The sequence below is a fragment of the Phalacrocorax aristotelis genome, chromosome 3 (genome assembly GCF_949628215.1).
Source record: "Phalacrocorax aristotelis chromosome 3, bGulAri2.1, whole genome shotgun sequence".
Taxonomy (NCBI): domain Eukaryota; kingdom Metazoa; phylum Chordata; class Aves; order Suliformes; family Phalacrocoracidae; genus Phalacrocorax; species Phalacrocorax aristotelis.
This window is the reverse complement of record NC_134278.1, coordinates 50,413,776-50,557,487: the sequence shown is the minus strand read 5'-3', so window position 1 is coordinate 50,557,487 and position 143,712 is coordinate 50,413,776. Positions and strand designations below refer to the sequence as shown.

General features: G+C 42.9%; 2 protein-coding genes and 1 long non-coding RNA gene across 3 annotated transcripts; 2 read left to right on the top strand and 1 right to left on the bottom strand.

Moving 5' to 3' along the window:
• Positions 1–29,463: 29,463 nt before the first annotated feature.
• On the top strand, positions 29,464–39,906 carry OSTM1 (osteoclastogenesis associated transmembrane protein 1). The gene is made up of 6 exons (XM_075087404.1): positions 29,464–29,843; positions 32,910–33,024; positions 34,567–34,664; positions 35,668–35,832; positions 36,651–36,816; positions 37,124–39,906. The coding sequence occupies exons 1-6, from the start codon at positions 29,496–29,498 to the stop codon at positions 37,177–37,179; spliced, it is 948 nt and encodes a 315-aa protein (XP_074943505.1). The 5' UTR covers positions 29,464–29,495; the 3' UTR covers positions 37,180–39,906.
• Positions 39,907–65,588: 25,682 nt separating this feature from the next.
• LOC142054611 (uncharacterized) lies at positions 65,589–74,346 on the bottom strand. The gene is made up of 3 exons (XR_012659611.1): positions 72,745–74,346; positions 66,134–66,219; positions 65,589–65,726 (listed from the first exon to the last, which is right to left on the bottom strand). It is a non-coding gene; the product is annotated as an uncharacterized LOC142054611 (long non-coding RNA).
• Positions 74,347–79,242: 4,896 nt separating this feature from the next.
• Positions 79,243–140,541, top strand: SEC63 (SEC63 protein translocation regulator). Its single transcript, XM_075087403.1, has 21 exons — positions 79,243–79,492; positions 97,709–97,808; positions 98,583–98,697; positions 102,317–102,429; positions 105,055–105,116; positions 108,703–108,761; positions 109,510–109,560; positions 112,126–112,234; positions 114,802–114,896; positions 117,601–117,733; positions 118,897–118,989; positions 125,464–125,618; positions 127,411–127,558; positions 129,327–129,409; positions 131,087–131,146; positions 131,379–131,537; positions 132,267–132,425; positions 133,356–133,457; positions 138,529–138,627; positions 139,476–139,580; positions 140,120–140,541. The coding sequence occupies exons 1-21, from the start codon at positions 79,369–79,371 to the stop codon at positions 140,261–140,263; spliced, it is 2,268 nt and encodes a 755-aa protein (XP_074943504.1). The 5' UTR covers positions 79,243–79,368; the 3' UTR covers positions 140,264–140,541.
• The last annotated feature ends 3,171 nt before the right edge of the window (positions 140,542–143,712 follow it).

Here is a 143,712-nt window from a genome sequence, read left to right as displayed (position 1 = left end):
AAAGTGGTGTTGCTATGGAGAATTTCAAGTGAAATGTTAGACAGTCCTGGCATTTTAACTGTATATTTTTTAACCTACTGGGATAATTGGCAGGGTGGAGGTCTTTACCCATTTAGTTTTCACATTTTTCCCTACATGTTGAATAAGCTACATCAAGGGCAGTGATTACAGCAAGTCCAGCCTGTTTGGTGTTGCAACCAAGTGACCTAGTGTCCAAGTAGGGTTTTGTTTGAACACGGGAAGCCATCACCTTCCAGGGAAGGAAGGCAAAGACAAGGACTACTGCAAGCCTAGGATGTGTACATTAAAGCAATGTTGTCCCAGCTCTGGCAGCCTGGAACGTACTGGCTAGAGCCATTGATTTGAAGGTTTTAAGAAATGTGGAATCAAGAGCTATTTGGATATCCAGAGGGCTGTATCTTATGCACCACATGGTACAAAATGTGTTAGAAAGACTAAAAAAATAGAGCAATTGAATTAATAATTCTTTAAGTGTTGGATCTTCTTCAGGATAAATTACACACAGTTCCAGGCCATTAAAGACCAACAAGCAACTAAAAAAATCTTGTACTTATCCTTGCTCCTCATGTTCTGGTAAAAATCTTCTTCACATTAGCATGAATTTCCTTACCAAAAATGATTCAAGTGTGAAATACCAAGAAAAAATGGCTACATTTTAGAAATGTTTTAAGATGCACAGGGCACACATCTGCCTTATTGCTTATGTCTTCCTGTATACTGCAGTAGATAGTACTTTATTTTATATATAGCTTATAACTGAAACTGTCCCATAAAATATTCCAATATTTACTCAGTATTTTTAATATGCAAAATATTGAAATATTTTTTTCAATTTTGAAAAAAGGTGAAATACTTTGATATTGAAAGCAAGGATCAGCACAGAAACAGTATCAAAGAAATGCCAAGCTGCTTCCTATATGCTCTATGCGACCCTTGGCTTTCCTGCATCCTTCTTCTTGTGTCAAAAGGGAGATGGAGCAAGGTATACTCCATGAGTAAGGCTTTCTCCATGCTTTGAAGATCTCCCAGAGAACTGCTATTTGACCTGGAGAGGTGTTATGTTCCCACAGCTCTGTTTTGGACCTTTTTCTCTTTTAGACTAAGAGACAAACTAACTCACCCATTGTGTAGCCACTGAGGTCCCCAGATAAAGTGCTATAAGAGGGCCACACACTATTATTCTATTATTATGGAGCAGCAGTGGCTGTTCAAGAGTTACTGTGGATTTTTATATGTTTTTGTACTGCCTTTTGTCTTCTAGTAGCAGTCCTGTGGCTTTGAGAGCTTTGGCCTCCTACTAGAAGAGGGTTCCTAAATTTAAGGTGGCATCTTTGGGAGGCTTTGGGTGGGGGAATGCAGGATCCCCATTGCTTAGACATATTTCTGTATCACTGTAGCCTCCATATTAAAATGCATGTCAAGGTGGAGAGCTGGTGTCAGTGTTAACTTCAGCACTCCTGCAATGAATTTCCTGGCAATATTGAACAACATTTGTACAAAACCCTTGGCAAGCAGTGCATTACTAATGGAGATGTTCTCGAGAGTATGGACGGGATGAAATCTCAGGGGTGGGAGAAGATTCTTATAGCTATAGCTATAAGAAGCATGTGAAGGATGAGAAGGGGTCTTACAGATATTTTTCTTTCAGCTGATGCTCCTGGAGTTGCAGCCCAATCTGTATACTTGGTATGGAACTTTACTGGATTTTTCATTTGATTTGTTTTTCCCCTTGGTGGCTGTGGCTGGGAGCGAAACAAACACAAATCACTGCAAACACAATTTTACAGTGATTTCACAGTTAATACAGATTTGAGAAGGCTGGTAAAAAGTGCACACTAGTGTTACTTTTTAACTATGTTCAATATAGCAGCACTGATAAGGGACTGAGAAGGGGAAAAGTGGATTTGGTTTTTTTTTAATACACTTAATTTAACTTTCCTAAAACAGCACAGAAAGGTATCAGTACAGGAGACAAGGCAAAAGAAGTCCAGTCACAACTATAGGAAGTACTCTGGATGACCAGGAGCCTGGTTTTGGCTGCTTGTGCATTTTTCTACTCACCATATTCCCTAAAAACATCATGGGAGGGATTTCAGGGGGAATCCAGGTATCTAGAAGGCAGGGAATTCCACCTAGCTTTAGGCATCTGCTCCTGTTTTAGTGTCCCAAGAGTCTTTTCTATTCAAGGGGGGCAGAGGAACACTTGTAAACCTTGTTCTTTTGACCTGTTTCAGACTCCCATGTCAGGACAAGATGAACTATGCCCTCAACATGCCTACTCGCCTCCTCGGAGTATAAAGGCAATCTAGAAAACAGCTTCATTTTAGTTAGGCTCAACCTTGAAATTGAGCGTTGTAGTTAAACAGGAAGCATTTTCTAGTGAAGGGACACTAGTATATAACACCTTGTAGGAGCAATGGACGATAGCTGGAGAGCTATGAGGTGGAAAGGTAGCTGGCTAGAGAAGAGGAGAGAGTTGGCTATGCTAAAAGGGCAGCTGTCAGATCAAGGAAAAGCACTCCTGGAGTTTCTCAAGAAGCTGCACAATTTATATTTTTAATAAATATCTGTGTGCAAAACATAGCAGCATCAGCTATGCAGATGTCCTGGTTTCAGCTGGGATAGAGTTTCTCCCGAATAGCTGCTATAGTGTTGTGTTTTGGATTTAGGATGAGAATAATGTTGATAACACACTCATGTTTTCATTATTGTCCAGCAGTGCTTACGTGAAGTCAAGGACTTTTCAGCTTCTCATACTGCCCTGCCAGCGAGCACGCTGGAGGTACACAAGAAGCTGGGAGAGGCCACAGCCAGGACAGCGGACCCAAACTGGTCACAGGGATACTCCATACCATATGACGTCAAGCTGAACAAAAAAACTGGGGGGGAGTTGGCTGGGGGGACATGGCCACTGCTCGGGAGCTGGCTGGGCATCAGTCAGCAGGTGTTGGGCAATTGCACTGTGCCTCACTTATTTTGTATGTTCTTTTATCATAATAATTATTATTATTTTCCCTTTCTTTTCTGTCCTATTATATTGTCTTTATCACAACCGATGAGTTTGACCTTTTTTCTGACTCTCTCCCCCATCCCACTGGTGGAGAGTGAGTGACCTGCTGTGTGGTGTTTTGCTGCCTGATGGGTTAAAACACAACAGCCTTTTTTGGTATCCAACATGCAGCATTTAGGAGTGGAGAATGTGCTGATTTTGGCTGCAATAGAGTTTATTTTCTTCATAGTAGCTAGTATGAGGTTGTCCTGAATTTGTGCTGAAAACAGTGTTGATAATACAGGGACGTTTTTGTTACTGCTGAGCAGTGCTTGCATAGAGTCCAGGCCTTTTCTGCTTCTCACCCCACCCCACCAGCGAGCAGGCTGGGGGTGCGCAAGGAGCTGGGAGGGGACACGGCTGGGACAGCTGACCCCAACTGACCAATGGGATATCCCACACCATGTGATGTCATGCTCAGTATATAAAGCTGGGGGAAGAAGAAGGAAGGGGGGAACCTTTGGAAGGATGGTGTTTCTCTTCCCAAGTAACTGTTACGTGTGATGGATCCCTGCTTTCCTGGAGATGGTTGAACACCTGGCTGCCCATGGGAAGGAGTGAATGAATGCCTTGTTTTGCTTTGCTTGCATGTGCAGCTTTTACTTTTCCTATTAAACTCTCTTTATCTCAACCCATGAGTTTCCTCACTTTTACTCTTCCAACTCTCTCCCCCATCTCACCAGGGAGGTGTGAGTGAGTGGCTGTGTGGGTGCTTAGTTGCTGGCTGGAGTTAAACCACAATGGTCCTTTTTGGCATGCAGAGCGGGGCTCAAAGGGTTTGAGATAATGACAGGTTTGATTGGAATGTGCTAAATCGAATTTATATCTGTTATTGCTTTTTAGCTATTAATCGGCAGGCTTCTGTGCTCTGTGCGACAATGTTGAAGGACAGGAATATGCAACAGGAAGAGCTAATGGCCTTTACAAATAGAAAGGAGATGATTTATAATTATGTAAAATGCCCCTATAGGTGAATCGGAAGGATTTCTGCTTGAAGATAGCAGTTCATTATGTAGAAATGCAAAAGGCAAAAAATAAACCCTCATTCTGTTACTGACCACATTCTGACCATGAGACACTAAAGTTATAGGGTTGCCAAGTAGGCAAATGCAATTCTAAGTTATATCAAGTGAGCTGTTTCCAGTAGAGAAAGAAAAACAGGAATGCTGTGCTCTGCCATGCACTGAGACTTCCTGTGGAATTCTGTGAACAAACACTGCAGAAACAGAGGATATCACAAATGACTAAAATAAGGTCTAAAGACCCGAGAAAAGAGCATGAGACTTTGCAGAAGGGATTAAAGCAACATCTGAAGGCTTTGCTGAAAGGTTTGGAGATGGCCTGAGACTGGAGGTAAAATTTTTTGGGGCAGCAGAAGCTGGAACAAGTTCAAAATAGATGAATAAGGAACCAGTAACCAGATGGCTGAGGACCAGCAGCTTTTCCGGGGACAGGGGAGGCCAAGGAATCTTTGGCAAGCTTAGAGGTTACTAACTGAGCAGGATGGCAGTGAGGGTTTAAAAAGCTAAAAATACCAACAGCACAAGGAAATCAGAAAGTTGCAAAAGTCAGAAACCTGATGTGGAATTAAGTCTGTCAGAGCGTTTCTATTGCCTAGTCTTACCTACCACTGCCACAACTGCAGAAACCAGAAGGGAAGAAGCCAGACAAACTGTCCCGATTGATAAGAAACTGCATACAAAATGCAGTGAATGATCTGAGGAGGTAAGCCCGTAACCTTTATGTCAGGATTTAATGTATAGCCCAAATCAATGGCAGAGAAGATGGACAGAAACAGTGTTTCCCAGGAACCAAACAGGTCCTAAGCTTTATCTCCAGAAATAAAAAAAAGTCAGTTGTCCACTCCATTTCCGAACTAAGGCAAATGGTTCGAAGCCAGAAACCAGCCCAGTAGGCTGAGGCTCAGCAAGGTTCTCAGAGAAGAGGAGGAGTAAATCTACCTAAGCTGGGGGAGAACCTGAGGAGCCAGGCCTGCCAAAATGCTTTGGCCATGGACCAGTTTAGAGGGACTCAGCTGGACTTGGCCTGGCCGGCAAAGGTCAGCAAAAGGAGGACGGAGCTGTTCTGAGAGGTGCTGGAATTTTCTGCAGGGATTGGGTTCAGCTGTATGCTGAAAGGGGACGTAGCTGCAGGAAAGAGACAAGAGCCCAGCGCCGTGGACATGGTGAGCATGGGCGAGAGTCTGATACGCAGGATGGAAATCCATCCTCCTGATGGCACTTCTGAGTGATTAGAAGAAATGACACAATCTGTTTGTGTGATGAGGAAAACAGGTGCTAAAGGAAGCAGCCCTATTTACCGGTCATTTAATGGGTGCAGGTAGGGAAATACCACAATTAGGGTAGTCTGGAGTGTGGCCAAAAGGGAGTAACTGGTGGTACCCAGTGAAAGCCCTTGCCCAGCTTTGAAGGCGAAAAGGTGTAGCTTATGACTTGAAAGAAGGTGTGGAAGTGCAAGGGTCAGGGCTGCTGACCTAGCCACCTGAGGTGGGTGGATTGGATGTGGCCAGATGTGTGACGGGTCACCAGTTCTGGGGCACAGTGGGCACCAGCTGAGCATACAGGTCATTGCATGGGCATGGGCTGAAGTGAGCAGAGACCACGGTGGGGACTGTGCAGCCTGCTCCCCAGGTTGTTGTGAAAGGCCAGTGTCAGAATGGTGGGGTCTTGCTTTAGTGAGAGTGGACTGATGCCCTTGCAGATGTTGCATGGTTGAAGTAGATGTGCTGAAAGCATCAGATCTGTAGGGCATAAGTGACCTTGCTTACACGAGAAGAATGTGTTAGAACACAGTCTGTACTCTGCTAGTAAAAGAAAGATGGGGATGATCCAAGATGTGCCTTGAGACCTGGGAAATCTTGGCAGCGAATGCTCCTGTGCATCAGGGGCAGCACCTGCATAGCAAGGTTGCTTTGGAGCAGTGGTGCAGCTTTGAAGATAATCCCATGTTGACCCTCACTTGCTGCAGGTTGGCTCAGTGACAGAGCAGCCATGATGCGTATGAGCTCATTTTCTGTCAGAGAACCCTACTTGGGAAGCTCAGATGCCCACCGAATGCACTCCAAGCATCCCACCAACTTGTGTGGTAGGGTGTTTGATCCAGCGAAGCTGACTAAATGTTGTATGAAGGAAACCCCTCAGGCTGCGTGCAGTGTAGATTTGGAGGCCAATAATTATTTTAGCCCTCTTTTGAGCCAAAGTGCTCACAAACATGGTCACTGCCAGAGGATATGGTAACTGTGCAGTTGTGAGTTACAGGCAACAAACAGAAAGGGGGAGTGCTGGGCGAGGATGTCTTTTAATGGCTTTAGCTAATGAAACAAACTATAAAGCTGTGCCTCTGGTAAGGGTTCAAGGGTAGCTCCTCTGAATCCTGAAGTCACTGATTTTACTTCATAATGAAGACTCAAGGCTCATCTTTAAAGGCACCGACCCATTAAAGTGCCCCACACTGTCTGGGGAGAAGGCATTGTACAGACCACTGAAAACCTAAAGGTGCCTTCAGCAGTAACTTGGATGTCATCCACAGGTCTGCTTAAGGGAGGCAATAGTACATGTCTCAGTACAGAGTAGAACATGCTGAAACAAATAATGTTGCAGTAGGTGCAACTGCTGTTGTGAGTGGATAACACCTTGGATATTGCAGTGTTTCAGCTTGGTTTCCATACTCAGTTTTAAGAAGAATTGGCAAGTGGCAGTGGAAGCAAAGAGCAGGGGTGAAAGGCAGGAGACAGCATTTCTACTGCGTCAGTAGGCAGCACTTGAAAGTGCCGGCTCCTGGCTGACACTGAGTGATCTTGGAAGCGGTCACTGCAAAATAGGTCCCTCTCAGCCTGTCTGCTGTGCTGAGATGGCTCTGGGCACACTCGGAGACTGCTGGTAAGAAAGACTGCATTTACAACCAGCCTGGGATCAGATCAAGGCTGCCACTGAACTTGAGCTTCCTGAAATGAGAGTTGCTCTGAAAAGAGGTACCTTCTCATGGACACACAACCCGATGAGAGAGAGTTTTCTCTAACAAAAAGAAAAATATGGCTGTGCACAGGGCTGGGCAATTTCCCAGGCAGTCACAGATGTGCAGAGTTTTGTGGGGCTCTGAATTTACTACGAAGGGCTTATTTGTGGATTTGCCAGTATTGCAGAGACATGACATAAACTGGGTGAGAGAGAGAGACCAACTGTAGCGGCATGTGAGACTTAACCACTTTCAGAATTAGAGCTGCTTTTGTCTCGGCAGATCCAATGTTAAAACCCTTTCATGTAGGCCCAGATGCTAGTCCCTGTAGACTGGAGGCTGCTCTGGAACAAGAACACAAGGGATTTGTGAAAACGAAGATTTAATATTTAACTTATAAAGTTGAAAATCTAATATCAACAGTGGCCTAAGTAATCCAGTGACCTTGTAAACAGGAGTTCGGAGAGGCAGTTTGCCTGGAAATGGGAGAAGTGGTGGGGCTTTGTACTCACACCCATGTCCCAGAATAAGAAAGGCGCTACAAACACCTTGTCCCAGCTGCCTGGTGAGAATCAGTTGCAAATGTTGCCCTGAGCCAGATTGCTCAGGAGAAGTACTCTGGAAGAGAAGATTGTCTCCACTTACATAGCGTGTTCAGGTGCAAAGGTGTCTGGTGGGTGCCCTGAATGCTACCAGGCACAGGATCATAGAGAAATGCAGATACTTCCCAAAGACTCTGCCTTGGACATGGTATGTCTGGTAACTAGAAAATCTATGGACAAATGTACTCATCTGTGAGTAATGCAGAACTGCCATTGCGACAAAGAGATTCAAGAGAAAGTGGTGTAAAAGATGGGAAAACTTATCCAGTGGTGGTTCTGGTACAAGCTGATGATCTGAAATACCTCATAGCTCAGTTCTGAGCTATGCAAAAGTTTTGAAACTGCTAGATATTTGGAGAATGCAAAAAATTTTAGGCAAACCATTAGAGGATTTGTGCTGAGTAAAGCTCTAGAAAAAAGCATAAGAAATTTGGCAAGAAATGAGCTCTTTGCAATAATAAAGCTGTTGGGGTAGACTAGGCATACAAGGGTAAAGAAGAAGCTGGTTAAGGATTTATTAGAGAAGGGATGTAGAAAGGAAGCCCAAGACTTTGTTTTGGTCTCCTGAACTCCTCCTACAATCAGGAACACCCCCGGTGAGGGAGAAAGTCTGCCACGCGGTTGTACACAGCACCAATACACAGCACAGATTTTACAGCTAAGGACTGCAGGTCACATCATCAGTTGGGAGAAACCAGCACAGCTTCACTGATTTTTATGGAACCACACCCATTCCCCCCAGCTGCACATTCGGCTCTTCTGTGCTCTACTGCTCCGCTAAGTCAGCTGTTTTTCCCGGCAACTTGGTTTTCTAGGAGTTGCTTTTTGCCTTGGGGGTTGGGAGAAGGGCAAGGTGTGTCTTCCAAGAGCGGACCTTGGAAATAGTTGGGAAGATAGCTCCTTACACAGCCACCCTTTGCCACCTTCCCCTGTACCTGAGGTTAACCCAGCATGCTCAGTCAGGGCAGTTCTCTTATGCTCCGCTGTGGAGGGGGAGCTGCCTTCATGACTCCTGCCAGCTCTGCCATGCCTGTAAGGCTTTAAACTTAGTTTCAGGATGAAGGAAATTTTGCTTACTTTTTTTGGGGGGTGGGGGGAAGAAAGAAAAGCTGAGATGGATCCTCAAAGGTGACCTGTGTTCTGATTGACATGAGCCCCTGCCTACCTCTCCAGTACATACAGCCAAAGCGCATAGTTGTTTCAGAGTGAATAATGTGTAACACCACCTGCTGCAGTGGGAATGGGTGGGGGGGAAGACTGGGGAGGGGACTGGATAAACTGAGGACATGACCTAGGAGACAGTGAAGGGCAGAGACCAGTTTTCCCCCCACATCCTGTACAGCACCTCACCCAATGACTCTGACTGTGAGGCTTTTCTATGGCGTCCAGAACTGAGGAGGGGGCTTTGGCAGGATGAAAGATGAGCTCGGGGTATCTGGGAGGGGCAGAGGCACACACAGGGGAGGGAACAGATGTTGACAGGGAGAGACTGCGGCAGGGTGGGAGGTATGAAGGAAGTGGGGGTATGTTAGGTTTGCAGCACCAAGAGACTGTGCTGAGGATGGCAGGGGCCCAGCAGGTGTGAAGAGGAGGAAGCTCTGCTTGGAAGGAACATCTGCAAGTCAGTCTCTCCACTTTGTGTCTGTTCAGTCATGCCTTCTGGCACATCAGGATGAGGGGAGAGGTGCCCCTGGGGTACCTCCTCCTTCCCTAGCCCTGCAGGAGTCACTGCCTCAGCTCCTAGTCCTTGCACTGGCTGTGCCGGGAGGTCCCAGTGGAGCTGGGAGGCCCTCTGTGCTTAGCACCTTCAAATGCGGTGGGAGAGCGGAGAGTGCTGCACGCCTGGGGGGGGCTCTCCTGCTCCAGGGAGACCCAACAGAGATACAGGCTGGCAACAAGAACATGCCACTTCTTAATCAACAGACCTTGCTCTAATAGCGTATGGAACAAATGCTACTTCCTACCATGCCATGCTGCTTACAAAATCACCACATCACAAATAAAACTGAAAGTCCAAACTCCCAAGGTCGTGAACTCTAGGCTGTCACGGACTGTGCCAGCGGACACCAAAGCTCAGAGCACAGCATCCCTCCCAGCGCCAGCAATCACACCCCAGTGTACCACCCCGCCGAGAGCCCGCAGCCTGCGAAGGTGGCTCAATGCTCCCTCCGCCAGGGTGGTTATCCAGGGAAGCTGAGGAGGTTCTGTTCTTTAAGCCGGTGGGCTTGGGATCAGGTTTATATTCCTTTTGAAACCCTTGCCACATGTGCAAACAAGTTGCACTGGGTGGTGTAATTTGAGAGCGAAATTAAATGAAGAGATGACACGACAACGGCATACACAGGACAAGGGAAGCGTTTCCAAATTGCAAGCTGCAACAGAGCGAGGAGTTTTTACATAATAGCAAAATTAGGGTTTGGATGACTGGTATTCTTCAACAAACTTTTCAGAAATATTTCCTGGAGCAACCCCAAAGAGAGAATCCTCATTTACCCTATTCCTTTCAGAAGTAATTGAATTCACTTGTTTAGGGTTTCTGCCTCCTCCACCTTTTCATTCAGCCGCGATGTGAATTCTGCTAATCTCTCTACAAAACAGTCAATCTCCTCTAGTCTCACTAACCATCATTCAGCCACCCAGTAATGAAAAATTGCTTTGATCCTCTCCATTTACTTCATCTCCAAAAAATATCTCCATTTAAGAAAATGAAAAAAAAAAAATCTTTAATAAACTCTGCCACCAAAAGGAATGTGTATGATTAGTTCAGTAGAATGCTTTTTCCCCCTGCAGTGGGTTGTTTGAGAAACCCTGGGAATTAAGAAGACTGCAAAAGTGGCTCATAGCTTTGGGAATCAGTATACAGCATTCGTGTGAGTGTCCAAATGGTTATGCAAGCCGTGGAAAATTACGTAGAGGAGAAGAGGGAAAATGCAGGGAGCGGATTAGTAGGCACTGTTTCTGGATACTGCATTTACGAGTAAATCTCGGTTACCGATTTTTCAGACTGTAGCCGTCCTGCTGCATGCAGCTACCCGGTGCTGTATTTACACTGTATTAACTTGGATAAGCAGGATGGTGCTTTTGACATCTACTCGGGGAGGAGATCTGAAAACCTTCTCCCCAGGAGATTACATTACTTGCCAATCATATGTCTAGTAGCCAGAACACTCTCCCCTCATTTTTGGGGGGCAGCTTACTGCAGCCTGTCCACCTTCACTGAGTGAATACTATTTCACTGGTCCGTTTTCAAATATGAATTTTCACAACAATTGGTAAAAATTAAAACCTCTTCTGAGAAAACACATCCACCCTCCTTCTTCTCTGTTCTCCTTGGGAAAAGTTCAGAATTGTGGAAAGTGTAAGAAATACTGTACTTCTGTCTGAGAGGGGATACATAAAAATGAATCCTTCCTGTTCCTCATTTTCTCAGGTTCTGTGGAAGCCACAAACACAGTCATTTGTCACTGGTAAAAGTGGATGCCCTTTCTCATTCCTCTACATCCCTTGGAAGAGCATACAGCCAGCCTGATGCAGCACAAATCTCTGCTATTTCTGTGATGAATTTACAGGCTAATTTCCTCCTGCCTGCTATTCTGAGTTGTCAGATCATGCGATCTGATGCTGTGAAATGCTCTGTAACACCTGGAAAAAAGTTACCGTGTTTCGAAGTCATGTAGCACTCTTGAGGCGAGAATTGCAAGGCACGCTGCAAACACTTGGAGCCAGATCAAGGGAACGCTGCGAGTGAGTCATTTTACTTGAATGAAACACACTTCCATTCCCCACACAAATATGTGTCTATATGTGTGCTTTTATTTTCCTAGACACATTAGTTTTAGTTATTTACCCATTTGTGCTCCAGATAATTACATGCTGCGGATTCAATTGGATGCAGATTTATTCTTCACTTCCTGTCCTAAATTCTCTGCAATTAAACAGCTGCTGTGTGCTTGGTGTAATAAATTTACACAAAATCTGGGATGGTTTGGCATAGCAGAAAGGTTGTTTGGCACGGGCTTAGGACAGCTACATCGCGTACAACTGGCAACCCCTGCATGGGTTATGCTTTCTCTCCCAAACGAGAATCGCCTCACCGATATGCAACAGGATGGGCCGTTTGCATTACAGAAATGTTCACAAATTTATAACTTGTTTTACTTGGCTGTTTTGAATATTCTCTCCCAACCTGAGAAAGAGAAGTTCCTTAGCTATCCCAGGCTAAATCTTTTGGGAAGACCTAGTTGGAAAGGAACAAGAAGGAATTCTTCAGGAAGCCTCTGTCTGTGGAAATACCTCCACATCATTTTACTGGGTGGAGCTTTTCCCCCCGCTGCTGAGAAAGGTGGGAAATAGAGGAGGGGGTCTTTTTACATATTTCTGTGTGTACCGTAATATTTTGCAGCATTTTGTACTGCTGTTAATCAAATGCAGGTCAGACGGTGATCTTAGCCTTTGCAAGGGCACACAGTGTGCGGCATCTCTTGGTCCTCGCTGGCTTGCACCCATCCACCTCCCTTGGGAGCAGATTTCACCCCCTGCACCAGACAGCTCCCTGTTGATATCTGCCCCTCGTCCGCACAGTGTCCCCATCTCCCATGACATTTGTGGCCTCAAATGACTGCGGTTAGTGTGCCAGCGTGAGTGGCACACGGTCCTTTTGGGGAAGCAGATGTAAAGCCTGCTCTGGTGGGGCCTGCAGACTGGAATTAGAGATGTGCTTCTGTTTATGAGTTAGTACACGTGTCTTTTTGTTTCCAGATACCTTCTGCATAATGAAGTCAATGAGAGTTAAACTCCTCAGCTGTGATTCACATATTCATTAATCTCTTGCAGTATCAAGTACAAATTTTACAGCGCATACAGTACGCATATTACCAGTGTAAACAACTTGCTGCATCCAAAAAAAGTGTTGCAGGAATTAGGTCCCATTGTATTGAACAGAAGGGAAGAAGAGTTAGAAAAATTTGCTGTGCGCTGCTGCCTAGGCTCAGACGGCTGCGATCTCGTTATTGCCTGGCAGTAATTCTGGATCTTTGAGACAGAGCTAGCCCCATCATTTCCACAAGTGTTACCAGGCTTTGCTGAGGCCCTGCAGGAATTAACAGGGATTTAGCAAACCCTGGGAGTTGCTAAAAAACGCCCAGAAAAACAGCACATATGAAAGCAAGACAGATTATATATTTAACTTATAATTTCAGAGATGAAGTGATGCCCAGGCAAAAGCAGAGAGCAGATCACGCTGGGTTTCTTCAGCAGGAGCTCCCGAGGAAGCTTCCTTCCCAGAAATTACCCTGCAGGCTGGCTTTTGGGGTTGCATGCTGAGGCGTACCCCTCTCCCACAGAGCTCTGAAGGCATTTCTGTGCCATACCTGATCGCACCCTGTCTCAAAAGAGTCGCGCTATTTTGGTTCCCTTCGTAAACCTGCACGTGGTACCCGTGCAGCTGCAGGACCGCAGGTGCCTCTGGGATTAAAAGGAATGTGATGTGTCCAGGATAATCTTCATAGGAAAGGCTGAAGGAACTCACTTCTTTTCAAGAACATCCATCTCTTTCATTCCACTCTTTCCACAGCCTGTGTCTGTGCCTACCCCTTCCCTGGGAACATCCCAGTTGCTTCACTTCAATAAACGGCAAGCCTGGCACCCCCTTGGCCCTTGGGCATTTGGGGAAGGATAATTTTCCATTTCTCAAACCCCTTTGATTCAGCTGCTCTTCAGGTTATCGAGGATTTCCCCCCTTTTTTTCCTCACACTGAGCTGAAGAGGAATAGGATCGGTCCCATGATATGATACTATGATATTTCTTGTGCTTTCTGCTCCTCAGAGATTTAACTAATGCATTTCAAAATCCACATCTTCTTCCTCCTGTGAAATGAAGTCAGAATTACCAAGGCTTCTGGTCCAGCTACAAGGGAGTACTGGGCCAGGTAAAAATACTGCGTGGATGGGAGCCGTTAGCAGGTTATTGGCCCAAGGCTGCCTATAACGATGCACAGAGAGGAGCATCTCTGCAAAGGAGGCTGATTTGTTTAGTGACATAAAGTAGCTTGACTGTTAGCTTCTTTTTTTTTTTCTTTTTTGTCTTTCTAAATGACAAGACAAAGCCACCTCTGCTTTCCTCCAGCTCCCCTCACCCTCCCAGCCATCCCCTTCCCCCTAGATGCTTGGTGTTTCTTCTTTGGGGGGGGGGGGGGAAGAAAAAAAAAGAAAGGGAGAGAGACATTTTCTTTCACACAAGCCCTCAGAATTACAGTTCATGAACTATTCAGTAAACTGACCGGCATGAACCTCCCTTCAACGGCCTAATCTAAGGGGTGGATCTATGTGTTTTGTTGCTTGTCAAAAACAATCACTGCTCGGCCCATTACATTTACAGCACGTCGTCCTTTAATTGGTGTAACACACTGAGGGCTGAAAGGAAGAAAGTCCTACAAAAGCCCCCGAGTGAATGAACCCTGACTCACACAAAAATACTCTTCAGAAGTTCAGAGCTGGGCACTAACAAGGGAGGTAGAGAGGTAGTTTGAAAAGGGGTTAAGTTCAGAAATGTGCCACCTTGAAGACCCTCCCATCAAAGCCATGATAGCATTGACAAGATGCAGGGGGAAAAAAGTTAATATTCTGGCCTTTCGGGTTTGAAGGGAAGGTGGGGAAGGGCTGGAGATTCCTCCCGGCTTCCCTTCACGGGCTAACCCCTTTCACTTCGGGGCCGTTCTCATTGTGTCCTTCGACTGCTTAAGAAAAATACGAAAAAAAAAAAGAAGAAGAAGAAGAAAAACTAAAAAGCCCCACGAAAAGCGAAACGCAGCCCAGGACGGGCCGGCGGAGCCCTCGCCCAGCCCGGGACAAAGCCTTGCCTCCCCGTGCTGCTCTCCCGGCCCTTAACGATTAGACTAATTGACAAAATCGATGTTTAAAAGCCCGAAGCCACGCTTCTGGGGGAGGGCGCGGCGAGGGTGCCGAGCCCCGGCCCCGGGGAGACCGTGGGCAGCGGGGCTCAGGGCTCGGCCGGGGCTGGGGCCGGGCTGGGGCTGCCGCGCCCCGGACCCTTCCCTCCGGCCCAGTACCTCCGCTGACACCTCCTCCTCTCTTCTTCCTCTCTTCTTCCTCTCTTCTTCCTCTCTTCTTCCTCTCTTCTTCCTCTCTTCTTCCTCTCTTCTTCCTCTCTACTTCCTCCTCCCTTCCTCCTCCCTCTTTTCTTTTTTCTTTTCTTTTCTTTTCTTTTCTTTTCTTTTCTTTTCTTTTCTTTTCTTTTCTTTTCTTTTCTTTTCTTTTCTTTTCTTTTCTTTTCTTTTCTTTTCTTTTCTTTTCTTTTCTTTTCTTTTCTTTTCTTCTCTTTTCTTTTCTTTTCTTTTCTTTTCTTTTCTTTTCTTTTCTTCTCTTTTCTTTTCTTCTCTTTTCTTCTCTTTTCTTCTCTTTTCTTCTCTTTTCTTCTCTTTTCTTCTCTTCTCTTCTCTTCTCTTCTCTTCTCTTCTCTTCTCTTCTCTTCTCTTCTCTTCTCTTCTCTTCTCTTTTCTTCTCTTCTCTTCTTTTCTCTTCTCTTTTCTTCTCTTCTCTTCTCTTTTCTTCTCTTCTCTTCTCTTTTCTTCTCTTTTCTTCTCTTTTCTTCTCTTCTTTTCTTTTATCTTCTTTTCTCTTCTTTTCTTCTTTTCTTTTATTTTCTTTTTTTCTTCTGTCCTCCACCTATTACACGGACTGTTGCTGCTGCGGGATTTCTCTCTCTCTCTCTCTCTCTAAAGATACAATAACTATTTTGATGTAAATGGCGAGCCTTGGGTGGGTCTCTGGGGTAGAGAGTTAATGATTCTTCTTACACCGGGCTGTTCTTTCACTTTCCATGAGCGCAACCATGTTAATAAATTAATGCACCTTTCATTACTCCTACACGCATCAAACCTCAGCTTTGTATTTTGCGGCCTGACCCTCGTTCCTATACTTTTGTGAGCAAGTTGCCCCCATGCTCAGGCTGGGGCACTTTTAAATGCAGCCCCATAGTCCTACCCAGGTTTGTAATCCGTCAAAAAGCCGTTGATTGCTGCAAGCGTTACTTTTCATTAAGAAAACTTAGAAGCAATTTGGAAGAACCCTTCTCAATGAATACATTTACCCCCAAATGCTTTTTATTCTTCGCCTATACTTGATGAGTTTCTCTGGCACAAATCAGTTCTTACAGGCACAGAATGGGCAATCCCCTGATCCCCATCAATTGTCATCCAGAGTTTGGGCCACTTTGACCGCCAATAGTGGGGAAGTCAGAGCTAATCCTCAGAAGGAATCACGGGAAAAGAAAAGCAACAATAACCAAGTCAAGCGTAAAAAATGAAAGAGAAATCTCTATTATCACTCACTACATTTCCCAGCGATGTACTGAAAAAATCACCTCGTTTGTCATTCGAGTCAGACACCCGGAGAAGAATATGGGGTCGTGGTGGGTTGGTAGACTCACACGACGTAAGGAACAATATTTTAGAGCAAAAGGCCTCTTCATTTGCCAAATCCTCCTCACATCCGCCATAACCATTAAATACAGACTGACTTTATTCTCTATGGGAAGAACAAGGGAAAAGGAGCCTTCAGCCACATAGCCAGACAAAAGTCCAAAGAGCCGGGGACCGCGGCGGCGAGGCGGGAGGAGAGTTGTCACCCTCCTCCGCACAGGCCCTGGGCCCTGGGTCAGGGGGTGTGCGGGGGGACCAGGGGTGTCGAGGGTGGGGGTGTTGTGAAGTGGGGTGTCTGTCTGTCTGAGGGTGTGTGAGCAGGTGAGCTTGCAGGGAAGGCGGGGGTTACGTGCATATGAGCGTGGTGGGGCGTGCAAGGGGGTGTGGGGGGGTGCACGTGTGTGAGAAGGGGTGTGCAAGGGCCCTCGTGGACGTGAGGCGCTCGCGCGCCCGAGGTGCCAACGCACATGTGGGTCCTTGCTCGTGAGTGTGCGAGGAGGAACGTGGGGTAGTGGGGCGATCACATGTGAATATGTGAGTGTGGCTTGAGTGCGTGCGCAGGAGATGCCTGCACCACGGGGGGCGGGTCAGAAAGGACATGTGTGGAGCGAGAAAGGTGTGAACACGGGAGAAAAATGAGAGGTGGCTGTGGGTGTATGTGGCCAGGGCACCTGGTCCTGCGGGTACGTGTGTGTGCGGGGCAGCGTGTGGCGGGGCTGACCGGGGAGCTGCTGCAGGCGAGAGACACAGTGAGACTTCTGAGAGGCGGCAAACATTGCCACTCTCCACGCTGACATCTACGATTAGCCAAGAGAAGGCCGTGAATCCTTTACTCCGCAGCCAAGCGAGGGGCAAAGTTAGCCCTAAGAGCCAGCTGCCAAGCCTCCCGCGGCTGATGCCTTTCGGGCAAGTAAACAACTTTATAGCTACCGGCCCGCTGCTGCGCGCCCCGGCTTATGCGGGGAGCATCCCGAAAGCCCCACGGGTGTCCGTCCTCCCGGAAGCTGAGGGGCTTTGCTCGGCTCTGGGTCCGTCTGTGCGGGCAGAGAGGGGGCGAGGCGAGACGGGGGACAAGAGGGAAAGGCAGCGGCCACGGTGAAAGGAGGGGGCCACTCGTGCTTTATGGGGAAGGAGGTGTTCGGGTGCCCGCAGGCAGGGGGAGGGAGGGGGGGATCCCAGGCCCGTCCCGCCTCGCCGAGGTGTCCCGGGCTCCCGCCGCCGTCCCGGGGGGCTGCGGGGGGGTGTCGGGGGTCGGCGGGGCGCTCCCCGCTGCCCGCAGAGGTGCGGGCCCCGCTCGCAGGCTTGCAGGCTGCGGCGAAACGCTTTCCCTAGTTTTGAGCAACTCTCAGCTGCCCGCAGGCTCCGGGGTGCCGGGGTTTTAAAATTATTTTTCATTAGAGTAAGGCTTATTTTTCACTGTATCTTCCTAAAACCCGACGAATAAACCTTTAAGCAAAACTACGATTCCCGCGCCCCCACCCCCGCCTTGTCGCGTCCCCCCAGCCGGCAGATTTGGGGCCAAGGTCGGCACTCGCCGCGGCCGCGTTTACCCCCGCCGCCCGGCTCGGGGGCCGCCGGTGCCCCCGGAGGCTCGGTGCGGCGGCGACCGCGGACACCGGGGTCCGGCCCGGCCCAGCTCGGCAATCCCTGCCGGGGGAGCAGCACCCCGGGCGCGGTGTCCTGCCCGGGATTTACATAAAAGTGCGGTCTCTTTGCATCATCCCTCATCTCGAAAGGGTGCTTGAAGAACTCGAGACACTCTGCAGTCCTAATTAGTGATTTTTGTCCTCTTGTTACGGGGCTCAGCATCTCATGCAAATGAACTCTTCATCGCCGGCACCATTACCCCTGCGCCAGAATTAACTGACTCTTATCTTTAATGATATGCCGCTGAACTTCTCGGAGCCCGGCTAGCTTTTTATCTTGATTACTCTAATCAATAAGAAATGATAGAGTAGAATTATAAACTCTATTGGCTTTTGAATGTTGCCGACAAGCCCTCTAGATGCGCTCCCCTTTCATTGTTATTTATTAAAATGATCTTCAGCTAACAGCGGATGCAAATAGGGAAATGAGCCGGCGAGGGGGGGGGGCGGCACAGAGGGATCCCCCCTCCTTAGGGAGCTCTGCCTGGGGGGGGGGGGGGGCTCAGATGGGGGCAGTGGGGCTTTGTAAACAGCGCTTTTTTTTTTTTACGAGAAGGGCCAGTAAAAAAGAGAAAAAAAACACACCCCAAAAAAAACCCAAAAAAGCCTCAAAACCCCAAAAACCCCAACCAAAACAACAAACCACAAATCCCCAAGCACTCCCTCTTCACAGCAAATTAGGACATAACCTTATCCCTCCTCCTCCAGGACCGGGGGGGGAAGCACCCAAAGGGCCCGATCCTGGTCGGGCCCGAAGGAGCCTGGGGTGCAGGATCTGGCCCGACGTATCCCCCCTCCTCCCCCCCCCCCCCCCCCCCCCGCAATACGAGCACATCCCCCTCCCCGCTCCGCCGCTGGCAATAGGGGATCGATATTAAACCAGCGGCAGCAGCAGCTCAAGTCGCCGCGGCGGAGCCTTTCCCCCAGCGCCGTCCGTGCCGGGCTGGCCGGGTCCCCGCTCCGCCGCTCCGGCCCCCTCGGTCCCCGCGAAAAACTCTCCTCTTATCTGTTAGCAGTAATTAGAGATCCTGGCGGTGACAGAGAGATGCACGGCACCGGCACCGTGTCTCGGGGGGAAGGAGTACGTGGGTGTGCACTCACACACACGCACACGCACAAACAACTAGCGCCAGTTTTGCCGCTGCCTTTTTTTTCCCCTCCTTTTTTTTTCCCCTTTTTAACCTAGAAGACTGGAACCGAAGGGGATGGGCGGTCGCCCGTGGGTCCCGTTCCTCTCCCGCGGCGGGGACAGCCCCGGGAAGGAATTGGGGGTCATCCCGGGCTGGTGGGGCGTCTCGGCTCCCCGCAGCCGCTCCGCTCATCCGCCGCGCTCCTTCCCTTCCCTTCCCTTCCCTTCCCTTCCCTTCCCTTCCCTTCCCTTCCCTTCCCTTCCCTTCCCTTCCCTTCCCTTCCCTTCCCTTCCCTTCCCTTCCCTTCCCGAGTCAATTTGCTGTCAGTGCCGGAGATTTTAGCTAAATTGTGAGGTGGGTGCGAGGAGCCGTTTTTAGATGCAAATTTTCAAGGCTGTCGAGCAGAAAAGGATACATTTAGTTATCATCTGCATGAAAATGAAAGCGCTCTCAAACGAATTTCTAGGGAAGAAACACGTTGGCTAAAATAAGAGTGGTCTGGGGGCCATCGCTCCATCCCTCTAGGAGAGGCGAATTTCACAGCGTTTCCAAACGCGGGGCTGAAGTTATTTCAAATCCCCGGCTCCCGGCGATCGCCCACGGAAGAAACTCTCCATATTTCTTTCCCTCCGTGGTCCTTAAGCCTATTCGTAGCGTACCAACTCCTGCGGCAAATATATATACACATATATTTTCCTTAAGAGTTTAATTACTTTTCATACCTTCAGTGTAAACCTGTGCTTATCTCTGAGGGAGCTAATTAATCAGAGACGAGAGACAGTCGCAAGCTGCGAGATGAGTTGGACGGGAAAAATAAAATTAGGAATCCGTGAGGGACAAAATTATTTTTCTATCCTTATATCGGGCACACTGGTTTTGTTTTTTGTTTTGGTGTTGTTTTTTTTTTAATATTCAGGCGACATAAAACGTGTAACTGTCGCATACTGGAGCGGCACACAGGGTAAGACTAACAAAGTAGTCGCAGGCATGAAAATTGAAGTTGTGTGCCACAAAGGCAGACCCTTTCATGGGGGAAGGGCTGAATGTGGCAAAATCATGTAAAATCTCCGTTCTCAGTAACATCTTGTTATTAGGAATGATGACTAAACCTCCAGGATTATTCTGGACTGTAAGTTATCAAGAGCCCACTAATTTCACATTAAAACCCATTGACTGCAACAGCGTGATTGAAGGGTTTTTAACAATTAACATAATCAGAAAATGAGCGGAGATAATTTTTATTCAACTCATTACTTTTTAATCATGTATTTCTTTTAATTAATATCTGCTCCGTGAAAATAACAAAAAGCCGAGCCCCAGCGCGGCCCTGGGCAGGGGAGGCGACCCCGGGCGGCGGCGGGGCGGGTCGGGCCGGGCCGGGGGCGGCAGGGCTGGGGGGCCGGGGGCCGGGGGGCTCGGGGGGGCCGAGGCGGGAGGCCAGCGTCGCTCCCAAAGCCGCGGCCGCTCCTGAAAACAACCCCTCCCCGTGAAAAAAAACCCAAATCAAACCAAAACAACACCCCCCCCGGCTAACCCCGCCCCCCCGGGGCTGGCCCGATGGGACACGGCTTGTCCCCGGCTCTCAGACCCCCCGGCCCCCCGCCAGCCCCGTTCCCCAAGGGGCGCAGGACAGGCTGCGTGCAGCCAGGGCCCCCTGCACGGCACCTCCCCAGCCCCTGCCTCCAGTGCGGTGCCCAGGAGAAAGGGGTGGGGGTGTTTTGGGGGTGGGGGCTAGGCAGCCGCCCCCAGCCCCGGAAAGGCTGCCTGTGCAGCAGCCGGTGCCAACAGGTTGCTGCCGCCTTTAATTTCTGGCTCCCCCCGGTGCCAACCTCACCCGTGGCTTCGGCTCCGTCTGCCGGCCGCCCCGAGCTCCCCACCAGTGTGAGTGGGGGTGGGTGGGGTGTACCCGTGTGTGTGTACTGGCTTTCATCGGCTCTTGTCCCTTCCTCTTCTGAGTTGTTTAAGCCTCCCTCTGTGGCAAGTTCAAAGCTTCTGGTGGCGGGGGGAACACCTGGCTTGGAACCCTCCCCCCAAATGCCCCAAATTTGGTCCCCAGATTTCTGTGCTCCCAGGGAAAAAAACTCACGGCAGGTCTCCCCAGCACTGTCCTCGTCCAGAGATGCAAGGGAGGGGAAGGGTGCACCTGGTCTGTCTATGCATCTGTCTGTCTGTCTGGGTACTCATCTGTCCCCCCCAATCTTGATGCCCCCAGGTGAGCGGGAGGGCTGCAGGTGCGAGCCCCTGTGCTCCCACGGGTGGGGACCTCCACACGACCCTGGCGCCCGGCACCTCGCAAATGGGCACCGGGGAGGGAGGTTGGAGGTTGCTTACGATTCGTGTCCGGCTGTCAGATGGAGCACATGGAAAGTGGGGACTGGCTCCAGTCGGTGCTGGGGACGTACCAGTCCCGTGTGTGTCCCCCCCACTTTCACTGAGTGTGAAGTTGTTGGAAACCCTGTGGGAAATTCCCAGGATCACTCATTCCTTAATTTTTTTTATAATTTGTAGACAAAGGTACACAGGCTCTGAAGATCTGGAAGACGGTGGGACATCAGTTCGCGTCAGACAGTCCGAGACATTCACAAACCAGATATGTTGCTGCTGAGAGAGGCTTGCCCAAAGTGCTAAAGAATTTACAGGTTCGTGTGGAGTAACTTCTCTCTTTCAAATACTTCAATTAATACAGTCTGAGAAAAACAGGAAAATTAATTTTTTTTCTTTTCTAGACTCCCACAGCCTGATGTCTCCTCTGCCGCTGAAACTTCCCTTCTTGATAAGGTGATTTGCCTCGGGTTGTCCCTCACCCCTGGAAGGAGCCCGTGCGACTGACTGTCCCCTTGAGCATGGAATGGGGCTAAATCCTGCCAGCCAGTGCTTTCAGGGGCATGCTGTGGCCAGGAGGGCCAGGTTGCCTGCGCTGGCTCTGCAGGTAGGCTTGTACAGTTCCTCCCAGCAGAGAAAGATCAAGTACACAGTATTAGATCAGTTTTAAGACCAGGAATGGGTTGTGGGGTTCTTTTTCTGTTGTTGGTTGGGTCTTTTTTGAGGGTGGGTGGAACTAATGTGTTTGGTTTTTTTTAATGAAAACACTCTAAATGGAAAAAAGAATTTTAAAAAGAAGCTATTAAAAATAAGACATCCATAAATATCACCCCAGCAGTATAAGATGCATTCACTACATGTGATAATTACATCTGAGAGAGTTTGGTTTTTTGTTTTTTTATTAATTCCATGTGAATCCTTGGAAAAGGGGAAGTGACTTTCAGGTCACAGCAGTGGGCCAGGACCGAAACACAGCAATGAACGCTGCGAGGTGTGATGGCAACTCTTTACAAAGTTTCATCAAGTCTCCAACTGCCTGTAGCCTTGCCCTGGTTTTGGCTGGGATAGAGTAAATTTTCTTCCAAGAAAGAAGGTACTAGCTGCTATAGTGCTGTGTTTTGGATTTAGGATGAGAATAATGTTGATAACTTACTGATGGTTTCGGTGTTGCCGAGCAGTGCTTTCATGAAGTCAAAGGCTTTTCAGCTTCTCACACTGCTCCACCAGCAAGCAGGCTGGGGTGCACAAGAAGTTGGGAGGGGACATGGCTGGGACAGCTGACCCCAACTAACGAAAGGGATATCCCACACCATGTGATGTCATGCTCAGTATATAAAGCTGGGGGAAGAAGAAGGGGGGAACCTTTGGACGGATGGTGTTTCTCTTCCCAAGTAACTGTTACGTGTGATGGAGCCCTGTTTTCCTGGAGATGGTTGAACACCTGGCTGCCCATGGGAAGGAGTGAATGAATGCCTTGTTTTGCTTTGCTTGCATGTGCAGCTTTTACTTTTCCTATTAAACTCTCTTTATCTCAGCCCACGAGTTTCCTCACTTTTACTCTTCCGACTCTCCCCCATCTCACCGGGGAGGTGTGAGTGAGTGGCTGTGTGGGGGCTTAGTTGCTGGCTGGGCTTAAACCACAACAAGCCTTTTGGGAGTGCCTGCTTGCTCCTGCTAGCATAAGGAAAGCCATCTGGTATTCAATATTATGTTTATAGCCTCTTGACCAGAGCGTGCTCCCTTTCTTGCATGCACACAACCTCGGTGAACTCCACTGAGCAGACTTGCAAATTTGCAGATGAAAAAGTTTGGCCCTTTGTGAAAACCACAATGGACCAACGCTGAAGACATACCCTGGACAGGAAAAATGCTTGGCTTTTCCCAAGTCCCTCGCAGCTACCAACAGCTCAGAGCCCCCAGCCCATTTTGGGGTGTGGTGGCTGTGTCTGGTCAAGGCTGGGTGGGAAGCAGCTGTGGTGGACTTCACCCACCGCGCCCTGGGCTGCCCCCTCCAACAGTGTGTCTGCCGACTCCTCACCAGCAGGCACCTTGCTGTTGTAATAACCTGAAATTGTGCCACAGACTTTTTTTTTCTTCCCCCCCCCCCCCCCCGCCCCCGAATCAACATATGTGGGGAGTACTTCAGGTAAGATTGCAACTCTGTAGGATAATCGGTCCTTAAATTTTGACACCTTTACTGAAATAACTGGTCATATTTATGTTATCTTCTGTTATGGCTCATCTTGCTGCGATCCTCTATCCAGAGAAGAAAGGAAAAAAATTTACTAGGGAATTATATTAGTAAATAGATAATTTTCTACTACTAAGGGTAAAAAGGAAGTACCTAGGTACAATGCAAAGAAATATAAAGCGAAGACCTCAACAGGACAGACATCTGAAGTGGAGACACCTGTCAAAATGTTCTCCTTTAGCTCAGGTGATTAGTTCAGATGTTCACATCAGCTCCTGCACTGTCGCTTCGATCCCAGCCACACGTGTGCAGGGGGGAGGGAGTCCTGCTTCTGTGGGACTGCTGGGGGGTGTCCTCCAGTGACCCATCTCGGGGGGGCTGCAATACAAGGAGTGAAACCTGATGGGTGCACAAGTGGATCCAACATCCGCTGAAGCAAAGCCATTCTCTTCCCTTCTGAGCCATGTTATAGGCCTGTGCTTTGGGAACTTGATGAAATTCCATGGACATATATAAGCAGCAATCTGTGCAAAAAAGAACAGTTCTGGGTTGCTTCCTTCTGAAGAGGAGACTGGGATGATACCTCATCGACACCGGGGTAACTAAAAGCAGAATTGGTCTCCCTGGGTATTTCTGAGCACGGACAGTCATCCACACTTCAGTGAGTTATAAAAAGAATATACCTTTCATGCTATTTGTGTTGAACAAGAAGGTATTTGTGGTAATTTCACTATTATGCTGCTTCTAATGTTTCTGCTGTGTTTTAAACATCATTATCTTCAAAAGTCTTTTTCCCTCCCTGCATACATACTTTCATTCTTTTTTTATACATCAGCTATTTCATTGGTATCATCCTGTTTTTGCTGTCATGAAAGATATCCAGTCTAACAACTCTTTTTTATTTCATAACAAATGGCACAATTAAGACTTAATTAGATGCGTATGAGTAAGGAAATGGCATGCCACCCAGGACCTTACATGAGATATCATTCAATTGCTCAAGTGCAGCATCCTGAAAAAAAACAAACAAAAAAAATATCCCAGAAACTTATTTCAAGCTGGATGTCTGCAGACTGGCATGATTGCCTACTGATAATTAATTGTTTTCTAGTCATGATTCATAAATGATGATGTACTTTTTTTTTCCTTTCCACAGCAAAAATGCTGACAGGTGCATGGAAATGACATTTCTCTGTGTATTGGTTTCACAGAGAGTATTATATGCAAACATTTAAGGTCTAAGCAAAGATCATATGGCACTGTCTATGATTTCTCAAGCTATTACACCATTTTACAGAAAATGAAAACCTTCATATGAAGATGGAGGATTTGTTTTCCCTCTTCAGAAGTGTGATGGCGCTAAATAGGGAAGAGGGTTAGCTGATGGATGGCTTGTCTCGGTGTTCTCTGTGTTGGAAATGGAAAAAAAATTAATGCTAGCTTTCTGGCTCATCATCTCAGGTCACTTCAGTTCCTTCTGATACTTTAGCCCCAGGGACAGGACAGTGTCCAGGACTCCTCCACCCAGCTTGTTCTGGCTGAGGTGGCCTGAGTACCCATCAGAGGCTACAACAGCCATAGGCATCAGGAGTGGGTGGCTATGGAGAAATGCAGATGAGTCCTGGGCATGTCTCCATGGACATTGGTCATCAGAAAAGTAACTTCTGATCCCCTGAGGATGTGGGGTGCAGGTTCAGCCTCCCCCCAAGAGAACCAGATAGCTGTAAGGAGGAGTTGGATGTGCTAGGTGGCATGTGACTGATTAAACCTTACTCTGACATGGGGGAGGTTCATGACTCTCTGAAATGAGAACATGGTGGTTTGGCTTAGGGTGAGCAAATGGTCTGCCCACAATTGGCCATATAATTGACCAAGACAAATACACTGCAGATCCTGGTCGAGTTGGCTGGTCAGGCTTAGTAAATCTAGTCAACAGCTCTTTGGAAAACTTTCATTTGGTAATTTCAGGGAATAAACCTGGAATTTGCAGAACGTTCCTAAAGAAGCATTCTGTATGAGGCACTGACTCGACACCCATTTTCTGTAAGTCTAAAACTCCTGAAGCTTTAGTTGGTGATAGCAGTTTTTTGTACTCATCCAGAGAATGATGTTCCTGAGTGTGTCTTCACATTTCAAGTGCCTGACCTTCCTTGATTCCCAAGTAGCCAGTGCAGCATTATTGCTCCCAAGTGCTCGCGGCTGAAGGACAGGATTTGGCATGCGATTTGCAAAGCCACTGATAAATTTGGGGGTTCTTCTGAATTAAAGACTGAAATGATTGTAAATGAACTGCTTTTTTCCCTGACTTGTTATTTTGCTCATTCTCTGTGGTCTAGTATGGATGTAGCTCTGTCTTCTTGCACTGAGTGAAAAAGCTTTAATATTCTTTGCTATGTGCATAGAAAAATAATGCTCCAATGGGACAATGCTAACAGGCACGGTGGCTCAGGCTGGTCAGAAACAGTACAGCTAAAGAAGTGTTTGTCAATCATTTTTAAACAAAGCTCTCATAATCTTTTTGATATAAAATTGGCTCAGACCATTGTACAGTGTTGCCAGGATGACTTTCACTTGCAACTAACTGAAAATGCTTCAACATGCTGATAGTCTATTTGACATATTTATTTCCTCACAAGTTTATTTTCTCAGGTGTGCTGGGGATGTGTGCGTGTCCTTAATTAATTACCTACGTGCAACTCTCTTCTGGACTGCTTTCTGATGCTCTGTGGGGTCTGCAAAACAGCCATTGTATTGGGTGACCCACTGTTAGGCTTCAGCAACAGCCACGACTAGTGCACAAAGAAGCCAACATTGTCCCTGTGTGAATTAATAGGTACACGCAGGACTGTAACGGACGTGGGGAAGAAAAGCTTTCCATAGGCAGGGGATGATTGTGCAAGGAAGACATAATACGCTGATCCTTTGCTCATGTTGAGCTTTGCCATCTTTGCAACGTTAAGATTAAAACAAACAAACAAACAAACAGATAAATAAATAGTTAAGATTAAAAAAAGAAGATTTCCATTTCCACAACCCTGGAGACACATCTCCGTGGACAGCCCTCACACCTTCCTGCTCTTGCTGGCCTGTTTTGGATGATAAGCAGCCTGTCTCCCGGGCAGCAGTTTTGGCTCAGGAGGCACAGCCCCTTCTCCCCTTTCCTCCTGCCTCCCGAGCTGCTGCCTGCCCCAGTCTCCCTTCCTGAGGCCGTCCCACTCCCCAGGCACCCAGCTTCCCAGTCATCCCTGACTCCTTTCCCTCTGTATACCTTATATTCAGCTATCACTTTAAGACATCGCTTAACATTCTGGCACTGCCTTGACATTTATGGTCTGTCCCTCCTTTTCCAGCCCTTTGATTAAAAGGTTTTATCCAAGCCATCATCCTTCTAAGATAACAAGAAAACTTGAAAAAAGGGTTCAGTTCTCAACTCACAGTGGCATAACTCAGGAGAAAGAGCACTGAAGGCAGCAGGGAAACAGAGGGGAGAACCAAGTTCACAGCTTCAAACTGCTCATTTTCCCTGGTTCATACTGCCATCTCCACAGATCCAGCAAGATGGCATAGGAAATCAATATTTATTTGCTGTGTTCTGCTTCTGCACTGTTAAGGTAAGACTATTCCTTCTGCTGAATGATACATACTTTTCCCCGTAGTCAGGACAGGCATTGAAATACTTGGATGTGTTTTCAAGAATAACTGGGACTATATAACCCCACAAGACTTCTTATATTCTTAGAGTTATTTCTGAAATTTCCTGGCCAAGGACAAATCCTGCTTGCTTTAGTTGTGAATATAACCCCTTTGATGAGGTTGAGCAGAAAGGTAACAGCACCACTTGTGTAAGAAAATAACCAAGTTTGCTTCACAGCCGAATTGTTAGTCGGGGTGAATGCCGATTTCTGCCTGGTAACAAATTCACCTACTATCAGAGAAGAGACCCTTGCATTCTCAGGCCCTATTTCTGAACCACAGCTGAAAAAGTTAGTGACTTTCTAATTTTGCTTTGTAATGTCATGTTTATCAGTATAAAAATAAGAAGTACATAATGACCAGATGTCTTCCTTACAGGTCTGCAGTAAAGTATTAATTCTAGAAATGTTTATATTCTGGTCATGTCTCAGAGATTTCTTCTGAAGCTCTAAAGAGGTTTTCTTCCTTTTTCCCCCCTCCGTTTTTCCTTTTCCTTTTTTTTTGTCTTTCTTTTGTTTTTTCTCTGTCCTCTTTTTTCTTTTCCCTTTTTTCTTTTCTTTTTCTTTTTTTCTTTTTTCCCCTTTCCCCTGAGACCAGTTTTCCACTTGCAGGAAGAACATTCTCTCGAAGGAGAATATTTAACTCCCTCAGGACGTGGGAAAGCGCATCCCTCTTGATCCGCGAAGATGAAGACGCAGCTCTGCGTCCCCCTCGCCGGTCCTCCCCGGTGCCCGTGCCTCCCACGGGAGGGATACCCCCGGTGAGGAGGGCGAGCGGCGGCTCTGGGCCGCCGTCCCACCGCTCCCCGGGGATGAAGATGCTGGCAGGGCGGTGGGGGATACGCCGAGGGCCCTTGGCAGCCCCCCGTGCGCCCCTCGGTGGGGCGATGTGCGGGAGCGCTGCTGCCCTCTCCTGGGGGGATGCGGGCAGGCCGGACTCTGCCCTCCTGCCCTGCCTGCCTGCCTGCCTGCCCTCCCGCCCTGCCTGCCCTATCTGGCCTCCTGCCCTGCCTTCCCACCAGCCCTGCCTGCCTGCCTGCCGGCCCTGCCCACTACCCTGGGCTGCCCGGGGAGGGGCACAGTGCGGGGCCACCCCATCCCCTGCACTGGGTAAACGAGGCTCTACAACCACCGGCTGGGATGAGGGTCACTTGAGGGTGGCAAGCAGCCCCCGTCCCCATCTCAGGGCTGTGGGTGCCAGCATGGTGCGGGCAGCACCTCCACTGCAAAGTTTCTCAGTGTTTAGGCTGCACCCATGCTAAGTGAGCTAAAGAAGGGGGGCCATCTTCTCCCCCCAGAGCCACCTGGGCATGGGTGTCTTGCTAAGCATCTCCAGGCTTCCCAGCATGGTGGCCTTGCCAGCTGCGGTCCCCGAACCAGCAGGTGCCGTGGGGGGGGAATTGCCTGGCCTCAGCCAGCACCTCGGCGGGGCCTGCAACATTTACTGCAGGACTGGCACAAGTTAGCACCAGGTGACACTGGCCAAGCTGGGCACCGGTGGGAGCATGGGGAGCCGGTTCAAGCAGAGCCAAACTCCTGGCAGCTGCCACAACCATCACACCACCGTCGTCCAGTGCTGCCTCCCGCCACCGGTGCCGCGTGTATGCTAATTGCATCAGCTGCAAGAAAGGGATGGGGCCATTCCTGCCCCACTCCGTTATTCCCAAAGGCACCATGGTATGGAGTTGCAGGGGTCCGCCCTGCCCCTCCTGTCGCAGAGCACCAGGAAACCCAGGCTCGGTCAAAAGCCTGTTGAGATCCCTGGAAAGGGCTGTTGTCAGATGGGACAGGCGCGGGGTCAATGTCCTGCCAGACAGAGAAGTGAGTAGAGACCCTGGGGCTACAGCCCCCGTTGAGGGCTTTACCTGCTGCTGTACTTGCTCCCCCCGCTCTGGGATGAGTTTTCCTTTGGTGACTCCAGCTTTATGGAGAAGCAGCCATAGGAAAGGGTTGGGGCCTGGTATCAACAAAGGTGCACGGCCTGAGATAAAACGCAGGAAGCACTTCGACTGCAGAAAGATGTGGTTTATTCCTCTCTCAGCAACTCTTACTCTGCTCTGGGGACTTGTTTTCCTGACTGTTGCTGTATTTTCAGCGTACTTTAAGGTTACCTCCCAGACAACAGGTAACTTCTAAATCCCCTTTTCGGGTGAAAAGATCGTTACCTGGCTGAAAGGTACGGCACGGAGACCGTGCTCCCCGTGCGGCGGGACGCGCTCCCACTCGGGGACACCTCCCCATTCGGGAACGCCTCCCCACTCGGGTACATCTCCCACGGACCTGGGACACCCCCCGCCGCCCCCCGGCCCTCCGCTGCCCCGCCCCTTTCCCCGCCCCCTAACCCGCCGCGACCAATGAGCGAGGGCGCCCTGCGGGGGAGGCGGGGCTGTTTGCCGGCTCGGAGGTTCCGCTTCCTCGGTGCGGCCGCCATGGCGCCGCCGTGCTGCTTCTCTCTCCTGCTGCTCGCCGTGGCCCTGGCCCTGGCGGTCCGGGTCCCCGGCCCCGCTGCCGCGGAGGCGCGCCGGGCCCTGGCGGTGGAGGCGCTGGTGGAGGCGGAGGAGCTGGCGGAGGAGCTGTGGGGGGGAGCGGGGCTGCCCGGTGACCTACCCGAGCTGGAGCCGGAGTGCCGCCGCCTCCTCGCCGCCTTCGCGGAGGGCAGCGCGGCGCTGACGGGCTGCCTGGGCCGCCGCGCCCGCCCGGTGCGGCTCTGCCAGGCCTGCCACCGCCACTACCGCCGCCTGCTCGCGCACTACGGAGACATCGCCCGCGCCGTCGGGGTGCGTCCGCCGGGCCGGGGCCGGGCGAGGGGAGGCTGCGGGGCTGCCCGGGGCCGCGGGGGGGTGGGGGTGCGTTGGTTTCTTCACGCCTACCAGTCGGTCAGGTCTGCGTCAGGGCGCAGCGGGCTGCGGCAGGCGGCTGCTTCGCCCTTCCCCGCGGCGGGAGGGCGGCTCGGCCCGTTCCCCCCCACCCCCCCGAGGGCGGGAGGGGGGCGACGGGCCGCGGGCCGGGCCCGGCCGTGGCGGGGGGGTGGGCGGCTCTCCGGCCTCCCGGGATCTGCTCCCACACCTCCGGTCCCCTACGGTGGTTTAATGGAGGCCGGGAGTGTTTGGGAAGCAGCGGCGGCTGCTGGCCGGTGTCGCAGCGCGGTGGGTGCAGCCGGCTCCCGGCATGGTTTGGGGCGAGTAGCTCCACCTGGAGAGAAAAAAAAAACAACAAAGAAAGGCTTTGCTTCTCCGTGCAAGTGGAACAACTTGAGTTGTTCTGGCTGATGTAGCGATACCCGAAGCAGGGCTGTGGCTCGCAGGTCGTCGTTGTGCAGCGCTAACCAGGAACGCCGGCAGAGCTCAGTTGCCCGGCACTTCTTGGAAAAGTGGTGGTGTCTGAAGCAGTGGCGAGCGACGTGCGGCATCTGCGGGGAGCCGTGTCACGGTGTTCCTGGCTCCAAAGCTGGTGGGAGTGTGTGGCAGCAATCTAGAATTCCTGAGGGCAGGCTGGGATCTGCAGACCCCACCAGTGGGAAACCTTGATTTGACTAAAGCTGGGTCTTATGTTTACATTCTCCAGACTCTTGATAATTTTTTTTTTCCTTTTTCATTTCTTAGTGTTGGAGGTGGTTCATGACTAGTTTTGTGGGTTCTCGTCCCTTTTATCCATTTGTAAAAGTTGGTCCCTGGGATAACGTGAGGATGACAATAGCGGATCAGACCAAAGGACCTTTGCCTGTTCTCTGATGATGGCTAGAAGTGGGTGCCCTGGTAAGAGTACAGGCAGAGAGCAAGTTTATAGCAGTGTGTCCCCTGGATTGTGCTTCCAGTCTTGGGATTTCTGAATCTGCATTTAGAATCGCCACTGACAAGAAAAATCTGTCACTCTTTAAATCCAGGTAACCGTAGTTACCTGTCATGTGAAGAAGTATCACTTTCTGGTTTTGATGCATTGTATGCCTGCTTCCTCTCACCGACCCACCACTTGTATTGGAAAAGCGCGTGGGCGTTCATTTGATATCGTCCTCTCCAGGGCAAATATCTAGCCAGTGGTCACTTGTTTTGGTTTGCAAACCTGTAGTCTGTTTACTTGTTTCTCATTTGGAAGCTGTTTCATACCAGTGACTAGGTAATGTGAAAGTGAGAAATTGAGTATGTAGTTCCCTTGGGTACTTCCAGCATGATGTTTTGGCTAGGATTAGGTTGCCAAACAAGTCCCAGTACTTACAGTGTATATGAACTCATTGCAGCTGCTGTCTTGAGTACTGGCAGCCTGAGAGGACTGGTCCACTATGTGGTCTGGAAGGCACATCTGTATTAGAGAGCGTTTGCTGTTTCCTCTGTGCGTGGATTAACTAACCAGAAAAATAAAGGAGGTGAGCTCTTGCAACCTCAACCCATGATCACACGTAATCAGATATCTGATGTTTTTATCTTTGCCATCCTACCGCAGTTATAGTGCAATGTGAAAGAAGCAGACATGTTAAGTTTTGGACATCTCTGAAATGTAAAATCTTCCTTGCTAGGCTAATTAAAGAATAAATTAGGCAAGCATGTTTAAGGAATGATATGGCTTTACTTGTTTCAGTTTTGGATTTAAAGTGCTTTTTTCCCACTTGTGAGTCCAGCTGGTGAGGAAGTGTCACATTAAAGGCCTTCATGAAGCAACCAGAGAGTTTCCCACATAAACAACTTTCTTGCATATCTGTTTGCAATTTAGTAGAAATGAAAGCGGGTGAACGTGGGAGTTACCAGATGTGGCAATATTCGATTTCAGCAGTTGAGTCTCTAAGGGAAACTTCTTATTTAAAAAATAAACCTGTTTTAACAAAGGCGGAAACTGGATCTCTCATAAAGCTCTTTAAGGAACATGTTTCTTGTTAAAGAGATTATTTTCTCCTATGTCCCACATCACTTATCAAGGAGGCTTTTGGCAGCTCCAGCAATTTTGAGAAGTGCTTAAGTCAATTTAGCAGCCAGTATCCAGGAGCTAGAGCACAGGAGTCAGCTGACTGGAGACTGTGGTTTTGTACCAGTGATTTGAGGAAGAAAATAAAGCTTTGAAGGAGAAAAACGTGGTTCTGAATTCCAGTAGGGATACTTCCTGTTTATTCTGTAACTGCTTTTATAGTTGCTCTGCATTTTTTTTTAATTAACTTGGTCCAGGGAATAAGTTGCTGGAAGAGTTGTGCCAGTGCCTGCTTTGAGGATGGGGTGCGTTGGGTGGCTCGCCAAGACCTGGTGAGCTTGGTACCTATGTCTGGGGAGGATGAGAGCCCAGCCTGGGCATAGGCTTGGGGGAGTGGCTGCAGGCGCTGCTTCGTGGAGGTCTGCGTTCCTGCTGTGGCCGCACTAAGCTGGGGGAAGTTTGCTGATATGGTACGTTGGTACAGTGGTTTTGGACGTTTTCTGTTGTTTGAGTTTGTTTTGAAGCCAGTCCGTTGGTTCAGCTCCTTCAACTATTCCTGCAGTCTAACGTCCTTTTCTCTGGCTGCTCATACCTTGAGCTGGCTTGTGGGGCAGCGGCCCAGAAATGGATGAATATGAGCTACCTGGCAGAGGAGCCCCTGTCTCTCTGCTTTTTTTTTCCTCCCCTCTTTTTTGCACTGGTATGTTTTTGACTGACTCGCATATAGTCCTAGTAGGTCTTCAAAGACCATGTGCAGAAAGCTGTGTTGCTCATAGTATAATTTGGAGGGTCAAAACATTTTTATTGTGCTGTCAACCCTGCTCTGCCTATTCTAGAAATATCAATATGATGAGATGGTTGTTTAGCTGTGCTTGCCTAAAATACATTTAAAAATTTCCCTTTATATTTTTAACACTTGATTGCTTTTTTTATTTCCTTTTTTCTTCTAGAATTCTTCTGAGAGCCACAATTGTGCCAAAAGCATCTTGACCTCAGACAGGCTGCAGATAGTTGTGACCCTTTCGGAGTTCTTTAACGAAACCTGGGAGGCAGCCAACTGTGCAAGTATGTGACTCGTTCTGTAGCTTTCATGCTACTTCTATGACTTAGCTTAACTTTGCCCCTAAAGTTTGCGCAGATCAGAATTATAAGTATTTGGTTAATGCAGATAATATATAACATATGCATCCTAAGCTGGAGCCACTCCAATGAGGGGTACAGGCGCTCTTTATTTTGTAAGATATACTGCCAAAATATGAGGGCACTAGTCTGTTGGAAGAAAATAGTTGTTATATAAATATTTCTTTTAGGCTATTATTTCAACAGGTAGTCATGTTAGTTTTCTTTGTGATCTACAGACCCTGCTGGAGATTTTCCTTAGCTTCATTGCGGTTTCTTCTGTTTTTCCTAGTCTTCCTATTTAAAAAAAAAAAACAAAAACAACAAAACTGGCATAAGAAACTTTTCCTTGTTTGTTAATAAAGTCGGTAACCTGGAATGCTTACAGGTTGAACAGTGTCTGCCTCCACAGCCGTGCTTTTTATTTCACTTTATGGGTGGAGGGTGTGAAAGTCTATCCCTGCATCTCACTGTCCCCGTGCTGATGGTGCGGTGCTGTGCTAAACTATGGCTTTTTGCCATTCCCCTGGTGTGGGAGGTGGGACCCTATGCTAACTGCTGCACTAGAAAACAGTGGGAATAGCATCATGGAGTTGAGTGTTAGAGATGCTGGGTTTGCTGCGGAGGCCCTTGAGAGCCCAGAAGAGTTTATTTTCATTTGTGAGTCTGGGCTGTGTGTGGAGACTGGAAAGGCAGTACAGGAGCAGCTGTGCTGTCTGCGGTGTCCTGCTGTGCTCAGCCTGTGACCTGCCTACCCTACCCAGTGTCCAGCTGAACGCTTGCCCTCAGTACTGATGGCACTTCCTTCTTTCAGTAGAGTTTTCTACGATGTTGGCTCACTCTCACGGTGCTGCTGTTGAATGTCTGAATTCCCAAACCACTGTTTTTTTTCCAAGGGTCTGTCAGGTTAGAACACCTGAAATGGGGTGGGGTGGATGGAAGCAGTAACATGCTAAGGGTTGAGCCTATGACTGGGAGGAAAGCCCCAGAGCTCCCCTCAAAGCTGGTGAAACAGTCAACTTTTCTTAAATGATAATAACCTGCACTCTGATTTCTACTATTGTGTTCATGGTGTGACTGTTCCCCGGATGCTCTCTGTTTCATCTCCACTGCCGGTGCTTCTGCTTTCATATAATGGCTGTTACTGTTGCTGGGCAAAGCCAGATTTGCAGGCTAGAAAATAAAAGTAATGTCTTGTTTTATCTTGAAGTCCAAAGATAATTCAGACCCCCTCTTCAGAAAGCTCTTGATGATAGTCTTCATCTTTCATTTAATCAAGGCCAATTAATTCTGAAATATGTTCTCGATGAAGAGTTAGGTCAGCAGGTCTGAGACATCAATGGCAGGCAGATAAGGAAACCGCAGTGTTGACTAGATCTGTCTTTTATAGTCGAGAGGTCTTTTTGCAGGAGTGGAGTGTCTGGGGCTTGTCAGCTGTGGAAATGTTAGAAATTAGAATATCCTGATATTTTTCTTTTTCTCTGACAGATTGTTTAAAGAACAACAGTGAGGGGTTATCAAATTCTACCGTAGAATTCCTGGATTTATTCAATAAAACTCTGACATGTTTTGAACATAACCTTCAGGTATTTATGCTGTGTATTTAAGAGAAGCACTAAATGCCGTAATTGCTAGCAAAATCTTATTTATGCTGAATAAACTGCGGATACAGATTAGGCAAATAAACCACTGGTGAGTTTGTGAATTTCAGGCAGATAAAGCAATGATCTGTAAAATGCAGATGTTTACTGATTGAGAGCCTAAAATTAATTCTAATTGATATTCACCTTGACTTCATTTTGAATGTAATTGCAATGCTACTTCACATCAGAATTTCTGAATTCACAATAGTTGATAATTATATAGTAAGAAACAGCACGTCTGCATGCTGTAGGTCTCTTTTTCTGTCTCTTTTTGGAATTGTTGTCTTCTGACTTAACTCAATCTTTAAATAACCTTTTGATAATATAGACTAGTTCAGAAAGACCAACTACCTTAAATCATTGTAACAATTCTTTTGACGAGTAAAATTATGGGTGAAGTTTGTCCATATTGCAAAGGTGATATAACTTAGTGAAATAGATGTGGCAATCGTCCTCAAAGAAAATGCTCTACATAGCCTAAGAAACTGCGCATATTCCATTTTAGTCAGAAACCGGCCAAGTTCCAGGTTCGTTCAATAGTGAAAATGGGAAATGATGGGCATGGGACAATCTCTGAGGACACTGTCTGCTTTTTTTATGATTAGTGATTTCTAGGAAATGTGCCTTTTTAGGCCTTGGCCAGAAGCAGTGTGGACTGGCCTACTGATCACTTCAAGAGTCTGAACTAGAACTTAACCCAGTGATTGGTGGGTAGCTGGTACAACCATTACGGGGTTGGAATATCTTCACCCTAGTGGATTAGTTGATCTCTCTTCCTGCTACATTCTCATGTGAGTTGTCTGTCTGAGCTTCTGCTTGATCTGGGATGCTAAAAATCTGGATTTTGGTTCAAACTTGACTCTAGTTTTTAAGTTTTGTTTTGGGTTGGTCTTTTTTTTTATGTAATGCCTTCAAACATCATTCAAACAGAGTTTTATAACCCTAGGGGCAAAGCATCTATCTGTCACCAAATAACTACACAGAAGTATGTAAAAACTGCAACAAAACCTACAAAATGTTGAATGACCTGTATAACAACTTGCAAAGGATGAACAGGGAAGGTGGTGAATCAGGGCACTCTGCACACTTGTGTATCGACGTGGAAGATGCAGTAAGTCGTTATTAATACTCAACAGGGAGACCTCGTCATGGAGGTCTTTATTAATCTGAGCCATTTGCCCTTGTCTTGCTAGGGATTGCCTTTTCCCTTTTGGTGTGGGACAGTACTGGCAGCAGTGCCTTTGTCAGGCTGATGTCCTGTGAGGAAGATGTTCGCCTGGTGGTGCTGTCTTGCTAGGTCCTGTCCTCGGGTCAGTGCAGCAGGAGCGTGACTGAAGCTCCTGATCACCCAAGTGCATTCCAGTTTAAGTAGCTGCACTTTAATTTCTTGTTACTGTGAAGGGGATGGATTGAAAAAAAAAAAAAAAATTGTCTTAATCTTCTGGCTTTTAATGCGAAGCTTTACTGCTATTGTTCTAGCCAGTGCAATAATTGATTCCTTATTACAGCAGCTGTTTCTAGGGGCCCTCAGCACTGGCGACATATGTTTGGAAAAAGCTCTGTTATATTGTGGGGTTTTAAGCAGTTGGGCAGAAGGAGGGCTGTCAAAAGTGTGGGATTAGCCCTGTCCTGGCAGGCTGTCAGTGAGGTCTCTGGGAAACAGGCGTGTGGCAATGCTACACTGTCTCTGAGTAGAGTCTGGTTTTGAAGACTGCAAAAGTTCTGATGTGAAATTTTGGCTTCATTTACCTCCGTTTCTATGCTTCCTAGGATTGTTTGTTTCTTGGTGGGGTGGGGGGAACCTGTTAAAGTGTTGTTTTCTGACTTCATATTTGAACACTTGAATGTCTTGAGACCTGAGTGTTTGCCATGCTGCACAGCAAAACTGCACGTGCTCGCTTTCACGGTTTGCTTATGTTCTTCTTTTAGATGAACATCACTCGGAAGCTTTGGAGCAGGGCTTTCAACTGTTCGGTTCCCTGCAGTGATACAGTCCCAGTGATTGCAGTTTCATCCTTTATTCTCTTCCTACCTATTGTTTTTTATCTCAGTAGCTTCCTTCACTCGAAGCAGAAGAAACGGATACTCATTTTGCGTAAGTGATGGTGCTGGCGTTTCACTGTTAGAGTTGGGTGGTGCCAGGGACTCGCTTGGCTCTTGTGGGAGAGGGGGCCCAGCCAGATCTGCCTGCAGCTGTGCTGACGGCGCTAATAGTGACTATTAGTCTGCTGCTGTCCCCTGAAGAAGGGTAGTACAGAGCTTCAGCCATATCTTTTCATTAAAGTTTCTGGACGTGAACAGAAAGCTGTTTGCAAGTCTGTGTCGGATAAATAGAGGGAGTGGAGAGACTAGTTTTGTGGAATTCTTTGTGTTTAATTTTCATATAATTTTTCCCTTTCTAGCCAAGCGCATCCAGTCAAATGCCAGTCTTGTGAACATCCAAGAAAAATACAGCTGAGCTGGAAAACAAAACCTGAGAACTGCTGCTGGTATACAGTGGGTACAATTGTGTTGGAATGAGGCCGGCACAAAAGAGGAGTTAATTATGGTTTAGTGTAATGATACAGAGCAACACAAGTTAAACAAAATGCTGTCTGACTTCTAAGCGAGGATATTAACAAACATGACAAGGCAGGGCTGTGTGATGCTGTATGGACTCTGGTTTTGGAAAATCTGTGCTGGTTTTTTTTTTTCAGTCTTGGGCTGAAGCTGGTGTTTTTCTGTTTCTAAGCTTTTGTATTTCTCATCAATAGAATAGTTTCACTTTCCTTGCATGTTTTTTATCTTTAATTTATCGTGTTTGTTTCACAGAAACCTCAGATTCTGAATCTTTTTGAGGTGATTTTCATAGGCAGGCAAAACTTGAAATAATATTTGATATTTCTACTTGAAACATTATGTTTAATTACACACAGCATTCAGTTTTGCCAGACTTGGGATGGACAGGAAGCCTTTAAAAAGTTCCCATCTGTCTGATACCTCTCTCTAAAGTCATGCTGCTGGTCTCTGTTGGAGAAAAGAGAAGAAAAAAAGAAAAGGCATGAAATACGCAGAGGAAGTGGTCCGAATGTCCAAATAATGTCCAAAGCCAGCAACAAAAGCAACAGAACTGCCAGTGCTAGACATGAATAATAATCATTGACTACAGTATTCAGCTATCTCTGAAGCAGGCAGCATATTTAGTCATTTGCACACTTTAACCACTAAAATAATTGCTTTTCAAATGTTAAATTTTCAGAGGCTTATTTTAGATGTCTGCTTGGGTAGCTGAATGCTTCACTGTTTGTCTGTTTATTGTGTTATTTCCTTTCCTTTTTAATTATCAGGGTTTTTGTTGGTTTTTTGGGTTTGTTTTTTTTTCTTTTGTAAAGAAGTGAGGTAAAGTCAAGTCACTGGAGATGCTGAATTTCCTTGTCTAGAGCTTGCTATGGCTTACCACAGAAGTGTTTACAGGAACTTCGTAGGGAAAAAGTTACCTTTTCTAGATAATATGTATTCTAGTGGTAAATAAACCAGGGGTTCTCTAACTTAAAAACGGTCCTGAAGGACAGTGAAGATACTGTGTCGGGAGCCGATGACTTTCAAAAAATAGTTTCAGAAATTAGACTTGTAAACAAATTCAAGCTCACAGGATTCCAAAGCTGATGGATAAATTAATACAATAACCGTGGGGATGGAGAGTGCTACTGACAGCCTGTGGGCAGAACCCAACGGCTGCAGCAATACCGACGGTTCAGTTTGGTTATGATAGCCCTGATTTGGGAGAGTGGTGGGGTTGAAATTATTTATAGCCATACTTGAGGTTAATGAATGCCAGAGTCTTTGTTCCCATTTTAAAATGCGTTTTCTAACCCTGAGATAAAAGTGAATGGCCGTTACAGCTAAAAAATTAAATTTCTCTTGGGATCTGCATGTCTGATGTCCATCAATCCCCCTATGAAATAGTCTTACGTCTTTGACTTGCTTTGGAGCGTAGAATGTTAAATTTTTCCTTTGCACTAAGGCTCAAATAAATATATAACAGTGCAACAAAATAGTTCTAAAGCACTTCAAGTCATTGGTTTTCTTGCTTTTCTTGTTATTTTTTGTGGTTTTTTGAGTTAGGACTTACTATCAATTTTAAAGTCAGGTTGACAGTATTTTTAATATTAAGTAAAATCCTGCATTAGCGATTGGTCCCACCCACATGATTGCCTTTTTGTATTTTATCAGTAAGAAGTATTTGTCTCCCTTTCTTAAACATGTGAGGTCAACAGTCAGTTTGTTCTAGATAGTTTACAACAATAACACAAAACTGTTGTTTCTCTTGCTTGTTATATGAAGCTACCTTCTTGCAGCTGGGAGAGGCATGCTGCCTTTAAAAAAAATAAGATTATTTTTTTATATCTCTTATTCTTAAACTTCAACTTTCTGGGACTTATTCAGCTGCCTGCTCTAATAGCATTACATTGATTTGGGACATCATATGATTGAGAGCTGTTCAAAGCAATCTTTCATTCGTGCAGATAAAGCCAGTTTGTATGTGCAGCATTTCAGAATGACAGCTTTTATACTGTAAGCAGTGGCTTTTTGAGCACATTCATGTTAAGTAGGTCTGAAAGTCATTACTTCTGGATATGGTGGTTAAGCACTTTAATAAAAAAAAAAAAAAATCAGCTTTTCTTATTTTCCTGGCTGCTAAGCCAAACGGAAATACTCATGTGACTTTTGTTTTTTTTTTTTATTTTAAAGCAGCAGTAAAGTTTACACTTGAGATTTTTAATATTACATCTACTGTTTTTTCCTTTTTCTGCCTCCCCCCCCCCCCCCCCCAAAAAAAAAAAAATAAAAATTTGTACTACTAACTTTCTTTACACAGTGTTATATTTTTGGTAGGATATTTCATATATAAATTGATTGAATTCTCTTTATACTCTGTTTCCTAGAGAAATGTGGAAGCACACAGACTGTGTTGAAGGAGAACTAGTGTTCTTTTTGCTGCTCGTCTTTCATCTTTGTTTATTTTTGCCTTCTTGGTATTATAGGTACTAACTAGGATGAACTTTGAAATACTGGTTGTTTGTATCTTTTTGTGCAAATAAAGATTTCTTACTGTGGGGTAGCACTTTGATTTGTATTTATACTTACTCGGAAACCTCTAAACATGGAAAGTCAGCTCTAATAAAGATTGTCAAGAAACAGTGAACAGTGTGGTTACTTAATTGCTTCATTTGTTTTAGTTTTATACTCCTGCTGTTGTGGGTTTGTGTTCAGAAGCACCTGCTTATTATTCCTCATTATGCCTTTTGCAGCAAAACAGCATCAGAAAGACATTTTCAAAGCAGCGCTGTGCTGAAATACAGAACAAATGAACTGCAACTGCTGAGAAAGGGTGGAGTTTCAGCTCCGTCAAAGCCTACTGAAGTATAAGGAAAGGCTCCTCTTAGTTGCAGCGGAGTTTCTTGGGTGGGTGTGCATGTGTAAGGCTAGTGGGGATGACTTGCCGTCTTTGGGGGAGGCTTTTAGTTGCCTGCACTGGCCACTCTTTCGGCTTCAGTGGGTACGGTGTTGGATTGCTGTTGAGCTGGAAGATTTCTCTAAAAACGGCAGTGCAGTGCCTCACCATGGAGAGAGCTGGGTTTCTCACCCAATAGTAGTAGCCTTGCGCACTAGTGGTAGGATGTGGATGTCTCAAAGGCAACTTTAAAGCTCAGTGTGTTACTTGCAAGGGACGTCCAGAAAGGCTGGGAAAGTTGTAATGGCAGCGTGTGAGGTGCAGCCCTGGCTGAGAAACCAGGAATGGTTCTGGGTGCCTGTGGGCTTGTGAGAGGGAGCTGAGAGGGAGTTCAGCACAGGAGAAAGGCGAGCAGGGGATTTACCCAATGAGTGAAACAGAGGGTTAGAGAGTAACTGTGGGTGGAAACTAGGGTCTGCCAGCATGCTCAGGACAAAGTGTTCGGGAGTGAGGCCGCTGAAGTTTACAGGTGGTTGACAGAGTCTGAGGAAAGGCAGTACAAATGGGGCCTTGATTGCAGTTGAGCTGGAAATGAGTGGCTCTGGCTCCTTGGTGAAGGTGAGGTGGGGGGCTGGTAGCAGGGAGATGGAGCAGCTGAGCCCAGGTCCCCCACTGGTCTGTGATGGGATGCACAGGTGGGCTGCCTGTGCAGGTCAGGAATGGGAGCAAGGAGAGGGATGGCAACAGGGAACTGGCTTCTGAGTTACTTAAAAGTAACTGTTTTCTTCTGGGAGTCTACCTGAATTGTGGGATGCTGCAGATGGTGTTGAAGTAATGATGGTTCAAAGACTCTTTACAAAACTCCTGGTTTATTCCAGGCTGAGTGAGAGTTCCTGTTCAGCACTAGGCAGGGGGCTTTTTTCTTTCAAACAAACCAAAAATACTTGGTTTTTTGTGTGATGGCTGCTTTTTCCTACCTTTATTAAATGCCTGCTACAATCACAAAATGTCTTCACTTTCCTAATGTTTTGCTTCTGGTGCTTACTGTCTAGTTAATCAAGTACCATCAAATCTACTTGCATTTCTGCTAATTTATACGTTAGTTTTCATGCCCTGAATATAGAGTTTCTCTGGAATGATAAGCTGTGTGATCAGCAAAGTCACTGCACTCCTAATCAGAACGTATGGGTAACTTACCAATTTTCGCTCATATTTTAGTGTAAATTTTGCTTCTGGGACTGGTGTAAGCGTTTTTAGCCTGATCTTCATTAAGTTTGTGCAGGAAGCTCCTTCTGTGTTTTTGCCAGTGCAAGAAATTACACATTATTGGCTCCGCTCTTCCAAATTCTGCAACTTCTCTGAAGCGTTGCTTCTCCCAGCATTGCAATTAGTGTCTGTTGCTACTTGCCAGAGTCAGCCAGGATGATTTATGTGCAGCTAGTAGCCTTGTGTTGTGCCGAGAGTTGAAATGCGGTTTCTATCTTGGAGACCCTGGTCTAATCCAAGGCAAAAATAACATGTAAAGGAAGAAACCAGGAGGTGGTGTGATTGATGACCAGAATTGGTTATGTAATAACCTTTTCCAAGCGCAGGTGTTTAATACAGAGGTACCAGCATCTCTGCTGGCCATTGGGAGGGTTTCTGGCACGATCCATACCTGGGACTGGGTGTGGGCTTAAGGAGCTGTCTGACCCGCGTCTTTTGCTACGGCACACAGCTTCAAGTCCTTGCAACTGCTCTGCTTGAAAGATGATACTGGTACAAACTGGTTTCCCCCAGCAACTGCTTCAGGGCTTGAGGAGTGCCTGAGGCACTTCTGATTTGTGCTGGCTGGCGTGAGGGTGTGGGAGCACCCACAAGCATGCGCGCTTCTCTGGAGGCACAGTGGGCTAAGATGGACCTTGCACAGATTACAGGTGAGGGAAGAGGGATGTTTTTGTTACTTTCAGCTTTATGCAGAGATGAATGCTGCAATTTTCCCCCAGATAAAACAACTTCCCCGCTGAATCCTTGCTTTGATGTGTTTGTGTGTGGTGTACAGTATGGGAGCCTGCTTACTGCAAATGTCATGGGTGTTTTACCGGGGATCTCCACTCTACATGGACATAGATAAATTGCTGAGGGGAGGTTATTCGGCATTGTGGAGCACTTTGCTTTCACCTAAACCGTAACTCTGTTTCTTCTCCTCCTGTTAGCCCTACTTTGAGACACCTGGAGGTTACCCAGGCCAAGTCCCTGCTCAGGCAGACCCACCTCCAAAGCTGGATCAAGTTGCTCCTACTCATTTCTCTGAGCTGTGACAAGGCTAGTGCCAGGGCACCGGCACTGTGGGGAAGGAATATGGGAATACTCTGTACTACAGGTTTGAAAGGAGCCTGCTACTTGAAATGTGAGCTGGGTTTGGGCTTTTTATCTTCTGTGCATGTTCCTTGCAAATGGGACTGGGCAGAATAGGACCAATGGGGTGGCAGGATGGCAGGGGTGCTGCTGCAATGTTTCAGAGTCAGAGGTGCAAAATTGTGTCGAGTAAACTCCTAATATATATTTTTTTAAAATAACTTAATGAGTTGTGGTCGAAATAAGTTAAATAGTTGAATGAACTCTGAAATTTTCCCCTACTCTCATCTGAGGTAAAAATATCGGAAAGCTTTTTCAAATATTTAATAAAAGAGTGACGCTCGCTAGTAGCTTGGTTGAAGTTTTAACTTTTAATACTGAAAATTCCCCTCTGGTGCCAGCACAGTAAGTATCATGGATTGCTGCAATTAAACCAGTGCCTTAAGTTGTTCATAATACACTTTCTGGGCAACATTCCCACCTGCTTAATCTGTGCTATACACGCGTTTATTAGAACTGACTGTTGAAAAACGCCAAGCTAAATCGGACACTTTAAAAAAAAAAAATCAATATGATGCCCTAAACTGGTTTAATATGTCTTTCCTCTTCAATAATCCTACACGTTACTGATTTATTTGCTGTAATGAACATGCCATTCAACTGAAACAAGATTAGCTGCTTAAACCGCAGCATTAAGCACGGAGCAACTTTAATGCTGCTTTATGTTTCATTGTAATGCTCAGCATTTACAGTGGTGTCTCTTTCTCTCCTCTGCAATAAAGAGTTTGTGTGAGGACCACAAAGGGCTCTGGAGTGGTGTTTTGTTAAGGCATTCGAAGCAGTAAATTTGAGTTGGGGTTGCAATGTGGCCCCTCCTTCATCCAAACCTAAGTGGAACCAAACTGGTGAGCAGGATTAATGCGTGAATTTATATTCCCTGCAGGATTTTTCCGGGGTTAACCATGAAGTAAATGGCTTATGTCAAACTGATCTAGGTTAAGACAGTGAGAACAGCCACTGGCAATCAGAGTATTCCTTTGGACTTCATTCAGAATTTTTTTTTCCAAGCTTTTGAAAGAGTAGCAATTTACTGTGCTGCAGGGAGAAGGGACTGCAAGGAGCAGGCATCTTGGTTCCGCAGGGAAGAGTCCTAAGATAGATGTGGTAAAGACTGAAGATTTTCAAAGGAGTCTGTAGAAGGAGGCAGGGACATATGAGTGATACAGGTATTTTACACCTGTCTGGTATTGTATAACGTATAATAGAAAGTCTGTTCTATTGTACAATACTGGCCAGGCCTGAAAAGTTTAAGGTCTCCAGTTTCCAGGTAAAACTGTGTGGTGTTCTCTTCCTACTACAGGGGCAAGCCTCAGCTGGGAGTCTCCAAAGTCAGTTAGTTTGAGTTACTGCTTTGTTCTTTCCCTCTGCCATGAAAAGACTGCTTTAGAGAACTACCTTCCCTTCCTGTTGATTAAGAAGCAAGTTGTATTTGTTATGGCACCTGTATATTCTCCATAGTTCTAAAAATAGCAATGAATTTTCTGTTTGCAGTACAGTGTTAAATTTCTTTTGCTTTGAAGACTATGATCAGTTGTATATATATTTCAGGAGCTTTTGTGGGTCTTGGAGTGAAACCCAGAATATTAAAACCAGAGAAATGAGCTTCAAAGTATTGCACAAGCATGCTAAGTTGAGAGCATTTACTCAAACATGTAGAAATGGGAAAAATGTCAAAAGCGGTGTGTTTGCACTGCGTTGGAGTAGGTTTTCAAATGGAGGTTGTGGTTCTGACTCTGGAAAGTGCATGTTTCTTCTGCTGAACGGTGCTTTTCTCCAGGTGATCAGAACAGAGAATCAAAAGTGATCTGGCAAAGGGAGAGACAAGGGATTGAAGGCAGCTATTTCTGGAGAAGGAAATGTACTCTGCAAGTCTGTTAGGAAGAGCAGCCTTACTTTACGTTCCTCCACTGAAAAAAAAAAAATAGCCTGAAGATGCTTTCAGAACATCTACCTGAAGGGTGAGTGCTGGGGTACAAAGAGAAGGCCAGTGAGTGTTGGCAAAGTTATTAATTTGCAATTGTTTGGACACTTTTTCGTGGAAAAAACAGAATCTCAAGGTGAATGGGATGGAGTGCCCCAAGGGGAGCATGAATGCTTCAAAGGGAAAAGAGTGTCCTCAACAGCTGGTTTAAAATTGGTCAGGGGATGAATAATAACAGTCACGTAATTTCTAGGAAACATGAATGTGGCGCATATTTTCTCAGTTACCAAGAGCCCGCCCAGCACCATTTGCTGGTGTTGTCTGGACTGCACAGGTCTAAGTGATGATTGCATCTAGCCCTGGGGTTTGATTGCTTTGCCTTACAGCAGCTGTGTCCCTAGTGCAGAACATGCTTGGTTTTTTGCCTCTTACACAGATAAGCAGCATATAAGGAGCTGCCTTTATTGCAGCCGCTCATGTGAATTACTTTAGGTCCATTCATAAGCTCCCACACTCATGTTTTATTTAAAGACCAAGTGATTTGTGTGATCTCCTAAATCACAGCAATGGAGGCACTTGGACCGACCTGTTTGTCCAAGCAAGCATCAGGAGAAGGTACAGTGAGAAGGAAGGAATGAGGGAGCAACAGCAAAACTGAGCAAGAGAAAGCAGGATTGAATAGTCCTGGGAAAGCCTCTGCCCTGCCTTGGCTTGTATAACGAGGGCTTATACAACGTGTAACCCAATCTGACCCTGACCCTGCCAGTGCTCAGGGACTATATTTTTACTAAGATTAAGCTTTCTTTTCTTTCTTTTTCCTGGAACATTTTCCTTGGCTTTTAGCTTGCCTATTGACTGGCTGGCTGGCATGGCCAAGGTAACCTTGCCTGTTTATTTCTATGATATTTACCTGGCTGCACTCTGAAAAGGCAGCCCGGTGTGTGCCCATCTTCCCCTGTGAAGATCCACAGCAGCATCTCACCAGGGAAGGCTACTGGCAGGAGGTTCACCACCCACCAGAAATGGTGTCTCTTCTCTGCTGGTAACAGTGCTGTTGGGGAGGGAAAGAAAAATGTGGTAAATATAACACCACCTTTCAGTTTAGCAAAGCAACTGTGAGCTCCCTAAATAAAATGGTTGTCTTGCTGCTTGAAGGCTACAGGACCTGCCAGAGTTTAGTTTCTCCAGGAAGCTCAGGACTTTTTATTCTTGGTAATGTGAGGGACTAGAGCCTCTGGCCTCAGCCTGCTGCCAGCAGCGCTGCTCTGTCTTTGTGCACTGGCCAGTTGCTGGAGTCTGACTCACTGCCGGGCCCTGCCAAAGCCCAGCAGCCTGGTTTTACACTTGCAGCTTTAAAGCATCTTTACCTGTGTCAGCTGTCCCACATCTGTGGTATCCACGGGGGAACAGGTAGGACTTCTGAGGGGAAAAAATGATAATTATTTTCCCCATTAGTGACTGAGGGCATCCAAATGCAGCCTTCAGAAGTGTGGTCAAACCCACTGACCCACAGTACAGTGTAGCATCCCAATAGCCAAGCTGCTATGAAAGCAGGACTTGGGCTCCTATAAGACTTATTATTTCTGAATAATATTCCTTCTTTTTCAGCTGTAAGGTATTTTTGAAAATACTTGGTCAAGTTCATAATTCGAATGGTGTTTAGTTCATGTTTGTCAACCTCATTTCAATTGATAATCTCCTGTTTTTTCCCTAGTGGGGTTTGAAGTTGCTTTACCCAACTTGCACTTGGACAACACCTCAGAGATACGGTGTAAATTTGGGGTTGTCCTGTGCAGGGACAGGAGTTGGACTCGATGGTCCTTGTGGGTCCCTTCCAACTCAGGACATTCTATGATTCTATGTTTCTACCCACAGGTTGCTGTACAGGGTATGTGAACTTGCTTTTCCCAGTTACCTCTCATGGAGCCCTTCCATGCAACGTGTGGCACCCCTGAGGTTGAAAACCACAGCTCCAACTCAACCACAGACTGTTAGGGTCAGTACAAGGGTGAGCATCCAAACTGGTGACAGGGTGACATCCCTGACTGGTGCTCTACACCAGGCCATCCTCAGCTTCTCTGACTATTTCTTCTGGCTTTAAAATCTACAGTCAACACCTTTCAGGTTTTCTGTTCTCCCAGGCCTTGATGTCACATGTCCCACCATTAAAGTCCATAATGTTTGCTGTTTTTTCTGGCTCCATACCGCTCCAACACCATGGAGTAACATTTGCCATCTCAGAATGGTTTCTGCACCCCATGGTTGCTGCTCTGTCTCCAATATCTGCAATCCTGATTCAAGCAGGGTGGGTGCAGCTTCCTGCAGTTTCACCAGATGGGAGCTGCGTTCTCATAATAATGCAAATGACTACGGCAGCTTTCCCCAAGGAAGCATGATTCATCTGGCTGTGAGGGACAGCAGAGATTCATGGTGATGGGTCAAAAAGCAAAGAGAAGTCCATAGCCTGAGAGGGCAAAAGAGACTATTGGAGATGGAAGCAAGTTTATGTAGACTATCTCCCAAAGTGCAGAGCAAAGACAATCTTGCAGTAGAATCACTTTTAACACTTGCTGGTTTGCAGCACAAGCAGATTGTGGGTTTTTTTTACTGGGAAGTGCTGTTTATCCCTCACTGCTACCCAAATACTTCAAAAAGAGCTTTACACCGGCACACTGAGATTTTCTTCCCAGTAACACATTCAACAGTAACTCCAAGCTCACAGTGACTGAACTCCACAAATCCTTGAGCATCACAGAGCGCTGCAGGGTACCGGAGCCCATAGCAAGCAGAGGCTGTTCCCACGCAGTCTTGTGGCACAGGGCTGAAAGAAAAGCTGCCCATGAAGCTAGTAAGCAAACTTTAACCTGGTGCTTCCTGAGCAGAGAGCAAGGAGGCTCTTCTCTCCTGCCTGGCATCTGTTTAGAGGTTGAAGCAGTAATGACAGGTTTTGTTTTCTCTGCAGAAGCACCTGGCCATAGGCTCCTTTCCCTATATGGCTGCTGTCAGGGACCCACAGCCTCGCTGCTGTTGGGGCTGCCAGCAATGTTCCTGCTGCCTGTCTGTAAAGGGGGGTCGTGGGGATAGGGCATTTGTTGTGGACTGAGCAGCACATAGTATAACGAGGTTCTGGTATGTACGTAGACGTTCAGGGTGCTAACGGTAACAGTAATAGGCTCTACATCTCCAAGCAGAGGCTTAAAGAGTCCTGAGAAGCAGTGCCATCAGTGTGCACAATATCTGCACCCCCAGCGCCCCATGTGTGCCAGCCTTGCCAGGGAGCGTGCAGCCAACTCACACAACAGCTGGATAGTGAGGAACAGCTCCAAATGGAGCCTGTGAAGGGGCTTCCCATGCCCAGTTCCTTTACAACAGCTTCTCCCTTGCTTTCCTTGGTAGATTTTGCACAAAAGCTGACCCCCAGTGACTGGTAACAGGGGCAGCTTTCTGCTGCTTATGCAGACATCCACCTCAGCTCAAGTAAAAGCACCCCGCAATAAGATGTAAGAAGTAAAACCACAAGTTCATTGCTTTCCACCAGTGATGCAAAGGGACAACAGCTCTGGGAGGGGAACGAGGCTTCTCCCTTGGATGTGGGGTTTGTGCCCAGGTGGGGTGACTGCCCTGCAGTGCACACCTTGCTGTACAGCAGCCAATGCTCTCGCATATACATAGGTAACCCCAAGAAAAAAGGAAAGCATACACAGATGTGTTCCACCTCTGCCTGATCTCTCACCTTCTCAAGGTTTTTCTGCTGCCATGTCTAGAAGTCTGTAAGCAAACCGGCTGTGTCACAGGGAAGTTGGACACACGGCCATCATGCATGAGGATGCCAGGATGTGACCCATATGCTCAGTGTTTGAACTAAGTGTTCTGAATCAGCTGTAAGATCTTGAAGACATTTAAGCTGGGCAAAACGGTGTTTACTTCTCTGCTGTGGGTTGTATTTATGAACATTTCAATTCAAGAGCCGCACATTTTTTTTTCTCCAAAATCTATGTTGACGCAGCTGCATGTGCTGGGTAAAGGAACAGCACCATCCTTTATGTGACTGGGGCAGAAATTAAGCTGTAGGTTATCTTAATGGTCTGACACTACGAAACTCTCATATTTTTACATTGGAAACTCATTCCAAGGGGACAACAAGTACAGGTATAGAAGTGACAGATACAAAATGTCTAAAATAGATTTTAAAGAAAAGTATTTATTTTTCTGCAAAGTGCATCTTCTTGATTTCAGAGTGCATTACTTCTTAGCTCCTGTGCCATGAGCCAGATGATCTGTGAAATGGGGGTGCACAGACTGTCTAATGTACTCGCTTCCAGTATCTGAGGGGGCAGATGATAGAAAAGGGAAAAAAAAGTAGTGGTTGTTAGACCTTAGACTAAGAGACGCCATCTTACTCATTGGTAGAAAAAAATGTATATGCTGCTAAAAGGGGATAAAAAGAACATAAATTCCAGTCAGATGTGCCTCTCATGAAAAATGACTAATAAAATGACATTGGTAGCATAAAAATAGATCTTGCTTTAATGGGAAAATATTTTAGAGGTCATTTAAGAAGAAATCAAAAAAACAGGAAAGATGAAGAGAGTATGACTGCCTGCCTGGGTTTTGTTATTTCTTAGAAGTAAATTGCATTTTGGGGCAGCTTTCAAGAACAGCAGTAAAGCCCAGCACATGTACAATAGCTGTGCTCATACAAACAAGCCCTGGCCGGGACTTGCAAAGGGGCCACAGAGGTCGGAAAACAAGTGCTGAGCAGTGAGTAAATGAATTCAGTCTCCCCCAACCCTCGGGCAAACCCTCCTGTGCCCACCAGTTTCAGAGGGACCCACCCAAGATTTGTTCCCATGGAAGCTGGAGCCTTTCTGCCCTCGCTCCCGCCAGGAGGGATGCTTCGGGAGGAGGCTAGCCGCCATCTCCCTGCACACACCAGAAAACCCACACCTGCCCAAGCCTGGGGTGGTGAGCCCGGGAGCAGCCCGGCAGGGTCCCAGCTGGCAGAGCAGCGCAGGTCCGTTCATATGCGAATGAAACAGGGCCGCTTTGACACATTTCTTGTGTCGTTGAAATGCACGTCCTGGGCATCTGTAGCTTTACAGATGGTGGCAACTGCATAAGAGCAATGCTGACTGAAGAACATGAAGAGCTATTGTCCAGGAGCTGGCAGGATGGGTAGGACTCATCATTTTTGGTTCATATTTTCCTTCATTTCACAAACATTTGCCATTTCTCTTCTGCAGTTGCCCCAGTGGCAGTTGCCCCAGATATCTATTTCTCAAACTGTGTGCCTGAACACCTGCAGGATGAGGTTTTTAAAATTTAGTTTATATACTGAAAACATGAAAAGGATTAATGCAAAGGGGAAATGTTTGATCTCTTTCACCAAATAACCACATCAAAAGCTCTTTTCAACGCCTTTTGTTGAAACATATAAAAGTCACGAACTCCTCAGCTAGACAAATACATCAGAGCGTATGGGCCAAACTGTTGCCCAGTGTAAGCTAAGGTCCCTCTACTGATCTCTAGGGATGTGAACTGACTTGCACCATGCCTGGTTTCAGCCTCTGGGGATTAACAAGGTGTTTGTATGACTGGTAGTGCTGTATGATCTGCAAAGAAAGGGGATAAATGTGTTTGAAAATCTGTGTACGTATTTCAGAAGAAAAGCTTGCTCCTGAAATACAGTAGATATGTCCAAGAGAAAGAGACTGACAGACTGTTTATCTCTGAGATGATTAATAGGGGAAAAGAACCCCACATTTTTTTCTAAAAGAATGGGAAATTTTATTCAAAACCTCACTTTGCTCTGAATACTCCAATTTTGACTTCCTGTTTTTTTGCCAGGGAAGGTTGCTCCCCGGTAAAGGAGAAGCTCTCTTCAGGTCTCATTATAATAACAGCAAAGCTTGATTACAGGAAATTCTCCCTCTCCTTACCTGAGCCAATGGTTAAAAGAGAAAGGAAGAAGTTTCTTACTGTAATTTTTCACCCTGTATTTTAATTAGGAGATTTTCCAGCTAATTTGGATGGGTACTGAAAAAGGCAAAGTTAAAACTACCAGGGTGCTTTGCAACTGCAGTGAGGTTTATTATCAGGCCAGGGACCTCTGGAGGTCATCTGGTCCAACCACCCTGCTCAAGCAGGGCCACCTAGAGACAATTGCTCCAAGGTGAGTCTACGCTGAACTTCCTAGTAATCTACTTTTGACGAACTGAATTATTCAATTGAATAACAGAATATTCCATTGGCAATATTGCCAAAGAGGGGCACCTCTGAAAGTGAACCTGCTGGTTCCAGGAAGGCGCTGAGGAGGGGCTGCTGGGCTGCTGAACTTCTGACCCTATGCCCAGCTTCCAGCTGGGGCAGGATGGCATCAAACTTCATGCTACAAAATCTCTCCTCAGGCCCCCTGCATCCTCTGGGGGCTGTGGCTTCTTCTCCTGATGCCGTGGATGCCCCATGGTGTGTTTCTGGTGATACCTGGCCCCAAACGCAGGTGTCTCCAGGAGGGATGTTGTAAGGATTTGGTGTCTAAGCTCCTCCTGTGGTCCCTGGAGGTCAGAGTGGTCTGTGGTGCAGCAGCTGGGAGCCCCACATCTGCACCAGGGTGAGCCAAAAGACTCCTTAAATCTTTGCTGACACCCACCCAGGGTGAACATGGGGGCACCTGCATGGTGGCACTCCTCCATTTTGGCGCTAGCCCTAGCCCCAGGGTCTTGACTCAGCTTGCTTTTTTAAATGCTATTCATTCCATCAGTGCCTGATTTATCATCCAATAGTAAAAAAGAGATGCAGCAAGTCATTCTCTGCTCGTCTGTACCTCTTCTCTGCCACTGCCCAGCACTTGGCTCTCCGTTATCTCGGACTGTGAGTGCTAAATATGCATTTCTCTCCCCACTCCTGCCATCCTCTCTGCCCAGTTCTTTGTAGGTAATTTAATCAGGAGAGAAGGTGCTGTTGCTATTGCTGCTGCTGTGCAACACTCGGTGCCTGTTATAAATGTGGAATGGTTAAAAGTGTGTTCTCGACATGGTGTTTCAACAAAAAAAGCCCTCAGCAGATAACAGGGCAAGCACATTTCTGAGCTTGGCTTCCTGGGGAAAGCTGGTTTGTGTGCTCACGGGGTGTGAATGCAGATTACACCCACCCAGCTACTGAATCTTCTGGCAAATCTTAATCAAGCTGGACTCTGGGGAGAAAATGCAAAGAGAAATGGGTTCCTACAAGTTTCACGATAAGGGCAGCTGAAAAGAGGAAAGAAACTGCCTAGAAATTACCCCTCAGAGAAAGGCTGCAGCCTGACCTCACTGTCTGTTAGACATGACAAAATCCCACGTGACAGAGCCTGTACAAGTCCCAGCTGCAGAGAAACCTTCGGTCAGACTTTGCATCTTCCTGGGTACCACAATCAATTGACCACAGGGCACAAATGTGGCTTCATTAGTTGCAGTCCTCGGGGGTTACCTAAGCCTGCCTGCTGGTTCTGGTTTACCCCCTGGTCTTTCTGTGACACGCTGGCAGCGCTGGGGCCCTCCTGCTCCTGATGCTGCTGCCAGACTGGTTTGGGGTGAAATAACGAGCCCAAGGCAGTGATGGAACCACCTGTATTCAGTAGGATCTTGGAAAGGTGTGGTCCATCAGAAACATATGTCCCCACAGTGCTGACTACTGCTGCATTTCTCAAATACAAGGGGCTTTTCTTTCCCCTTGGTTCCAAGGAGTTTTATGCTGAGTTGACTGAATAAGAATTAAATGATTCCAGCAGAATAATTTCTAGAAAAGTCAAATATTTCTTAGGATTTCTATCATGTCTGAAATCTCTTTATCCAGCATATGAATTATTTTTTTTTCCTTTTAAACCAACAAAGTTTTAGTTCAGCACTAAAGCTGAACCCAATGCTTTCCCTCCCAGCTATTGCTATTTAGGTGCTCCCCTTTCTACTTAAAAACTTAAAAAAATTTTTTTTTTTTAAGGCAAGAGCCTGAGAGAGTTCAGCTGGAGCATAAGTGCTCTGCTTTTCCCTTTCATTAGCACAAGTGATGGCTACCCACAGATTTAAAATTTGTTTCAGCTCTTAATGGGAACTCTTTGCAACCTGAAGCAGGGATTGATTGTCGGTGAAGAGGCTCTGTGATAACAAAGGCAGAAGTCAGGCAGGGAAGGTCTGACATGTGAGCTGTCAGAGGTGGTGTCACCGCCAGCTGACCCATCATAAGACCTCCGGGGAAAGCCAACGGGCGCCCTGCTCGGGAGGTTCTAGTGCCCTGCTCCCTGCTAGTTTGTGCTTGGAAACAGATTGACTAACATAATAGAGTGATCTTGTAATCTGTCATAATACCATAAGCTACAGATCCACAGACTTTGACCCCTCGCAGGTATAATGAGCTCCTTTATTCAGCTGCACATGCTCTCTCGATGGGGGAGTGAGAGGGGTGCTTTTTGTAATTATATATCCAAAGCATATGTTTTGCCCAGAAACAAAGCATTATATTCATTAGTAAAATCCTATAAGCTAGGCTCTTTTTATTAACCAGTTAACTAATTGACAGTTAAGAACATGTATTAATATCATGGTGTAACCATGCAGTCACTTAATCTGACAGCTTTATTAAAATCATAGCATTGCTCCTCTAAGTTGCTACAGTGAAAGGCTGTAGCATTTGCATTAGAAACCCTGCTGTCTGGAAATATATAGCTCAGCCTTGAAAAAAAATCAATATCACATCATACAAAGCCTCAGCGTAGTGGCAGTCTCTGTTAATCCTTTGACAGAGTTGGAGAAGAGTGCTAAAGTTCCTTGCATAGGTCTTTAAAAACCTGCTCAGTTTTAAGCAGGTTTTAGAAGCACACGAAAACATATGTTGGTACATTTTCCTTTTCCCTTACTACTTCAGAAAATGATCTCATTGTAGCAAAATGCGGAGCATTACGCATCTGAAAGAATAACATGAAACACTTGGTGGAGTACGGGCAGGGGGTGTATGCTATGCTGGGGAGAAGGGGGAGCCCAAGTACAGCTGCGGATGTGGCACTGAACACAGCCCTTCCATTTGCTATGGTCGTTTAAAAAGGTAAATGACCTGTATATGAAAAAGCTTAGAAAATAAATACTGGTAATGGAATCAATGTCATCACAGTATGATGGCAATGTACAAATCAATCTTACATCCTCACCTCACCTAAGTAATAACTCTTTATAGTAGCCCATGTTTGAAAAGGTTGTGGTCACAGATTTATGTCATGAAGTACTGTGCTTTCATGAGGAATGATAATAAAAGCTCTACAGAATTACATTATTCCCTTCATTATGCTTGAACAGCCTCTGCATTTGGTTTACAGATCTTTATCACCTGCTGCCTGACATGTAAGATGGAGAACACAATACAGCTTTGGGTTTGTCAGCCTGACAGTTAAAGAGGGAAAAAAAAGGCAAACTGGAAATCAGTGAAGGAAAAGTAAACATGAAAACACATAATGGTGTTCTTACAGATCTTTACTTCATACAGATTGGCAGACATCAAGGTAAAAAAAAAAAAAAAGCTTTAAAGTACACCTCCCCTGAGCCGCAAAGCTTCCTGTTGTCTGGGCATGGCATCCCCATTGCAGCTGTGAGAGTTGTGTTTGGCTGGGCCGAAGCTATTGTGTATTTGCTGGCCAGACGTGAATCACTAGGTGGTCAGGACCTCCTGGAGTGGTGGCCTGGCCCTACCCACAGCAAAGATGTGCATGTCCCCATCCCCCCTAGGTTAGGCTAAACCCCTCTGATTCAAACATTTGCCCGCAATCCCTGCCTTCTGTGCCTGAATCTCCCATGATCATTATTTTAGCTCACTGAGCAGATGATCAGAATCTGGCACCAAAGGCCTTCTTACTCCTGACGCCCTGGCATACCTAGAGGTGTGCAGCTGTAAGTTGCTGTTGTTCTGTTCTGACATGAGCTGTCCCAGCTCCTCACCAGTAAATCTCACTGCTGCAGCTGCCCCATACTATGAGTGTCACAGGCTGGGCTGCTGCTGTGATGCACCAGGACAGTGTCAGAGCACTCCTGGCCCCACCACTTACAAAACAGGCTTCACCCCCATCTTCATTTATTGCAGACTTCCCATCTCTTACCATGGGCAGCATTGAAGTATGTGTCGCGGAGCTGTGTGGCCAGACTGGTCCCACAGGCAATTCCCTTTGCATGGAAGATCTTGTCTGGGATGGTTGAGACACAGAGGAAATCACCATGGCTGAGGAAGATGGCTTTGGGCTGGACATTTTGTTCCAGAAGCAGAAAAGTCAAAGCGTCTGCAAGACACTGTTGATTACACTGCAGACAAGAAGGCTGTTCATGAAAAAAAAGTAGAGTTTTGAAGCAAAGGAACCTCTCTACCAGAAGAAGTGGGCTGAAGTCTGTGGGTATGCGTGAACGTAAGCACATGTTGCTGCTTTCACTGGGCAGAGGCAAGAGGAGAGGCTAATAGGAGAGAGAACACACAAGCCTAGCCACCTGTAGCCCACTGCCCCCTCCCTCTGCTGTTTCTAGTGCTGCTGTGCTAGGGATGTTCAGGGGTATGGCCTGACCTTTTAGTATCCATCCATGGATCTACTGTCCACCTAACCTCTTTATCGACTTGCTTGTACTGTCTGACTCCCTCAGCCTTGTGTGGCTGCCAGCAACAAAAGTTCACTACCGTCTGTGTAAAGAATGTCTGTTTTAAACCAATCTCCTACTAGTTTCCTCCAGTTTCCCCCATGCTGACATTGCAACACCTGCGAGCAGCTCTTCCGCTTGGTTGTTTTTGCCAAAGCATTGCAAACCTCCAAAATGTCCTTTCTTGGCCACCTCCTTTGCGGAGTCCCAGCCTGCCTCCTTGCTCCCTGTAAGATGATCTTAAGATGAGCTCCTTCATCATTTCTGTTGCCCTTCCCTGTGCCTTCCCTAGCTCTGCTTTCTATATCAAGGGTATATATCAACAAGCATCTGCTTTAGCCACAAACATGAGATGTAGATCAATTTAGCCATATTTTTAAAGTTCCTTTTATTTTTGCCATGACTCCTCTTTGAAATCAATTGCTTTTTAATCTTAATGAAAAACAATTTTTATCCTTTGCCTTCTGACACTTTAATCTAAACCCAAACAGTCTTGCCCCTTAAAAAAAAGCAGAGGACAAAGTAAACCAGAGAACTGTAGTTAATTATAAATTGTTAATGAAAGCTGATAGAAACTCTCTAGAAGCTAGCACAAGCCCCTGTGCATAACATTGCATTCATGGCTTTGCAGCTATTTCTTGGGCAAATCTTGCACCGGTAGCAGCCAGGCAATTGTGTCAATGTGAATTTCACCTGATCAGTGGCAGCATGATTGAGATTACTGAGGAATAAGTAAAATGTATGGGAAAGTCCCTCTTAAGCATTCAAACAATATTTGTTGACAAAGCCCAGCCATGGTGAACAGACGGCAGCACTATACTGTGCTAAGCTGCTGTATCTTGGAGCAGGCTTGTGGGGTGGACCATAATATCACACTTCCTGAGCATTTTCTGGGCAGCAGAGGAGTAAACAATACCCCTAATGCGAAATCAGAGGTAAAATGAATTAGGTGGTGATAAACCTTTAAAAATAAAAGGTATTTTGTAAGTTTCTGTGCAAAACCCATCTGAGCTTTAAGCTTCATAATCAGCTTGGAAAATAGTTTAACCCGCAGGAATCTTTGTGACTTACTTCTGTCTTCCCCACTTTCCAAGGTCAACTATCAAAACATATTGTTTGAAGAGCTCTGAATGCCGAGTAGTAAGCATAATTTACAAATTATTTTCCATTTCTAAAGGCAGTGCTATTGCATCATTTTTAGGCCATGTTTAAAAATATGGCATAAAATAGTTAATTTAAACAAAAATGGGAAACTAGGAGGAGGAAAAAGTGGGGGAGGACTTTTCAGATAATCCACTTACTGCATCTTTGTTGTGCCTATCCTCATAATACCCCTGAGTCCCAGTTGCTGGATTTAACCACAACACTTCTTAATTTCCAGAGAAGCAGCAGCTGTGCTCCAGCTTTCATTGTTAGTATTCCCAACATTAGTGCCCTGTTCTGATGCCCGTGAAGCCCTGTGGCAAAGCCTGCACCTCCTCAAGGGCAAAGCCCTCATGGCTGTTCCCTGAGTGAGGCTGGGGGAAAGGTAGAGAAAAGGAAAGAGAGGAAGGAAGGAAAGAGAGGAAGGAAGGAAAGAGAGGAAGGAAAGAGAGGAAGGAAGGAAAGAGAGGAAGGAAATAGAGGAAGGAAGGAAGGAAGGAAGGAAGGAAGGAAGGAAGGAAGGAAGGAAGGAAGGAAGGAAGGAAGGAAGGAAGGAAGGAAGGAAGGAAGAAAGGAAGGAAGAAAGGAAGGAAGAAAGGAAGAAAGGAAGAAAGGAAGAAAGGAAGAAAGGAAGAAAGGAAGGAAGAAAGGAAGGAAGAAAGGAAGGAAGAAAGGAAGAAAGGAAGAAAGGAAGAAAGAAAGGAAGAAAGGAAGAAAGGAAGAAAGAAAGGAAGGAAGGAAGAAAGAAAGAAAGGAAGAAAGGAAGAAAGGAAGAAAGGAAGAAAGGAAGAAAGAAAGAAAGAAAGAAAGAAAGAAAGAAAGAAAGAAAGAAAGAAAGAAAGAAAGAAAGAAAGAAAGAAAGAAAGAAAGAAAGAAAGAAAGAGGAGAAAGCTCAGCATTTTGGACCTAGGTCAGTGGAAACCCTCAACTCCCACAGCACTGCTTAGCTTCAGTATTGCAGCCCCACAATTACTGTCTCATACCCAACAGGAAAGAAGAAAGTAGACTAAAATGCCAACCAAAATGATTCCAGATGCAATAATTGGATTTTCTGCCAAGGGTAGATTCCAGGGAATCACAGCCCAAACATCACAGATGAGCTTATGAGGTGCATAAACTAATGCCTTCCCACTCTCCTGGCTCTCCTGGCACCACAATTTCTTCAGGAGCATTGTGGGGGTTTGGGCTGCCGTTAACCTCTACACAACTGAGATACAAGCTGCCAGCAACTGGCTCTAGTACCGTTTTCTGGAATTTGTCACCCTCTCAGCAGGAAAACCCCTCAATTTCCTGTCATCTGTAACTACCCACTGCATGAAGTTCAGCAGCACTCACTGCTCAGGAAAGCTCTGTTTCCCCATCCTACAGATGTCCCCACCACTGCCCATCAGCACTTCTCCCCTTCCACCCCCATCCCATTGCTATTCGTCTGACCCAATCCTTGTGCCCAGTCAGGAGTGGATCTATGGACATTTTTTGTGGAATTCACACCAAAACATTACAAAGCATGCCAAGGAGAATATGATATGTATCTTTTCTCACCCCTGTTTGGAAGGAAATCTGACTTTGGGGGACACAAGAATGTGTTAATTCCAACCAGAGGGAGTTACACTCTTGCGGGCACCCCAAGCATAGGTTAAAACACGACACCTTTCTTCCTTGTACGATAATGTTAGATGTGTTGTACAGCTCAACTCCTCTATGGTCCTGGGCAACTGCTAGTTTTATTCCCATCAAAACCAACATGCAAATCCAAAGAAGACAGATCGACTGTGGTCCCAGGGTGGATCACTGGGCCATCAATTTGAATCTGGCTTCTCTGCCAGAAATAAATAAAATAGCAGCAATAAAAAGTGCCAGTGAGAAAGGCAGTGGTGTTTGCAGGGAAGCGGGTGCAGGCACTCACCTGCCCTAGTGGAAATAGCTGCAGGCATCTTCCTTCCTATAGTATATTTCTCTTAATAAGAGCTCTTGGTTCATGGTTCTTCAGGTCGGTCACACTCAACTTTTGCTGACTGGATCTAATTGAACGGACCATCTTGTGTTATAAGACACACACAGAGGAAGAACATTTCTAAAATAGCTGGGCGAAACACAAAGGCTCTTTTGTGACACTACCCGCAGAGTGGACCAGGAGCAGAACGATGGCACGGATCAGCCTGGCCACACCACACCACCGGGCAGCCTGAGGTGGAGCCCAGCTACATGCGCCATGCAGATCCTGCTGCCTTTCTCATGCCTGCAGCTTTTCCATGCTACAGGTGCTTCTGAAGCTCTTACAAAAAGCTATTTTGTTGGCAATGCCCATTTCAATGAAATATGCCACGCAAACCTGGTATCTTCTCTCTTTTCCACCTACACACACTAAAAGCCTTCTTCCTTTGTTGGTTTAATGACCCAGATAGGCTAGGCTTATATAACATCACACTGCATTTTGCTGGAAAGTAATATACCTATAAAACTGGCAAATCGTCGGAAATCCATTACCTTCTTATCAGACTCGTTTGGCAATGGTGTGAGCTGGAGAACTTCCCAGCACTCTGTTGGATTGCCACTGTTGTAGAAAAAGTTAGTAGAAATTTAGTGCTAGCAGCTGAAACATTAATAGCTAGAGTAGGCGAAGCCGATAGATAGTGGTATATGGTCTGTGACAACCATATGACAACAGGCTGAACAGCTAACTACAGAATTGGCTGAAACTGACCTAGGAGGATATGAAACAGGACACAGAACGACTGGATATTGTATAAGAAGATGACCACTTAGCAACAGCTTAGTACCAAAATGGCAAGCAAACAAAACCAATAAAAAGCAAGAAGACCCCAGGCCTTAATATTACTGTCGGTCCGAACTGTTGCATGAGGGGTGGGGAACTTAAGATTGCAAGGGTACACTTGCCCAGGGATTTCTTTGTTTGGGGTCCCTCTTTGAAGGCACCCAGCTCGAGCTGTAGTGCTCTTAATAAGAAGGACTTTATAGAAGAATCTCTTTTTGGCTTATTGTTTCAGTGGAAACATAGAGTTGAACCCTGTTACGGTGGCTGGCATGCGTAATTTCCCTAACAGTTTGGCAACCCAGATGGGACTTCAGGCAACCACCCCTGGACATCGGACCCTCTTGTCTCCAAACGTCCAGCTGCTGGCATCAGGTGAGTTCACCTGGGCACTTTGGGCATGGGAGGTGCTGACTGGTGAGCGTTAAAATTCTGCTACTAAATTCTGGATATTCTGGGTTTGAGTGTGTTCAAGTCCCAGCCTGGAAGCATGCTAGGAGAGGTGTGCATGGTCTGATTAGTGTAAGGCGCACAAATTTGGCATACAGATATAGGGAAAGTACCTGGCCTAGAGAAGGGGATGCCCTTAGCTGAGGTACTAGGAAATCGGAGGAAAATAGATGGCACTGCAACTCTATCAAAAAACCAAGCAATAGCATTGTGCCAGGAGGAATGGCTGGTGACAACTGGATAGGGAGGGTGGCTCCATGAAGGATTCTTGACCAAAAGAAATTAACTTTATTATGATACATTCTGGAAGATGAAAAGCCTTATCAAACGGATTTTTGGTATGTATGGGACAATTGGGTGTATGGCTGCCATAAAGAAGGTGGTCAGAAAAGTTCACAGGGAACCCAGGTTATGACTCTAGCTGCAGCACTCGTAAGTAATCCAATAAATATTCTTGTGGAATTTGCTCCACCATACGCAGCCCCCTCTCCGCTTTCTTCTAACCCATCTTTTGCTACTGCTTCTGTCCTTCCTCCAGCTACTGATTCTGCTAATGTTCTTCCAAATCCAGCTGTGATGCAGCCTGTAGCAGGGGGGACCTAACTCTCCTCCTCCAGTATTGCAGGTATTTGCTAATCAGCCCGGGAATCCAGAAGATTTAGCTGTGTGGGAGTCAAATGCCTAGATCGAGGGAAGATGTGGATTGGTGTGCCCAGTTATTTTCAAACATTTGTACTGGGTATAATCCATCATGGGGGGGAATACTTAGTTATTATTGAAGGAGTTATTTCAATATGATGAAAGGGGTAAAATAACTGGAAAGGTTGCAGAACTGGTGTGACAGGCTGGGGGAAACAGGAATCCTTGGCCAGCAAATGATCCAAATTGGGATCACTACATAATAGTGCCAGGGAAGACCCAACTGTCAGACAGCAATTCAGAATTTAGTGGAAGATATTAGAGCTTGTGGAGTATTGGGAGTGAACTGGACGAACATACAGGAATGCAGGCAGAGGCTAGGTGAACACCCTAGTGGCTACTGGGGATGATTACTGCGATCTTTATTAAAATATGGAGGATGATCATGTAGAACTTTAACAATGAGCTAGTGGCAAGCGTATGTGTTGATCAAGCTGCCCCAGATATACAGAAATATTTTAAAGAACATATGCCTGGGTGGCAGGGGGAGGGATTACAAAATATCCCAAGTGTGGCAGTGCTTATGCTTGAGGGACAGGAGGAAAAACATAGAGCTGAACTTGCAAAGGAAAAGAAGCAGGAAAAGCAAAAAGGCGCTAGTCTTTCAGCAGCAGCACTGGCACAGAGTTTACAACTAAAAGGCTGAGGGAGGGATTTTCCTCCTCGAAGAGAACAAAACAGAGGAAGAGGCAGGTCAGACCTGAGATTTGAAAGAGGAATGAGAAGACTCGGAAATAACTGGGAGGAAAAGTGTCATTACTGTGGAAAACTGGTCACTGTCAAAGAGAATGCCCGCTTCGTCTGAGGGGGCCTCAAAGGGAACCGGGCATGGGAGGTATAAGGCAGGAATCAAGAAATAATCCGCAGTGACTGGAGGCAGGGGACTCAGAAGATTATGTGGAAATTGGAGTCTATGGGATGTGGCAAGCTCAGCTGAATCGTAAGGGACGTATAATTGGGAAAGCAGAAAGAAAGGAGGTTGAATTTTTAGTCAATACGGAAGCAACATTATCACTTTTAAATTTTGTACCAAAGGGATCCATATCACAGGACAAGGTATTAATTCAAGGGGTAATGGGAAAAGGAACAACAGGAAATAAAGGAGTGGGGGGAAGATTTGCGATAGCAGTAGAGACCCCAGCTTGTTTTTTATGAAGAGCTCTCCGCCAAACCTTGGATGAACAGTTACATCTATCACCCAGGGGAACTGATTTGATAGCCGCGGGGGTATGCGTAACATCCGACCTCCGGGATCCCGGCCTAGAGGTACCAAACACCCTGGCGGCGCCCCCCGGGGAGCCGCGGAGCAGCACCTCGCGCACTGACGTGGCGCCGCGGCGCCGGGAGACGCCGGAGACGTCAGAACAAGGGGAGGGGCGCCCCCTGCTGCTCCAAGGCGCGGCCCTGGCCCGGGGAGCGGGGAGGAGGGTCCAAACCCGGACAGCTCAGCACCTTGCCCAAGGAACCCGGGGAGGGCGGGAATCCCCATACCGGGGAGTCATATATTCCTATATAATTAATATACAACACCAATGTTATATATTGGCATATTAAAAAAATATATAATGCATATGTAATTCACATATAACACCCTAATGTTACCAGTAAGAAAAAACAGACTGGATAACGATGGGGATCCTGTTTCGATTTGTTCAAGATGCGAGAGCAATTAACCGGCACGTTGGTGTCGCACACCCCGCAGTGCCAGACCCCTACTGTGCGCTTGCAAATACCGCATTGGGCTGCGTGTTTTGCTGTGACTGATTTGACTGCAGCATTCCCATAGACGATGGAAGCCAACCCTTGTTTGCTTTTACTTGGAAGGGGCAACGGTTGACGTGGACTCGCCTCCCATGGATTCTTCTGCCATATTTTCTCAGATATCAAAAGAAGATTTACAGGATATTGAGTTACCTGGTGGATCAGTTTCAGTGCAATATGGAGATTATTTCCTAATACCTGGTAGAAATTGTAATGACTGTTTAAAAGATACTAGACATCTATGTACTGCTTGAGCAACCAAAGGACATTGTGCATCTCTATCCAAGCGACAGCTGTTTCAAAAGGAAGTAAAATACCTCAGATTCATTTTAAAGGAAGGACAGCAGGTAATATACCAAAAAAGAGTAAAAGCTATAGTTGAAATTCCTTGGCCAGTTGTGAAAAAAGAGCTATGAGGGTTTTTAGGTGCAGTTGGGTTTAGCCAGCATTGTGTACCAGGATTAGGGGAACTAACCAATCCTCTGCCAGAGGCAACAAAAAATATGAAGCAATAGAACCCATTACATGGGGGCCAGAACGGGGAAAAGCCTTTAGAGGTATAAGAGGGGTCGTGGGTTCAGCTCCAGCTTCAGGACTTCCAGACTACACAAAACTTTCTGATCTGTATATACATGAACAAAAAAGGGTGGCTAGTGGAGTGTTAATGCAGAAATTAGGAACACAGCAAAGACCTGTGGCATATTACTCTGTTCAGTTGAACCAGGTGGCAGCTGGAGCTCCGACAGGCATCAGCTCAGTGGCAGCAGCTGCTATAGTAGTGGGGAAAAAGTTAATATTTAGTATTAGGGCACCCAATTACGATCTATATACCACATGAATTTGAATCACTTCTCAAGCAATATGGGACACAAGCCTTGTCTCCCCAATGTGCACATAGATACAAACTAACTCATTTAAACGCCGGTAACATGACTCTAAAGAAGTGTAATACATTGAACCCGGCAACACTACTAGCAATGCGTGGAGAAAGGGAAGAGCATCACCAAAGTGACATGGTAATCCACACTGTTAGCAAGCCACGAGCAGATCTCACAGACCTCCCCTTACAAAACCCAGAACTTGTTTTATTCACAGATGGATTGTCCTACTATTTACATGGGCAATGAAAGACTAGCTATGCAATTGTGGACCAATGGCAGGTTGTAGACACCAGACCCCTTCCAGCAATGGTTATTGCTCAAAGGGCAGAGTTAATTGCGTTAGCCCAAGCAGCTCGCCTGGGAAGCGGAAAGCAAGTAACTGCCTCTACAGATTCAAGGTATGCTCTAGGTGTATACCATGCAATAGGCATACTGTGGAAAGAACAGGGGGTTCCCACCTCCTCAGGAAAAGCTGTGGCTAACAGCACAGAAATTTGGGACTTGTTGGATGCAATTCAGCTTCCCAAAGAGACTGCTGTGTTCTCTGTCCAGCACGTACAAGGGGCACTACTGTAACCAGCAAAGGGAATGCCTTAGCTGATGCAGCAGCAAAAGACATGGCTTGTCAGCCTGCAGTGAAGATTATTGTGGTTACTTCGGATAAGAGCTCATGGCCCAGTGTTGACCATCCAAAAGAATTATACCAGTCAGGTGTGACAAGTGAAGAAAAGGAACAGTGGAAAAAAATGGGAAGCAGTGAAAGATGAAGATGGAATATGGCCAACAGGGGGAAAACATGTCTTACCAGAGAACTACCTGATGACTGTAATTAGATAGTTCCATGATAAAACTCATAGTGGAATGGAAGCAGTGGCTAATCAAGTACAGCAAGTACAGGTGGCCCCAGCTGCCTGTGCAGCTGCTAAAAGAATTATTAATACCTGTTCTTCCTGTCAAAAATTCTCAAATATAAAACCTGCGCATGAATTGGGAAATTGACCATGGGCATTTTTCCCATTCCAAAGATTGCAAATAGGTTATGCTGATATGCTCACAGTGAGTGGATATAAACATTTGCTAGTGATAGCAGACCAATTATCAGGATGGGCAGAGGCTTTCCCAACAAGAAAAGCAGACACTGGAGGAATAATAAAAATTATTCTCAAAGAAATTATTCCTAGGTATGGAGTACCAGGATCTATTGAATCAGTCAGAGGGTTGCATTTCACTGCAGAAATAATCGACTGACTTTATAAGAGTTTAGAGGTACAAAAAAGATTGCATGCTCTTCATCACCCTCAAGTATCTGGGCAAGTAGAAAGAATGAATGAAACTACTACAGAGAGAATAGCTAAAATTTGCCCACATACAGGGTTAAAATGTCCAGAAGCATTAAATTTAGCCTTATGGGACATTTGGAATGCCTCAAGGCAACCCTTAGGACTATCGCCCACTGACGGTCTTTTTGGGAGACATTTAGCTATACTGGGAACTTAAATCCCAGCCAAAACCAGCCTCTTGACTGGAGATGAGCATTTAACATATGATGTTCTAAATTTAGAAGAAAGTTTCAAAATTAAAAGGAAGCATGCTCAGTGGTACTGACCCACCCCTCCAGAGATACAGGTACAAAATTTCCAGCCTGGGGATAAAGCTTTAGTAAAAGTATTTCCCTGTAAACCTAAACTGGAACCCAGGTGGGAGGGGCCATACACTGTCTTGTTAAGTTCTTACTTTGCTGTAAACGTTACAGGGAAAGAAGACTGGATCCACCACTCACATGTTAAATGGCTACCTGAGGATCATTTAGTAGATAAACAAAAACTGTCAACAGAGGAATCTAACACAATTGCTGCTTTGGAGACTGAAACAATTTGAATTTCTGAAGGATGAAGGAGTTTGGAATTTGTGTCACTTTTGTTCCTTTTCCAGAGCTACTTGGATGCAGGACTCCCCAGACACCTGGTTAAGTGGACCACCTGAGACTGTTAATAAGGCGTTTTACCCCTCTTGGTATATATATCACCCTTATAGCAGAGATTATGGAGATTGTATGGGTAAAGTTACTAACATTTGCTGTGCTTATTACACAGGTAAAGGGAATATCTAAGTCTGTACATCCCCATCATGAGTGGAGAGAAAACTTCTATTTTAACTTGTCACAAACCATACTCCAAATTACTAAGAAAACTGTCAGATATGTACTTACCTCCCAAGTCACTCAGCTTCAAGCATTCCTGTTAGGAATCCCTATACCAAATAATTACTTTCCATCGAGACCACATTGATTCACAACAATGGAAGGTGGTAATCCCAGGAGCAAAGAACAAATACGCATCATGTGTAAAATGTCAGGCCCTCCCCAGTCAACTTAAGCTCCTACACAATGGTACTGCCCTTGTGGGCAACTTTAACGATTGTAACCAAACAACAAAAATAGGAAGAGTGGGAACACTTGGGGGCTTTTCCAATGCACCTTGGCCTGTACCTGAGGGAAAAGGGTGTTTTTGGATATGTGGTAAGCGAGCTCGCAAAGCATTACCAGGAGATTGGTCGGGAACTTGTACCTTAGGAACCGTTACTCTTAATATTTCTGTGTTCTCAAGTTTGACTACAGAATCAGGATCATGGTTACGAACATTTGTTCATAGGGTGTCGTGGCTTAGCCCCAGCCAGCAACCAAGCACCATGCAGCCACTCACTCACTCCCCCTGGGTGGGCCGGGGGAAAGAATTGGAGAGTAAAAGTGAGGTAACTCATGGTTTGAGATAAAGACAGTTTAATAGGTAAAGCAAAAGCTGCGCACAGAAGCAAAGCAAAAAAAGGAATTCATTCGCTCCTTCCCATGGGCAGGCAGGTGTTCAGCCATCTCCAGGAAAGCAGGGCTCCAACACGTGTAACGGTTACTTGGGAAGACAAACGCTGTTACTCCAAACATTTCCCCTCCTTCCTTCTTCTTCCTCCAGCTTTATAGACTGAGCATGATGTCATATGGTATGGAATATCCCATTGGTCAGTTGGGGTCAGCTGTCCTGGCTGTGTCCCCTCCCAGCTTCTTGTGCACCCGGCAGAGCAGGGGGAGCTGAAAAAGTCCTTGATCAGTGTAACTGCCACTTAGCAACGACTAAAACATCTCCACATTACCGCTGCTGTTTCCAGCAAAAATCCAAAATATAGCCCCATACTAGCTACTACAAAGAAATTTAATTCTGTCCCAGCTGAAACCGGGACAGTATCCACCCCTTATTCCATACCATTTACATCATGCCCAGGTTCCACACTACCCAATACAACCTCATTAACCTCCACCCACCTTCCCTTCCTTTGATAAAATACACAGATAGTCCACGGCTTTGGTCTCCATCTGTTCTTGTGGTCTTGCAGAACAGGAAAGGTGGTCTGTTTGTGCTGGTTTTGGCTGAGAAGGGGTTAATTCTCCTCACTGTGGGGGTCGGCTACCTTTCCAGCTTCCCGCGCTCTGCCGCGTGGCGTGGCAGGGGGGGCTGGGAGGGGCAGGGCCATGGTGGGGGCGGCTGACCCCGACTGGCCAATGGCAGGTTCATTCCATACCATGTGACACCATGACCAGTATATTGAGGGGGGGGGCAGTGGCAGCGCGGGGCCGGCGCGGCGTCGGGTCGGCGGGCGGCGAGCGGCTGCGGCGCGTGCGGTTTGTTCCGGCGGTTCGTTCCCCCTCTCCCCTCCCTTCCCCCCTCCCCCGGGGCTTTGCGCCTCTCGTTGTTCTCCTTTACATTGCATTTCTGTTGTTGTTTCTTTTAATTTTCATTATTAAACTGTTCTTATCCCAACCCACGAGCGTTACCCTTCTGATTCTCTCCCCCATCTACCGGTGGGGAGTGAGCGAGCGGCTGTGTGGGGCTGAGCTGCCGCTGAACCACAACAGTCTCTTTGGCGCCCAACGTGGGGCTCAAGGGTTGGAGATAACAACAGCTGCTGGTCCCAGCACCATGTTGTCCTTTTTGCAGTTGGTGTTAAAAATCGGTGTTGGTTGTTTGAGTCTGCTGTGTTCTGCTGTGATTAGTAATGTTTTGCCTACAAGATTTGTTATACAAACACTCGTTTTCAGCTTTATCTGGTATTTGGGGTTTTTGCTGAAACCGTTACTGTACTTCGGATGCCACCTTGTTGAGGCAATTAGCAATTATACCTCCTCCTCTGAGAGATTTTATATGGAGGAAATACAGAATAATACCTTTGCAACTTTGTTCTATGATGTCTGTGCCTTTGTTACAACAACGTTTTTGTATCTTGAACATCCTTGGGTGGTTAAGGTGCACTTATTGTTAGTTTTTGGGCATGTTGTTTTGGTTTTGACTAAGCAACTTAAGAATATCACCCAGAAATCTGCCCCGAGGCTTGATAGTTACGAGTGGCAGGGCATGTGGGATAGCATGGGCAAATACCTAGGGCAGTGGGCACCCCCAGTGTTTTGGAGTTTCACCCCCGAGCAAGTGCAGAATCCTAAAAAACTAGTAGAATATTTGGAGAAAGTATGTTGTTACGCTGGGAACTCCAGAGAGACACAGATAACTGCAACATGCTGGGGCCTGGCCCATGCATACCGAGCCCTGCTCAACAGTATTCAGTGCCCCCAGGGGGAAGAGAATGTCTCTGGATTGAAATGCAAAGTGACTGGCACTGTAGACAATGCAGCCCTGACAACAGGCACTGCAGCCACTCAAACCCCCACAACAAGTACCGGAGCTAGCTCAGAAAATAAACCCGTACCAGTATCAGTTGCCCCCATACACAAGACGAAATACGGGAAGCGGACATCAACTCGTTTAGAACGGGATGATGAAGAACCAGGGCCATCGCGGGGAGAGGAGGGAGAAGTAATAAATGAAATAGAGACCACCCGATCCCTGTCCTTAAGCGAGTTGCGAGATATGCGAAAAGATTATAGCCGTCGTTCAGGTGAGCACATTGTCACCTGGCTGCTCCGATGCTGGGATAATGGGGCTAGTAGCCTGGAACTAGAGGGAAAAGAAGCCAAACAATTGGGATCCCTTTCTGGGGAAGGGGGCGTTGACAAAGCAATTGGAAAAAAACCACAAGCCCTCAGCCTCTGGAGGCGACTCCTGTCTGGAGTGAAGGAAAGGTATCCCTTTAAAGAAGATGTTACATATCGCCCAGGAAAATGGACAACTATGGAGAAAGGCATCCAGTATCTAAGGGAATTAGCTGTGTTTGAGGTGATTTATAGTGACCTGGATGATCAACGGTCATCCAAAGATCCAGATGAAGCCGAGTGCACACGACCCATGTGGCGGAAGTTTGTACGGAGCGCACCATCTTCGCATGCAAACTCATTGGCAGTGATGTCCTGGAAAGATGATGAGACACCAACGGTGGCAGAGGTGATAGATAGACTCCAGGATTATGACACAAATATCTCTTCCTCGCTTGTCTCTGCTGTGGAGAAACTATCCCAAGAGGTCCAGCAACTCAAAGAAGATCTGTCCTACTCCCCACCTCGACAGAGCAGTGTCTCAGCTGTTAGGAATAAGTGTCCTTTGGCTCAAAGAAGGGGATACACACCACGGGCCACCCTATGGTTCTACCTGCGTGACCACGGAGAGGACATGATGAGGTGGGATGGCAAGCCTACTTCGACCCTACAGGCACGAGTACATGAACTGCAAGGAAGAACAGTCACTGAGGGAGGCTCTTCCAGGAAAGCTGCTGCTCCAGTTTCCAGCGAGCAAGTCCCCAGACAGAGGAGTAGAAGCGCAGATTTTATTTCTAAGTGTAATAGAGGGACTCCTGATTCACATTTACAGGAAGTGAGTTGTGACTGCCATGATCAGGACTAGAGGGGCCCTGCCTCCAGCCGGGTGGAGGAAAGGGATAACCGGGCTTACTGGACTGTGTGGATCCGATGGCCTGGCACGTCCGACCCACAGGAGTATAAAGCTTTAGTGGACACCGGCGCACAGTGCACCTTAATGCCATCAAACTATATAGGGGCAGAACCCATCAGCATTGCTGGAGTGACAGGGGGATCCCAAGAGCTAACTGTATTGGAGGCCGAAGTGAGCCTAACTGGCAACGAGTGGCAGAAGCACCCCATTGTGACTGGCCCAGAGGCTCCGTGCATCCTTGGTATAGACTACCCCAGGAGAGGGTATTTCAAGGACCCAAAAGGTTACAAGTGGGCTTTTGGTGTAGCTGCCTTGGAGACGGAGGAAACTGAACAGCTGTCTACCTTGCCCGGTCTCTCAAAGGACCCTTCTGTGGTGGGGTTGCTGAAGGTCAAAGAACAACAGGTGCCAATCGCCACCACAACAGTGCACCGGTGGCAATATCGCACCAACAGAGACTCTCTGATCCCCATCCATAAACTCATTCACCAACTGAGGAGCCAAGGAGTCATCAGTAAGACCCACTCACCCTTTAACAGTCCCATATGGCCAGTCCGGAAGTCTAATGGAGAGTGGAGACTAACAGTAGACTATCGTGGCCTGAATGAAGTCACTCCACCGTTGAGTGCTGCTGTGCCAGACATGCTAGAACTTCAATACGAACTGGAGTCAAAGGCGGCCAAGTGGTATGCCACAATTGATATTGCTAATGCATTCTTCTCAATCCCTCTGGCAGCAGAGTGCAGGCCACAGTTTGCTTTCACATGGAGGGGCGTCCAGTACACCTGGAATCGACTGCCCCAGGGGTGGAAACACAGTCCTACCATTTGCCATGGACTGATTCAGACTGTACTGGAACAGGGAGAAGCTCCAGAACACCTTCAATACATTGATGACATCATTGTGTGGGGCAGCACAGCAGAAGAAGTTTTTGAGAAAGGTGAGAAAATAGTCCAAATCCTTCTGAAAGCTGGTTTTGCCATAAAACAAAGTAAGGTGAAGGGACCTGCATGAGAAATCCAGTTCTTAGGAATTAAATGGCAAGACGGTCGTCGTCAGATTCCAATGGATGTGATCAACAAAATAGCAGCCATGTCTCCACCAACTAGCAAAAAGGAAACACAAGCTTTCTTGGGCGTTGTGGGTTTTTGGAGAATGCATATTCCAAATTACAGTCTGATCGTGAGCCCTCTCTATCAAGTGACCCAGAAAAAGAATGATTTCAAATGGGGCCCTGAGCAATGACAAGCCTTTGAACAGATTAAACGAGAAATAGTCCATGCAGTAGCTCTTGGGCCAGTCCGGGCAGGACAAGATGTAAAAAATGTGCTCTACACTGCAGCCGGGGAGAATGGCCCTACGTGGAGCCTCTGGCAGAAAGCACCTGGGGAGACCCGGGGTCGACCCCTAGGGTTTTGGAGTCGGGGATACAGAGGGTCTGAAGCCCGCTATACTCCAACTGAAAAAGAGATATTGGCAGCATATGAAGGGGTTCGAGCTGCTTCAGAAGTGGTTGGTACTGAAGCACAGTTGCTCCTGGCACCCCGACTGCCAGTGCTGGGCTGGATGTTCAAAGGAAACATCCCCTCTACACACCATGCAACTGATGCTACGTGGAGTAAATGGGTTGCACTGATCACCCAGCGGGCTCGAGTAGGAAACCCCAGTCGCCCAGGAATCTTGGAAGTGATTATGGACTGGCCAGAAGGCAAAGATTTTGGATTATCACCAGAGGAGGAGGTGACATGTGCTGAAGAAGCCCCACTGTATAACAAACTGCCAGAAGATGAGAAGCAATATGCCCTGTTCACTGATGGGTCCTGTCGCCTTGTGGGAGAGCACCGGAGATGGAAGGCTGCTGTATGGAGTCCTACACGACAAGTAGCAGAAACTGCTGAAGGAGAAGGTGAATCGAGCCAGTTTGCAGAGGTAAAGGCCATCCAGCTGGCCTTAGACATCGCTGAACGGGAAAAGTGGCCAGTGCTCTATCTCTATACTGACTCCTGGATGGTGGCAAATGCCTTGTGGGGCTGGTTACAGCAATGGAAGCAAAGCAACTGGCAGCGCAGAGGCAAACCCATCTGGGCTGCCACATTGTGGCAAGATATTGCTGCCCGGGTAGAGAAACTGGTTGTAAAGGTACGGCATGTGGATGCTCACGTCCCCAAGAGTCGGGCCACTGAAGAACATCGAAACAACCAGCAGGTAGATCGGGCTGCCAAGATTGAAGTGGCTGAGGTGGATCTGGACTGGCAGCATAAGGGTGAACTATTTCTAGCTCGGTGGGCCCATGACACCTCAGGCCATCAAGGGAGAGATGCAACATACAGGTGGGCTCGTGATCGAGGGGTGGACTTGACCATGGATATTATTGCACAGGTTATCCACGAATGTGACACATGCGCTGCAATCAAGCAAGCGAAGCGGGTAAAGCCTCTGTGGTATGGGGGACGATGGCTGAAATATAAATATGGGGAGGCCTGGCAAATTGACTATATCACACTCCCACAGACCCGCCAAGGCAAGCGCCATGTGCTTACAATGGTAGAAACAACGACTGGCTGGCTGGAAACATATCCTGTCCCCCACGCCACTGCCCGGAACGCTATCCTGGGTCTTGAGAAACAAGTCCTGTGGCGACATGGCACCCCAGAGAGAATTGAGTCAGACAACGGGACTCATTTCCGAAATAGCCTCATAGACACCTGGGCCAAAGAGCACGGCATTGAGTGGGTGTATCACATCCCCTATCACGCACCAGCCTCTGGGAAAATTGAATGGTACAATGAACTGTTAAAAACCACGCTGAGAGCAATGGGGGGTGGGACATTCAAGCACTGGGATACACATTTAGCAAAAGCCACGTGGTTAGTCAACACGAGGGGATCTGCCAACCGAGCTGGCCCTGCCCAGTCAGAAATCCTACATACTGTGGAAGGGGATAGAGTCCCTGTAGTGCACAGAAAAAGTATGCTGGGCAAAACAGTCTGGGTTCTTCCTGCCTCTGGCAAAGGCAAACCCATTCGTGGGATTGTTTTTGCTCGAGGACCTGGGTGCACTTGGTGGGTGATGCGGGAGGATGGAGAAATCCGATGTGTGCCTCAAGGGGATTTGATTTTGGGTGAAAACAGTCAATGAACTGAATGGCACAATGTGAACTGCTATATAATACTGTGTGTCACCTCTGTGTTGTATCAATGATATCAGAGTACGAGCCTCCCAACCCATGGAAGATCAACTATGAAACAAGCCGTGCAGCAGTGATGGAACGATGACTGACTCGGTATGCAGCAACCCAACGCCACACACCATCTCTCCCACCCGGAAAGACTGATACAACAGATGGAGCCCAGAGTCATGGACTGCGTGAACTCAATGGACATTTTAATGGACATTTTACAGGGAAGATCCATGAACTAAGGGAATGATGTCTGTGTATTATGTTAAAGGATGGGAAGGGGAGGGGTGGTGGTTGGTACGGTTGTATTGCATCATATGGGACCTGGGCATGGTGTAAATGGTATGGAATAAGGGGTGGAGAATGTGCTGGTTTTGGCTGAGAAGGGGTTAATTCTCCTCACTGTGGGGGTCAGCTACCTTTCCAGCTTCCCGCGCTCTGCCGCGTGGCGTGGCAGGGGGGGGCTGGGAGGGGCAGGGCCATGGTGGGGGCGGCTGACCCCGACTGGCCAATGGCAGGTTCATTCCATACCATGTGACACCATGACCAGTATATTGAGGGGGGGCAGTGGCAGCGCGGGGCCGGCGCGGCGTCGGGTCGGCGGGCGGCGAGCGGCTGCAGCGCGTGCGGTTTGTTTCGGCGGTTCGTTCCCCCTCTCCCCTCCCTTCCCCCCTCCCCCGGGGCTTTGCGCCTCTCGTTGTTCTCCTTTACATTGCATTTCTACTGTTGTTTCTTTTAATTTTCATTATTAAACTGTTCTTATCCCAACCCACGAGCGTTACCCTTCTGATTCTCTCCCCCATCTACCGGTGGGGAGTGAGCGAGCGGCTGTGTGGGGCTGAGCTGCCGCTAAACCACAACATGTTGCAGGTAGTTACTGGGCACCAAAACCAGGTCAGGTCACTGCTGTGCTTGCACTGCTCCTTGAAAGGCTTGTCCTCCACTTGTTTGGGTGGTTCCTGCTGCAGTAATTCCTGTAAGATGCAACTCAAATCACAGGTTACAACAATTTAAAGGTATATCCATTATAATCTCCACCCCTGGCCCCTTTGGGCCATGTTATAGGTTATAACATTGCAATGAACTCTTCCCCTTGCTCCCAGCCTGGCTAGCAACAAGGGGTTTCTGTGATAGTAATTTCCATAATATGTAACTCAAATCCCGGCTTAGAACAATTTAAAGGTATTTCCATTAGAATCTCCACCCCTGGTCCATCTGAATCAGACCATCAGGTTTAACATTGTAATGAACTCCTCCCCTTGCCCCTGCTCTGGTTTGGACTTATCCACAGACTGTAGTCCTTTAGGGTTGTACCTGCTCCGAGTGGAGCCTTACCCAGGAGCCACAGTCCCTCCAGGGGTACACCTGCTGCAGCATAGACTTATCCAGAGCCACAGTTGCTCTGAGGTGCGCCTGTTCCAGTGTGGCCTTCTGCATGGGCCTCAGTGCTTTCAGAGCTATACCTGCTCCAGCATGGCCTTACCCACAGCTGCAATCCCTCCAGAAGTAAACCTGCTCCAGCACACTCTTGCCCATGGCTGCAGTCCCTCCAGAAGTAAGCCTGCTCTGTTGTGGGCTTATCCATGGCCACGCACTTTGAGGTGCTCTGGCATGACCTCATGCACAGCCACTGATGCTTCAAGCTGTACCTGCTGCAGCACGGACTTATCTACAGCAACAGACACTTTGAGGTGTACCTTCTCCAAGATGGATTTATCCTTGGGCCACAATTGCCTCGGAGGTATACCTGCTGTGGCACAGGCATAACCAAGGCCACAGATGCTTTGAGATATACCTGCTCTGGCACGGGCTTATACACAGCCACAGATGCTTTGGGGTGTCCTGCTCCCACATGGACTCATCCACAGGTCACAGTCCCTTTGACTCAAGTTCATGCTGGAGTTCCAGCCTGTCAAGTGCAGCAGCACAGAAACAGCAGCTTGCCATGTGCAAGCCCGGGCACATGGCCATGGCTGTTATCAGGATGTTCCCAGGCAATGCAGGGTAAGGTGATAAGCAGTGCAGCAGTACAGCAAGCAGCGAAAGCAAAAAGCACCACTAATGAGCACTAGATTTTAAGGCATACAGTAAGTCAGACAAGCCCCATAGCAAGCACAGAAGCCTGCCAATAGACAGCTAAACAGCAATAACTGCTATAAATTCCATCCAGCACATTCCAATCAAATCTGTCATTCTCTCAAACCTTTCGTGCCCCACTTTGGGCACCAAAATGGACTGTCATGGTTTAGCCCCAGTCAGCAACCAAGCACCATGCAGCCACTCGCTCACTCCTCCCGGGTGGGCCGGGGGAAAGAATTGGAAGAGTAAAAGTGAGGTAACTCATGGTTTGAGATAAAGACAGTTTAATAGGTAAAGCAAAAGCTGCGTGCGGAAGCAAAGCAAAAAAAGGAATTCATTCACTCCTTCCCATAGGCAGGCAGGTGTTCAACCATCTCCAGGAAAGCAGGGCTCCAACACGTGTAACGGTTCCTTGGGAAGACAAACCCCATTACTCCAAACATTTCCCCTCCTTCCTTCTTCTTCCTCCAGCTTTATAGACTGAGCATGACGTCATATGGTATGGAATATCCCATTGGTCAGTTGGGGTCAGCTGTCCTGGCTGTGTCCCCTCCCAGCTTCTTGTGCACCCGGCAGAGCAGGGGGAGCTGAAAAAGTCCTTGATCAGTGTAACTGCCACTTAGCAATGACTAAAACATCTCCACATTACCACCGCTGTTTCCAGCAAAAATCCAAAACATAGCCCCATACTAGCTACTACAAAGAAATCTAACTCTGTCCCAGCTGAAACCAGGACACAGGGCCAAACATAGTAATCCACTAGTAGAAAGGCTGACTGCATTCCACCCCTTTGCTAGATGGTTTCTTCCTTGGTTGGGAGTGAGCAAATTAGAAAAGGCCTTCGTTAACATCTCAGCAGCAATAGAAATTCCTGGCAATAATACTGCTGATGCAATTACGGCATTACAAGAAAAGGTTTTGCAACTCTCCAAAATTACACTGCAAAATAGAGCGGCATTAGATACATTGTTAGCTTCACAAGGAGGGGTATGTACAATTATTACCAGCTGTTGCATGTACGTTGACCAGAGTGGGAGGATTTCAGCCGATGTCCAGAGGTTGTGGAAACAAGTAAAATTAATGCATAAAGTACAACTGGGCAATACTTCAGCAGGATTCCAAGAAGTATAGTCTTGGCTCACCTCCTGGGTGCCAGATTTAGGAGCTTGGGCAAAACTAATTCTTTATGGGTTATTAATTTTTTATAAGGATCTTTGTAATGTTTGTTTGTATTCAATGTTTTAACATTTGCTATACTCTACTGGACTCACACCTCAGAGGCTACAAATATTATGCTCCCAAATGATAACAGGAATGTTAATAAAAAAAAGAGGAGGACTGTTGTAGAAAAAGTTAGTAGAAATTTAGTGCTAGCAGCTGAAACATTAATAGCTAGAGTAGACAAAGCCTAAAGATAGTGGTATATGAACTGTAACAATCGTATTACAACAGGCCAAACAGCTAACTACAGAACTGGCCAAAACTGACCTAGGAGGATGTGAAACAGGACACAGAACAACTGGATATTTTATAAGAAGATCACAGAATATAATCCTAGAATCATAGAATGCTTTGGGTGGAAGAGACCTTTAGAGGACATCTAGTCCAACCCCCCTGCAGTGAGTAGGGACATCTTTAACTAGATGAGGTTGCTCAGAGCCCCCTCCAACCTGACCTTCAATGTTTCTAGGAGTGGGGCATCTACCACCTCTCTGGGCAACCAAGATGACCACTTAGCAACAGCTTAGTACCAAAATGGCAAGCAAACAAAACCAATAAAAAGCAAGAAGACCCCAGGCCTTAATATTACTGTTGGTCTGAACTGTTGCATGAGGGGTGGGGAACTTAAGATTGCAAGGGTACACTTGTCCAGGGATTTCTTTGTTTGGGGTCCCTCTTTGGAGGCACCCAGCTCGAGCTGTAGTGCTCTTAATAAGAAGGACTTTATAGAAGAATCTCTTTTTGGCTTATTGTTTCAGCAGAAACATAGAGTTGAACCCTGTTACGGTGGCTGGCATGTGTAATTTCCCTAGCACCGTCTTGCTGACCAGTCCCTACATCTGGAAATGACGGCTCTCCAGACTCCATCAGCTGTGGGAATGCCATCCACCACCTCACAGACCAGGACGTTCATGACATCTGGGACACAAGTTCCCACAGCTGTAGGTGTATCTCCTAGATTGTAATTTCTATATCGCAGTCATAAAATCTTCCATTCTCTTTGGACACTACACATCTGTTACAGCTGAAATGTTCTACTTTTCACCATTCCTACCCCCTAAATCAGTCTGACTGCCATCTTTGAGTACCTTACCTGGTTTGTTGTTTCTTTTCTTCCACAGAGATTATGAGATCTTGTCAAAGCAGTCTTTCTCCTGCCAGTAATTTGGGACTCTGGCTTGTGTGGTTAGGAATTATGGTAGGATTGAACTCAGTAGGCTGCATTTTTGTAACATTCCCTTGATAAAAGCCTGAAGGTGTACGCTTGGTAGAGGTGAGCAGCTGACAGTCTCCCATGAGATTGGAAACACCAGCAGTGGATGTGCAAGAGATGCTGGTGACTGTGAAACCACTGCGTGAATGACTGTGCACGTAATACTGAGCAGTCTGAGTCTGGTGCAGGGTGCTGAAGGGAAGCCAGGCAGACCACAGGACTATGCTGTGAGATGTCACGGGCAGCCCCCACGGCTGCAGTAACCCATTTGCACACACCCTGCCCACATGGAAGGCCCTGCTACAACTGCTAGTAGCATGACAGTTCTGTGTTGCGAAAAGGGTGCTTTTCTGGGTTGACACAATGGGTGCTTAAAGAGTTCTGAGAGCATTTTGGGAAGATCACATTCCTCTAGTTAGAAATAATTATCTACTGGGGAGTTCCCATAATGCTGTCTTCACTTCCAGTGGACCCAGCTGGCCCTGAAATCTAAGAAGGTGTGGTTGTTTTTACCCAGATGACCTTCCTGGCAGGCCGTGAGTGGAAAAAAAGCAACATTGCTTCTCCCTTTCCCCTGGGAAACAAGGGATCACTTGTTTATGGTGAAACTGTGTACAAAAGGAAAGGCACTCAGTTGGGGTTTATGCTGGAATGGCCTCTGCTTACTGCTGTTGAATTATTGGGCAACCCCCCTCCTGACCAGGGAGCCCTGCACTACCACAGCTGGATGGCAGGAATTATTTTTCTCAGGCCCTGCTTTCCAGTGGCTCCTGGATAACAGCAGCAGCAGGCTGGCAGGGGGAAGCAGAGGAGGGATGAGGCTGAGAGCAGCCCCCTAGGATTCCCTCACTAGGTCAGTTAAAACACCACAGGCAACCCCCTCACATGCCAACAACTGACAGAAAATCCATAGCCGGGCTCCAAAAGAATGGCATCAAGAAGGAGCCTCATGATCTGCAACATGAGCAATGCCTGCTTTTCTCCTCATTTGGCTCCTGTGATGGGTTGAACTTGTTGACAAGAGATTTTCTACAGGGCACTTACCCACACTGTCTCCCGTGTAGGTTTTACAGTGTCTATAGTGTAAAATCTTAGCTCAACCACTGCTGGGCCTTCAAGCCAGGGCACCCACAAGCCTTCTGCATCTAACAGGTTGCTTTCACAACACCTGTAGGAACTTACTCATCTTTGGAGCTCTGTCCCTTTATCTGACTGAAGTAACTGACTCAACAACTGAACTCGGTTGCAGAAAGAGCATTTCCTCTGCTTACAAAATGCAGCTAAGTACATGTTCATGTTTTTACCTGTCTTGCATCTTTTTTACTGCACAGAAACTTGTCACTGCCTCACTGTGAAACATTAAGGACTAGAAACCCACAGAGGGAGGTGAGTTTCACGCATACCCGTATCTCCCAAAACAGCACCGCAAGAGTTGACGTCACTGCAGGGGGTGTACAACACTCAAAGGCAGTGTATATATCAAAAGACATAGAAGGAAATATCTTAAACTTTGCGTATGAACGCAAAGGATCAACGAAAAAATAAAAACTTTTTTTAAAAAAACTTTTTAATTCACACAAAGTCCTTTCCCAGGAAAATTAAAGAGATTTCTTCCATCTATGGGTTACTATACCATGGCAACACGACATTTGGTGCCACTCATTGGTTGTGGTGTTATTACCTTTCTCTCCACTTCCCACATCAGTCTTCCTTACCGTTGGCACAGCACTTCTTTCCCACTAAGGTATGCTGAACGCCTCCCTTGCATGTGACGTCGTCACAACTTCTGTGTCGTTTTCCCATACTCTAAACTGCCAAGTACTGAAACTGTGAGATATCGATGAGATCACATTTATGACTGGCTGCACACTGGACTGTGAAGCTGTAGAGATGGGCATACTCTCATGAATGGGTCTGATTAGCTGCCTTTTCTACTTCAGAGGTAACTTCCCATTAATGGCGTGATAAACGCCAACACAGTATCTGCCTTTTGATTTCACACCTTTAGGGTCACATCCTCTGCAGAGTATGATAATTCCGGCAACGAAATTCAGAATTAGACACATTTCAAATGTTTGCCCTCACATGGCTGCTGAGGGTCCGCCCTCAAAATTCTGCACACTTTGTATGTCTGAACTACTTTCCTTATCCAACTTCTTACGCATCTTAAGAATACTGCGCCTTCTGGTCCCTCATCTACCCCCTGAACGCTGCTTCCCGGCTTCTACACTCATCGCCTTCCTCCCTTCTCTAGCCCTGCTCCCGTCCCCTGGCTGACCTCACTGCCCCACGCAAGCCCCCACTGCTCCGGCAAAGCAGCCCAGCTTAGCTCCCACTCGGGATAAAACCAGCACTGCCCCCCACAAGCTCCTCTGCACGCCGCAGAGCGCCAGTCGAGACCCTCCCCGGCCTCAGAGCCCCAGCAGTTCCCGAGGACACCTATTCTGCGTGGGGACGAGGGCAGGGGACCGCAGGAGGTGCCGGGGCGCTATTCCGGGGCAAGGGCACCATCTTGCGGGAAGAGGCGGCGGGGGCAAGGCGGGGGTCAGCACCCCACTGCCCGCGGGACATCGCTTTCGGCCACCCGCCCCCGGGAGCCGGGCGGGGTCACCCTCCCCCCTCGGCTCCCCTCACATGCCTCTCACGCCGCGGCAGAAAGCGAGGGGCGCGGCTTCCCGCGAGCCAATCAGCGGCCGGGCGGGGGTGTGGGTGGGTGGTGCGCGCGCGCGGGCTGCCCGTGACGCCACAATGCCTATGGTGGCTGCATAGTGACACGTCTCATTCCGCGGTGGTCCTCGGGAGGGGGGCGGGGGAGTGCTCGTTCTCGCGGGATCCCGGAGCGGCTGGCTCGGCCCCGCGCGAGCCGGGACGGGGAGGACCGACCGGGCCGCCGGCGGGGAAGGCAGCGGCGGCGGCGGCGGGCTGCGGGGGCGGGCGGCGGGTGCGGGCGGCCGGCGCGGCGCTGAGCGGCCATGGCGGGGCAGCAGTTCCAGTACGACGACAGCGGCAACACGTTCTTCTACTTCCTCACCAGCTTCGTGGGGCTCATCGTCATCCCCGCCACCTACTACCTGTGGCCGCGGGACCAGCACGCCGGTGAGCGGCCCTGTCCCGGGCCGGGCCTGAGCCTCCGCCTGCTACCGCGGCCGTACCTCCCCTCCCCCCCCCCCCTCGCCCGCCCCGTCCCCGGTCCCCGCCGGCGCGCCCCCTCCAGCGCGCCCCCGCGCCGCGGCGGAGCCGTGCCGTGCCGGGCCCGCAGCAGCTCCGCCCCGCCCCCTCGGGACGCCCGGCCGGCCCTGCGGGGAGTCCGGCGGAGCGGGACCCGACCCCGGGGGCTGCCGCGCCTGGGGGGGCGCCGGGCCCGCGGCGCGGTCGCTGTCGGCCATTTAGCGGCGCCCCGGGGGCAGGCGGCAAACGGGAGGGTTTCGGCCCGCCTCCCCGAAAGCCGGCTCCGCTCCGCTCCGCGGCTCCTGCAGAGTCATTGCTGCTCGGGGGTCTAGTGCTTTGTTTTGGGTTTTGGGGTTCGTTTGGGGTTCCCGGCCCCCTTCTTCTTCCCGGGGTGTTTCAGGGCCGATGACCTAAATTTTCACTGTGGGAAAAGAATAAACTATTGAACGTCGTTTTGGAGTTGAGGCCAAAGAAGAAAAGTTACCAGGCTCTGCTTTTATACACTGTAAGGTCACAGCGAGCGTGAAAATGGGGCTTTAATTTATTTTCCAATGCAAGTCACAGTTAAACGTCCTAAGTGCTGGATTTCTGTTCCGCCCTTTGGGATGGTGTTGTGTGGCCTGAGCGATGTCAGAAAGTTTCTCTGAGTACTTCTAAATTTCATTTCCAGAGCCATTTCCCTCTTTGTATTTTCTGCCTCCATCTGCTCTTGGAGAGAGAAGGCATTTTGGTATATAGGCTGCCAAGAACACCTTTTTAACGTCAGTTTTGAGAGGAAAAAGGCTGTAGAAATTGTGTTCGAAAGCAGGATGGTAAATGCTCAGTAGGCCAGGGATGCTAGATGCTGATTCCCATTGCTGAAACTACTGACCTTTTAAGAACACTTGGGCTTTGCCATCTGAGGAAAAATGCCCTTCGTTCCCTTTTTTACATTCAATATCTGGTGGTTATTTAGTGTTTTTGTATGCGATTTGAAATGGCTTGTGTCATTCTGTTTAACTTACGTAAAATAAATACTCAACAATGAAATCTTACTCTTATGCCCTCTAGTAAGGAGCGAGTAGAAAAAATGCTGGTTTGGTGCTAAATCATGGTTGTTTACAGTCTTGGTTGCTGACAAATGTGCCTGGGGCTTCTGACGGGGCATTGGCTAGAGAACCTTTTAGGAGGATTGATCTCTGCCCTCCAGTTACTGCTACCTGTGGTACAGCTGGGGAGTTCTTTCTGTTGTAACAAAAGGTTTCTCTGCCTTGTCTTGCAGAGTCCTGACTGTTGCAAGAGACGTGTTACTGTTGTTGAAGACACTTTGTAATCTTTAGGTTGTTTTTAAGGAGTTGGGAAGGAGATGAGAGGGAGAAGATAACTCCACTTCTGCAATCTTTCCCCAAAACTCATGATTTTTGTCTTATCTTTGTTGTGGAGAAGAGCGGGAGGCAAGAGGGGAGAAAATTGTTTTTTCTATTGAATAATGTTTTGCTTCTTCCATAGTTCTTAGCAACTGCTTCTTGGGAAACCTGATGTGACTTAGTTGAGATGCCGTGCAGAATGCTTTGGCCGGCAGTGACACTCAGTGCTGCTAACTTCAGTTTCAAGTGGCTGACAGAAGCAGGAAAAAACATAGAGATGCTGTCAAACTTGGAAACACTTTACTAGCGTTATATTTGATCTTCAGATATCCTTACAGAAGGCCAGAAAATGAAAACCTAACTTTGGAATATGGTTATATGGATTGTACCCGATTTCCAAATAGGCCTGCCATTGAACATTACTCATCTCTTTCCCTCTAGCCGGTGTTCTTGAGTGTGGGGATGGCTTGCTGCATATCGTTCTGCAATTAGTGCTAGGTTCTTATAATGCCGTATCAAACCATACTTTACAAAATGCAAGGTAAATTTTATTATGCTGTTGGTACAAAAATGAGTCAACTAAGTGAAAATCACCAGGCATGGCCGTGAATGGAAATGAAAGAATGATTTCTGCCTCATAATTGTCTTGATGGATTTCAAAATGTGAGTATAGTCCAGTTTTTAGCATACAGTTTCATAGTGTGCTTACTGTCCCCTGGTTGAGTTCTGTTCTGCAGGTTCTTTTCAAGCAAAGAGTTGAGGCATTGTGCAGACCACATTCAGGACTACTGGAGAGTTCTCTTACTTCATTGTGGTGTTCTTGTTGTTGAAGTGGATGGCTCTTGTGTGACTCGTTCCTAGCAAAATCCTCTGAACAGCCTTCACACAACTTCGTATGTATTCAGCCATACCTGTTGGCAGCATTTGAACCGAATTTCAGGAATAAATTAAAGCCTTCTGCTGATGCAAAATGCTGATTGTTTGGCCATGACTTCTTGTTATCAGAAAAGATGACTGAAAAAAACCAAATGAACCAAAGCACATGTATAATTTTGGAAGCTAAGAGAGGACCTATGTCTTCAGAAGATAAATTTTCCAGTTTCTGATTCCTGTAATGAGCGGGAATATCTAGACTTTGATAAGAGATGGGGTTTTTTTTAATACTAATTTAGAGCAGGTCTTCCAAACAGTTGAGGCATGGTACAGGGCCAAACTGAATAAGCTCTGCCGAGACCTCTGTGCTTTCTGTGTAGGACCGACGTTTTTGTTCTGGAATCGTGTTCTGTCCTTCTGTGGTAGAATCCAGTGTAGAGATGCCTGTGAGGCCCAGGTGGACTAGCTAGATCTTTCAGCTCCAGCTGCAGCAGAGCCCGCCAGGAGTGAGAAGACTGGATCTGAGCGAACTTCTGTGAAGCAAATTACATACCTGTCTTCCTCCCTTCAAGACCCTTTTGCAGTGCAAACCAGAGTACCTGAAAGACACTGAGCAGATTAATTTTTTTTTTGGTAAAAACGAGATGTGCTTCAGCCACATCGATTTGTGAGAGCAGACTGGAGCTAGTCTGAAGCAAGAGTGAAACACTTACAGCATTGAGGTCGAGCCTTCAGTGCTCACTGTTTCCTTCTAGAAATGCACTAGCAGGGATTACTGGTACTTGACACCACAGAGAGAGCCAGCAGAGGGGAGGAACGAGAGTGCAAAACGTTTCACAGCTCTCTTCAGGTGAGGTTTAGTACCAGAAGTCTGGGGATTGCTGATGGTCCATAATGTTTTAGGATCTGTTCTGTGCTGTAGTTTTGTAGTAAATGTAGTAAAGGGAAAAAAAAGGTGTTGTTTTTGCTGTAGTGAAGATTGGAAGATAAGAATATATCTATACTGCTTTACTACTTTGAGAAAACTCAGAATGTGTTACCTAATGTCATATTTTTAGCAGGATAGTTTTTTGGCAGACCATTAAGATTTTGGTCTTAGTTCTTTTTGAAGTAAACTTTTGGAAGGCCTTTTCAATACTACTGTCTTGAAGAACAGCATGATTTAACTTGTCTCTCTCCAGTCCTGAGTAAAATTTCAGCTGCTTTTATTTCCTGGATGTCTGAACCTGCTTTCTCAAGGCATTCTGAGAGAGTTCATGTGAGGTGTTGCTGCAGCCTCTAGTAGGGGTCAATATTTATATTTGGGAGGGTTTTGCTGTAGTGTGGTAGTCACCCTGTGAACTGTCCTATAATTTCATTACCTCTGCTTTGATAAACCAAACAAGCAGGCAATTGACTTTGGAAAACAGATTTGTCCCAGTTATTTCCTTGGTGTTCATTGTAGACCTAATAAGGCTCTTGTAAAAGGTTAATTGTTCAGCTTTGTGTCTTGGGCTGCAGTTTCATAACTGCTTCAAGGTAGCAGGGCTCTAACAAAGCAAGTCTTGTATTTCTCCCCCTCCCTTGTGCCAAACAGCACCTGGGCAGTGTGAGGGATTAGAAGAAACTCAATTGAGCTAAAACGAGTTTTGGCTTTTTTTTCTGTCTTACTGTTAACGTGTATTGACGTTGGGGTAGGACTCACTTTGTGGATGTCTGGGATGTGACTGTGAGCTGGGAGGGGAGAAGACTGATTCCTTCAGTGGTGGTGATGGTTGTTTATCCTTGACTTGTATGTTTAAAATATGTGTGGTTTTTTTTTTTTAAATAAAAGAAAAAAGCAGTTCATACTTTTTGTGGATTACCTCTGTTTTGGGTAAATATTGGTATAACTTTAGCATAATCACTGTGAGGAAAACTATTGCAAGGACTGTTCTTCTCTTGGGACAAAAATACAGTTGCTAAAAAGTTAATCTGGTGTAGATTCACTTCTTAAGTATTTTCTGAAATGGGAATTTAAGTTGTTTTTTAAAAAATCAGTTATAAGAGTTGAAGAAAAGATGTTTTTCTCAGCAATTAGGGATGGATAAAGGCCCATCAAACTATCTTCATGTTGTTGGACTTGGCTTTGAACCAGGTTCACTGTAGGCTTCTGTGGATTAAACCACATCCAGAAAGGAAATCGAGAGGAAGAGCTGAATGAATTTAGTTGGATAACGTGCCAGTTATTGCACGATGCTGACATGTCTGCTGAACTTTGTGGGCTTTTTGACTTACACCTGTGCCGCTGAATTGAGACTCATAATTACAAAGCTATGCTGAAACAGGTGGTCATAAGTTGTGATGTACTTCATAGTTAAGTACATGTATCTGTGAAAGCTTGTTGTTCTATCCAATTTTTCTAGTTGATCTAGGTCTGCGTTAAATAAATTATCCTGTTTTAGGGCACTGGGTATTCATAATGTGTTACAAAGCTGTTGGAAAGAATAAAAGGCTCAGAAGCCTTTTACAGTAACTTGAACAAAACAAGGTGTTGAAAACACTTCAAAAACCCCAAAGAATAACAGTGAATTCAGGGATAACATTAATGGAAGTTTTCTCTTGCAGTCTATTCTCTGAGAGAAAAGAGGCTGTAGGAGCTATTCTGCTTGGAATGTAGATCTTCCTTCTTGAAATGTAAGAACAGAAAAACTTACTGTAGGAATGGAAAGAAAAAAGATGACCTGCTGCATTTTCATATCCAGGAAAAAAATATTGGTATGAAATGGATAAAAGCTGTTTAGTTTACTGTTGTTGTGATAGAAATAAAATGTTTGTTTTCTTTTTTATGGTTCCCCTGCAGCTGTGTGTTGTCCTGGTGCTCACTAACCTTTTTCTCCTGCACCCTGCCCTCTCAAATGTTTCTGTTTCTGAGATGTAGCTAAAGTTCTCTTGAAGAACACTGGGCTAATACAAAGAAACTTTAAAAAAATCTGGTTAAATGAGGCTGTTCCCTGCTAATCTTTGAAGACATCATGCCTCTAGGTAGTAGCATAAGCAGTGTGAGAAACCATGTTCTAGTCCAGCCTTTTTGCTTTGAGGCTGGGTAAAGTACAGAAATACTTAAAAAATATAACTTATTAGATGACTATCAAAAGGGAGAATAGACTATAATGGTGATACTTAATATTATTTTGTTAATTTTTTGCTGTATTGCTATTTTAAAGCAGTAGGGGGTTTTGCCTACTACTGTAGATAGGTAGCACTTGGTGTCCATGTTCAAAACCTTGAATAGAACTCCTGAGAAAGTCCTACTGTAAAGGTTTACTGTATTAGGAACCATACTTCTCTGTATACCTGCCCCACTATACTGGATGTCTCTATGTAATAGCATAAATATGAAGGTTTCTCTGTAATTTTTTGGTGCATTTTTCATCTGTAGATCTCCAGGCTGTCTTCAGAGATTCATTTTAATCCCCTGCTTTAAGATGGAAGTAGAGGAACTGGGGCTGTAAAGTTTATTCAGCTCTTTAAGGACAAACAGTGAGTCTGCAGCTTGGGTATGACTCAAGCCAATGTAGAGAATGCGGGCAGCATTTTTTCTCTTTTATTTGTAATGGAGTAATGAGCATTGTACCTTACAGCAGCTGGGGGAGAGGAAGGACATTCCAGTACTAATACTGCTGCTCCTACTCTGGCGTAAAATTCTTCTGTGCTGCTTCTAAGCCTCTGATGAGATAAGATGGGTTGGAGTGGGTTGACTGTGACCCTGGTCCTTGCTCACAGCTCATTGAATTCTCATCAGCCTTACCTCAGAAGTATTCCACAGCATTTTGGTATTTGGTAGTACGGGATAAAAGCGCAGGATGCTGGTAAGGGACAGGGTAAAAGGACAGGATGCCATCCTCATTACTAATATTTATGTGGCGGATGGGCATGGATGTGAAAACTTGATGTCTCTGAATATATGCATTTTGTGCCGTATGTGCCTGTGCTTATCCTTTCCTGTTAATATAACCATTGAGCAAAGTGTTGGGAAGCAGGAAGAGAGTCAGGGAAACTCAATTTGACATTTAAGAACTGTTATTAGATGTAAATTGATTTTTTTTTATTAAGATATTGAGAGATTGAGTGTACTATTTCAAGGTCAGAAAAACCCCAGTGTATTAGGTGACTGTTAAAAGGGGGAGTAGAATATAATGGTGATACTTAATACTATTTTGTTAAATTTTTACTATATTTCTATTTTGAAGCAGTAGGGTTTTTTCAGAAACATTTGAAGAAAGGGCAAATGTCATGAGATGTCATTAGTAATGTCTAGCAATTACCTCTAAAAATACTTTTCAAAACAAAGCATTTGGACAGTTATCTAAACTGCTCTGTTACTTGGAAAAAAGGCATGCATTTTCATAGAATTTTTCTAAAGTATTGTGGTATTATACGCGTTGTAGCCTCTAGCAGTAAAATAAAATTAATAACCCTGTATTAGAGATTAGTTGTGTAGCTTCAAGACTGTCCGGAACACTTAATGCTGAAAAGCTTTTTGTTGCAAGATAAGCATCAAGCTATTACAAGAACTTTATCTCTCATTACATGTACATGAAAATAAAGCTGTTTCTATTTTTCTTTAAATTTAACCTTTGTTATTGAAGCTTATGAAAACAGTATTGTAAAAGTTCTATTGTGTATCTTGTTCATTTTCTGCTTGCTGCAGGGATATCTTGACTGCTTATGTAGGTGATGCTGAACTACCAGGGTGTTCAGGCTACAAGTTAGAGAATTCAAGTTAGTGCTATTTAACTTGATATATTCAAAGGAAAACTATGGTGATTCAGTTATGGCTTTATGAGCAGTTAAACCATTCTTGCAGTAGGAGCAGGAATTTGAGAGAGCAGCAAGGTAAATGATGAGGAATGGGATCAATTCCAAAGTGAGGCTTTTGGGTTTGTTGTGTGTCTGTGTTTTTTTTTTTTTTTTTACCTTCAAATTCATGCTTGTGAAAGAGGGGTGTAGATCTGCAGCAATTTGAACAAGTCTAGACTTGGGCTGCTGTGTCCTTTGATCCCGTGGTGCTGCCTTCCCCTACTGAGGGAGTTGCAGTCCTTTTCCCTCAGTTGTTAGCTGGGACCTGACACACATGTGCCTCCGTATCACGGTGAGGGAGGTCATGCTGGCTGGACAATATAAAGAGTAGGGAGAAGCCTAAAACAGGTACTTCATTCCTTTCCTCAGCAAAAAGATTTGTGTCTGCACAAGTCTTTAAAAAAGTGTGCAACTGAGAAGATTGAAGAGGTGTTTTCAGATTTTCACTTGAATATTCCTGTTGTACAGAAAATTACTTACAAGCATTCTAAATATATATATCTGTTGGAGATGATGCATTTTAGATTCAAAAGATGCTTTTATTTTGGTTGAACTATTTGAAACCAGGGTATATGCTAGCATTGTGACTTCTACAAAGGCTTACCAATACTGGGTCAGGTCAGATGTTGTCTTTACACGATATTATAAAAGTGTATTCCTCAAGGAGGGGGTAACAGGACAAGCATAAATGCTGCTTCCTTTGCATACTCTTCCAGTTTTCAACAGCGACTCTCTTTTAGCATTGCATCTGTACCATCCAGTGGCAAGAAGTTTACCAGCTCTACGACCCACACTGCAAACTATCACCCTTGTTTTGCATTGGCTTCTGATTTTATTTGACAATCCTTATTTGCTCTACTGGAAGAGGCAGTAAACATTCAATCCTGACTGTCCTGGCTGTCATTTGTTTTTTACAGCCTTCTGTTACCTCTCCTTGCACTTTCCTCTCTCCCAGCCAAAAGATTTGTAGCTTATATTTTGGACATAAATCTTCTCATACATTCAATGGCCCTTGTTCACTTTAAGCGACTGTTTTCTAGTTGCCTCTCTTTGAGAGATGGGGACTAGGACTGTGCATCATACTCAAGGTTGTACATACCTTAAGCTTATGTGGTGGAATAATATTCTCTTTTCCTCACAGAAATGCTCTAAACATTTGCTTTGGTCTTTATAACTAAAAATTATTCAGCTGAGGTTTTCATAGAACAGTTTCTCACAACATCAGGATTGCATTCCTGAGAGGTAATGATCAGCCCCAAGCTTATCCATATGTATATGTCTAATATATATATTCTACATTCTATATAGAGATATAGATTTTCTATATAGAATCATATAATCATTAATGTTGGAAAAGACCTCTAGGATCATCAGTCCAACTGTCAACCCAACACTACCAGATCTATCTATATCTATATACCATATCCATATGTCTATAATGATAGTTCCTGCTGCTCTTTACATTTTCATAACCTGAATTCCATGCGCCATTCTGTAGTGTGCTTGCTTGGTCTTTACACTTCTTCAGGATACCCTTGCCCTTGTTACCTGGAATAAGTTAATGTTGTCCAGAAGCTTTATTTTACTGCTCACCCCTTTACTCAGGTTACTTATTAGTGACATGTGAGTATCATAGTTACAACACAGGTTCCTGCAGAACTCCTGACGATTTCTTTCTGCTGTGAGAATTGGCCATTTACTCTTGTCTGCTAGTCACATATTTATTTTTCCAGTAGTTAGATGGTTGTCCTCTTTCAAGACTTTGAGGGAACCTTTAAAAAGCATTTTGGAAACCACAGACTGTATCAGCAGGATCTCTTCATGTGTAAGAGGACTCAAGTTTGTAAAACTCTTTCCTTTTACAAAAGCCCCACTGATGATAAATAGAAGTATGATACTTATCCCTGCATATACTAATTCTGTCCCTTATAGTTTCTTCAAGGTGTGCATCAGAACAATACTGAATACAGGCATTTTTAGTGATGGGTGGTATGCTAAGTGACTTGTCTAGATTTGTTTTGGATTGAATGTGTTCTGGTTTCGTCCCCACACCAAACTGATAAAATACAGCTAATAATTAAGAATGTGTAAGTCTTGGAGCCCAGCGTTGTTTTGATTTAATCTGAAGTTGTTAACCTTGACTCATGTGGGTGTTGTTCCATCTTAAAACAGCCAGTTTTCTGATTCCTCTCAGATTCCATTAAAGTTTTGCTGATGCACCTGTAGGTCCAGCCCTACTATGAATTTGATAATTTAGGTCATGTATCTTAAAAGTTGCACAAATGAGGCAGTATACTTAATAGGAAGAAGGCTTGAAAATGGCTTGATTAGATGTAATGTAATGTAGAACTGTGCCCTGAGACCAGCAAGGCTGTAACCAGAAGTCCAAGCAAGTAAACTCTGAAAAGAATGTAACTTTCAAAATGTGGAATCATCTTGTGTTACTATTTATTGAGGTCATTAGTAACAAATGCTCTCTTTTGGTCAGCAGATGTGCGTGGAACAGTGTGTGAATGAAAAGTTAAGTTACTTTTTGTCCCTTTTACACTTAGTTTAGTTGCTGCAAAACATACTCTAGAAAAGAAGCCTTGCTTATATTGAGGTCTTTCACAGGACTTTCTGTAGTTTATGAATTGCTTGGAGTCTTAATAGTTAACAACAACATGTTACCCAAAACAGGTGAGATTTTTTGGTTATTTATATGAATATTTACTAGACAAAAAATATTGTTGAAAACAACTAGGGAGAGATTATTCAGCTATAAATGTTTTAGTGGAGGCTAACTTGGGCGCGACCTCTTTATAGATCAAGTTGGGGTAATGAGGCCGATTCTTACAATAATATACCTCAAAATTAGAAAGCATGTATTCAGATAATTTAATTCTTCACTGATGTGGTCAGTTCAAAGTCCTGAAACATGCTTTCCTCTTTTTTTTTTTTAAAAAAATAATCTTAACTGAAATGCTAGTGGTGACTTAAAGGCTTTTGGATTTAAGGAACTGTGTTTTTAGAACACTTTTAAATCAATTTAATTTACTTAATGCCTCATAATATGGGGTTTTACACTAGAAGTCAATCCTATTATACTAAGGTTTGAAATTATTTCGTACTTAGAGGAGCTGCTGACTTTGAGTTACTGGGAGTTCGAATCCTGCCTGTTTGTTGCCGGGGAAGATGGGTTGCTGCTTTAAAACATGATTATCAGTGTTTGTCAGTGACTTTCTTTGAGAGTAAGTGTAGTTTTTTTTCCTAATCCTGTGATTTTTATATTATTCCTGGGTACTGTGCTATATCCACGTGGATTCTATTTTACAATAATTGAGGAAAATGTCAATAGTTAAGCAAAATGGCCTAGTAAGGCAGTAGGGTAGCGTTTTCATACTTGTATTCATCACCTGTTTTCTGAGAAGTGGTTCTGTGATTAAAAGAGAGAGAGCGCTTCTCAGTTCAAGACATCAGAAATAAATTGTCCATACCATTGTTTAATCTCTGTGATTGTTGAAGTAGAAAAAAGTCCAAGACTTCAGCTCGTGTGTGTGTGTATACATTGTGTACATGTACAGATGCGCATATATATAGCTGTTGAAAGGAAACAAGAACCTATTTAGTGCGCACTTTAGAGGATTAAAACTGTAGAACTCTGGATAAAAAACCCTATCAAAATCAGAAACTCTCAAGAGCAGTGTTTCAGATGAGCCTCTTTCCCTCAGTTTTAACAGAACAGGCTTAATGCTTAGAGCCGAGGTACCGTTGGATCATAACCTTTACTCAAGATTTGCATGCTATATGTATTACTTGCATCTCTTGATGCATTCCACAGGTACTAGTTTCCAAGACAGAGGTAGAGAGAGGGTGACATGCTGCAAATAAGTTTTGTAAAAGTCTGTCTTTCAAGTGATCTTGGAATTTCCCAGGCTGCGGAACTCTGTCACTCCGTGTTCTGTGCTGAAAGAAGTCCTCTTCTTTCGAAACCAGGCAGCATTCTCCTTATGGTGAATTGTCTGCATCTGGTGGGCAGAATGTTCCATATGCACCTCCTCATACTTCTTTTTCTGACAAGAGTCCACTGGGGCTGTATTTTAGACTTGCTGCCTTTGCTTTTCTTAGCACCCTGAAGGCAGAAAGGACACAGGAGGCTAGGAAATACTTCTTTCCTACTGTTTGAGGTAGAATGATGGAAAACTGGTGGCTTTCATTTATTCTTGATACTAGTTTTTTTGTTAGTTTTTGGTTGTCCTAAAAATTTACAGTATCATCTTTTTAAACTTTTATATGCTTTAGAAACAAGTACTGATGCTAATAGTCTTGTTTTGTGGTATTTCTTCCTAGAACTGACCTGCGTGTATCGCTGCTGCAACAAGATTCTGGTGATTAAAGCTTCTGTATAATTCCAGGTGTACCTCTTTCCCTCTCTTCCGGAGTTGCCTATCTCCAATAAATGTGTAATCTTGTCTCTTTTCTCAGGAGGATGTAATAAATGAAGAAGAATCTCTATTAGGTTTTCTTTTGGAGCACTTGTTGGAGCCTCTAGAAATTTAAACAGGTTAGGTCTAGGTAGGGATTGTCTGTCAGGCATTTCTAAGGATAAAATGGATCCTCCTGTTTCTTCAGAAGGAAATCTATGAGACTTCTCAAGCCCTTTCAATAGTAGAACAGTGAAGACCACTTCTGCTTTACTGTCAGGAAGGAGTCAAGTAATTTCTGAAGTAATGGGTTACTAAAAATAAAACAAAACTTGTGAGGTGCTTCTGAATTTATATTGCTTTATGGTGTTTGCCCAAGATGACTTGTATCCCAGATCTTTCTTTTGATGTCTTGGCATAGCCCAGTTATTTGGTGCCCTGGTCATTGCCCACATAAGTGGTTCATTCTTGCTGTGGTACTGTTTTTAACATGTTTTGTGAAGTCATACCAGCACGTGTTTCACAGATTCTTCTGGCAACACAAGTGCTTGTGTTCCTTAGCTGCCTGGCAGTGCCCGTGTTGCCAACATACTTTGTGTTTCTCGTGTGCTGATAGAAGCATGTCTACTTTGCTAGTCACCAGTACTACTGCCAAAGGTGGTGATCAGATTGTGGTAAAACAATATGCAGTTACTGTGTTTTATAAAGGCCTTGGTTTTTGAAGACAATATTTGTACGAGAAGCAAAAGACTTTGTATTCTTATGATGAGGGGGCAGGTGAGAAGTGCAGAAAGGCAGTGTCTGTCTGTGTGCCAGTAAGTAAGGTATGGGTATGGGTGAACATCGAAACCAAACTTAAGTCAGGCATGGCTGAGTTGTAGGCCATCGGTTGTATGTAATCTATGGAAAGAGTGAATCCAACCTGTGATCAGCTTCCTTCTGTGTTTGTGCCCTGTGTTCTTCACCCATTGTGTGATGGGTGAGCAAGCAGATGTTGAGACAGACATATTTTTTGTTCTGTGAGGGTTTTCAAACACTAGAATGGGTTGCTCAGAGAGACTGTGGGGTCTCTGTCCCTGAAGGTATTCAAAGGCCTACAGCCAGAGCCCTGGGCAACCTGCTGCTTTGACCCTCCTCTGAGCAGCAGGGTTGGATCAGATGATCTCCAGAGGTTTCTTCCAACCTCAAATGTTCAGTTGTTCTGGGATACCCAAGGTCTGAGTTACCGACCCAGAAAAAGCAGACACCTGTGGATTATTCCTCCTAAAATCTCTCTCTCTGAAAACTTGGATATTCAAGAGGCACAAGTAAACTCTGACAAAAGAGAGTAAATTGTTTACTTAAGCATTCTCTACTGATACCTGCATTGTTGCCTGGAATACAAAAGAACTTTGAGTCGCACAGTAAGAGAAATAAAGACCAAAGACTGGGGTTTTTTCTCCTTTTTAAATCATTGCTTTGAGCTTGTTATTCAGGTGTTGCATACCTCTTTGGATTCAACATAAATTTGTTTATATCTTAAATTTACAACTCAGTGATCTTTAGTCACTCTTTAGTTAGGTATGTAACAAAATGGACAGCTACCTTTAAGGAAGCAAAAGTCTAAAATACTTGTTAATTACTTTATTTTCATACAAAAGTAGTAAGCGCATTAGCATCCAACTGAACTTTTTCCCCATTTAGTTACTAATAGTCTTGCTGTGCTAGAGTCTTGATTTTTATTCTCATTTGTCTAAAAGCTTTAGACAATGTTGGATTAAAATACCTACTAGTGTCGCTGGAGCACCTGACTAGCTCTTTCTGAATAATTGAAAGAGATAGCACTCAGGTTTCATTTTTTACCAGTAATTGTTTTACTTCTTGAGAGCTTGAAGAGTGTATTAAGATGGAGTTTTGGCTGGATATTCACAAACATTTGTTAAGATATAATAGGCATTTGTGAGAACCCTCTGAAAGTAAGAGAGTTGTACTGATGAAAAATTGCTTATGAATCTCAGGAATTTTGGATGCATCCATAACAATGGGATGCTTCCCCAGATTATTTATAGAAATGAACTGGCACTCTACATCCTAATCTGATGGGGGTTCTTTAACAGTACCTTGATGCATGGTCTGTTGTTAGTGAGATTAATTCAAGAGCCCATGGATGCATTATGTGTTTGCTTTTCAAGGCTGTTTAATACCTATTTTAAAAACTGTAGGAAAGATTCACTACTGTTAAGGGTTTTAACCCTTCAAATGAGAAGTCATTTTTAACTAGAAGGAAAATATTTTTCCCCCACACTTGTCTCCATGTAATCCCATATCAAAGGACGGTGTTCTTATGCTTTAATGGGGAGTCACGGTCTGGAGCAAGAAGCAGAGAACTCTCATCTGCTTTTCAGACTCTGAACCTCTTTCTTTCCCTGACAGAGCAAGGATTCCAGAGCTAAAATGCAAAGAAGGTACAATTCCTATTTCACTGCAAAGCTTTACCCTGAGCAGCATGTAATGTATTTACTCCAGCATGACTGGGGTCTGCAGGATATTGCAGAGACCGTGTGCCAGTTCTGTGGCATGGCAAATCCACTTGTGTGAAGGAAAGCTCCTTGGGAGAGGAAGGGAAATAAGAAAGGACCTGATTTATCCACAACTTGCTCATTAGGAATACATTGCTGCTTTTGTTAAGCAATTATCTGGTATTCTGGCTCTTGCTAGCCTTTTTTTTTTTTTGTTACTTTTTCTTCTTCCGCCCATCCCCAGAACCAATTTCTTCCTAACAAGGTAAGTATTTTCGCTGCTGCAATCACATATGTCTGTAAATAAACAGGAAGCCTGTTTTTCCTGGATACGGCAGGAATATAGATTTCTTACTCAGGGTGATGTTTTGCCAGTGGCTTTCTGCCTAAGCTGGGAGTGATGCTGCCTGTATTCCTCCTTTCTCCCAAGTAGCTGCCTGTTTTTGAATTCCACAAGTGAATGTGTTAATGATGACATGTGACAGAGGAACTGCCTCAGGATAGCTCTGAATAATTTGAATAGTCTGGACTTTAGCCTCAATTTGGGAAGAATTTGATTCTCTTTTTATGTTCAGAACAGATAACTATAAACAATCATTCATTTTTTTGGTGCCCTGTTTCCTTTTGAGGTTGTTAATCAAATGAGACCATTGCCATACCAAGATTGGAAAGAAATTAATGAGGTGCTTTTTCTTTGATATGGTTTAGTCAACTATAATTATATTTGATCCAGAGCTGTTCAGATGTGTGTGTATGGGGGTGTGGGGGGGAAGCGATGGCTGCTTAGCATCATGTCTTAATTCAGTATTTGTCTGAAGAGGTTCCCCTGTGCAGCATAGCTGTTCCAGGACGTCATTGCTGGGAACTCTGTCTAGGTGTGTACTGTATACCTACGCAAAGGGCTTAATTTTTGCTCACACTGCTTGCCTCTTTTTTTCTTTCTTTGTTTTTTTTTTTTGTTGTTGTGGTATTATTGTCGGACTCTTCAAAAAATGTGACTCTTGCAGCTGTTACTGGAAGGCTGTTCCAAAACCTCTGTTCTCTAGTTATTACAAAACACCTTTAGTTTCTAGCCTCACTTTCCCTGTGGTCAGTTTTTATTTCACCGTATCCCCACTCTTGAGTTTACCTTGCACAACTCTTTCTGTTGTCCACGATGCCTTCCCTGACGGGCCTTCTGGAAGCATTTTGGCACGGTAAGGTGAAGGGTATTGGCTGTTCTTGCAGGGAGGATGCAAAGGGAGGGAAAGAGAGTCACTGGGCACTGGTAGGCTTGGACAGTAGGCAGGTTTGAGAACTGGGGCATGGTGGCACAGATTTTTAAAGCTATGGGACAGCAGCTTGTTAAAAGCATCCTAGCAAAACATTAAAAGGAGTCATATCCTGTTAGGTTTAGTTTTACAAGATTGAGTAAACAAAGTTCTCCAAGTGCACTGGTAATCCATTTTCATGCTAGTTTTAGGTACTTCTGCAAGCAGTGTAGTCAGTTGATAGAGTTACCAAACAGCGCTGCCCCTTGGACGTGCTGCAGAAATTTGTGTGGGGATGTGATACAGATTGGATCAGGTAGCTGATCTGGGACCGTGTGGTTGAACTGAACCGTTGGTTTCATCTTCTTCAGCACTGCACAACTGAATTTATCAACAATGTTTGAAATAAGCAATTCATGCTTAACATGAGCATGTGTGTCTTCTATGAGGCTTGTGATGCCTGATTTGTTCAAATAGCACTGGTGACTTTTTTTTGGTAAAAGCATCACTCTGGCTTACAGTTGTCCAGTGACCGTTTAAAACACCCTGAACATTTTCCTCCCTGTTTCTGTAACAGAGCTGTTTAGTCCTCATAACTTAATCATCTGTCTAGTCCTTAATACCATCAGCTTTTTTTTGAAATGCCAGGTCTACAAGCTGATGATGTCTCTTATTTTTGCATTTAAAAATGAAGTTTAATATTAAAGTAACAGTTAGCTCACTTCTAGTTGTGGTGGATCCAGTTCTGAACCAATAGAGATATCCCACAATTTTTGTCCTTAAACAAAAAGTTGCAAAGAGAAAATGCCAAATTATTTTGCATTGTACCAGTAGGGAGTCAGTGCTGCATTTTAACAGTTTTCATTGTCTTCTGATATTTTTTACTTTACAGTGCTTTCTAAAGCATTACACAAGTGAAACTAAGTGCACAGTTGCTTAATCAAATATTAGTAATATCCTCTCTGTTTAGCAAGTTTTCATGTTTAGTACCTGTTTTAAGTATGTGAACAATCTTTGCAGATCAAGAGAATCGCAAAATACTTGTGTGGTTTATCTGTTGAACAAAATTGTAAGACAAGTTTCAAAGCTTGTTTTGACGTCCTGCAAGAGTTGGATCAGATGCAAGGGATTGAACTACCCTCCTTATCTCCATCACTCTCCCTCTTTGGGAATGACGGGACTACTAATCTTCTCAAGGAACCCCATCAAACAGTTTAATGCTATACTGAGTTTTAGCAAAGATATAGTTTATAGAATTAAATTATTCAGAATAATCTGATAGACTTTTTCTGGTTCCGGTACCTCATCTCTGCAAGCTTTAGTATTTGACTGCTTTACTAGTTTGTGGGCGGCCAGGTATCATCTGTGTTCCCACTCTCTATTTCTGCTAAATCAGCCAGAGTTTGAAATACCATCTTGTGCTCACATCTGATCCAGGTTAAATCTGAACTCATGGTTCATCTGGTGCACAATATTGGCATTTATGGTCATATTTGTATGGCCTTAGATAGTTTGGTGACTGCAAATTGAAATTCTAGATGTCTAATCTGAATTGCATGCTTGCTTAGAAATTCCAGTAGATGACTGAGTACTATATCCCACCCCCTAGTATCTTCAGAATAACTGAAGAGGTTATCACTGTCTTCCACAACCACCTTTTAGAAATTTGCCAGAGAAAAGTGTTTCCATGTATCATACCTGCTGTATTAGTTAAGATGAGGGCATCACCTTGTTAGAAGTGCAATGTTGAGATTTAAGACTTTTTGGGATGTGACTGACGTGTGCTTTGGATCAAAGTTATTAATAGAATTTCTGCTTTTAGGTCGTTCACAAACTTCTTTTAAATTGGCAAATTTAGTCACTTTCTTCACCAGCAATATCTAAATGTATTGAGACAGGATGATTTTTTTTCCCTCTTAATTCTTTCTCCTTTAGTCTGAAAACAGCCAAGCGGTCATTGTGTTTTGCAGATAAGGTAATTAAAGTGAATTCCTCACTTGAGAAGTGTTACAGGTCAGACTGCATAGTCTATGGATAGATAAGATATCTAAAAGATAAAAAGGATTGAAGTCACTTTATAACATAATTTCAGTGCTTACAGAAATTATGTACAAGCTATTTGCTTTCCACCATACTTTTCTTGGTCAAAGAAGTCTTTTATGCTAAGACTAAGTTGGTCTTGAATAACTCTGAAATACTACTAAAACTCTTAACAGCGAGAGCTTCCATGCCTTGTCATGGTGATGTTGATAGGATAAATACAATTTCCTTCCAGTCCCATCCTGTCCTGAAAGGACATGGGAGGAAATCTTGTTGGCTAGTTTGTCATTAACGCATATACTGTCTTGCCAAGGGCCTCTGAGCTACTACATGGCTTGCAAATAGCTATTATCTTAATCTTCCTTCCTCTACCCATTCAACAGGAAAAACCTAAATGAAGGCAACTTATAAAAAGCAGATGTTACAAGGAGGAGGAAAATGCATCATGTTTTGAATTGAGGAAGTAGCCGTTGCTCTAGCTGCACTCTTTAGTTGTATACAAACAGTTTTGCATGTGGGTTAGGTTTTTTTGGGTTTTGTTTGTTTTTCCTGCACACAACTGACTTACTAAAATGGGAGACTTGTTGAAGTTGAGTATAAAATGGCAGAAGTAAAATTTTCAGGTGCACATTAGCCAGGCAAAGGCTGGGTTCACATGTGAGGGTTGCTGTGTGGTGTGTGGAAAACACAATGGGTTCTTTTTAGGTAGTGCAGAATAGTCTGACTGACTTCTTATGTGTATGGATGTGCAGTGTCCCTTAAATGGATAAACATTCTTTCCTCCAGTATTGCTGGACCTTTTGTTAGGGAGTACGAGGTCAGTTGGAAGACTATTTCAACATGAAGTGAGCATGTTTGTCATTCTGCTTTTTGTCGGATTGGTTAATGACAATCTTTCCCTTTATTTTTATAGAGCAAATTCGATTAAAGAATATAAGGAATGTATATGGAAGATGCTTGTGGTATCGTTTGCGACTGTTAAAACCACAACAGAACATAATTCCTACAGTAAAGTAAGTTATGTTTCATTTGCATGACTTTCCATTAAAGTGATTCCTACATTTTTCTTTGTGTGTATATATCCAGTAATCAAAGCAGCTGGAATTATATAATAATGACTTTGTGTCACAGCAGAGACATCTGCAATCTGCTATATTTGAATAATTAATAGTTAATAATTATTATCTAGTAGGGCTTGAAATCAAGATGGATGCTGTTTGTCCTTTATAAAATATCTGCTAAATTAAACCAGTGAACCTCAGCACTAATAAATAAGTAAAAAATGCATTTACTTTTCCACAAAAATAATCCTTCACTGAAATTAGTGGTGATAGTGATGTCTTTATGTTTACATATTAAATATTCAAAACAATATTCAAATATAAAACAATAATAATTTGTGTGTTCCAAGTTGATGGTCTATTATGCATCTGTTTCAGCTTTTTGTTTTTTTAACATTGACTTTGTCTAGGATCGGGTTAAAGTCATCCTTTAAAAATAGGAAATATTATTATATACCTGCTGAGGACAGACAGTTAAAGAATGGAAAGAGTCTTTGATAGTGGCTTGCCTTTATTAAAAAAAAAGTGAGAAAAGAAGTTAATTAGAAGTCAAAGCAGCTCATCTCATCTGTGTCAAAGGTGGTGTTATAACTGAAATACTCATACCCGCTTTAAAATGGCTTTAATGTTTCTTCCTATTTTAATATTGTTTCTCAAAGATTGGTATAAAATCTTATGCTGCATCTAGTGGGTTTGTACATTTAAAAAAGTCTTTCTTCCAAACAGGAAGATAGTCCTCCTTGCTGGCTGGGCGTTATTTTTGTTTCTTGCATATAAAGTTTCCAAAACGGACCGAGAGTATCAAGAATACAACCCTTACGAGGTTTTACATTTGGATCCTGTAAGTAATAGCATCATTTACTAGTCTGTACTACTGTAACTGTGTATTTTATGACTAGATGTCAAATTTAAGACTTGTTTTTTTTAAACAGAATACATTCACTAAAGTTATCTAGTGGGTTTGTTCTATTTTGGCATCTGAAAGTTGCTGCTGCATATTGTAAAGTCAGACATTAGATGTTATTTGCCTGTATCTGTACTAATTTATAACTTTCATACCTAAATCCTTCAACATTCTAATGACTTTCTTAGTATTGTGAGGTGGGTTTTTTAATCTATTTTGAGTCTTACTCTGTTTTCCTCGCTTGGTGTAGTAAAACAAAAAGTCATTCTGCTTTGTATGCCCTGTGAAAATTCTCTCAATAGCTGTTTTTAGGGATGCTGCTGAATAAACTGCATAAACAAGAATGTGGATTCATTTGATTTACAGTTGTACTGTAATATTGCAATATTTCTCTTGTAAACAAAAGGTTTCACTAAAGGGTTTTGGTGATGCATGTTTTGATGTAGAAAGGTTACCCTGCATCTCAGTTGCATCTGTGAATGCAAACAACAAATTCTAAATAGTGATACCAGCCAATTGGTTTGTTCAACTGTGGAAAAAAAGGTGTAGGTTTATCTAGAAAACAGACATGTAGCTTTATTTATATTGAAGGTCTGGTTCAAAATGGGTATAAGTAGTTACATATCCGCAGGAGACAAATAGACCTTCTGGACATGTCTTACACTCTTACTTAATCTTGTCAAACTCTTCTCTTCATCTTAACCACAATACCTCAAGCAAATTCTCTGTTTATGGTAATTATTTCTTGATACAAAGCTCCTCTTTTGTATAGCAGTAGACTCATCTTTTCACCTCTGAAGTCGAAGGTATGTTTTAGTCTCCTGTCTAAGGAAATAAACTGTGGATACAGCTCAGCACAAGAATGTGGAAGAACTTTGAGCATACCTATTTTAATTAAACTTGATGTATATTGTTAGTATGGGAGAACTGTGAACTTTGTTCATATGTATGTGAGGGAATGAACACCAAAAAATAAATCTCTTGCCACTAGTGATGTGCCTTGTCAGCATAAGGGTAGGCATCACTGGTACTGATTTTATTTTTTTTTTTTTTTTAGGCTAAGAAAGCCATTATAGCAGATAAGTAGACTCTAGCCTGTCACACGTGGAGGCAAGTTATTTAAATTCAGCCTCTGCTCAGTTCCTCTGTGAATGACTGATTGCTGACTTGTGTTCTTTCGCTGACGCACGGGAGTGTTATCTGTTGGAACTGTTCACGTATCTGGGTTAACTTTGGTTAAACAAACCAGGCTAGAGATTAGGTCATCAGAGGATTTTCTTTTGTTATCTTTGGCAAATTTCTACAAGTAACAACCCTGAGGGGAAAAATGTATGTATGTAGTGATAGAGGGATGGAGTGTATTGCCATAAGGACAAGTTGAATTAAAGCCAGAGAAGTTAAAACAGAGTTGAAGAGATGGGTGTGAAGATAGAGCAGTTGAAGTAGGGTTCAAAATAGAGTCCACGATTCCAGAGCATGTTTGTTTTTTTGTATTTCTGTGCTATCAGACAATGTCTATTAAATCCCCTTGAAAAACTTCTGGTTCGGACTACATGAAAGTTAACAGCTTTCTTCGGTTACCATTCAAGTGGAACCTTCAGAGCTGTTGCCAGCACTGCTGATGTTGAAGTGATACAGATGTCAATGTAAATGTTGAAGTATTGTTAGACAATGGAGTTGCTTTTAAAACCAACAAAAAAATCCCAAACTAAAAAAAAAAAGTTGCAGACAAGCACTTGAAAGTTTTGGTACACAATGATTCTTTTCTTTACATTTGACCTGTGGCCAAGATATTTTAAAATTTTATTATTATTATTATTTTTTTAACCTTATCTTAGCATATCAGACTATAAAAGGGTGCTTTTTTCCCAGAGGAGAGGCAGAACATGGATAAAGTCAGTTAACATACATGCACCTTATTTTATATAAAGTATCAGCACCTTGTTTTGAACATAGAATAGCTTTTCTTTTGGAGCGCGTCACTTAAATTCACTAATGCTTAAGGCACTCAGATAGTATTACTGATTTTTCGAATAAGTATCCTTACTGCCATTTTACAGGTGGGATCCAAGGCTGAAAGATGAAGCTCAAAACTCATTATAATTTTGGATTCTTTAAGTAAGACAATTGGGGTCTTAATATTTTTGCAAGCAGTTAATATAGGGAAGCTCTGTGTTCCAAGCAGAGTGCTCACTGACACCAGCTCTCCTAAGCTGCTAAGCATTGCTGAAAGTCAGGCCTAACCTCTGTAGCCTAGCTTTTGAAAAGGAGGAGTAAGCAATTAATGATAGACGGAAAGTTTGTCATCAGCTTATCAGGGATCACATGCAATCTCTGTGGCAGAGAGGGGAAAAAAGTCAGGATTTCTTTTTTTAATGGGCATCATTCATGTGGGCTGTGAAAACCCTCCTGTTCTCCAGCAACTTGATTTTTTTTTTCTCCTCCAACTTCCAGCTTCTGCAACTAATCTGGCACTCTTCATCTAGTCTTGAAATTGCTGTTTTTGCTTGAAGTCTAACTTACTATGGAGTAAATTCATCCTGTGCATTAAATGAGGGAGGCATGCTGTTGAAAAACAGCGCTAGAATCACAGAATGGCAGGGGTTGGAAGGGACCTCTGGAGGTAATCTTGTCCAACAACCCTGCTTGAGCAGGCACACCTAGAGCAGGGGAAGTGATAGACACATTGTATAGAGGTAAAGTAACAGCAACTGAAGCCTCAGGGTACTTTAATTTCTGATTTAAATTTATTAAAACAGTATCATCATCTTTAATAACTTCCTGTGTGTTTATTATGCAGTTAAGGTCAGCATCCTAGGCCTCTCTACTACAAAATGTTGAAGGGTCCTATGGTAATGGTGCTGTGAAATGTAGCAGGTAGCTTAGTGAAGTTCACAATCCAATCTGAAAGCTGGGGTTGTGTTGGTGGCATTTAACAATGTGCTGTAGTAGAATAAAAACCAGTCTCTTTCTCAGGTATAGGTGGTGTATCCCCTTGGTTCAAGAAGTTTGAAATTATTTATGGGTAGGATGATTCTAGTCAAAGGCATTCTTAAGTGGCAGGGCAATCCACTGTTCCTGGTGACTGACAGATTTATTTCTGCCAAACCATGAAGTGAACCATCACACTTGATCTATCAACTCTTTGCTTAAACAGAAGAATATTGTAAGTGAGCATTCTTCATATTCATGAATATGTTTAGGGAAAGATAAGATTTGTCAAACAGATAAAGCAGCCTTACTTTTTTTTTCTATGGATGAATAAGGAAGTCCAAAAAAAAAAAAAAAGAGAAAAAGCCATCTAAATGTATTTTTGTTAGACTACGACTTCTAACTTGTTTTAAAAATGCAATGGTTATAAAATTGTTATTAGAAAAATAATCATGTTTCTATGAAATGCATATGTAGTTTCATGATATCTCATATTAGAACATAATTCTTTAGTTCAATGAATGGTTCAGAGAAATATTGCACAATGTGCTTTAGAATATAGATCTAGAAGAATGGGTTTAATTTAAGGAATTTTTATTAATAACTCAAAACTTTCCTTTTTAAGGGAGCAAGTGTATCGGAAATTAAGAAACAGTACCGTGCACTATCGCTAAAATACCATCCAGATAAAGGAGGAGATGAAGTTATGTTCATGAGGATTGCTAAGGCCTATGCAGCGTAAGTTTCTTTTTTACCTACAAAAAATGGGAACTTGATATTATGGGAAGGGAAACCTGAGGTAATAGCAGGGATGACCTAAGCAGCCAGGGAAAACGTGTTTGGATATGTAACAAGTCAAAATGTGTCCAAAACAGTTCAATGCATACTTGCTACGTACAAGGTAGGATATCTTCGTTGTTTAGCCACTGTCAGAATACTGTCAGGTGTTAGGTCTTTGTATTAAAGTTCCATGGCAGCTAGGAAAAGTGTTTCCAATGCGATATATATTAAATCTTAAAGATGACAAAGAACAAAATGGGTCTTGCAGTTTTTAACCAACCAACCTTGTCGCAGCAATTCTGAAGGGTTGCTTAAAAAATAAATACACTGTTCTTTTCACCTGATTATAAAGCCAAAGGGTAAGAGACAGTATCTTAACTCTGTTCCCATCTAGTGACAAATATATTTAATTCTGGTTCTGACTCAGTTTTCTCTTAGCTCCCCCACGTCCCTTTTCATTTGCACTTGCTTTGCAGTCCTGATTTTTCACGCAGTGACTGTTTCATTTTAGCTATGTAGTTCTTAAAACCTGAGTCCTCTTTTCCTCCAGAGTATTTTTTTGCCTTACCTCTGCTGATAGCTTTTTTTATTGATCTGAGAGGTGATGTGTAATATTAGAATTCGGTGTAAAGGAAATCCCTTTTTATTTAATTTTGCCTTAATCAAGGTGTGGGTTTAGGTTTTGTAATGCTGTTCATACATGGAATGTTAATACAGCTTTATATTCTTTTGTAATCAAGTGATCATCTGTCAGAGTCCAATACTGTCTGACCAGGTTCTTCTAGATATTCTACATGTGGAGCATGTAATTTTTGATATCAAACTTGCTTATCTGAAGACAGTTGTCGCTACACGGGATTTCTTGTTTAGTGGAATGATACATTTGTATTGTGTTTTTAGTATATTTTGTAGTTTGACTTAGCAAAAGTGATTTCAATACACAGTTCAATCAATACCAGCGTGATTCCCATTAGCGATCTATCTAATAAGCTCACTGTCATGATGCTGGTCATCCTTAGGTACTGGGAAGGCACGTGTGGGTTGAAGGCAGCTCGAGGCCCATGTTCTCTTCAAAATTCTATTGCTAGTTGTCTAGTTTTTACGCTCTGGGCTGAGCCAGGTATGTACTCCCCTCATGCTGGTTTCACAAACTTGAGGGGACGTTCATACTTTTTAAATGAACTTGAGGAGAAACATCTACACTACCAGTTGATCTGTTCAGCTGTTGATAGATATTTATCTGAAAAGGCCACGCTCATGTCCCCTTTGTGTCGAGACAGCTTCTTTGCAACAGCTGTGGGTGGGTCACTGTGGTCAGTCTGAGCTTCATGGCACATCACCCTTGCCCGTCCCCTCTGAGCCTTCTTCCATTGTAGGGATTTATTGGGTCAGTCACATCATCAGAAAACCTAGCAAGTTGGTGATTTCTGCTTTTAAGTCAGTTGTCTGTGTGGTTGACCTTACTGACTGAGAGCCCCGTTTGGGGTGAGGTGAGGAGAACCAAAATAATGCTCGCTTGAGCAGTTTTGAAATCATACTTTCTGCTTAAACACATCTGCATCACTATGAAAGTCTCTTCAATAGGGTATTCTGGTATTGCATTCTGAACTCCTGAAACATCTCACCTCTTTGCTTTGCAAGCTAGCACTCAAATGCTTGGTTGATACAGTTTGATACTTCAAACACTAAGTGCAGGGGCTGTGGCAGAGGCATATCTTGAAGTAAATGACAGAGAAGATCCTTAGCCATACTGTCTTAAAAGAATAGAAGAGCTACTCATTCTGTGAGTCTGCTTGTTAACAAATGTGAGACTTGGAAATGATTAGGAGATGTCTGACTCATTGACTGGATTTCTTCCGTGAGACAAAATCTTCTGCATACTGAACGTGTGGTGTTCTGTTTCCTAAAGCAATATTCTTCCTTCTGGTAGCAGGGATCCTGTTTGAGGTGGTATATTATTGCCAAATAAACTGTCATTACAGAACAGGCATACGAACGGTAAGATTTAGGAGGTAGTGTCTTAGTTTATTTCTCTCCTCTTAAATATGAAACTAGGGAGTTCCAGGAAAAACAGCCAACGCGCACATGCCATCAAAGGCTAAAAGTCTAGAATAAGACAATTAAAAGCCCATATGGACGACTTCTGCTGTATCAACTCATCTTGCATATGCACCTTTCTTCCTAAAAAAGATAATGTTCTCAACCTTCATTCTCTTTCACAATTTGCTGTACTGTCATCTGGCATTAAAAAGTGCTCTTTGCTGATAGGTACACAGTCACTCTCATGAAAGGGAGATGTGGTTGTTCCCTGTCCTGTATGAGGGGGTATCTTCTGAGTCAGATTTCTTTTGATATCAGAGAATAGCAAAAAGAACTGCTAAAAGAATTTGCCTGCGTGTCATGAAGGAATACAGCAGTATCGTTTCATACCAGATTTCATACAAACAAAAGCAGAAAATGTTTAGCTTGCCAAACCATCTCAGAAGGATAGTAAAAATGCCACATCTTAAAGTTTCTGTATGTTAATGATTTAAAGAAATTTATTTACTTCTGTATTAACCTAATATCTCTTCTTGAAACTAGCTTAACTGATGAAGAGTCACGAAAAAATTGGGAAGAATTTGGTAATCCAGATGGACCACAAGGTAACAATTATGAATGACAGAAGTCCTGTAATTTCTGTGCATTGAGCTGTGTAATACCTGGTCATCTGAGAAGCACTCAGATCTTAATGTCTTAGAATAACTTTTTCCTATGATTTGAAGCAATGCATCCGATCAATTCTTTGCTTGTGAAACTGGCTCTGGAGTGGTGATTGGAGGAAAAGGCAGGAGCTTGCTTTCGCATTTCTCAAACTTATTAGGGGGGGGAAAAAGAGGTGGGGTTTTTTTAATTAGTCAGCTTCAGTAAGTATGTAGAGAGACTTGCCAATATTAAAAGGAGGTATAAGTGAAAAATAGAATAATACTAATCAGAAATTTGTCAATTTTAAACATTTCTTAGTACTTGTGACCAGATACTATAAATGCATATTGAAAAATTAACAACTAGCCATAATGCAATAAACACACTTAAAAGGGATTTGTGTGAGTATACATGTGTATTTAAATAAATACTGTATATGCATCTGCCTCCCATTTACTGGAAGCAGTACTGTTTGAGTGTAGCTCTGTGCCACCTTCATCTGTAGGAGTCCTGGTGATTATTCCTATGCTGGTAGATTGTTCTTGCGCAGGTAGCTACAAGGAAACAATCCTGATAATAGTGTATTAAAGTTTTACAGTAGATGATCCAAACTAAAACCATTTAAGACTGAAAGTTAATAGATTTCCACCCCCTCCCCTTTGCAGTTGCATGAGTTACTTGTATAACATCTTTGTGACTGTTGTTTAAGTTGACTAGTTGTGAGGAAGAATGTTGTAGATTTCCAGCTGCTTCTGTTACTTGTTACAAGCAAAAAGGAAACCTGCCATCTGTTAGGACAGGCCTCTGTAGATTTCCTCCTTGTTGATGCCCTGCAGTTTGCAGGACTAAGTTCTACTACATACCTATATGGAATGAGTCAAGGCCAGCTTGGAAGTAATAATTGAAATTTCTAATTTAATTGTGAAGTTACAGGATGATGTGAGGGAATTCTGTGCTGGAAATTCTTCTGAATTATATCCATCCAACATGGGAAATTAACTTTAAAGGGGGGGGGGGGGGGGGAACCCCCAGCTCGTGAACCAGTGTTTCAAAGAAACAATCTTCCCTCTCCCTTCAAAAAAACAACTGTGCCAGCTAAATCAGTCGGACAAAGGCATTTCTGATGGATGAAGGTAGTGGTTCACTTTAACTGCTGTGTTTCATAGCATAGCAAATTTCTTACGGCTCCTAACTTCTCTCTGTTTCCCAGCCAGGCAAGTAAGAGGACTCTGTCCCTTTTGCTGCAAAATACAAATAAGATCTTGCTTCAGAAATGCTGTCACAATATCAGCAAAATGGTACTGTAAATTTTAGTCTGGTATATGCACAAATAGCTTTACTAGGACCTTTTCTGATGCTAAACTGTTTTTTGCATCCATAAGCTACTGACTTAGTGTTGCCAAGGCATAGGATTTCAAGTTAGGCAGTATGTCAGTGTCCTTGAACAGACCTGAAGCTGTAACTTCAAAAGATAACTCAGCCAAAAGCGGAGAATTTAAAGGCATGAAGATCCTACTGCAGTTGGCTCATAGATTGCTTTCACAAACTCAAGGGACTCTGGATTCCTGAAGGGTGAAATAAAATGATGCTTTGGTAGGGCATCAGTTGTACTGTGAGTGTGAAACCTCCTACTCTTCTGAAACCCTAACTCGGACTACAGTGGAATTGGAGTTTTTGGCTTTGCTTCTAGGTCCCTCATCGTTGCTTCATCTGAAGGGTGGGAAGAAGCCTGCAGTTTTCTCTTCCATCCTCTGCTCTGTAACCTTGTTCATCATTGAAGTGTGAGGAGCGTTCTAATTTAGTGAAATTCATCTTCTCTTAATTTATGCACCTGTAGCAAAAAACCCTGTATCCAAGCTATGTACTCCTAGTTTTTTAGTTCTGTGTAGTCAAAGAATGGAGGCAGTCCCTTATAGAGGTATATTCTGGGATGAGATGAAGCAAATCTGGTGTTAGACAGGTCTAACCAAGTTAGACGAGGTACATCCCACCCTCTGTGCCCAGCACAAAGGAACAGCAAGCGGTATTCCTCTCTAGCCAACTGAAGCAGCATGGAGGTTAGAGGCGGACGAACAAGACTTTCTTGTCTTTGTCATGACTTGCTCCTTTACTAAAAGTAAAATACTGAATGTGCAAAATAATTTGAAGCGTTTAAAAGCGGGTTGAGAGGACCTGGAGAGTAAAAAGATATGCTTTTAATAATGTAAGGCAGTTTTGTAGACTCTTTTCCCTTGGGATTTGCTAGTGCTTCAGCTCAGCAAGCATGGGTTGGGGGCAAGGAGACTCAGACCAGAAGAGAGCGAGCTTTGTACTGAGCTACTTCTGTTCCTGGAACAGTTCAAAACTACAATCCTGAAAGTCCAAAATATTGTGGGAAACTGAAATTTATACCACCAGTAAAAGACACATTACATTTTTAGTAGATTCTTCTAAAAATCTGTAACCATTAACAGATGAGGAAGCGTCTCCAGACTCTTCTCCAGAGCAGGGCATTTCCTGTAACTTAATGTGGTAAATCAACTGGGTGGTATTCTGCTGAACTCAACCATGCTTGAGGTGTGGTCAAGTTGGTCAGATGTTTAAGTCTCAAGAAATAGTAGTTTCCAACTTACTACATAGAAGTCACGTTAGGCTTGTGCATAACAACTGGTTGTCTGGATTCATGGCTGTGACAATTTGTTGGAGACAGTATCAGAAGAGTATCCACATACATAGGGGATCCTCGTCTGTCCTTATTTAAGGCAGTACTCCTCCTTGATACCTGCTAGTACTGAGGAAAGCATTTTTTTTTTTTTAAGCAGGACCTAGAAATTTGTAGTGTCTTTTTTCCTTCTTGGTTTCCTAGAACTTTTAGTTTTGGGATAGGTAGCATTTGCGAAGTTCAATTCATTACCACTGAAGTGTCTGAAGACAAGCTATTTTATGCTATTCTGTATTCAGATCTGTGTTCTGTAAATGTTACTGTTAGAGAATCATGTCTTCTATTTTCTGCAGCCTAACTCCTTTTGAATTGAAAAGTGTTCCTTTCTCTTTCTTACTAATCACACAGAAGTTTGAACTGGCAGAGGAGGTTTTTTTTTTACCATTTACAGCTTAGAACACTTTCCTGAAGTTACAAACTAATAAAAACTTCTTCCATAGAATTTATTTGCTCAAACAGTTTTCTTGCAGTTCATGTATTTACTGAACTATATGTATTTAAACTGCTGAAAACTCTGCAAGGCAAAGCTCATAAATCTTTCCACCTGTGAAATCTTTCCTTTTTTTACATATTAATAAATCTTGCGTATCTATTTCACTGCAGTATGTTAGACTAAAATCTTTGGTATTTCAGATGTTGCATTTAAGTCTTGTTATTTTATTACATACTGGGGTGTATTTCTGATTTTTTTTATTTTTGCTAAATTTGTTAGAATTTTGCTTATTGAAGTGGTAAAGATGAGGATTTTTTAATGGGTTAGTGGTTTTGTTGTTTGTTAGACTTAAGGTGACTTTAAAACAATTCCTTAATATTTTATAGTGAACTTCTTTTATTCCATCCTACAGCTACAAGCTTCGGTATAGCATTGCCAGCTTGGATTGTGGATCAGAAAAATTCAATTTTGGTGAGTCAGCTTCCTTAGCTCAAGATTTCAAGGTCCACTTTCAAGTGTTCACCTTAAAATGTTGGTGCTTAATACTGTGCATTTTAGTCAAAACACGTAGTTAATAATACTTTGGTCCAAATGCACATCTTCGAAGCAAATTTCAGGAGTCAAAAGTGTTAGAGTAGCTCAGATCTAATCTTTGAGGGGAAAGTATTAACATGCTTGGAAGGATCTCAGCTCTGTTGATAATGAGGTGGTGCTGTGCTCACCCCTGCTGCAAAGTGTGTGTTTGCTGTTGCAAGGAAACACATACAGAACTGTGCGCTGAATTTCTGTAGTTCCATTTGGTTTGCTAGTGATGATGTAATCATACAGTGTCTAAATATTCTTCCTGTTGCATTTGTTGCTGCAAGGTATTTGGCTTACCCACTGGATTTCTTTTAATGTGGTAATCGTCTCTGTCCGCTGCCTCACAGTTTAGCTGCCAAGTCTTTAATTATTAAAGAAACCCACCTGAGACAATGTGGGGATGACTTAAAAGATTACTTACACTAAACTGATACTCCTTATTTAAACCCTACCCAACTGATTATATTACTTTTAAGTTGTTCTTCAGAAATAATGACAGGTATTATGCAATAAGCTTTCGTTAATTTGTAGTAGGCTTGTGGTAATACTACTTGACTGTAGTTTAGAAAAAAGATTAAACAAGAGTGGTATTAAGTAACTGAAGTGTCTAATGCACTGTTTCATATTTTTTCTCTAGGTTTTGCTTGTATATGGATTAGCTTTTATGGTTATTCTTCCAGTCGTTGTGGTAAGTATTACCTGATTAATAGTCTACCCTCCGTAACCAGGCTGTAAACAAAGCTGCCTTAGACAAAAGTCAAGTTGCTCACTCTTGCCTTTCATGGAGGGGGGTGGGGAGAGAGAGACTGCAAATAAGCTTTTATTTTATATGGGTGTTTTCTTTTTTTGTGGAAAAAGTGTAGTTTCCACAAAAATGAATGCAGTGCCATGATGGAGAGAGGGCTGTAGGGAAAATACTAGCTATCACAAGGATTAGAGACTGAGTTATGTAATTTGTCCTGTACCTTCTGTCATTCATCACATGAAAATTAATATGATGTGATGAACTCAAGAGTATGTTCAGTGGTGTTACTGTAGAGCCAAGACTGAGATGTCTGTAGCTGGTGGTACTAGAATGATTACTGCATGTGGAATTGGTTGTTTCTGTGGTTTCTCTTGGCTGCCTTTGTTTTCATAATTTCAATTTTTATTGATCTTATGTACACCATGAGATGTCTGCCCTTGAGATTTCTGTGTGTGAGGAATCAATTGCTAGGTGAGTGGTATTTCAGGGCTCGGATTTATCCTACACTATTGCTTTTGAGCAATGTCCCTTACCACAAATGCACAATCACTGGGTATGGCATGAAGAAAGACTCAGAAAATTGACACGCAGAAACCTTTATGCTCTTGGTAAGATTCTCATTTGAGAAAGTGTCCTGGGGTCTTGGCAGCTGCTTGCATCTCTGTGTGCAGAGGCTCAGCCAGGCATTATCCCTTCTCTTTGAGAGTCTTTCTGCATAATTGAAGATTCAGTGCAGAAAATTAGATGTGTCAATTTCACCAAGTCGTTGAATAAGAAGTCTAAAATCCAGGGTACAATGGATACAATTTCTACCTATTTTTTCCTGTCTTTCCTTTTAGGTTTCAGTTGGTGTCTGTTGATGCTTTCCTGTATACATGTACTTTGAGTGATTTATACCAGGTTTATCATAGCTCGAGTGAAAGTAAACATCCTTTCTGTTGTTAAGAAATGTCCTGAGCAGAGAAAAAAATAATCTGCCTCTTCATGCCCCTATACCAGATGTAGACTTCTGCATTCAGACTTGTCACTGTAAATTTCTTTTATAGTCAGTGAAGAGGAATAGTCATTTTTATGGAGCAAGTTATTTTATCATTTCATTCTAAAGGAGACATACAAGATGATTCATGCCTTTAATGGGCCTGTTTCTCTTTTATGAATCAATAAAGAAGCTGAAGTTAACTACAGTGTAGTCACCCTATATCTGAGATAGGCATCTAAAAGTAAGGCTAGTTCCACCCTTTGAATCCAGATCAACAAAAAAGAAAAATACTGATATGTAGTTCTTCCTAGACCACCACTGACCTAAACAATGTTCTGTACGTGAGGTGAGAGGGACAAGCTCTATCTGCAAGAGTTAAGGGAAGCCTCTTTTATGTATATTTGGGTTGGCTATAGTTATATCTTTTTCCAGTACGTAATATGCAAAAATTTGACAGGTAGGGGATTATAACTTTTTTTTTTTCTTCAGAAAAACTGTTTTAAAGTTGCGTGCTATTTTGTGTCAGGGTTCATCTATTCATGGAAGAATCAAACCTAATTTATTAACAAAAAAGTCTTTGTGGGGAGCCAGTCATAGAGCATTTCCCAAATAAATAAATAAATTGCAGACTTCTTGCTGTGGTAGGGGAATTTACACTATTGCCTATTAAATTAATAGTAGTAAGCATCACTTACTGTTTTACTGCTTGTTACTTTTCACTTGTGATAAACTTTACAATAGATTGAGATGTACCTTGGATGTTTTATGCTAGTGAGCTTTGCTTACAAGGAGTAGTTTAATGAACAGACTGTAGTTTATAACCCAGCACACCACTTTTCTCAAAATATATTATAGAGTGTAATCACTGTACAGTGAATTCTATAATTTGAAGTCACTGGTGTAGTGCTAATGAGGGAATTATTGGAGTGTTTCTGAAGTTTTGGAAAACTTTTTTTGTCAAACTGAAGGTGTGTGGCTTAACTCTGAAAATCTGTAGCAAGGGCACTGGGCCACATCCAAATTTCCCTTCTGAAATGCATTTTGTCATTAGGTGACTTAAATGATTTTTTTTCAATGAAAGACACATCTTGCTTTGTTCTTGGTTTGGCCTTGGTCTGCCTAAACTGAGTTTGACTGGAATGCTGTGTTGCACAGTAAGGAGTTACCATATTTACAGAAAGTGGTAAATGGAGTAGATTTACTCTTTAGTGGGTTCAGTAAAACAACACCAGAAAAACCCTAAGCAGTGCATATGTGTGTGTGCTGTGTTGGGGGAAAATTCTCTAGGCTAGACATAATCTAAAATTTTTAGCATTAGATTCTCTCAGATGAATATATTGCTGTGCTTTTAAAATTTGCATTGGCAAAGATTTGTTTCCTTTGTCTTTCTGAAAACCAGTTGACTTTTAACGTAGGTAAAATCAGTTGGGCTGAGTTAGCAGGTTGTGAACAGATATGAGGTGATCCAGCATAGCTCTTCTGATGCTTCATTGCAGCTGACATAATTTTGTTCATGTTAAATATCTCAGGGTTCCTGGTGGTACCGATCAATACGATATAGTGGAGACCAGATTCTCATTCGGACAACTCAAATATATACATATTTTGTCTATAAAACACGGAACATGGACATGAAACGTAAGTAAAAGGCATCTTGAAATGTTGATGTGTTCATCTGAAATGTCAATCTGCTGATATTAAAATACTTCTGCCTTATAAGCCTTTCTTAGGTTAAAATAATGTTTCTGGTTCTTTGAGAATTCTTTTAAAACTTCATTTTGTTGCAGGTGAAGACTACTCTGTAAGGAGATTTAACTCTTTGGGGGAGGGAGTCATATAGATCTATTATCTACATCTGTCTTTAAAAAAAAAAAAAGGTATTGTAAGCTGGGAAAACCAGATGCTGACCTGCCTGTAGTCCTGAGTTACTGCGAGGCTACTAGGAGTGCAGCCTGTCTCTGTGCGTGTTCTTCTGCTAGTGTAACAAAACTGGTTTTGGGAATTTTCTAGAAAGAGGCTGTCATACATATATATCTTTTTCTTTTAGGTCACAGAAGAATGAAATAGCATTATTGGTACTCTATTCTTACTTGTTATGTTATATAGCTAAATTTCTGTTTAAAAATATTGCTCCCTATCAATTTCATGTTACTTCGTTACTTGTTTCTAGGTTTTGATAACACTTATCTTGCTTGTCTGCTCACTTTTAAAGAAATAATAAAAAAATCTGGGGAAATCTGTAGATGCATTATGTTGGACTTTATCTTGGTCTACAGTATCCTCAGGTGCGGATTGGATCCTTAAGTTTGGAGGCTGGCATGGGCCTGAAGAATTAGCATGGTACTAATGAGTTCTACATTGGATTTTACTAGACTGTATGCTCAGAGCAGGTGAAAAGCAGGATAAAACAATCAAAAAAAAAGCCCCCTCAAAAAGAGGTCATAAATATATTCTTGTACTCCTTTGAATTGCATTGTTTAGCTTTAGATTTGCTGGAGGATTGCTGGAAGCATCCACTCTTAATACATCCCTTTCCTGCTGAACAGAAATGCTTCACAGATAATCCAAGAGGTCTAGGAGATAAGAATATAGAAGTAAGTTAGCTTTCCAGTCGCAGCACAAATGGATTTGTGTGTGGGGCTAATCTAGACGAGTTTGTGCTCTTCACCTTGTCATAATTTATGCCTTTTCCCCTCTCCAAACAGCTAGGTGTGAAAGGAGGAACAGGAGGGTAGGTGAGATACATTTAGAAGTTTAGGGAGATCACTGCAAACCTGTTCTCTTCTTTCTCCAAACTTGTTGGCAACAGTAGATTATTTCTTGTTGAACCTTGCTCAGAACCATAGCTTAGGGGTTTGCCCTGTCTCTCCTACAGATTGGTTAAGAAGTTAACCGTAAGTTTAAGTGGCCTTCTTTAAGGACTTAACATTTTCAGGGAGTCCTGGGATCAGAGGCAGGTCAGTTATTTCCACTGTGGTCTGTTGTGCAGTCTGGTTGAAAAATGAGGTGCAGCTGAGGTGGCTTAGACAAATCACACAGTATTCATGTAAGGCTTTTGCTTGGTTGTGAATCCCACAGTGGTGTAAGGTACTAGTGCCAAAACTAAAGGCTTAAGCTTGGGCAGATGTAGTCAATCCGGGCTAGGGAAACAGTGAAACAAATCTGCGTGGCTTGCCTTGTGTTATATAATTTTTTAGCTTTCAATATGAATGAGTTTTAAGAAACTTCCTTTCTTAAGGATCCATAGTTGTGGATCTTAAATAATAGGAAAGTATTTACAATTGTCTGAAACCCTTCATTATACTCTGCTTGGAAAGTAAATAGACAATCGAGAACTGAAACAAAAATTGATGCTCAGGGAACTTGGCTAGTTCTTAGTAGGTGGAATTCACTGAGCACTGCAAGTAGGTAAAAATAACTTTGACTTAGTCAGAAAAGAACTTGCTCAAAATTTAAGAATTAAGCTTGTGTAACTATTGTGGAAAAAGTCGTTTTAACTGGAGCAAATTATGGGATGAGCTTTCTCTCATTGTCTATAGCTGAGGCATCTGATATGTTCATGACCAGAAAGCTCATAATGGGGTTAAAATATTGTTGTATAGGTCTTTCATCTTAATTACACAACAGAATATTTTGAGGTAGTATGGATTTTCCTAATCGGATTAGAAGAGTAGACCATCATCTTTGTGGGATTTGTTTGCAGGGGTATTTATTGAACTGCTTTTCTAATAATGAAAAGAAAAATTTTCAGTGAATTTTTGATGCTGACTGAACAGAAAATTGAGTTGAAATGTTATCCTTCTTGCCTCCTCATCCAGTGCACAGATTGTGGTGCAGCCGCAGGCACGTGAATTGCTGAGAGGAACGGTTCTGTGAGCATGCAGATGTAGTCACTGCTGTGCAGTAATGTCTGCCAGTCCTAAAGAAGTTGAACTATGTTTTTGTGAAGACATTTAGAATCAAATGCTGGACTTGATGCCATGCAAAATGGAGCCTTGAGTGATGTCATTTGTCTTGTGCAAGGCAAAGGAGGCAAGAACCAATGCCCTGTGACAGTACTAACTGATGCACTAAACAGAGAACATGGATATTTGTGGTTGTTGGGGGAAAAGTGGGAATAAGTTTTATGCATGAGGATTCTGAAGAAATCACTCAGTGGCATAGGATGTTGCTGACATTTTCTCTGTCCCCAATTATCTTTGCAGGGCTTATTATGGTTTTAGCAGGGGCATCTGAATTTGATCCTCAGTACAATAAAGATGCTACGAGCAGACCGGCAGACAACATTCAGATACCACAGGTTAGTTAAATCACGATGTGTTTTATAAATAACTGTCCCTTCAAAGGAAGAGGGAGATGGCGCTTCTAGGTGACCAGATGACAGAATTCAAGTTCTCAAGGCATTAATTTTGTTGAGATGCAACTGGGTCTCTTCAGAAATAGAAATTAGAAGCTAGACTTGACTTAATTTTTTTTTAAAGATTAATTGGTCATAATGCTTAGCTTAAATGGAGTCAGTTTAGTATATAAGCTGCTGGGTTGGGTTTTTTGGGAAGGGACGATTGTCAGTCCTTACAAATTTTGAACGTATAAGGAGGTGATCACAGTTTGAAGAAGTTCTTTTAAGTCAGTAAGACAGATCTGGTTAAATATGTTAATACTGAAATAAAATTATCTAATGTCTGAGTTAATAATCTATTTAAATATTATAAAGGTTCCTCCCTGAATGTCAGTTCCCCTTCAGTTGCCTTTTATTTTCATTTCCACTCGATCTTCCTAACAGAGATGCCATAATGCATTATGTAGCAAATAATTATTGCTAGTAGAGTTTTTTGAATTCTTATTTATCAGAAACTAACACTTCGGTTCTAAGAAGTTTAAAGCACAGTATACAAAATGCTCCAATTAAAATGTTTTGAGTTTGCAAAATGAGGGGGTGTAGTCTCACAGATTTAACCTTTGCATGCACATGATTTTCAAGTCATAAACATACTTTCATGTCTTATACATAAAGAAAATAGACTGAGATACCTCTTTACTTAATTTTGTCTTTGTCTCTTTTACAAATTCTTTGTCATCTTGTGGACTTCAAGAGGAGGAGCTGGAGTAGTAGTTAGGTGAGGTTTTTCAGCAGACATTATGCTTGAGAGCATGACTGGGAAAGATCGCCTTGACCATCAGTTCTTCTGCTGTGCTGTTGCAAGCACTGGCATCGTGCAAGGGCTTCACATTTAATCATTCTTTATTTAAAAGCCAGTCAAGCCTCCTGTAACCTTATCCCACTGAGAAGCTGTTCCAGAACTTGCTGTTCTAGTGGTTAGTCTTGTTTGTGACCGATTTATATCTGGTTTTTTTGTCATCAGTATTCTTAAGTCTGAATGATTCTTCCTGTGTGTATCCTGAATGCATTTATAGACAGAAGCAATGGCTTCTTGTCTTTTTGCTTTCATTTTGCTAAACTAGAAAAGCTTCTGTCTTTTAATTCCCTCTTTCCCAAAAGGCTCTTCTTTTCCCTCATCCTGCCACATGCTGAATAGGGTGCTGTCCCCAGTTGATGTATTTCTAAATTTTACATTATTTTTTCTTTTGTCTGCTCAGAATTGTGCACAGTATTTCATGCTGAGTCTTAGTAGTGCCTTAGTTGGTGGCACTGCTAATCTTGTATTTCTGCAGGGAATAACCTTCAGCATACTGTTTTCCACAGCTGTTTCGTATGGTGGTTTAATACAACTCATGCAGGATTGCCGTTTTCCAGATTTCTATTGTTTTATATACCCCTGTTTTCCAGCTAACAAGCTCACATCTTCAAGCTGCAGGTCTTGTTAGGAGGCAAGTGCATGACCTTGCATTTTATACTATTGGATTTTGTTCCATTCCTAAAGCTGCAGTCATCAGTGTCATCTGTGTTCTTTACTTGTAGTAAGAACTTTTGTTCTTTACTGGCAGCACGAGTCTCCAAAGCATCAATACAGAAGGGTATTGCTAATAATTTTTTTTCAGTGTGTCCTGCTTTTTGGGCAATGATAATTGTTTGTGTTTTTATTTCTGTTCTATCATAAACCCAGTATTGATACTTTTACAAAAGTTTCCTTATCAAAGTTTCAGTCACCTTAGTCTGGTGTTTTACCAGGATGTGCTTTTAAGGAACGTCTTTTTAGAAGATCTTTTTTCAAGTGTAGAGAAAGACTGGTCAAAAGTCAGTGTAGCCTGGCTGTTGATATCCTAACTTCCCTTTGTGCCTGGAGACTTTGGAACCTCAGTCTCTTCTCAGGTGACTTGTTGACCTAAAAAGTGAAGCTTCTGGGCCATGTATTGATTCTTATAAACTATGAGCTTCTGTTACTCAGCTTTGCAGCCTCTCCCTCCAGGGCCTTCAACAAATGCAGGTGAGAGACACCTGTTTGAACTGTGTGTTTTAGTCTAGTCAGGATCAAGATAGGTCATCCAGAATAAATGATACCACGCTTTTTTCAAGTTGGTGCTGTTTATAAACAAGTTAAAATACTGATCTTCAGCCTACTAGGGAGTTGAGGCTTATAAGCCTCCTTCCTGTGATACTTAACACTATTTCTGAGGAAGCTGGCTAGGTCTTAGATGGGTGTAAGGTCTTATGTTGATGCTGTTGCTAGTGCATATTGAGTTTAATATAAATACCATAGAAATATGGTTGAATCTAGTAAACCTTGGCAATAAAATAAGATTTAAAAAATATTTATGTGTCAGCACAAATTTACCCAATACTATTCAAGGCAAGCTTCCTGTGTGCAAATCTTTACTTCCTTCCTCACCCCCACATTGAAACAAGACATTTAAAGGTACTTTTTGGGTTTTTGGAGCTGGGTTATGAATACAAATGGCTAATGTTCATCTCTACAGAACTTTCCTGGGGAAAGTTGCTTAAAGGCTTGCTTTTGTGAATGTAACTTGTTTCCTTGTAAACTGTTTTCTTGTATTTGTTGTTCTTCAGCACTAAAATACTATTTGTATTTTCTATTATATTTTAGCTAATCAGAGAAATTGGTGGCATAAATGTAAAGAAGAATGAGCCTCCACTCACCTACCCTTACAGCCTGAAAGCCAGAGTTCTGCTGTTGACTCATCTTGCCAGGATGAAAGTTCCTGAGGTCCTTGAAGAAGGTAACGGCTTTTCCACTAACTGCATATTGTTGGAAACAGGGCAACATGTTGCATGCTACAGTACTCATAAACATACTTTTTTGAAGATTGCATGGATCTCTACTCAGTAATCTCTATGCAGTGTACTTAATTTTTCAACTTTAATGAATTTCTAAAACATTTGCTTAGCAGTTTCCCATTCTCTTGATAGACCTGTAATACTAATATCCTAGTTTTTAATGCTTTTTGGCTGCAAATGTGACTTTGATAAATTTTTTTCTTTGTAATAGAATAAAAAGTTAAACGTGAGGTATATTTGCTTTTCAGAGTAAAGAAATCCAAGATAAGCATAATATTGCTCTGTAACATTTTAATTCATGGTTATTTTTTTGGTTCCCCACCTCCCACTATGTAGAGCAAGGGTGACAAGATTAGAACTTTAAAATCTCATTTACATGTGAGCTTCAGTTTTGTGTTTTCTAACTTTTCATGCTTGTAAATATACAAAGTGAAATGTTTCTAAATGTGGTTCTTAAGTTTCAACCATGAAACTCATGGTTTCTTAGGCTGACCAGCAAACTTGAGAGATGTTCTATATTTTAATGCAAATGAAAAAAAGCTCAAACCAAACAAACAGTGAAGATGCTTTGGTTCAAACTTTTCAGTTTCTTTCAAAAGAAAAATGATCAGTTTTAAATAGCCACTGAAAATACCTCCTTTTCCTTGCCACTTAGTTACTGTTTGTACTTAGAACTTCACAGATCTGTATTCAAAAGTAATTAGTACTTGGCAAATAATGTTTTTCCCTGAAATCGGTGTTTCACTTAAAATTAAAAATCCTTTTTTAAACCTGTGATTACGTGAAGAATTAATGCTATTTTAATAATACTGGTTAATCATCTGTGCCATCCTGGTTTTTTTTAGATGGATCTAGCAAGTACTATTTCATTTGGTGTTGAAGCTGCTTGTCTGGTACACAGAATTTGTGTTGCCTCTTAGCACTTGCTCTTTCATGTTTTGTTAGGGAATGTTACAGATGGATGTGTCAATGTGAATAAAGTGCTATTTTCAATAATACAAGAATGGATAGAAATGAATAATAGAATGAACTGTTAAACGTCCAGTTCATGTAAACTGTCACCTATAGAAGTGCAGCATAATTGCAGCCAGTTATGTCTTTGCAGATCAGCAGTTTATCCTGAAAAAGAGTCCTGCACTACTTCAAGAAATGATTAATGTGATCTGCCAGCTAATAATAATGGCTCGAAGCCGGGAAGGTAAGGAAAGAAACTGTGTAATTAAAACTAGTAAACATTATTCTTCACTGCAGTATTTCATAAAGTCCGGTTCTGGTGGGAAACTTAATCTGTGATATTTAGAAATGCCTAAATGCACTTCTGCTTTTTTCGCTGTAGCGAGAGAGCTCTCAGTTTTGAAGATTGAAATGGTGCTGCTGCTGCTGCCAAGGCCTACTCTGAAATCTTGAATTCACCTTGTAATTTTTGCAATTAAAAGTTTCTCCTTAAATGCAATTGAAAACCTTTTCTTTCTGGTCCATTTTGGTGGCAAAGCACTTAGTATCTAAGACCTGTTGAACCTTGTATTAATCTGTCTTTTAATTTGCACTTTCACAGTTCTTCCTGTTCTGAGACGAGTGTCACTTGTGTTTTGGCTAATTTCTTTGCTGCCATTTCTTTGTGTGTTGGTCATATATCTCCCTTTCTGGTTCCTGTGCTGTTGAGCTGGCTATGTAGATTTCCCCCCTCCCCCCCAACACATAGTGGCAGGTGCTTTGCCATAATTGCCCTAGAATTAACAAATTAATTGAAATGTAATAGGTTTTTTTATTGTTTAGCTTTTTTATTTTTACTGTAAAAAGGCAATTATGCTGAAGATGGTTGCTTGTAGTGTAAAGAAACAAAGACTTTGATCTCATTCCGCTAGTGCAACAAACATAGGCAAGCCATTTTTTTAATGCCAAACTGGGGACCATTTTGCTTGCCATCAAATAATACTCATCACTTGATCTTTACTAGACCAAAACCCCTTTAACAAGCATTGTTAGCCTCCTAATAAGAATGGTTTTGGGGAAGATCTTCCCCAGGGCTATTGCAAGTGGTGCCAGAAATTGTGCTCCATAACCAAAATAAGGAGAGGACATGTGAGCAGATAAGGCTGTTGCATGCTGGCTTACATGTCCTATTTTAGAAAGAAGAATTTCTATTTCTCTCTTAAACCCTGTCTTTACTAGTCTGTGATACTGCTGGGGAGAAAGCTTGAAATTTGGAAGGAAACAGTAGCCATATTTTTCATTGCAGAAGTAATCTTCACCTAACATTAGATTATATTTATTAATGAGTATCATATTAAGAGCTCAGTTGTGGATGGATATTGGATGTGTTTTTAAGAATATTCTTCAGACTTATACTGTAACTAAATTGCAGAGGTATCTCCAGTACAGATTTAAGATGAGGAAACTAATGCTGTGAAACTTATGAAATTAATTATTAAACTATTAAAATAATAAAAGGCTAAGTAGCTGTTTTAGGTGTTGGGTGTTTCTTCTGTTTTGTTTGGTGGTTGTTATTTTTAAGCTTTGCTAGCTCAGTGGGCCAAGTCCACATATTATAGCAGATTATGAAAAGCACTTGAGTGAAGACATCTTTTACTTGTTTCTAAGCCCTTTCGTATGCCAAATACAGTTGCGTCTGTCTTTTTTTTTAATCTGGATATTTTTAAATAAAAATACTTCACACCTCTAGAAGATGTCTTTTAAGATGTATATATATATTAGTCAACTAACAAATACTTGTTTTCACTTGTGCAAAATGAAACCAAAATACTACAGCCAGAAACTTTTTTTAATGCAACAGAACTGGAAGTCTTTGAAAAATGAAACACATCTATATCTCTTCTTGTAAAAGCTGAAATAAAATACTTAACAGAATATAAGATATACTTTACAACTTCAGAACAGCTACTTTGAGGTCGTTCTCCTCTTGTTCTGTGTGTACATGGAGATACCTTTTTAATTTGACCGTAAAATGATTGCTTACAGGTGCAGTGTATTCAATAAACTGCTTTGAAGTTCCAGAAAATTTAGGTTTTAGCTTCAATTAAAATAAAAAAATGAAACAATATTTTGGAAGGCAATAGTGTAAACTCATTTTCCATTTGCATGTGAAATGGAAGTGATGGTTATTGAAGAAACAAACTTAAACAGCCTCTACGAGTAACAATTTCTGGGGATTTTCGTGATCCCTGCCAACCTCAATTAGTCTGTGAAAGTGGATGAGAAAGTGTAGTTGTCATCCTGTATGTAGAAGTTACTTCCATAGATTAGGAAAAACTCAAAACAGAAGTGTACCATAGGCACAGCTGAGAATTCGTGTGGTATGTCTTCAGCAGGTTTTCTCAAAATTATTTCCAATGTTTTAAAATGGCAACATTCAGAAACTTGTACCAAACATTTCCTCTGAGTTCCATGCCAGTGCTCCCAGCACAAGGCATTGAAGGGAAGGTGATACTGTACAGTTGCCCATCAGGCCAACAGTAATGAATTTGAGGACTTGAAAGTAAACCGTTTCAGAATTTTGGTCTTTGATCTGAAGGAGCATCACCATTTTTGCTACTTATCACCTAGCAAATTCAAAATGTTGACCCTATGTTTGATGACCGTACATGTAGAGATAATTTTGCCCCCCTGCTGACTGTTGCTGGGAAACAACTGGAAATTGAAAAGGTGTCATTGTTTGGCCTTTTTTGAAGATATGAGTAAAAGTGAAGTTAGGCATTGAAATTTTTGAGAGACTGTTTTGTTTAAGTTTGTGTATTTGTCATCTTAGCATAATTTTAAGTAGCTTAAAACTTAACTACAGGTGTTTCTGGGTTTAGTTCTAATTTCCACTTAAAGCAGCCTTGACAAGGTTCATAAAATTATCACATGCTATAATTAGCCACAGATGTTCAGGAGTCCTGATCTGTGAAATTACAAAGATGATGGCGTGTGTTAATATTAATCGAAGAAGTATTTTGGGGACAAATCTTATTTTGTGAAACCTAAATTGGTGGTCTCATCCTCTCAAATTGAGGAGTCTCATTTTGTGCTGCATTCACCTTTCAAATATCCTGAATAATACGTTTTTTTTAAAAATACCTGTAAGCATTTATGCATACTTCGTAATCAAGTCTTTTGAGGAAAAGCACTGTGGATGAATCTTTAGAATCTTGGCACTTTGTTTTCCTAGTTAATTTAAAAAAAAGTGCATATAGCATTCAACTACTGGTCCAGTATCAGCTGTTCTTGAAGGAGATGTGAGAAATGCTAAGAACAGCACATCACAGAATGAGGTTTATGAAGTTCTGCTGTCTGAGCCCTCCACAGGGAAAAGCATCATGCCTCCCAGCTAGCAAAAAGGGGTACCTCGGGCTACTTATGCATTCTCATAAAAGCCATGGACAGTGCCTTTCTTATCAAGCCCCATTAGAAACAACCTGTCATGAAAGAATGTAGGTTTGGCATAAAAGTCGTTTAATTGTGGTTGGTTCTTAATTTTTAACAGAGCTGTCATTCTTTGCAGATGAGTTTGGATTCGTTATTATCTGGATTTGCTGTTTCCAAGAAACAGTTTTAATTTGCTTTCATAAAAGCAAAATTGATACGGTTTTCATTTCAGCCCAGTCAGTTTTTATTTACCGCTAAGTTTTTTCCAGCCTGGTGGAAAATGTGGCAATTGTGAGCTACCTTTGGATAAAATATCTTCCACGCTCTTGCCTGATTTTCACATAGTGTGAGAGACTTTCTTTTTACGTGCAGCTCCCTGAAAATATGCTTTGCTCTGTAGCATCCCTTGCATCCACTGTTTTGTGATGATAAACTGGTAGTTGGTAATCAGCAGGTCTAAATTATCTTGATGGCTTTTTTGAGATCATCCTTAAGTACCATAAGTTGAGAGCTGCCCTGCCAAGTGAGGTGTTTGCTGCCAAAAACATGGAACGTGCTTTAGTTAGGCATCAAGTCAGCTGTCCAGTCAAAGTGCATTTCTTAATTCAAGTTGGAAGCTGCAGTGTAATGTAGAGGTTGTGGTTTGACCCAGGTGTATACCATTCCATCTCAAGCAACTATGGTTTGCATTTAAATTTGTGATTGACTACTTCAATGTCATATGTTTTGGATGACTTTATGACCTTACATTAAAGGTCATCTTGTCTTGTGCACTTTGACAAGCAAAAGCTGTCAAAATACGTGCAGTAACGGCATTCATTTTATGGCGGGAGCAGTTGGGTGTTGTTAAAAGCTATACTCTCCTCAAATCCACTCTCAGGGAATATAAACTCCTGTGTTATTTTTGGGAAACCAAAATAATATTTTCCAACTTTGTTGAAATGTTTTTCTACTGTCATTTGGATGAGTCGTCAATGGTTTAAGAAAGAGAAGGATTTCTACTGACTATAGTGCTCTGTGGTCTCAAAGCTCCAGGTGAATTTCCTGCAAAAGGTAGTTTGTCAGAGAATGTTTAGGATTCTTTTATTAACTTGGTTTGCAGTGTGGGATTTTTTAATTTAAAAATTCCCGTGACTCTCCTTAGCAGCAGCCAAAGAAATCACAGGGGAGGTGGAAGATAGGTAAGATGTGAAGTAAACTGTGTGCTATTTAGTTGAGAAATTAGTTTTTCCATTACTTTTTTTTTCTTTTTGAAAGGTAGAAGTTACATCTTTATTACTTATCAGTATGTTTAGCTGGATAGTTCCATTCAATTCCATTCTTGTGTTATTTTTCTCTTTGCATTGCATATAATCTTCACAGTATTATTAATACACTGGGTTAAAAAAAAGTCCTGGCATGTAATTTGATATGCAAAGTTATAAATATAATCACCTACCATAATTAATGAAGAAACAGGCCATTGGAAGGGAGAGGGGCAGGTGGAACAGAGGTGGTAGAGTGATCTTTCATGTGCATTTAACATCCTCTAGTAGCTGCTTATAAGTTTGCAGCAGGGTAGTGGTGTAAAGGAAGGAGACACCATACTGAAGACAACAAATTTGGTTTTTTTTTTTTGTCAGATTTATTACCTTTTCATATTTTGTCTGTAGAATAGTTTAAAATTCAAATTTGCTTTTGATCAAAATACATGGCTGTTGGCACTTAAACTTTCAGCAATTTTGGCTTTGGTACCCTTTTGGTCAGGCGCAGGTTACAGCCTGCCTGCCTTCTCACCCAGGTGTAAGTCAACCTGCTTTTATCCACATCTCTAATGGCCTTGATGGTGTGGTAAGCTCAATCAACACGGCCCTAGCAGAGTGGGCATATTCCTTCTGACCGTCTGTCTTATCAGTCTATTGAAAGATGCCTCTTCGCTGCACTGTAGTGTCCCAAATATAGCAGCCAAATATGTCCATACCAAACATACATATTCGTATACTTACATGAGTATATTTGTGTAGGTACACAGATACTTGTATTCATACTTATTTTTATATGTTTATATGCAGAATACACCTGTAACAGTCAAGGTAATCAAAGGTTGATTGTTTCTCAGAAAAGGTTTTAAAGTACAGGAAAATACATGGAGTCTTAAATAAAATGCCAGGCATTGTAAATTACAGATGCTTTCTGTAACACATGTTTAAAATTGTCTTCAGTTCTTTTGTATGCCAGATATGAGTTCAGAAAAAGATTTAAGTAGCTTGAATTCCTCTTGGCTTTCTGAAGAGGATCTAACTTATTTTTCTATTTCATGGCAAAGTATATATAGGGTGACCTGAACATTGCCAATTCCAGACTTGCAGCAGCTCTTGAGCTGCGGGGGAATTCTGAAACAAGTTTTCTAAACAGGGTTTTGAGAAGTCTTATTTATGAACGGATGGTTTATCGAACAAAGTTAAATAGCAGTTTGTGGAAATCAGTCTGCTTTGCTTTTTCATTTCTTTGCAGACATGATGAAAGTATTACTGTTTTTTTTAATCTGTTCTTGTTAAGACTTTCTCCTTGTATCTTATAATGATTTCAATTACATAGAGCATATACCTTTCTGTACTTTAAAATATTAAAGGAATTGTCTATAATTCCTACAAGAAAAGTCAAATAGATGTTTGCTCAGATACCGCTTTTAACCTTTAGGTGTACTTACACAGCGATGCCTTTGATATTTTTACAGCTATTCTTACTGCCTTCTGGCGTAATACTGTATGGCCTGCTTAGCTTCAGTTATACCTACAGTTTTTTTCTTGCATGTAATAGGCTGCTACCTTTGTGTTCATATCAAGATGAAAATCTTAATGTATTGTGTTGAAGTTTAATGCTTAATGATAAACTATATTTAATGATATGCATATCAAGTAGAGCTAAACATGTTATACACACACATATATAAAATATACAAATTTAAACCAAGTTGGTTTTAATGCTGCTTTTTTTTTTAAACTTAAGTGATGGAGTTTTTATACAATTCTTACAGACATACTGTGCTGTTGTTCCCTGAGTCAATGTTAGATGGAAGTCTTTCCCTTTCTTAGTATTCAGCTTTGATAGCCTAAATAGGGGGAAGAAAATGTCTGCTGAGCTATGTGACGGCAGTGAGAGTAAAAAGGCTGCCTGGTTAATTATGCTCAATGTTTTAAGATGCTTCTTTCTTTTGCTTGGGTGGCTGAAAACAAGCTTTTCTGTACTCTGTAATACAAGTATACATGGTAAAAGTGTAAGAAGAAAAAAAATTTAAAATGTTGTTGTCTGTTTCATTCTCCCCAAGAAAGGGAGTTCCGTGCTCCATCTTTGGGATCTTTGGAAAATTGCATGAAGCTTTCTCAGATGATTGTCCAGGGACTTCAGCAGTTCAAGTCTCCTCTGCTGCAGTTGCCTCACATTGAAGAGGACAATCTTAGGCGGGTCTCCAATCATAAAAAGGTATAAAACTACAGATGATACTTGGTAACACCTTCGAACACTTTCTGTTACTTTTACCTATGTGCCTATAAGGAAGCAAGGTTGTGAATTGACTAAGAGAAGAAAAATATATTTTTCGGGAATTCAGTACAATAGCTGCTAGATGATCTGTGTGCTTTTTGTTTCTTTAAAGTCCATCTCGGTTAGGAGGTGGGACTTAAGATCATAGATCTGATACATATAAAAGATCAGTCTACGTTGACCTCACAAACAGAAGAAACAGTTTCTTTCTTATTACAGAGTACTGTCTATTTGATGGTGTTCTAGAACGTGGCTGGAATATGGGACTTGGTGGGTTTTTTTGGCTTGTTTGGCTTTACATCATTCTTAATCTAGTTTGACAGAAAATACATCTGGAACGTAGCACAGGGGAGCTCCTGAAAGGGAAAAAAATATCAGTTACTGTGAGAAGTATTTCAGGTTTTGTGATCTTTTATGTGTGAAAGAGGATGCTTTATAAAGCTTTTGCTGTGTAGTTGTAGTTGGGCAACTGTTGGTATTTGTAGAATTTAAGGACAAAAAAGAATAGTCTTGTCTGAATACCTACATATGTTTCTTCATTCTGTTTTACTGACTATCTCCATATTCAAACCTGCTTGTTTGTTTGACTGTAGTATATCTTCTAGGAATGCCTAGTTAGATACAAGCAGTTATCTTACAGTAGAAGCGGTCGACTTTTTTCATGGCCTTATTACAATAGTTAATTTGGATCAATCTTAAAAATATTCTTTTTATCTAACAGAAGTGTTTTTTCTTTAGCTTTAACTGCAGCCTTAGGTGGTGTTTAAATGCTTCTGTGTTAGTGTGAAGATAAAGAATTCTTAAGTACCGCATTTTTAATCACGTTTTGGAGATGCTTGTTCATCAAATAGTCAAGTAGTCTTTTCCTTTGGCTGAAGTAAAAGAATCATTCTCCTATAGGTATCATCAAACACTTACTTTTCTTAATCCAGCCCTAAAATACAGGAAGCATAGAAAAAAGTGTGCAGTTTTAGATGTATTTTTGACATGTGCAGTGTAGCTAAGTAAAAAAATAAAGAATTTGCCTATCTCATAAACCCACCCGTCATTACCCTGAAAGAGGGAAGAGACCAATTGATTAGGCTTGTCTGTATGTGATTCCCATGGATTGAGCTCTTCAAAAATACAGTCCCCTAGATTGGAGGTATGATCAGCCTATCTGGATGCATGAAGTTATTTTTAATAAAATAGGTACATTTCTAATGGTGAGGTAATCAAGTGTTCAGGCAAACATGTTTGTTTTGCAGAGCAGAGCTAAAAGAATAAATCTTTAAAGGAATGGTTTTAGATTTGTTTGCTGTTCAGTATGGAAAAAAAAAAGTAACTTGTACTTAATTGTTCCTGCTAATGTAAATCTCAAAACACTGAAGTACTCTATCTAAATAAAGAACCCGATTAGTAAGGTTTCTTGGCTCAGCTTTCTGAAAAAGCTGTATGAAATAATAGTTTTATAAGAAATGTATCCAGTTTCCTAGGGGTGACGTACTAAGGAACACACTGATGTTGAAAGCAGTGCTATTTAGTAGGTTTGAATGCAATCTTTTTGGTTTAATGTTTCTCAAAATGTATGCTCGCTGGTTTCCTTAAAATATGAGTTTTTTTTATAAGAACAAATCAAATGGTGTGTATGTATTAGTGACATGGGAACACAAGCGATGTATTATCAAGAGTTTATTTGTGGACTGTGTAATCTGCAACCATGTGACTTCCTTCTTTTTTTTTTTTAATTCAGTATAAAATCAAAAGTATTCAGGATTTGGTGAGTTTGAAGGGTTCCGATCGTCGCAATTTACTGCATTTCCTAGAAGATAAGAAATATGATGAAGTTATGGCTGTCCTTGGCAGCTTTCCATATGTCACTATGGACATAAAACCACAGGGTGAGTGGGAGGTCCTTTTGTTCTGTATATGTCGCTCTTCTGACACTTTGATGGCCTCTTGGCAGTAAGCTTTTGGAGGATGCTGAAACACAACTCACTGTTATTTATGTGGTCTGGAAATGACGTACTTTTTTTGAGTGGCGGCCTCTTGTACATGAGATTTATCGTCTGAGGAGATAAAGTACATTGAAACATTTCACAGATTCCCAAGCCAGCAGTAGTTTCTCCTGCAGGAGCTTATGATATTTCATCTGTTGATTTAATTTTTCATGAGCAATGTGGAATTCTGGTTGAAATACCACTTTTATTAGCTATCTTAAAAAGTTATGCATGTTCCAGAATTTATGCTCAGCTTACCCCAGCATGGAGAGTCCTTTGTGAGATTTTGAGTTGGAGACCCTGATGACTAAATATTCATGGGTTTCTTTGTGATAGTCCTTATATAGTTTTTATACCTGGCAGAATTTGTCCATGCTAGGCTTAGCTGCCTTTTGTGTGCACTGTTTCAATGAATATATAATGCTCTTCCTCTCTGAAGACTACGTATATTGTTAAGCAGTTCCTGTTAGACACCATTTCAGTGGAAAGTGAATTGGTTCTGTGGTCCCCTTTCCTTTGTAGAAGATCAGTGCTAGTGAGTGTGAGATATTTGAAAGGTTGTTCTAATACTTGTTTCTAATGCACGTTGCTACTGGGGTTACAATGATCAAATTCAAAACGTGAAATGTTTTGTTTGGGTAGCCTGATTTCTAACTTGTCTTACGTGCGGTCCTCTGTGAGAAGCAAACGTTAATGCAAATATCGGCTAAGGAAGCAAATGTCTGTTAATCTTGGTATTTCTAAATGTTGTTTGTGTGTTTTTTTTTTTAAAAACAAAAAAGGCTTTATCTTATTGTAGCACAGGATTGTACACAGTCCTGCTAATCTACTTAAAATTCAGTCTTGGAATACCTTCCCATATTTTGGCAAGCAACCCTTTTCTGCCTGTAGTCTTCATTTGTCACACAACTGTACTCAGACGTGGTGTGGAGGATAAAACAATGCAAGTGCCTCCCTATTTAGCTCAGTATTACCATTATGTAAAATATATCTGTAAAACTAGTGAATAGTAAAACTGCTTTCTCAGAGCAGGAATAAATAGAATTTCTACACTGGGATATAATTCTGTTCCTTCCCAACCTGGGACATTCTTCAGTTCATAGATTGGAGATATAAACTCCTCAGTGGCTTTCCTGTGGTTTTTATGTTTGATGTTTTAGTTAAAATAATCATTGCTGTTCTTTTATTTTCCTTTACCTTCTATTTAAAAAAAAATTAAATGCATGATTGTTAATGTGGAACTGAAATTGAGTTGTTAATCATATGAAAGTCAGGAGAATCAAAGTTATGATTCCCAGAACAAATATAACAGGGTCCCTTTGGTCATGTGTGGTATTTCATGTTTCTGAAGTTTTATGCTTTAATATATAGTGCACGATATTACAGAGTTATGGTTCCCACAGCAGCTATAACTTTGAATTTTTTAACTTTCATGCAATTAAAATTTCAAACTCGGTGTTGCTGTTTTATAGTTTGCTGAATTACCAGCCCTTATCCTGGTAGTATATTTGAGGTTATAAAAGACTTTATTAAATAATACTTTGAAATTACTTTTTGTTAAAAATTCTGGAACTTTTATGCTTTTATTTAGACGTAGCAGAAACAATGTGTCGTGGAGAAAAAAGGCTTTAAAGAAGTTAATAAATGTGTTGCTTTTCTTTTACACTAGTTTTGGATGATGAAGACAGCAACAATATTACAGTAGGTTCTCTTGTCACTGTTCTGGTCACACTGACAAGACAGACCATGGCAGTAAGTATTCTTAATACTTGTTCTTTCAGAGTAACTGCAAGTTTATGCTAATAAACGGGCATTTTTTCTTTGCAAGCTAACATAGTGTTTTGTAAATATAACTGTAAAATTAAGATTTGAAATTGAGAACTCGTGCTCTTAATCCTCCCTTATGTTTTTGTTTCTGAATGAGAAAATTTTCCTGGAATCAAACCAAAGTTCAGCCTGACCCACTGCAGTTGTCTAGGGAACAGTAAAAGAATATGGCAAGTGATACTGCCCTGAGGTTTGTAAATAACAGGAAAAGAGACATTCAGAAACTTAGTTCTTGAACTAGAATAAAGTATTCACTCAAGTCCTTAGGACAGTGTTTGATTTCACTTTATGTGGGCTCATAATGTTTCAGATCTCTTGGGTGTTTTAGACAGGTTTTTATGAAAGAAACTCAGTCCAACAGAACACAGGAAGTACATAATTTAACATCAAGGAGGTACACCAGTGCCACATGAAGGAAGTGGACTGCTGAATGGGTATCAGTGTGGCATAACCAAAATATTACTACACCCTAGTAGTTAAACTTCTGGCTTGTGCTTGTTTTTTAGCTTAAAATGTAGTAATGACCTTTGAACAAAAAACTTAATGCACAGAAAGCAAACAAACTTTTACGTAACAAAGCCTACAGTGTCAATTTTTGCATCTGTACTATTCAGATAATTGTCTTGGTAAACAAAGTCTGAATTAGCCTCTAAGGTAAGGCATACAAGTGTGAGTGTTACAGTTAAGGATCAGACTAGCCATTGAAGCCAGTTCATCAAGAAGCAGTCTGTACGTACAAGTATCGTGTTAGCGCTGTGGAATTTCAGCATGTATCACCTCGATAACTGAGGATGCAGTAGGTAGAAAGTAAAAGCACTGTATCACTCTGCTGGATCTTAAAAATGAAGGAAGCTGAAAATTGAGAGCATGTTGAACTATACATAGGAATTAATTAAAATGTCTGACAGCATATAGAAAACTCACTTAAGATGTTTTCTATGTGAACTCCACTAGGCAGTCTGGCATTGAGATACGTTACCTAAAAACTAGAGCTAGCCTTTTATACATGATGCTGGTTTTTTTGTGGTGGTATCTCATATTTGCCATCTTTATACAGGACAGCTCCCTATGACTGAATTTTTTTAAAAAATGGTATATAGTGTGTTTTGAAGAAAGAAATGCATGAGAAAATTCCATTTGCATAGAGATGTTCTAGTCTACATAATACTAACATTGTGTTTTGTCCTAACGTTTCATATTTCTGGTTTGATTTGTTGTCCTGTGTCCCTGAGTAGCAGTGCAGCTGTTGAAGTTTTTAATGCTCTGGCAACCAGAGCAGAATTTGCATTTTACTACGGCTTGCTTTTCTGATACAGGATTTCTATGCTTTATAAAACAAGTAGAGTCTTTGGACCAAGATGACATGTTGTTAGTAAATTTCTAATGCTAGTGATGGAAAAATCCTAGACCAAATGTTCAAAATAGTGTTTAATTTTGATCTGTTACTCCCCTGTTGTGTTTGTTACTGATAAAAGAATTTGCCATAATGAGTAAAACCTTAAGACCTGATTAAGATTATTTAGTTTAAGTTCAAATAAAAAATAATAAATTGCTTTTTGGTACAGAGAGGCATTAATAGTTTTCACATCTTTCTCTAACTAGGAAGTGTTTGAAAAGGAGCAGTCTATATGTGCAGCAGAGGAGCAACCAACAGAAGATGGGGTAAGTGAATAATGAATGTTCCTCTTGGTGGCTAAAGAGAACTTCCTTTCAGATCTTGAGTTGCCAACTGTGTGCTTCTCAAGCATTGCCACCCTGCCCTGAGAAATGCCTACTGAAGTGTCTCTTGAGCTATGCTTTCTAACTTTGGTTCTCAGCTTAAAATGCTCGAGGAACAGTGAATGCCTCAGATTCAATAAACAGAATAAATATTTTAAATATTGCTTTCTTACAGCAAGGAGATGTCAACAAAGTTAAGAGCAAAGGATGGCAGCAAAAGAATAAAGGAACCAAGAAAGCTTCAAAATCAAAGAAAAAGAAGCCATTGAAAAAGAAACCTGTACCACCTTCATTGCAGCCACCGAAACAGCAGAAGCAAAAACAAGCTAATGGGGTAGCTCATAGATTCACTGATATTTTAATATTTTGTTCAGCTTATCACTACTAATCTGATGGGGTTTTTTGTATCTGTTACATTTCATTCTATGCTTCTTGTAAAGTGTATCTCCTAAAGTAGCATTTTTTTCTTTGCATTTAAAAATTACTGGTAAAATAATCAGGGAATAACCACATTAATGTTTCCAGTGGCCTGCTTAAACTTGTGCCCTACTACTTTAGAAGTCTGGCTTCATAGTCCCTTCTTACAAATTCTTGTTATGCTGCCTTCTGGGAGGTGAATTGTTCTGTACCTTCTACTTCTCCTTTAAAGGAAAAAACTGAAATGAGACCTTCTGGTAAATTAAGTAGCTTCATTACCTTTATGCTCCCGCTGCATGGTGTTTTCTCCACCTCATGAGCTATGTTGTAGGTACTTTCTTATATTCTCTCTAATTTTCTTACGACTTTTTGAAATGTGACCCCAGAATTGAATACTCTTTTCTCCTATTTGTGCTGCGGGTGACATATAGAGAAGGAAAATTGCTCCCCCTGTTCCTCTTAGCACATGATCAGGTGAAAAGGATTAATCTTTGCTGTAGACATACTCTGTGACACAAGAAGAGCGTAGATCAAAATAGGAAATAAGGGCTATGACCTTAAAACTGGTGCTGTGAATGCTGCATGCTACAATAATGCAGACAAACTAAGAGGTGTTTGGTGGTTGGTTTTTTTTCTTTCCCATTAGGAAGTAGTTGCGAAGGAAGAGGAGGAGGAGGTCTCTGATAAAGGAAGTGAATCTGAAGAAGAAGAAACAAACAGGGACTCTCAAAGTGAAAAAGATGATGGAAGTGACAGAGACTCTGACAGAGAACAAGATGAGAAGCAAAACAAAGATGATGAAGCTGTAAGCCTTACTTTTTCTTGAAGGGTAATGTTGCCTCTGGGGTTGAGAGAAAATGCATTTTAATCCTCTAGCATCCCCTCAGGCTAGGCAACACTAGCATGGAGGAGTAATACCAATTTTCCGGAGGTTTTCAGCCCTCATTCCTGCGTAAGAGCTTTGTCATTGCAAGTCTGTTTCAGAGCAGTGAAGAGTCTTTGCAGCATAGGCAGAAAACTTAAAACTGACATGAGAAAAATAGCTGAACTTCAGGGAGAGATGGTAATGTTTCTTTCAGCTTAATTTGATTAGTAGCTCCTGCAGGTTTCGTGAGATAAACTCTGCTTTGAACTTTGTTCTTTACATGCAGTGGCTGTTGCATATTGCACAATGCATACTATAAGCGTGCAGTAGTTGAATGAACTTGTACATGTGCTTACTAAACTCCAGTAACTTAATCATTAAGTTAGTAATTTGAAATTGTAGTTGAGAATAAGGCATTGTGGTGGTAGACGATTTCTGCACCACAGGTCTTACAGTGGAAAACTGGAGAGTGACAGCTGGAAGTCATGTACAGGCTAAGAATAAGCTTCTAACGGGAAAAGAATTATCAAGCTTGTAATGAGGACTCTTACGGCTCAGGTAGTGAGCGTTTAGAGGCAGTGCTGTGAAGGTGAATTTTGAAGAACGTGTGTAAGCCCTGCAGAACTGTATTTTGGGTTTTTGGTGTTTTTAAATTTACATGAATGGTCTCTTTAGTTTTACTGTTGCTTGATTTTTTTTTTTCCTTTTAATCGTACTGTGTAACTTAATCTCTGTATGCCTTTCACTTTTATGTGTAGTGTAGCACAAGAACTTGTCACATGTATTATTTCCATGGGCTAAAATTTCTTTTTTTTTTTAAGTGCAAAAGATGCCCAGTGCACAGTAACTCTTTAAACTTGTCTTTGACAGGAGTGGCAAGAATTACAGCAAAGTATACAGAGAAAGGAACGAGCCCTTCTTGAAACGAAGTCAAAGATAACGCATCCTGTTTACAGTCTTTTTTTTCCTGAGGTCAGTAACAGAAAACATTACAGTTGTGTAACATGAGAATGAATATAATACTAATTAATTGCTCTTCTAATATTTTTACTGTAAAGACTGGGCTTTTGAGTCTAATACTTGAAGATTGCTAATCTTATTTTAAAGAAAAGTCTTAATTTATAAAATCCTCTTAAACTCCTTCAGATATTTTTCTAAAAACTTGTAATGTATTATTATTTCTATCCAGTTCCCAGAGACTTGCTAACTTGTTTAGAATTTAAGGTTCCTTTTTGATAGCAATAATGGTAAAGGTTTTTTTCTGCTCATCTGCTGCATATAGATAGGCTTCATTCTGAATCTTTCAGGTATATAAGGATCTAGTTGTGGTCCTTTTCCTTTTTTTGCTATGGATTGTGCAAGCACAGCAGTGGCTCTAATACAGAGTTGAGGGTAGAGTACTACTTGGTCTTTATCTAACTGCAAGCGCCTGTGAGCAGGGAAGGTCCTGACCCCTCCTGTGTTAACAGTAAAGACAGGAGAGTTTGGGGGTCATTTGGATCAGCAGATTGTTTTGGCGTGCTACTTGACTTCAAGTCTCAATGCAACAGCATGGTGGCGACGCAGCGTGCAGCTGTGGAGGATGGAGGGGGTTGACAAAGCTGTCTTTCTACCACAGCGTAGTCTGGAAGTGGCGGAAGCCAATTGTGGCGCAATCTTTCCTACAGAGTTTGAAAATACAAGATCAGGTGTGGATGGGTATCAGAGAAATGGATATATTTGAGAGCACTGACGCAGTATAGTAGATAGGCTGAGGTGTCTACTGCAGCCTTTGGTGGTGAAAGTATGCTCTGATACACCAGTTGTTATTATACCAGCAGCTAAGCACTCAATAGGTGTCTGAAAACTCATTACAGCAATGAAACCTTGGAAAAGACAGGATTTTTCAAAGCATGGGGTTTGTGTTCTGAGCAAGTAAGTTAGGTCTTTGGGAGGCAACCAGATTGCAACCAGGAGGAAGGAGTATTTGGCCACACTTTATTTCCAAGCCAGTGGTTCAGAGGGTTTTATTTGCTTCCCTGCTGTCTGACTAGGGAATTAATCCAGCATCTCTTCTCTCTCATCACACGCTATCTCCATTAATGGAGAGGCAAGATGCAAGACTTACGCTTCCTCCTGTGGTTTAAAGGAGACAAGTGAGACAGGAGAACAGGAAAACATGAGAAAAAAGGAAGATACTGTGTATATTTGCGCTCTTTTCAGTTCCCAAGGCTCTTTATGTCTATAAGCTGTATGGCTTGTTGCATGTGCAACACATACTCTGTTGTCCCCATGCTTGTGATCATACCGTTCCTGCTGTTTTTATGTGGTTCTGCCATCATTAGAAAGCAAAATGTGGGAAGCAAGACCTGTTGCTAAGGAGCCAGACAAGATACACAAATAAACCAAAGAAATTGTTTTCCTGAAGGCCTTAGCTGAGAGTTGTGTGGCCTCATGACATCTAGCTTTGTAATGGCTGATCTTAATGCTGTATTTTCCGGAGATCTTTGGTACCCTTCCAACTCTCAATACAGCTTCCAGCAGTACACCAGCATAACAGAAAAAGGTGTACTGGCATTCTGCTCCTCTGGCTGCCTTAGATCATGTCAAATATGCAGCAGACTCTTAATATCTTCTTGCTGCGAAGACAGCTGGCTTTGGTCATCAGTCTAAGCTCAAACAGTGAGTGTGTGCTATGCCCAGTGCCACGGGGATGCTAACAACTCGTATTTCTTTTTTACTGCACTTGAGGGCTCCATCGGAGACTTCGCTTATACTTTGTACGAAGCTTCTTAAGCTTCAACTGTGTGTAATCAAGCTGCTAATGGGTTTTGTGATAAAACCTAAATACAGTACTATGCTAAAAAAAAATAAATCAAGGGCTGAACTGAATACTTGAACTTGAAAGATATACACGTATTATCTCAAGGTACTGCAGTTGTAAATTTTCCAGCCTCTCTTCACTGATTTCCTGAAAGTTGAATGCAGCTGTACTTAGTGCTGTAGCTGCAGTTGGACCATGTTCAGATAGTTGATTTGCAATGTCTGAAGAACAAAATCCATTGTACTCTCCGAGTGGTTTTGTTTTTTTTTTTTGTCGGTGTAGAGTTTGTGTATTGTGGTCATGGCCAGTTCAGAGACGCAGAGTTAAGGATGAAATGCTGTAGTTGTGTGAATCTCTGTTTACAGATGTTTAAGTGTAACTGGGCCTAATATTGTTCTCACGAGGTAGCCTTAACACTGTTTATTGTAAGTTTTTGGGCAGTTGATTACTCTGCCAAAGATGCATCTTTAATCTGTGCAGGTTCCCGAATAATTATCTTCTGCATCCATGGATCCTGAAACTGCACAGATTGTAGTTTTGACATTTTTAGGTAGAAACTGGCCCTGGTGTTCCAATTTCATGAACATACTGGTTCTCTGGCATGCCAAACCTTGCACCCATCTGTTAAAGGGCATTTTGCCCGCTTGCCTGTTAGCTTGCCAGATTCTCACAGGCATAAACTTTAAATTCCACTCAATAAGAGAGAGGAAAACGACACTCCTGCACAGTTGTCCTTTCTATAAAAAAAAAAAAAAAGTAGTGGCCCTTTGGGGTCAGGAGCTTTACTTCCAAAGAGTTTATAGATTCCTTTGAGCGTTAGATCGGTGAATGTTTTTTGTTCTGGTATGTATTTTTCCCCCTTGGCTGTTCTTTTTACCAGTTTTTGTGAAAACCCAGTTGACAGTTTTGATCTTTGTTCTAAAAAAAAAGAAATAATATTCCTTGCCATTGAGAGTGATGGAAACATACACAATGTATAGTAAGTCAGCACAGTGTTTTGGTAATATCAAAAATAACATATTGATACAAGTGCAGATGCTTTTTATTATGGTCAGAGTCCTTACAGGCCCAAAATGGTGAGTAGCCATTTCTGTAATGGATCTAGCTTCTATAGTTCTTGTTCATCTGTCCTATTTATACTGTTTATCCTTCTATTCCTAGAGGCCCCTTGGCTAGGAAATAAACACTTCATAAGACTGCATAAGATGATTCTTTGCTACAGCTGTCAAGCAGATTGACAATATATTTATTGTTGAAACTTACAAATAAAATAACTTATGCCTCGTAATCACACGGGACGGTTTTTCGTAAAGAAAATCCCTTGGAAAAAAGGACTTCTTATAGTTCTACAAATTGTGGTTTTAAATAGTATATGAATAGGTTTTTGTCCTATTCTCAGTGCTTGTTGTTCTAAATATGTGAAGGAATGCTGTTGCTTTACTGCGGTGCAGTTGCTTTTACTTTTATACACTGTAAAATGGGCATTAACATATTGAGTTAATTTTACACTTCTCTGCCCTGGGACTCAACATGCTAATCAGGGTGTTTTGGTTGCTGGCGTGAGCGCCTTGCTGTTGTAAATCTATAGTTTGCTAGTTGAATATTTCAGTAAGACGATGATAATTATTACTAGCATTAACAATTATTCACTTCAAAAGAGAAAAGGAGTTTATTTAGCTTTTTTCAACCTGCATTATTTAAATTTCAGATCACCAGGCACTGGCTTCTGAAGTGTTAAAAAAAAAAAAAAAAGTCACACCAAAACTACTGAACTTTTGACTCTCTCAGTAGAGACAAATTCCTCAAATTCTACATATTGCCAGCATTTGCTTCCCACCTGTGGAATTTGGAAGGGGCTCAGTGGTGGTGTTAAAGTCCACTGTATAGTTTCATTCAGTCCTTCTAAAGCTGTTAAATTTAAAATGAAATCAAATAAAACAACTGCTTTCATGGAACACTGAAGCAACTACCTGATCATTGTTGGTGTAAATACATAAAAATTGGCCTCCTGGTTTGGAGCTTGACTTGTGACTGTCATAAAATGGCAGGGTTCCAGTCTGTTATAAACGTGATCAGTTACCAGACTGTCAGGGGTGGGTACAAATTCTTTTGAAGCATAGTTCAACAGTCTAAGATTGGGGTTCTCTAAAAGGTGTGGCTTTTCCCCCCCCTTTTTTTTCCCCCTATGGGTAAGATTATGCTGTTATGACTATTACCTATAAATATGAAGTAGTCTTTCCCCCCCTCACTTTCTTAAAGAGAAGACTTAAGGAAATGAAGGAACAGAAACTGTTTGCAGTACTAAACTAACTTCTTTGCAATACAAAGGTTTCAGCTTCTGTTAAAACGAAGTGGATTTTCCCTAAAATGTGTGTCAGAGGGTTAACCAAAAAGGAATAGTGGTTAAATGAAGAAGGTCTGTAGTCTTTTGAGTTTGAGAATGATTGTGTCGGTGCTGCTGAACTGCACCACAGTCTTAAAAATCTGACTCCAGTTGAGGGATAAACTATTTTTGTATGGTGTTGCTGTCTTTTATGAATGACTGCACTCATTTGGTTTGGGAATTCTGATTCAGTGCCTGCAGCGGCAAGACCTTTGAGACCCATAGCTATTTTGAAAGCTGTGTGTGATAGACAGCAGTTGTTGGGTATCCTTTACAAATATCAACATTACCTGCAGTTCACGCTTCCTCGAAGTGGAATCTCGGTATATCCAAATGCCAACTTTCAGCAGATTCCCACTTTTTGGAGGGGGCGAGAAGTGGGGCAAAGCATACTTTCCTGAAAAAGGTTGTTTACTGGGAAGAGTACTTTATCTGTCTTTGGCATACCTTGCTTTATGTGCTGACCTTTTCATCCAGGCTGGATTTCTGTTAAAGGACCTACGGTAGAATTATATTGTATGAAGTTGCTTGCTCAACCTCAGTAGACACAATTCTTCAGAACAGTTCCATGTCGCACATGGTACCTTAGGCTGAATATACAGAGTGAAGCCTTTGGAGACCAAGAGATACTTTTGTGATAACCTGTTTGCTTTCAATGTGCAGTATATACTATATATTTATTCATACGCACCCAAGAGTTTTAAAAAAAAAAAACCCACCAAACACAAACCACCTAATTTGTATTATAAGGAGCAGTGAATCATAATTACCTCTTATAAACTGTAGGGGCATCATTTTACATGACTTCAATAATGCTTTGGGTTTGTTGTGTTTGTTTTTTTTTTTTTTATGAAAAGGAAAAACAAGAATGGTGGTGGCTATATATTGCAGACCGGAAGGAGCAGATGCTAATATGTATGCCATATCATGTTTGTACACTAAAAGATAAAGAAGAGGTAAAGTATTTGAAGAATTTTCTTTTGGGGTATTACAAAACTTTACTGGAGTGTCTTATGGTATGCAAATAAATTTAGATTTTAAATTTTTCATGCTTATCTCTTAAGATGGAAAAAATGTTACTCTGATAAAAGTAAAGAGCCTTTTAAGTGTGAGAACTGGTAATGGAAAAAGAAAAAGTAATTTAACAAGACTTTAAAGTTTCTTTGCAGAATGGTTTTGTTTTTCCCTGATATCAAAAGCTGATGAAAATCAGTATTTGTACACAATGATCATTCTTAAAGTTAATCAAATGTGTGAGAAATACTAAGCATTCTTTTTCTGTAAAGCAGAGGCTGTGACAAATTAATTAGCCTCGGCTGATATGAACCTTTCTGAGACTGTAACCTTTGTCTGTGTTCTTTGCTTTTCTGAAAAATAGAGATTTGATGTATTTTGGTGTTTCAAACTAGATTTTATATTCAATTTCAAATAACAGTAGAGTTAAACTAATACTTTCATCAGATTAAATATTTTTGCCTGTTTGGGTTTTTGAGATTTAGGAAGCATACAACAGGGTGAAATTTTGTACTTAATGTAAATTTACTTGGTCTAATTCAGAAAAAAATGTGGCTCGATGGTTATTCAACTTTGATGGAAGGTACTGTGCTTGAGTATTCTGCCTCTTTCTGCGGCTATCTTATTATGTAGAGGCTTTCAGAGAAGTGTCACTTGTAAGAAACTAAAGCTTTTTTAAAAAAAGTGTTATTCTGTAGTAGTATTTATTGCTCATTAGAGTGCTCAGGTACTTGTTCTAACGTGTCATTTCAAAGCACTGAGAACTTACGGCGTGAATTCTGTTTTGTAGGTAGAGCTGAAGTTCCCAGCACCAGGCAAGCCTGGTAATTATCAGTACACAGTTTATTTAAGATCGGATTCGTATATGGGATTGGACCAGATTAAACCATTGAAGGTGATGTTTAATTGTTATATATTTACATTATGTTGCAAGCTGCTTCATATGGCAATTAAACCCCTCCCAAATCCTGTTACCTTTAAGAATTCAAGCTGTCCTGATTTTCACACAGTGTCAAGGAGGGACGGATAAGCAGTTTCTGCCTGATGCCAGTAGTGGCAATTTTATGATGGATTAAATGGGACTAAAGTTGGTGATGCTTTCCAGTGCCTGCGTATTTCAATACACATTTTCTCACATACGTTCAGTTTCTGCAGTATGGTTGGCTCTGGCTTTATACCTTGAGGTCTGCCATGCCATTTCCCTGCGCTTAGTCCTAGATACATCCAGTTAATGACAAAAATCTGGCATGCCTTATTTCTGGAAGCAGTTGTTGGTTTTGGTTTGGGTTTTGTTTTTTGGGTGTGGTTTTTTTTTTAAACTGTCAATTTAGTGGTGGTTTTCAGATTTGGGGTTTCTTCCCCCACACTGATGTGTATTGACTATAACCCTTTTTTCATGCCTTTCTTTTTTTCTTTTTCTTTGTCCAATTACAGCTGGAAGTTCATGAAGCAAAACCAGTGCCAGAAAATCATCCACAATGGGATACAGCAATAGAAGGTGATGAGGACCAGGAGGACAGCGAGGGCTTTGAAGACAGTTTTGAGGAGGAAGAGGAAGAGGATGATGATGATGATTAAACAATACTATTGATTGACTACAATATCTGCACACACTGCAAACTCTTGGTCTGACTGTGGAACTGTACAATAACCAAGAAACACAGTACAGAAGCTTTGAGAAGGCTGAATTTAATTTTTCTTTACCAATTAAGAGTGCATTATGTAACTTCTCAGTGGAGGTAAAACAAATCTGTTGCCATTGATACACCTTGGGATATGCTTATGGCTCATTATAGCCTTCAAGTGCAGGATGGTGCATTTGTTTCAATTGAAAATAAAAGCTTTTTTATTATAAATGTCCGAAAGTGTGGGCTATGTATTGTCTGATCAGTTTAGGGTCCAATTTAAATAAAAGGTACTATTAGCTAGGAGCAAACTTTAAATCAATTTTTCTGCATTAGGAATTTATTTTAGAAAATGTTTTGGTATATTTGACATTACAGATCTCTGTTGATTGAAACAACATCTGCTCAACTTTCAAACTTGATTGGTTCTGTGGTATTCATTAAATATTTTGCTGTGATACTGCTCACATCATTCATAGCTTTAAAAATCTGTTGAACTTGGTCATTATAAATTGGCATCATACCCATTGCCGCATTCCATATGTTCTGGAGGGCTGCTTTTTTAGGACTGTTGCCTTTTTATGCCCAAGATTATAATGGAAATCATAAACTTTCTTGACTCTGCCATAGCGTACTTATTAATGGCTTAAAACATTTTTAAGCCTTTATTTCATCAGATCACCAGAAGATCTGAGTCTTTTGATAAACAAAATGTCTGAAAGCAATTTTGGGACCACGTGTTGAGTAAGTTGGTGGCTTTTGTGTCCTACCTTTATAAAAGGTACATGCTGAAAGCCGAAGTATATTCTCGGAATCTACCGATGCCGTTGGAAACATTTTAAGGGTAAAATACAACATGCAAAGAGGGCATGTTTTGTATCAGTTTTCAATTCCCATCAATAAACTGGACAATTTGATGGCTGTTTGCGTTTGTAATAGTGTGCATCTCTTTGAGTTTTTTTTACCTCAGTCTCCTGCAGAGCTGTAAACAAGACAGTGATTATCCCTACTCCTGTTTTAAAAAACCAAACAAGTCTAATCAGAGAAATATATTCAGGGAGGAGAGGATCAGGGTTGTTAGAATATTGTATGACTTGACGAAAGCCATGGATGGATTCTTCCTTTTCTTCCTCTCAATAAAACAAATGAAAGTGATTAATTAAGAGTTGTATTTCTGTATTTCAGAAATACATGAGTGTTCTGCAAGTAGGAACAGATGTATTTCAGTTCCTATGTATTGAACTATGAAAATGCAATGGTGTAAAATGTGACGAATTGTTGTGCAGGAAAATTTCCATCCTATGAAAATTGCCCAGAGCCAGAATAGGTGCACACTAATTTGTTGTGACCTTGTTTATTAGAAAGGGTTGTCACTTTAAATGCAAATTTACATTGTTATATTCTTTGTAATTGCAATAGTTGCAAATAAAACTTGAAAATGTGCTAAATGAGATTATGGTATGTTTCAAAGTACTTCTGAAGTGCATCTCGTGCAGGAAAAACTCTTGTAAAGCATAACCAGTGTCAGGTGTTCAAACTCAAGAATGAAGACTAGGTTTAAATTAAATGGCTTGTACACTTGATGCCTTTTAACTCCAGTTTCTATTTGCAAAATACAGTAGAGGAATAACAATTTAAAAGCACTAGTTGCATCCCATGGACTTTCAAGCCAGTTATTGCACTGGTGAGAGAAATGCTTGAGGAAGAGTCACCAGATGCCTTATCAACTAGGCAAAATGAGTACTAAACTTATAATGTTCTGCCAAAACAATTCATAGTGAACTTCTGAGGTTGTTAAAAGCTGGGAAATTACTGTAGTTGGGAGACATGAGTGATAAGTGCATGGGGTGGTGGTCAGGGAGTGCTCTGACTACTGACCCCTAAATTTGCCTATTAAAAGTCAAGGTATGTACTTGCAAGGTGTCAATGCATTGAAGTGATTTTTAAAAAAGAAGAATCATGTCCCTGGCCTGAATGCTGAAGTATTTTTCTTCTTAAAGATTGAAGCTGACAGCTGGGATTACACTGAAAGTTTGCAAACCAAGGATAATTCTATTGAGCTAACAAAGGCTAAATCTAATGCTGCTTCAAATGTGGGTCTCCTGAATAGCCAAGGTAACTTAATAGAAGATGGGAGGAAAAGAATTACAGCGGTGTTGGGAATCTTTGTAATGTGAAGAAGGGATGTTGATACATTCTCTTCTAAAACTATCAGCTATATAGTTGAGCATCATTTTACAATGCCTTCCAAGACAGGTGCAAAAATGGGGCTGAGGAGGTATTCAGGAGCTTCACACAATTAAAAACACCAACTGCAGATGCACAGCTCTTACGAGTCTTACTGCGTTGGATTTTTGGTTGGTCTGTTTGTGTGGTGTGTCCATTAACCTGTTTTTATTAACAATTTGAATGACAGTTCAAAGGCTGACTAGCACTCTCTTGAGTAACAGTTACCAGGATGAGTAAAACTTTACAGGAAGAAGTAGCCTTTTACACTCACTGCTCTATATGCCTTGCTTTTTGATAGGGTTTAGGAATGAATTCAGCCAATTTTACACCAAATGGTTTTGAATCTCTGGACTAGTAACTGAAGAGTAAAAAAGTTCTAGAAATGACATCTGCTTTTCTGCTGCACCGCCTGTGCAGCAGTGGCCCAAGCATGATTTGGAAGCCGTCTAGTATCGTTTCAGTGTGAATAGACTTATATTTAGCCTTCTGCTGTCACGCTCCTTTTTGTAGCCTCTTGTTCTAGATCAGAGTAGGCACGTGCACAGCTGGATCATCCACTCAAGCAGAGGTGCTGCAAATACCTTCAGGGCTTGCTGAAGCTACTTCCAAGGGGAAAAAATTGGACTTGGCTTGAACAGGCGGGAGGGTGAAGCAGCGCAACTGGCCCTGCTCCTGGCCCAGCTTGTGTATTGATAGGGGGTGCGGTAACATGCAATTGGTAGATGCCAGTACCAGGAATTAGATTCAGGGTAGATAAACACCGCTTGTTAAAAATACAGGATAAATTTGAAGTAGAAAGATGTAGGTAAAAGGAACAAGTTATAAAAGTGGGGTTTTTTTGTTTGGTTGTTCTTTTGTTTAAAACTATTTCACCCTTCTGCCCCCCAAAAATGTTGACAGTGGTTGTTCAACATTAAAGGAAACGTCACTTTTTTCTAGTCTGATGCTGGGTGACTAGAAAGTTACACTTGAGTGAAAAAACTGATAAACCCTCTCTAAACTGCAAATGTCTTGTGAGTGGGAAAACCCTGAAGCTTTCGAGGAGGAGAAGGTGCCTTTTCAAAGGGCCGGCTGTAGTTCCAGCCCGCGCTCCAGCAGGGGGAGGCAGGGGCATGGATTTCTTCAGGAAACCGTGGGATTCTTCCAGGGGATACCTAGCGCGTTTCGAGCTGT

Coding starts and splice junctions, on each gene's coding strand:
- SEC63 (XM_075087403.1), top strand. CDS start 79,369: ATGGCGGGGCAGCAGTTCCAGTACGACGACAGCGGCAACACGTTCTTC. Junction 97,809..98,582: donor AACATAATTCCTACAGTAAA/GTAAGTTATGTT, acceptor TCTTCCAAACAG/GAAGATAGTCCTCCTTGCTG. Junction 112,235..114,801: donor ACGGAACATGGACATGAAAC/GTAAGTAAAAGG, acceptor TTATCTTTGCAG/GGCTTATTATGGTTTTAGCA.
- OSTM1 (XM_075087404.1), top strand. CDS start 29,496: ATGGCGCCGCCGTGCTGCTTCTCTCTCCTGCTGCTCGCCGTGGCCCTG. Junction 33,025..34,566: donor GGAGGCAGCCAACTGTGCAA/GTATGTGACTCG, acceptor TTTCTCTGACAG/ATTGTTTAAAGAACAACAGT. Junction 36,817..37,123: donor GAAACGGATACTCATTTTGC/GTAAGTGATGGT, acceptor TTCCCTTTCTAG/CCAAGCGCATCCAGTCAAAT.